Here is a 143,640-nt window from a genome sequence, read left to right on the forward strand (position 1 = left end):
TGCTCACAGGCACTGCCCTTGCAGAGACAGAGAAGGGCTGGGGAAGCACCTGGGTCACACAGGGCAGAGCAGGACACTTTATTTTACCTCAATGCACAATGATCATGGCTCCTTACTGTCTATGCTGAACACAAGCACAGTAGATACTGATGTAGCAATGCTGTGACTAAAGGCATCCCTTTATGGAAAATACTATGAAAAGTTAAAAAAAAAAAAAATGAAGAGTAGAACACACGAAATAGAAAGACATGGAACTAAGCAGTCTGGGCAGTCTGTAATGAGTTCCATTATGAATGCTATGCAGAAACAAACAGGCACTTGATTGTTTCTGGAAACACAGAGTGGTCATATTCCTCAGGGCATTTATACTGTTTTTATACAGTTTTTCATAGCCTGGAGCAGAGGTCTTTCTTTTCGTTGTTGCACATATTCATATAGTCTTTCTCTGCATTGGGCTGGACAAAACCATGTCTGGGAAACTATGAAATTGGTGAATGCAGATCTCAGTTTATGGGAAGTCGGCATTCAGATGTAGTTTTCCTGATGGCTCTGGTTATCTTAATCATCAATAATTGACGGGTTCTCATCACTTGGGTGTTTCCTGAACAGTTTCTGAAAGGGCTATCTTCGAACAAGTAATTATTTGGCTTTTGACTGGGAATTACCACCAGTTGAGAATAATTTCAGAAACCCACAATGGTGGGGACTAATAATGGTAACTCCTTGCTTTTTGTGTGGGCGGACGATTTTTCATTGTGGACCAGGGTGACAACCAAGTTGGGTCCTTCTCTTCTGTAGAGGGTGCAACAAGAGATGGCATTTTATATCTAGTAAAAGGAGACCTATGTGCCCCAGGTATGCCCTGGAACTCCTGAGATCCTATAATTAAGATGTAGCACATGATCAGTTTGAGATAGTGAGCCCAGTCTGTGGGTAAGGGTTAAAGCCGGAAAATTTGAATATTTTTGAAAAAGACTGGGAATGGTGCCAGCTTGGTAAAATGAATTATAACACTCCCCTTGTAGTTTAACTTCTTGTATTTGAGATACAAGGGTGTATTTATGGAATTTCTGCCTGGTCAAATAGGAGAAGGAAGCAGCCAGCTGTTTGAGCTATTGTAGAAGGGGAATTTTGAATAACAGAAGACAGAGCAGAAAGAATCAGGACTGCGTGTGCTCAGTATTTTCGGAGGGGTTGTTGTTGGGTTGGTCAGGGGGGTGTGGTCAATTGGATTTGTCATTGGGGTGGTCAGTGGGTGTGGTCAGTGGGGTGTTGGCACTGGTTTCTAGGATATGGGTGTGGTCAGTGAGTGTGTGTAGTGGTTATGGTCAGTGGGTGTGATCATTGGATGAATGGTCATTTGGGTGGTGAGTGGGATGTGGTCAGTGGGTAAGGTCAGCAGGTGTGATCAGTCAGCGGGTGATCAGTGAGTCACCTGTTCCTATTTCTGTTCCATCATTCCTGCTGTGATGAGGATGGATCCTCAGCCACTTGGAGGATGCTAATGAATTTTACTACTCCAGAGGCCTCTCCTTTCTTGAGCTCTTCAGTTCCGGAATTCAGTGACAAAGGCTCATAAACACCTTTTAAAAACACCCATAAGAAAAGCTCCTGGGGAAAACTTAAGTTTCCGAATCTTTGGTGGTTAATTGGATAGATTTCAAAAGTGTATTCCAAGTGAATATTATATATTGAAAACAAGGCTGAGAGAAGTGATTTCTCCTGGTTCTTTTCCTGTTTATATATGGATATCAGAACTGTCCAACTGATAGTGACCCCCAGCACCTTCTAATGCAGTCTGAATAGATATGAAAATCAAGACCCTTCATGATGGTCAATCAATCACACTTTGTCCCCATCCCCATCCCCTCCTCACCATTTCCCTCATCCAACCCCTCAGACTCCTGTTGACCAGGAGCAGTGCAACCAGCAAGCCCAGAGCAGTGATTCTTGCCCTGTGCTCAGCAGTGGCTGGGCAGCACCTCAAGTGCTGTGTCCACTTCTGGGCCCCCAATTTAGGAAGGACATGAAAGAGCTGGAGAGTGTCCAGAGAAGGGCTACAAGGCTGGTGATGGATCTGGAACACAAGTCCTGTGAGGAGTAGCTGAGGGAGTTGGGGATGTTTATCCTGGAGGAGACTCAGAGGAGATCTCATCACCCTCTACAACTCCCTGACAGGAGAGTGCAGCCAGGTGGAGTTGGGCTCTTTCCACAGGGAACAGTGACAGGAAAACAGGACACAGCCTTAAAGCTGCACCAAAGAAGATTTAGGCTGGATTAATAAACATTATTCACAAAGAAGGCAATTGGGCATTTGAATGAGCTTCCCAGGGAGGTGGATGAGTCACTGTCCCAGGAAGAGTTTCAGCATAGACTGGATGTGACACTGAGTGCCATGGTCTGGGTGAAAGGGTGGTGTTAGTTAATTAGTTGGTTAGTTAGTTGGAATTTTAAGATGCATCATTACAAGTTTTGAAGTTTTACATGATTGGTTGAAAAATGCACATGGCGGCAAAGCTGTGCGAAGCAAAGCAATTTAAGATTGGTGAAAAAAGGCATTAGCAAAGTTCATAAGAAATATGTGATTGGCTAAAAAACTAATGTAAGGCATTGTAACTAAGAATGAGATGGCTTCCGATATTATAGCATTGGATATAACACCTTTAAAATCTTACCCTTCCATGAGACTGGTGCAATAAAGCAATAAACTGTTCTTTACGATGTCTCTGAGTAGTTCATCTTTTGTTATAATGATGTTCTGACAGGCATATTTTGGATATCAAGCCTGCCAATTGAAATCAATAGGGATTCAAAGATACCAGGTCTACCCAAAAGAAATCAATAGGGATTTAGAGACACCAGGTCTACCCTGTTTAAGTCTCAGTGGATTTACGGACACCCAGCCTATCCATTGAAATCAACAGGACTTTTGTGGAACTTTGGTGCTAAAATGGGACAACTTGGGTAAATCTGAGGGAAATGTTGGGCTCATTTCCAGGTATTTCCCTTCCAGGATCATGATGCTGATTCTGTGGGAGTCCTGGATGAATTCCTGGAAGCCAGTTCTGAATCCCTGATCCCACACCTTCAACCTGTGCTTGAGCTGTGCCTCCAGGTAAGCCCAAAAATCTCCATTTTCAGTTCAAATTCTGGGAATTCTGAAGCCAAAATGGAAATTTTTATCAACAAAATTTTTGGGGCACTGGGTTTGGCCATTAAAGTCAATGGGAATTTAGGACACCAAGTCCACCCAGTCAAAGCAATGAGGATTTTTGGGACACAAGTTTTGGGGGGCCCTAGTGGTTTTGGTTGATCCAGTTATCCAAGAGGTACCCAGATGTATCCAGGTGATTTTTGCCATGATCCAGGATATACTGGAGGCTACCTAGGTGTATCCAGGTGATTTTTGTGGATGTCCAGGTGATGTTTGGAGCACCCAAGTGTCCCGACTCTCCTGGATGGGCTGGGAAATGATAGTGGCCACTGTTGCATCCTTTCAGTCAACGTGGACACAGATGACCCTCCGTGGTGGGGGGGCTGTCCAGGGACAGTCGGACATTCAGGGTTACCCCAAAACTCCAGGCGAGGGCCCCAGAGGTGGGAGGGAGCCCTGAGTTACCTCAGGAGATGATGCAGCACAGGTACACCCAGGTGCTTTGGTCTGTGTGGTCGGTGCAGGTGGCATTCTGCACCGGCTCCAGCTCTGAGGTGGGCAAAGAGGGTGCCCCGAAATCTCAGGGGAGCAATGGGGTCACCCAAATTGATGCACAAAAAAACTTTATAACCCACAAAGTAAGTTATAGGTATGTATTTTATTCAGCACTGAGGTGCATGGGGGATAGCTCCTCCAAAAACAAGCACACCTTCGGTGACCTGCACCTCTCTTTTTATTGTCTACAAACTAGGATTGCACAATGTACCTGATACATATTCATTTCCTAATCCCCCCTGTCCCTGCTTTGTATTAAAATAAGCTCCACGGCACTTTGTGACTGCACACTGCTCCTTGTTGGTTGTTCTGGTGGCTGTCTGGGCTGAAGTAAGCACTCTCCCCCTCAGTTTGAAATTTTAACCTCACCTTCTTTGCATATTAGTCTAAGGTTCCTTTCCAGACCTTAATACCAGTTTTTGCTGGCTCAGGGGTCTAAGATATCCCTGTTATCTGGAATGGGCCTTACTCTTCCATCCTGTTTGTGCATTCTTGGCCCTCTATCGTACTTTGTAGCCTTGCTCTGTCCTCCTGTTCTTGTAAAGACAGCAAATGTCACACATTGCTAGAATCCTGTCAGCCCCCTTCTATTTAAAGTATCCTCCTGTATTTTTATCCTTAACATTTTAATTTTAATTCCCCCTGTTTCAGTGTCACAATGGCTTCTTGATTCTATGGGGCCCACAGTTCAATCCTTGACCCTTGGTTACACAGGGGTCTGGAGTCACAATGGTCCCTCTGATTCCATGAGGCAGCAGAGTGTCCCAATGTTCTCTTTGGTTATATGAGCATCTGTAGTATCTCTACGGTGTCCTTGAATCTGCTGCTCTCCATGTCACAACTGACCCATGGTTCCATGAGGTTCCATGGTGTCTCCAAGTTATCCATGAACCCTCATTGTCACAACTGACCCATGGTTCCATAAGGTTCTGCAGTGTCAACATGGTCGCTGTCAGAGGCTGGATGAGATCAATGTCCCAGACACCTCGGGATGAGCTGTCAGTCAGTCACACAGTGGGCTGGTGCTGGCCCAGGCTCTGATTGCTCCAACAATCACAAGTCCCACCTTGGGGGAGGACTATGAAGGCCCAGGGGCTGAAAAAAACATGAAGCATGTGCTCAGTCCAAGTCCCTGCCTTCTGCTCCTGTGGTCTGTGTCACACCAAAGGTAATGCTCCACACTCATCCCTGGAGCCCCAGCCCAGCTCCTGAGTGACCAAATGACCAAAAGTCCTACCTGGGGGAAGGACCCAGGAAGACCAAAGAGAATTTCAGGCAGACCACTAGGCAAGAGCACATCTTGACCCTACCTCCTCTTGGAATTTCTGTCTGAACAGTACTGGAATACAAGAGTGGGCATCTCTGTATCTTTTTTGTCTTTCTCTCTATGTTTTCTATTTCTTCTGTTTCTGTCCTCTTCCAAATTTTGACTAATTTGGGGAATGGGGATATACTAGACAGCGCCATCGGCTGCTGAGATCCTGCCTGCTTCCCCCTCCCCCCAGAGTGGCCAGACCAGCCCATGGCATAGCTGGAATGCTGCCCCTGATAAGTTTTTCCAAAAATCTCAGGGTCAAGGAGGAGGGGAGGCCGTCAGCCTTTGGGTGCTGCCTCATAAGTTGATATGGTCCTCAAAAATACTTATAGGAAACCTGTAAGTTGAGGAAGGGATTTTTACACAGTGATCAGATTTACATTCTCCTGAATGGTTGATTCACTGTGACATAGAGGCCAGGAGAAAACTGTTTTCTTGTTAAACTTGTTAATCTCCATAGACTGATGAAAAGTTCTCCTCACCCAAGTAAATGGGTGAAAGGCTATTTGTTGAGATGGTAAATTGACTGATCTGTTTCTGTACATTATCAGTGTGAAAGAAAAGAAGTTTTAGGGGGAAGAGAAATATTCTGAAAGTTTTATTGAAATTTTTTTCTTTTAGTTTCTAGTAATAAAGCTTTTTCTTTGTACCTTCTAAAGTTTGAGCTAGTTTTGCTTTCCTCCTAATCCCATCTCACATCAGAAAATGAGTAAATAATTCTAGAGGGTGCACTGGCAATTTAGCCAGTGCAAAATCCACAACAAACTTAATATTGAACTCTTCTTTCTTGACCTCTTCAGTTCAGTGATTCAGTGAGAAAAACTCAAAAGTATTTGTTCAAAACACCCAAACAAGAAAAGCCCCTGGGAATAATTTAAGTTTTCAATTCTTCTGTGATTAATTAGACAGATTTCAGTAGTGTATTCAAAGTGAATATGCTATATACTATACTGAAAACAATGCAGGGAGAAGTATTTTGTCCTGATTTCTTTTAGTATTTACTGATTGATACCAGCAGTGTCCAATTGATATTGAACCCCTGAATCTTCTAATGAAGTCTGAATAGATATGAAAATCAAGACCCTTCATGGATGACAATAAATAACACTTTGTCCTCACCCCCTCCTTCTAATTCCCTCATCCAACACCTGGAATTACAATGAATCAGCAATGGTGTGGCCAGCAGGAACAGGACAGTGATTCTTCCCTTGTACTCAGCACTGGTTGGGCAGCACCTCAAGTACTGTGTCCAGTTCTGGACCACATATTAGGGAAGACATGGAGGGGCTGGAGAGTGTCCAGAGAAGGGCAACAAGGCTGGTGAGAGGTCTGAAGTACAAGTCCTGTGAGAATCAACTGAGGGAGCTGGGGATGTTTATCCTGGAGAAGAGGAAGCTCAGGTGAGACCTCATCACTCTACAACTCCCTGACAGGAGGGTGCAGGCAGGTGGAGGTTGGGCTCTTTTTCCAGGGAAAAGTCACAGGAAAAGAGGACACAGCTCTGCTACACCAGGGAATAATTAAACTGGACACTTGGAAATATTCTTCACTGAAAGGGTGATTGGGCATTGGAATGGGCTGCCCAGGGAGGTGGGGGAGTCACTGTTCCTGGAAGTGTTTAAGGAAAGACTGGACATGGCACTGAGTGCAATGATCTGGGTGACAAGGGGGTGTTGGGTCACAGGTTGGACTTGATGCTCTCAAAGATCTATTCTAGCCTGGGTGATTCTGTGATGATCGTGACACTGCAGGGCCCTGGGTAACTGAGAGGACCAGAGTGCCACTGTATACAACTTGGCACCACGTAGCCAAGGGGCCACTGTGACACTGTGGGGCTACATGGAAGCAAGGAATCCATAGTGGCTGTCTGGGTCCTTGTGGAAACACAGAGGCCACTGTAACACTGCAGGGCCTTGTGAAACCAAGGGACCATTGTGCCACTGCAGAACTAAGGAGAACCTTATGAGAGTCTGGGGCCAATGGAATCAAGGGGCCATTGTTCCACTGCAAGGACTCTTGGAACTAAAGGAACAATTGTGGCACTGTGGTGCCCCATGGAACCAAGGGTCCCTGGTGACACTGCAGGATCTTGTGTAACCAGGGCTCCATTGTGACACTGCAGCACCAAGGAATTCATGGCAGCACTTGGAGGCCTCATGGAACCAAGAGGCCACTGTGACACTGCAGGGCCTTGTGGGACCATGCAGAGCATTGTGACAGAGCAGGACATCGTGTAATGATGGGACCATTGTGGCACTGCAGGGCCCATGGAACCAAGGGGTCAGTGTGGAGACTCAGGGAATGAAGGAAACATGCTTGACACCGTGGTGCCCCTTTGGGACCAAGAGGCCATTGTGACACTGCGGAACCAAGGAGAGCATTTCTACACTGTGACACCTCATGGAACCAAGGATCCACTGTGGCACTGCAAGCCCTCAGGGGACCAAGGGACTTTTTGACACTGAGAGGTTCAATGGAACCAAGGAGACATTGTGTCATTGTGAGACCACATGGAATCATGGAGACCATTGTTACCCTGAGGCCTTAAATGTACACTGGTCTAGACACCATGTGTGGATCTACTAAGGGCTGAAGGGTTCTGCAGAGGCACATGGACAGGCTTGATCCAAGGCCCAAATCCAACAAAGTGAGGTTTAACCACAGCAAGTGCTGCACTATCGCCACAACCACCTCATGCAATGCTACAGGCTAGAAAAAGAGTGGCTGGACAGCGGAGAGGTAGAAAAGCACATGGAAGCATTGATGGACAGCAGGCTGGACACGAGCCAACAGCGTGTACAGATGGCCAAGAAGGCCAAATGCTCCTGGCCTGGATCAGGAATGGTGTGACCAGCAGGACAAGAACAGCGATTCTTACCCTGTACTCAGCACTGATTGGGCAGCACCTTGAGTGCTGTGTCCAGTTCTGGGCCTGCCAATTTAGTAAGGACATGGTGGGGCTGGAGCGTGTCCAAAGAACGGCAACAAGGCTGGTGAGGGGTCTGGAACACAAGTGCTGTGAGGACCAGCTGAGGGAACTGGTGATGTTTATCCTGAAGAAGAGGAGGCTTATAGGGGAGACAACGTGGTTTCAATGCACAGGTTGGACTTGATCTCCAAGATATTTTCCAGTCCTACTAAATTCTGTGATTCTCTGAAACCACCCCTAAAGCTGTTGCAAGATATACCTGGGCCTCGTCTTCAGAAGGTCCAGCAGCCCAGGTCCCTCAGCTTCTCTACACAGCCCCAAAGCCCATCCTGTCAGTCCTGCAGAGCCTCTCCAGCCCCTCCTCACTGCCCACAACAGGGAGACCCCCACCCAGACACAGCAGCCCAGATGTGCCCCCCTGGCCTTTGGTGCCTCTGGCAAGGGAGCAGCACAAGGCACTGCAGGAGCCTGCAGACAATTCATGAAGCACTTGTAGGATGATCCTGCTCCCCAAGGGATGTTCCATGGTGCCAATTTAGGAACTGAAATGGGGAGTGCAGCCATGAGGAATGGGAAAATAGGGATGGGCTGTTTGTAGGGAAGGGGACACGGATGGTCAAGAGGCATAAATGTGGATCAAGAAAGAAGAAAGAAAGGAAGAGTGAAGCAGAGGAAATGCTCAGGGCTTTGTGGGGGTGGCAACAAGGCAGCTGTGGCTCTGAGCAACAATGCCTGCAGTGGGACTAGAAACTCGTAGCTCATGGGAACAAACTTTCTGGCTGACTGCAGGTGCCACGACAAATCTGAGTGGTTTCCCTTCCATCCCCCAGTCCTTGCTGGCCCCAGGGGTTGATGGCATTTGTGCTCACTCAGCTCCATCTCCCCACAGCAGCACCATGGGGGTGCTGATGCCTGCTCTGTGCAATGCAAACAGGGGCTTCTGAGCCAGTGCTGCCGTGTCTGTGCCTGCAAGGATGTGGTACCTGTGTGAGCTGGGGGAGAGGCCAGGGCTGAAGAGGAGGGATGTTGTTGGCAGGTGCATGAGGACGCTCTGGGACGCTGCCCTGGGCTGTCCAGCGCAGTGGGGATGGATCAGCCCCTGCTCTGCTGCTCCTTGCCAGGCTCTCCCCCTTGCAGGCACCTTGCAGAGCACCAGCCATGCTGTCTGCCCCCAGCCTGCCCATGGCCAACCTGGGGCTGCTCACACGGGTTTCCGCTGCTCAGCACTGGCCTGGGCAAGTGTTGTGGAGAGCCTGGCCAAGGAGCCTGGAGCCCCCAGGCCCTGCCCTGAGGTGTCAGCGCTGCCCCAGCAGTGCCCATGGCCTGTCTCTGCTGCAGCCCCAGCACTGCTACCCCCAGGGCTGTGCCTGGCCCCAAGAGCACTCAGGCCCTGCAGCAACACGAGGGGCAGGAGGGCAGCGAGGCAGTGGCACGGGAGCAGCACTGGCAACACCAAGTGCTGCTGCTGCTGCTGGGCACAGCTCCTGTGCCAGCACTGATCTGTCCCAGCTCTGCACGCAGACATTGCTGCTGCAACTCCACAGAAGGGAACAAAAGGCACATCTCTGGAGAAAACTTCGCTGGGAGAGAGATTCTTTAGTTCATTCAAAGCTGCCAAGAGACCAACTCTCCTTGACATCATCTGTGGGTCACAGTGAATGTGAAGGGAATCAAAATGAGAAATGGCACAAACAATGGCTTTTCTTTGTGGTCAATATTTTGGATGTAAACTAAGACAACCTCCAATATGAGTCCAACAAAAAGTATCAAATATGCTTTTTTTTCAAGTGGTTTGCAGAAATTGGCAAGCAATTTATGGTTTCTTAATCCATCCAGTCGTCAGTCTGCACATTGCAGCCTTGAGCTCCTGGTTCCTCAGGCTGTAGATGAGGGGGTTCAGGGCTGGAGGCACCACTGAGTACAGAATTGACAGGGACAGATCCATGGATGGGGAGGAGATGGAGGGTGGTTTCAGGTATGTAAATACAGCCGTGCTGGTAAAAAGGGAGACCACAGCCAGGTGAGGGAGGCAGGTGGAAAAGGCTTTGTGCCGTCCCTGCTCAGAGGGGATTTTCAGCACAGCCCTGAAGATCTGTACATAGGAGAAAACAATGAACATAAAACAACCAAACACCAAACAGACAGTAACACCAAGGAGCCAAAGTTCCCTGAGATAGGATTTGGAGCAGGAGAGCTTGAGGATTTGGGGCACCTCACAGAAGAACTGGCCCAGGTCATTGCCATGGCACAGGGGCAGGGAAAATGTATTGGCTGTGTGCAGCAGAGCATTGAGAAAGGCACTGGCCCAGGCAGCTGCTGCCATGTGAGCACAAGCTCTGCTGCCCAGGAGGGTCCCATAGTGCAGGGGTTTGCAGATGGACACGTAGCGGTCATAGCACATGACGGTGAGGAAGGCAAATTCTGCTGCAATGAAAAAGGCAAAGAAAAACAGCTGTGCCACACATTCTGAGTAGGAGATGTTCTTGGTGTCCCAGAGGGAATTGTGCATGGCTTTGGGGACAGTGGTGCAGATGCAGCCCAGGTCAGTGAGGGCCAGGTTGAGCAGGAAGAAGAACATGGGGCTGTGCAGGTGGTGGCCGCAGGCTACGGTGCTGATGATGAGGCCGTTGGCCAGGAGGGCAGCCAGGGAGATGCCCAGGAAAAGGCAGAAGTGCAGGAGCTGCAGCTGCCGTGTGTCTGCCAATGGCAGCAGGAGGAAGTGGCTGATGGAGCTGCTGTTGGACATTTGGTGTCTCTGGACATGGGGACCTGTTCATGGAGATAGAGACAGTGAAGAGATAGAGGAGATACCTCTATGTGAAGTCAAAGCCATTTCCCATACATCCTCCCCTCTAATACACGCAGACATCCTTTAGGGTTTAAGAATTCTAGAACAGTTTTTTAAGCTTCCTCCGTATCTCTCCTGGTATCCCTGGATATATCTCAATATTTCTGCTGCCATCAGGGAGACCAGAGAATGTTCTGTGAGGTAAAGTGATGAGTGGAGATAGTGGGAAGATGATCTGTCTTTCTGGCCTGTTCATGCTTTAATTCTGTTCAGGTGGAAGGTGATTATCCCCCCATGTTTCCCTTGAAAACCACCAGGTGCTGCTGAGAACCAATGGATTCCCCACACTAGCACCATATTTGTAGCCAAGGACTCATGTTGCTCATTTTATTACTCCATCAGAGTTTTCACTGTCATAACACCTCTGCCATTCCCTGTGAGTCTTTCAGATAACACAAAGATCATCTAGGACAGATTTGCATCTGGATTGAAGCTCCCAGCTTGGGAGGATATCTCAGAGACACTTCCATGTGTCACAATTATGGCATTGGATTCCGGGACATCCCACTCCTTCCCTGGCTGTGCTGACAGCATTGCCCACAGCTGGGCACTGGGGACAGCGTCACCCTGAGCCAGCTGTGCCCCTTCCCAGAGCCCCCAGTGCTGGGCAGCTGCTCCCAGCCCTGTGCTCTGCAGAGGGAACTGGGCCCAGGGCTTCAGAGCTGCCCCACAGCTCTGCAGCAGGTCTACCTGCACAGGAGGGGCTTCACACCTTGGACCCCCAGCCCTAAGGGCAGAGGCTTGGCTGGGGGACAGGAGGGAGGAGGCTTGTTCAGAGGGAGGGGCTGCACTGCAGGGAATCCTACAGGGATCTCTAAACTCTCCCCGACACAACATTTCTGTGTTTTTCTCATTCCCTGATTATCTCTCTGCATCCTGGAGGTTTTTCTCTTGGAGGTGTTTCCCTGTGCCTGATCTCTCCCTGCCAGTGCTCACAGCCCCCAAATCTCTGTGCACTTTCCCTGCCTCTACAGAACCTGCCTCTTCTCAGGGCAGTGGCTGGTGAGGTTCTGTTTGCAGGTGGGGGAAAGGACAGTTCAGACTGAGCTGGGTCCAGCAAAGGAAATGCTGGTTCTGTCCATGGGCAGAGTGGATGAAAGCACATCAGGAATCTCCTGTGAAGCAATTGATCACTAAAAATAACAGTTTGGATGTCTCAAGCACTTAGGAAAATTCATAATCCCATTAATATTTATCCCTACCTCCCTGTCATTTTCCAGTAGTAGGAAACTGAATACAAAGTCTTAGGAAATTTCCTCATTTTTCATCAAAATCCTTGTCTTGGAAATATTCTATGACTGATCAAAAATCCTCAGCATGTCAGAGCTTCATGAGCATTTCACCTCCCTGACATCAAAAATAATCAGAGAATGTACTCACGGCATCTGTAGGCATTGGGATGTTCCATCTTTAGGAGATCACCACAGGAGCTGCAGCTGCCTTGTCCTGCAGCCAGAGGCTTCCTGTGTCAGATGCTGGGAGTGATTCTGCCCCAGTCACTTTTGAGCATCTTCCCCTCTGTGGCTGATTGAAGCTCTCTGTGCCTCTGTGCTGTGCCTAGGGTGGCTGCAGGCAGAGCCTCAGACCTTCTGGGCTGTGCACAGGAGCTGCTGCTGGGCAGAGTTGTCTCTCTGCTGCCCTTGCCAGGAGCTGCCTCTGTGCCAGGAGCCCAGCCCAGCTGAGCAGCACAGAAACAACACAAGGACTTTAATGACCCTCATGGGGTTTGTGCTGAGGCCCTGAACATCAGTCCCTGAGAGGGAGATGAAGAAACCTCTACAGAACTCCAAGTCAGAATTAAACTTGAAAGTTTCTTAAAGTTTTAATGGGTCCCTCTGAGGGACACAACTGAGAAAGTGTCCTCAAGCCACAATAAGAGCCAAGAACTGGAGGCAGAGATGACAGGTGGGGACAATGACAAGCCAAGCCTTGGTGCCCTGGGGCACAGCAGGGTCTGTGCCACCAAGGGCTCTGAGGAGACGCCTTGTCCTGAGGCACTGGGGCCTCCTGGCACAGCCACAGCAAGACTGGGCACTGTCACCCCTTGTCCTGCCCTCAGCATCCCCCCACATCCCAGTGGTGTCAGGGATCTGCTGGGATCAGTCCCTGGGGAGCCTTGGTCAGGGATGGTCCTGGGGGGTTCCTTATGCTCCCAGGGAGTACAGGTTTTTCAAAGGACTTTGGATTTTGCTTTTGCCTTGGGGTCTCTGAGAGCTTTGTGAAATCATGGCCTCCTGTTATCTGCTTTAATTAGTCACTTGAGAGCCTTTGTCAGTAACAACACTCAGTGATTGTCACTAATGCTTCAAGGTGTTTCAGTTTTTTAAGGTACTTTCCTTTTTCCTTTCCTCTGTGACTCTCTGAGAGGTTTTTGGGCAATCATGGGCTCCAATTCTCTTTTCCAAGGAATCCATGAGGAGCCTGTATTGGAGATGGACCTCAGTGGGTTCCATTAATGCTTTGAGACACTTTGGGTTTTTCTTCTGACTTGGACTCCTGGAAAGGTTTGTGCAATCTCCTCTCAGGCCCTGAAGTTAATACACCACAGGGCTCATTGGGATCAAGCAAGTCCTGACAAAACCATGGCTCTACCTTGATTTCCCTCTGTTCTGATGAAGTTCATTAGGAAGTTTTTTCTACAGCTATGGAGAAATATTTCAAAGAGCTTCTTAGAAATAAGTGTTCCTATTTTAAAGCATGTCTTTTATTACTGTTTCTCTTTAGAGCAGAGTTGATTGCAGAGCTCTGTGAATGATACTGATCCAGGGTCTCTCCTGAAGAGGTCTGGCCTGCTCAGAGAAGCTGTGCCTTGAGGTCTAACCCAGTGTGGACAACCTTGCTCCACATTGCCTAGCCCCATCCTGTCTGTCCTCACTCACCTGGGACCTGCTTTGCTTGGAGAACTGGCTGCACTCAAGCAAACAGGGGTTTTCTCCCTTTTCTTTTTTTGAAGCAATCAGAAACTCCTGAGTTTCCCCATTGCAAACAGACACCATCCTCAAGTATGTGTCAAGATGCCACCATGGAGGTTTCTATTCCCAAGGGAGATCCATGCAAGATCTGTTTTAGTCCTTTGGACTCCTTGGTTCCACAAGGTCTTGTTGTTTCACCGTGGACACTTGTTTCTGCGAGGTTCTTGTTGCAATGACCTGGTTCTGGGTTAAGCCCAGCATGACGGCCCAAACCCCAGGGCCACTTGGTCCATATGCTCCAGACACCAACTTGGTGGACAGCAAAATTGTGTTTATTGAAGGGTCACAAGGGTTTTTATAACTTGGCCTGTTAGTGTCATTTCCTTCTGCTCACGTCCGGCTGAGTAAGGCCAGGCACGGAGCAAAGGTCTCACTGCGATGGGGGGAAGGGGTCCTAACTGACCGTACAACTCAAATTCTTCCACTTGCATATCCCTAGCTCTCCACATTTCCCCCCATTCTCATGATTAGTAAAAATCGTATAAAATTATAAAATGTTGACATTATAAAATTTCATGGGTTAATAAAGTTACTATAAAATTGTTAATGTGTTAGTAACTGGCATGCCTTAAAGTAATTGTCAGTGTTCGCCAAACATCATGTTAACCGTTTCTAGATGCTTTTTAATGAATAGCACCAATTTGTTCAGTATTCAGGGCCCGAACATTAGTGTTAGTAAGATTATAGTGAGTGGGCCTATTAGGGTAGAAATTAGGGTGGTGAGCCATGGGGACTGGTTGAACCATGACTCGAACCACCCTTGTTGAGCTTCTCTGTCCATTTTTCTCAGGTTCAGTCGATGTCTCAGTTCGGTCATGGAGTCTCTAACGACTCTGGTGTGGTCCACATAAACGCAGCATTCCTCTTTCAAGGCGGCACATAGGCCTCCTTGCTGCATTAACAGGAGGTCCAGTCCTCGCCTGTTTTGGAGGACGACCTCTGAGAGTGAGGAAAGGGATTTTTCTAGGGAAGAAATGGATTTCTCAATTCTCTGCAAGTCCTTGTCGACAGTCATCTACAGATGGGCCAGTCCTTGATGTTGTGTTGCAAGGGCTGAGACACCTGTGGCAGTGTCGGTAGCTCCTAAACCGAGGAGCATCGTGATGGTGATGCCTGTTATCACTTCTGGCTCGCGGAGCTGGTCGGTTTCCTCGAACAAGCGGTACACTTCTTCTTCATGGCGATACAGGACTCTGGGGACAATTAAAACTTGGACACAAAAGCCAGTAGAATGATGGAATTTGTCAAGAGGTACGCATGGGCTTACCCTGGATTGTTGTCAGACCCACATCCCTGATGCAACTGGGATCACCCACTGGAACCACTTTAAGTTTGACGAATTCCTGGTAGACATTGCCCATCCGCTTTGCCAAGTGTGCATTGCCAAAGGATTTGCCTTGGCCTGTAACCTGGCTTGGGGTAATGCCTCTCCAGGGGGTGTCCCATCTGCATTGGCGTGGATTGTTTGACTTTGAAAAGATGAATGGGAGATCGAGGGCTACACCTTTGTAAAAAGGGGGTTGTGCATCATAGCATAACCAGCAGGATTCTGTGAGGTTCAAGATGGATTGGTTTAACGATAAAAAAGTAGCATTTAACACGCTTAAGAGTGGATTAGAGAGGGTTGGTTTGGCTAAGAGATCAGATGGGGAGGAGGTAGATTTTAGCATCTGTGTTTTGTGGCTAGAGCTATGGTTAGCTGCAATCTTCTGCCTGGGTCTACTCATTGTAAGAACCGGATTGGGTCCGACTGATTGGGATATTGGAGGTGGGAATCTGATAATTTGTATGTTCGCCCAAATGCGGCAAGAAAGGTGAACAAACGCTGTCCACACTTTGCCCATGGCCCAGCTATCATGGCTCAGCTGCAGGATTGTCATGATATAGCCTGTGCAGGTGTGCTGTTTCCTGCCTTGGGATCACGTACCCATCCATTTCAAATTTTGGTTCGAGACAGCCGTGGGGAATATACTTAATTTGCAGGAATTTTTAGGCTGTTGTGGTTTCCATCTATTGCCTGTTACAATAGTTTCACACCCCCAATATCCACAATATCCATACTCTGGGTAATTGCAGTAATTTTTCCTGGCACCAATAGGTCTGAAATAATGTTGTCTCTTCAAATTTGGGGAACCCTGTATGTGAGGGAAAAATGTCTTTTAGCCTGAACTCGAAAGATGGGGTGTCGGCTGTAACAATTTCTTTGATAACCCTCTCACGTGAGAGATAGAGTAGAACCCACCTGAGGAGCTGGTGAGGATAATGCTTTGTGTCTGCTTGTCCTCCGCCTACTAAGCCTAGAAACAGGATAACACAGAGATACCGTTGCTGCTTTGATTTTGATGGTGCGAGCTTCTCAGGTGATGCCAGGTTGCTCAGTGGTCTCTCTCTCTTTCCTGGTAGTGGGGCGTACGGGTTGCGGGAGCGCCCGATGATCGAGTCCTGCAAACAAGGCTCACAACTCTCATTAGCTCCACTCTGAAGGTCTGGTTTGATTGATTTGAGTGGACACTATTTGATGTCCCCAACTCTTTTAACGGCTGCATACCCCCGCCCCATAAGCACTAGTCTCCAACCTTGTTCCCACTCCCCCAGTTCATTTTTGATCACAACCTGTGGGCCTGTCTCTAGCGCTTGAGTGGCCCAGTGTCTCTGGGCAGGACTGTTTGTTTCATCCCCCCTAGGGAATTGATTTAACTCTAGCAGCGCCGTTGCTAGTATGCAAGCCTGGTCACCCGCGGGAATGACATTGGCGGAACCTTCTGTCTTTGCTAGTACTTCCAGTTTGGCTTTCAGAGTCTGCTTTGCTCTTTTAATGATGGCTTGTCTGGTGCTGTTTATGGGATGCCATGTACCAAGGTGATGTTCCATTTTGAGACAAACGCTTGGACTGTCTTTGAGGTGGAGTTTGTGCTGTTGTCTGTTTTGATTTGTTTTGGAACTCCAAGACATGCCATGGCTGTCAGCCAATGTTGGCTGGTCGCTTTGGAAACAGTCTTGAAGTGCTGTGTGGCCATGATCATGCCGCTGTATGTATCCACTGTTACTGCAAGCCACTCTTGGGGTCTTGACAGCTGGCATTGTGTAAAGTCTGTCTGCCATATTTCTGAGGCTTTGAGGCCCCTGGGGTTCACGCCGCTTGACCACAGTGGTAATTTCTAACAGTGAGGGCACGTGGCTACGACGTGCTTTTGCGTCTGTGGCAGAAATTCCACACTTCTTTGCAAGTGCTTTTGCTCCAATGTGAAGGGATTCATGCAACTGACGGGCTTCTTTCAGCATCCATATGTCTTTTGCGTCAGCGTCAGCCTTGTCATTGCCAATCTGGCAGAATCCTTTGATTGGGTTATGGCTGGATGCGGATGACAGAGATGGTGCCTGTCCGAAAATAGAGTGCTTCTTCTAGCATCGTTGCCACCACGGACACTGACACACCTGGTCCAGACATGGCTAGGCAGAGCTTGGCAACAAATATGGAGTCAGTCACAATGTTAAGGTGTTCTGGGAACAGTCCACATGCTAGCACTACGGCAGCTGCTTCAAGATGTTGGACTGAAAGCATGGGGTCGGTTGTCTTGACACACTGCCATTGTTCTCCTGACTGCCATACTGCTGCTGAGATAGAGGTCAGTGATGATGCATCTGTGAAGAGGGTTGGTCCTGCCTGCAGTCGGTCGATTATCTTTGGTGGGAGGTCAATGTTGACGACTGCGAGCAGCTGAATCTAAGGGGGTTTTGCCGTGTAGCGAATCTCTCCTCCGAAGCCTGCAAGGGCCATGGCTAGGTATTCAGATACTGTTGTCGACTGCGCAGAGAGCCGCTTGTGGAAGAGCAAGTATATCGTGGCAGGTTCAATGCCCAGATGTCCTAAGGCAAGTTTTCTGCCTTTCATGATGAGGTTGCTGAGACACTCGACTCCCGAGGAAAAAGCGCATGACGGTTTTCCCAAGACCACCCATTGTATCGGCTGGGCTTTGTCAGGGGGTCCTTGGGCTAAGGCTCCCACACCCCCTTTTTTTGTAAAGTGAACATACAGATCGATTGGTGCACTTGAATCCCATCTGGTGAGCGTGCTCACTGACATCTGGTGTTCGATAAAGTTGAGCGAGCTTATCGCTTCCGTTGTCAGGGTTTTCTGCTCCTATGGGTTCTTTCCTCTCAAGAGGTTGTTTAGAGGGTCCATGACCTCGGGAGGAACCAGGACAATGTTGCGGAGCCACTGCAAGGACCCTACCAGCTGCTGCACATCATGGAGCGTCTTGATGTCTTGGTGGATTTTTACCTGGGGAGGAGTTACATAGGAGCTTGTGATTCCCACTCCTAGGAAGATTATGCACTGTCCCTTTTTTATTTTTGTGCTCACTATTTCAAAGCTATTTGTCTTTAAGGTCTTGGAGATGGTTGACACCAGCTGGTCCACTTGGCTTGTTGATGGTGCATCGATCAGGATATCGTCCATGTGCTGGATGATGGCCGCAGTTGGATTGCTCTGCCAGACTGGTGCTAGCACTCAGTCTACTGTGATCTGGCAGATGGTAGGGAAGTTGATCATTCCTTGGGGTAACATTTTCCAATGAAAGTAGGTTGGGCCGCTGGCTGTTTGGAAAGACGATGGAAAAGATGAACCGCTCCTTGCCATCTTCATGAAGGGGAATAGAAAAGAAGCAGTCTTTGATGTCAAGCACTGTGCAGGGTTGCCCTCTCGGTATCATTGAGTTCATGGGCAGCGAAGTTTGTACTGGGCCCATCGGCTGGATTCTGTTGTTCACTTCCCGCAGGTCGTGGAGGAGACGAAAGCCTTCGCCGGACCATTTAGGTATTATGAAGATTGGGGTGTTCCATGGGCTCGTGGAGGGTTCTATATGATTCTTGTGTAGCTCACAGCCAACTAGCTCAAGGAGAGCAGTCATTTGAGGCTTGGATAAGGGCCACTGAGCCATCCATACTGGATCGACTGATTTCCAAGTTAGTTTGATGGACAATGGCAGGTGTGCAACAGTGGCCCTTAGAATAAATTTATCACCCTAACGTCCAGCATGGCTACGGCATCTCTCCCCAACAAGGGTGGGCAATCTGACATAACATATTTTATAAGGGTGATAGTCCTTCCTGGTCCTCTCTTGGTGCAGAGTGTTATTGCTATTGGTTGGGTGCTCTTGCTGGCTTGGGTCATCCCTCTAACTCCACTCACCATGGTGGCTTCTTCTAGCTTCCATGGCAGAGGCCAGTGTATGTCTGGGATGACAGTGATTCTGATCCTGTGTCCACCCAGAAGGGAAGGCAGAGGGCCGAGTCATCTGAACTGTTGTGGAGACAAAACTCTGCCCACACGATGAGTGGGTGCCTACCCACCTTCACAGCATATTTCACCCATGGGTGTTGTTCCTTTGCTTTCATGGCCAAAGCCATCTAGACGTGTAACTATTTCTAGGGTTGGTTGTTTTCCAACCCCGGGGTCTGCAGCCCTGAGTCCAGGTACTTCTGAATCCCGATGCAAAGCCCCCAGCTACTCATAGTGAAGAACAAAGGCTTGAGATCACTCAGCAAAGTTCCAAGGATAACTTTATTTTCCTCGAAGGGGGATGCTAGCAACGGTCTAATTATATCAGATAACAAATCAATCACTTTATATAGGTTTCCAGAGGATTGAATTTCTAACCAATAAAAACTACAACTTACAAACTAACCAATTATCTTAAAACTCTAAGTGAGAAAAGAACCAATTAACTTGTGACTTTAAGAGCCAATCAAAATCCTAAGTGATAACGGGGTTTTCGAAAAGGGAGGGGGGGTTTCGTTTGAAGGAATTTCTTTGTTTCATGGGATGGCATCCCAGGGGTATGCTTTAGGGAGTGTAACATCTTCTACAATTCCTCTCTCTGTATTTGCAAAGAGAGCGTTTTTAACAGTTTTCTTAAAACATTGAACTAAACATGAAAACATAACTAACACAACAAGCATAACAATGAAAATCCACACGATTCCTTTGACCAAGGACGAAGCCCATCCTGTCAGTCCCCATTGGCTAAAAAGGTTGTTGACCCAGTCTGGAGTGGTTTCAGTTTTGAGGTCTTTTACGAGGTTTTTCAGCTTTTGGATGTTTTCTTGAATGGATGTGGAGCGGGAAGACAGGTTGAAACAGCACATTCCTTCAAAGTCTTTGTAGCCATGTCCGTGAGAAAGCAACAAAAAGTCAATTGCTGCTCGATTTTGAAGGGTTGCATGTCTTATGGTTTCTTCATCATTCAAAAGGTCACTCAGAGCAGCAGATGTACCGTTGGCCTGCTTGCTGAGCCAGCACCCTAAATGGTCAATGTCACAAAGGTTTTTTGCTGCTGCTACCCAAGGATAAAACAGGGAGGCAGCAATTCTTTTTGGTTTGTTCCAAATATATATTTTGGGGTCACAATTTTCTTCAAATTCAGTATAAGATCTTTTTTTCACATTTTGAATTGCTATTTTTCTTCCAATTGTCTAATAAGGTAGTGTTGGGTGTGAGGGTAGAAAGCTTGCCAAGGCTACAAGGTCCCCCCTGGAGACGAGAGGGGATTCCGGCCCAAACTTGATCACCACAGATGAGAAACATTCCCTTGGGCAATTTCTTGGGATGAAGCGAGGACTCTGAAATTGTGGGAGTGGTGTAATTACAACAATCTGGATAATTGTATGCTTTACTGATGGGTGATATGTCTTTTCTGTATGTGTTTTTGTGCAAATCCAATTCCTGTATATTTTGCCTTGGGCGTTTAAAGTAAAATTTGACATAGTATGTTGCTTTGGAGGACCCCAGCAAATCTAATTCTTGGGGTTCCTCAAGGGCATTTGGCAAAATTTTTGTCCAATCATCCCAAGTGTCCACGGGGTTGGGTCTCTTACCCGTGGTGCTGAGAAGTTCTGAGTTTTGAACGGGCCATTCATCTGCTGTGAATGGAATTCCCACTAATCATGTGGGAAGTGGATTGTCAAGGCTGCCTAGGGATAAACACAAGTTATCTTGTTTCAATGTCTTTGCTAAGATCACCCAAATATTGTGGCTGGGTTGTAGGCCCATCCAGCCAAAGGCATGAGGTATGTTGAAGAACATCCCGGCAGCAGTGAAAACAACATCAACGAAGATAATTTTCATCTTTGAACAAGGATGAGGCTTCTGATAGGAAATACAAGCAAAATGCGTTATTTTGGACAGAGGAGGGAGAGGATTTTGTCCTTTCCCTTTTCTCCCCTTTTTCTTAACACTAAACATAAAAAATTGAGTATAAGGTTAAACATTTTAACAAAAGTAATAGTAAAACAAAACAAAAAAATTCTACAAAGGTTAATAATTTTTCAAACTAAAACTACAAAAAACTTAATTTCAGCTTAAGGTTTATCTGAGGCAGCTAAAGGCTGTTTGGTTTTCTGTTTCGTCCGCTGTCGAGTGACAGGACGATTTTTTCTTTGGTATGTGAGTGCTCTGCAACGCCTGCGTCTCTATGCAGAGCTGGTTTGGTCTTGAGGAGGTTTTGTGTTTGATTCAGTAGAATCTTTTTTTGTGCTTAAAGAAGTTTGTTCTGCCGTGCCCAAATATGTTTTTATGTTTTTTCCTGGGTACCATCTTGGACCAGATGGCAGGGATACGCAAGCATATACCCTTCCCCAGGTGATTAATTGGAAGGGCCCAGAAATTTGGTGTGTTTCTGGGTCTTTTACCAGCACTGGTGTTTTTTCAGTGAGTTTGGCTTGTGTGGAGTTTGAAAAATGATGGAGAATTGGGGGATCGGGTTCTGAAGTTGTGCAATTTAGAAAATTGATAGCATAGAGAGCTTTGCAAAGTCTTTCAACTGGAGATAAAATTTTTGTGTCTCTTTGTTGCTGGTTGACAACTATTTTGAGGGTTTGATGAGTTCTTTCTATAATGGATTGTCCTGTAGGGTTTGCAGCAATGCCAGTGGTGTGTTCAATCCCCCATTCACTGAAAAACTTTTTTTAAATTTTGAGATTTTTAAGCGGGACCATTGTCAGTTTTAATTTTTTGTGGAACTCCCAGAGTGGCAAAGGCTAGGAGAAAATATTTAATAGCATGAGTGGCTTTTTCTCCTGCATGTGCTGATGCAAAAACTGCTCCAGAGAACGTGTCAACTGACACGTGCATGTATTTGGATTTCCCAAATGATGGGGAGTGGGTCACGTCAGTTTGCCACAGCTGGCAGCTGTTCAGACCTCTGGGATTGGCACCTGTACCGACAGAGGGTATTTGGTAAGTTTGACAGCTTGGGCACGTTGCTACAATGGCTTTTGCTTGGTCTTTTGCGAGTTTAAACATTCGCATAAGAGCAGGCACATTTTGATGAAAAAATGCATCGGACAGCTTTGCTTGAGCAAAGATGTCAAGGACATTTGCAGTTTGTATGGGCATTGATAGAGCATCTGCTCGTCTGTTTCCTTCTGTAATGAAACCTGGGAGATCAGTGTGTGACCATACATGAGCAATGTGGTTAGGCTGTTTTCTGTGAGATATTAAGTATATCAGTGTAGGCATTAATTAGTGCAGTTTTTGATTGGAAATATATTTTAAAAAGGCATGTTCTGCTCTCATAGGTATACCGGCTACATATGCTGAGTCTGTGACTAGATTAAAAGGTTCATCTTTGAATTTTTCGGGTGGCAGCACGGTTTCTGCAGCCTGCCCCGGCTGTGTGCGTGGGGGGAGGGCCATCTGTTCCGTGGCAAAACCGAGTGGGGCTGCGGGGCAGGGCTGGGTGTCATTTGCACACGCGGAGTGGGAAGGAGGGGGGCACAGGGGACCCATCGGTTTGGGGGAAAATAATGTTTCATTTTGCTGCGCGGACTGGAGAAAGGGGGGAGAGGGGGAAACAGGCGGTTCGGTGAAGCACAAGGTTTTGGCAGAAGCCGGCTTGGGGCTTGGGGCTAGCGGGGGAGGCGGGGCTCGCGGGGGGAGCGGGGCTTTGGTTTTTCACGATGGCGTTGGGGAAGGACCTCGTGAAATGGGACCACCGGGGTCGGGGGATAGAGCGGGGGTGGGAAAAAACACAGATAGCTGGGGGGGGCGCAGAGCGTGTTGCTCTTATTATCTCTTGAAATAAAGGGATGAATAGCGCGGCTGCAAATTTTTGCTGTGTTTGTAAAAAGTAAATTTGAGTTCCCACAGCCTGCCAAAACTTTTCAGATGTGACAGAGTGAGAATTAGTATCAGGAAAATGAAGGAATATAAATTTAACAAAGGATTTTAAGGTAGACTTAGAAAGGGAGTTTTTAGAAAATTAAAAATTGTTAGCAGATAAAAAAATAATAATTTGGGAATAAAAGCCTTTTTCCATGGGAGTTAGGGAGGGTTTGGTGAGCAAACCACCCATGGATCTTCTTGGCTAGCCAGCAAAAAAACGACAATAAAAGAAAAGAATAAAAACAACTTGCTTTTGACCTTATAAAAATGTACGCATTAAAAAGCTAAGTGCTCACCAGATCTTAGCAGAGAAGGTCAGGTTTGCTGGCCGCTGCTAGCGACATCCAGTCCCAGGCCAGTGTCTGGGGTTGCTGGACAAGTCTTGGATTTTTGGTGTGAATTCTTATAAAACAGGAACTTACACCTCCAGATGGCTTGGCGATTCGGAGGCAGATAGGAGAACTGCTCACAGGGTCTAGCTAGGGTGTGAAGAAACTGTCCGGAGCGCCAAAATGTAGCTGGCTTTTTAGAGTTGGGTGTTTTCCTACACTGGGGTCTGCAGCCCTGAGTCCAGGTACTTCTGAACCCCAGATGCAGAGCCCTCAGCTACTCACTAGCGAAGAACAAAAGGCTTGAGATCGTGCTGCAAAGTTGCAAAGATAGCTTTATTGTCCTCGAAGGGAGATGCTAACAACGGTCTAATTATATCAGATAACAAAACACTTTATATAGGTTTCCAGAGGATTGAGTTTCTAACCAATGAAAACTACAACTTACAAACTAACCAATTATCTTAAAACTCTAAGTGAGAAAAGAACCAATTAACTTGTAACTTTAAGAGCCAATACAAATCCTAGGAGATTACGGGGTTTTCGGTAGGGAAGGGGGGTTTCATTTGAAGGAATTTCTTTGTTTCATGGGGTGGCATCCCAAGGATATGCTTTAGGGACTGTAACATCTTCTACACATATCCACTCCCTTAGGCCCTCGGTGGATTCCCCAGAAGTGGGTCAAGCCTTTTGTTCCAAAATATCCAGCTTCAGCAGAAGGGAATGAGAAGTAAGTAGCCACTGCTTCAAAAAAAAACGTTGCCAGATGGAAGAGAAAAAATCTTCATAAAGGAATACAGTCCAGCAGACAGAGACTTTTAATGTGTTTTAAAATGTTTGTTTTTCCTTTTAGAGAAAACCTACCCTTCACTCAACCCTGGGAAGTACCCCTTCCGAGTTGTCTTCTTGTTAACACTGAACAGTTTGGCAGCGGCATGGATCGTCCCTCAGCCATGTCAAAATGTTTGGGTCACCCTGGCACAGACGGTCCAACAGGAAAACATATGTCTGTCCACTGCAACAGCAAAAGATCCTATGTCCACCTGCCTGGTAGGAGTCCCATTGAAGGCTGGAGAATATTCAGCCAGCTTTGAAATACAAAAGCCCAGTGATAAAAATCCTAGGCAGCAAGCTGCAATGCGCAAAAACCCTATAAAGGCGTTGCTGTCAAAATTGCCCAAAGCAGCTCAGGAACCCCAAGAATTGGAGTTATTGGGTTCCTACTCAGCACAATACTGCATTCATTTTAATATTGTCCCAAAACCTACTAACACTAATGAGTTCCATTTCATATGACAATTTCATAGAGAATTTATGGCCAAACATTGGTGTAATATTTTAAATAATATTGCAATGGGCATTCCAATGTATTCCTGTCCCAAAAGTCTTGCTAAGGGATTGTTTTTAATTTGTGGAGACGGGGCATGGGTAGGGATTCCTTCTCGGCTTCTAGGAGGGCCATGTACCTTCGGGTGGTTGTTCCTATTAGCACCCAACAAAAGCTTAATTAGTGATTGGACTCACAAGAACAAATTGGCTGGAAAAAAGAGAAGTGCAGACAATTTGGATCCAAACTGTAATGCTGATATTTTCCATTGGGCCAAATCAAAAAGAATTGCTGTGTCCGTGTTCCTTCCATGGGTTGCAGCAGCCAAAGCTCTAGGTGAATTAAGCCATGTAGAGTGTTGGGTGGTTAAACAGGCAAACTTAGCATCAACTGCCATCAGTTCCCTCCTAGAAGATGAGGAAATTGCCAGGCAGGCCACAATTCAAAAATTGTGCTGCTGTAGATTTTCTTCTGCTACTGCATAGACATGAATGCCAGGAATTTGAAGGACTTTGCTGTATGAATCTGACTTGAAAAGCTCCTAACATCCACGCTGCCCTCTGAAACAAGAACAGATTGATCGGACAAGTGAAGCAAGAATCAGAAGATTGGTTCAATGAACTGTTCAAAGGCTGGGGGTTCTCAAAGTGGTGGACTTCTATTGTTAAAACAATTTTGTTACTCTTTATTATTATTTTCCTTGTAACAATGGTGTTCATAATCCTACGTCACTTAGTTTTCAAGGCTATTAATGGTATCATTCCTTCTACCTCTGTAGTCAATCACATAGAAATGAAAAACATAGAACAATCTAATTCTCCCATCAATTACAAATGTTGAGCAAAATCAAACTAAATTTAATATCTTGTCCTAACTTAATAAACAGAAAATGGTGAGATGTTGTAATCCGATACCAGAAGTATAAGGAAGGTCTTACCTGTTCCCTACTGTCCCTATCCTATTGGCAGAGAGCCAAATTATCCCCTCTCTGACCCTTTCCTAGAAAAAGCCAAGATCTGAGATCCTCTTCCTCTCTTTTGTCCTGGGACCACCTTGAAATAAAGGCAAGGAGCCACTCTTTTGAACCTTGTGTTTGTCTCCATGCTAAGCCTAGTTCCTTCTCATGGATACATAGGAAGAAGCTACAGTATTTAGCAGCACAGTTGTCTCTGATGCTGTTTCTAGACTTCATCAGCTTCTGGGCAGCTGTGTGCCCTGGCATTGTCCAGAGGGAAGGGATGGGAGGTGGCCATGGGGAGAGCAGCCCAGAGCCCAGCCACATGATTGCCTTTGCAGCAGGGCCAGCACCTGCAGTTGTTTTGGATTTGCCGTGGGGTGCAGGAGGAGGCAGGTGAACAACAGCTTTGGTAAAGACAATGTCCAGTCAAAGGCTTGTCTACTTGATGTCAGCCTTGATGAGAAAGGGCCCAATGTATCCCTGGCAGGATCTGATCCTTTCACTGAATTTTGAACAAGTCCTGATTTGGCTCTTTAGCTGTGCCAGAAATGATGGGATACTAAGGAAGGGTGTGCATCTGCTCCCAATGTCTTCACTCCCCTTCCTGGCCATGGCATGGGGGCCCTGGAGGTACTTGGGCTGGCAGAGACCTTCCAGAGAGCAGCAGGGCAGGGAGCTCTGCTGAACTTCCTGGATGCCAGTGAGCCTGAGATGCTGGAGGTGTGAGAGCTGGAGAGCAGCGAGCATCCCAAGAGCTCAGCAGCTTCTGGGCTTGATTTGGTCTGAATTGAAAAATCCTGAAGGCGAAGGAGGGGGAGCATCTCAGAACTTGTCTGAGCAAGCGGGAACAAAGGGCTCATGTTCTCTCTGATCTCCCTTCATTCCCCTTACACCGTGTTTTGTCTCCCCCCAGGCCCCCCGGTGCAAAGCCTAACTTTGTATTCTCCATCAGCTCCTCGCTGGCACTGCCAGGTTGGGATGAGGAGCCCCTCAGCCTTCCCTGCTCCAGGCTGGACAAGCCCAGCTCCCTCAGCCTCTCCTCACAGCCAAAGGGCTCCAGGCCCACCTTGGAGACTCTTCCCTCACCCTGCTCCAGCAGCCAGACATCTTTCCTGCCCTGGGGTACCCAAACCAGGCCCCAGTGACCTGGATAATCCACATCCTCGATGTCCTGGTCAAAAAGCCCAGGGTGCTCCTGGCCTGCATTGCTACCAGGGCACTTGGCTGCCTCCTGCTCAGCTCCTGCTCCCTAAGAGATTCCTGCCAAGGCCTGGTGGATGCAGTGAGGGCTGTGGATGTTGTCTTCCAGAACTTTAGCTGTTGATACTACATCCCACAATATTCCCTGGAAAAGCTGAAGCCTGTGGCTTGGAGTGGTTCATCCTTCCCTGGGCTAAGAAATATCTTGGTGATGCGGGCCCAGAAGGTGGTGGGGAATGGTGCCGCATTCAGCATGTGAGCAGTGGTGTCCTGCAGGGATCACTATGGCCCAGTCCTGTTTAGCATCTTTATTGATGATCTGGAGAAGGATTTGAGTGCACCAACAAAAAATTTGCAGATAAAATCAAGTTGGGTGTGAGTGTGGATGTGTTGGAGGATAGGAGGGCTCTGCACAGGGACCTGGACAGGCTGGATCCAGGGCTCAAATTCAACAAGGTGAGGTTTAACAAGACCAAGTACTGCGTCCTGCACTTTGGTGACAAAAAACCCTGCAGTGCTGCAGGGGACAGAGTGGCTAGACAGCAGCCAGGCAGAAAGGGACCTGGGGGCACTGATGGACAGCAGGCTGGACATGAGTCAGCAGTAGATAACCAGATAAGAAGGCCAATAGTACCTGACCTGCATCAGGAATGGTGTGGCCAGCAGGAGCAGAGCTGCTGTGCCAACACTGACCTAAGCCCAGCTCTGCACACAGACATTGCTGCTGCAGCTTGAGAGAAAGGAACAAAAGAGGCATCTCTGGAAAGAACTTTGCCGAGAGATCCTTTAGTTTGTTTAAAGCCACTGTGTGAGCACAGGCCCTCATCGACACAGTCTATGGCCACAGGGAAGGTGGAGAGAAACAAAATGAGAAATAATGACCTTTATCTGAAGACATTATTAAAACAGAAACAAAACAAACAAAAAAAAAACCACAAAAAAGTCAACAAGAAATATCAAAGATTACTTTTACTACCAATGATTTACAGAAATTGTCAAATAGCTTAATGTTTATGAAACCATCCAGTCATCAGTCCCCACACTGCAGCCTTGAGCTCCTGGTTCCTCAGGCTGTAGATGAGGGGGTTCAGGGCTGGAGGCACCACTGAGTACAGAACTGACACTGCCAGATCCATGGAGTGGGAGGAGATGGAGGGCGGCTTCAGGTGAGAAAACATAATAGTGCTAAGGAACAGGGAGACCACAGCCAGATGAGGGAGGCAGGTGGAAAAGGCTTTGTGTCGTCCCTGCTCAGAGGGGATCCTCAGCACAACCCTGAAGATCTGCACATAGGAGAAAACAATGAACACAAAACAAATGAGTGACAAAGAGGCACTAACAGCAAGGAGCCCAAGTTCACTGAGGGAAGATTTGGAGCAGGAGAGCTTGAGCATTTGAGGGATTTCACAGAAGAATTGGTCCAGGACATTGCCCTGGCACAGGGGCAGGGAAAATGTTTTGGCTGTATGCAGCAGAGCATGGAGAAAGCCACTGGCCCAGGCAGCTGCTGCCATGTGGGCACAAGCTCTGCTGCCCAGGAGGGTCCTGTAGTGCAGGGGTTTGCAGATGGACACATAGCGGTCATAGCACATGATGGTCAGGAGATAGTACTCTGCTCCAATGAAAAATAGAAAGAAAAAGAGTTGAGCAGCACATCCTACATAGGAGATGTTCCTGGTGTCCCAGAGGGAATTGTGCATGGCTTTGGGCACAGTGGTGCAGATGCAGCCCAGGTCAGTGAGGGCCAGGTTGAGCAGGAAGAAGAACATGGGGGTGTGCAGGTGGTGGTTGCAGGCTACGGTGCTGATGATGAGGCCGTTGGCCAGGAGGGCAGCCAGGGAGATGCCCAGGAAGAGGCAGAAGTGCAGGAGCTGCTGCTGCCGCGTGTCTGCCAATGGCAGCAGGAAGAAGTGGCTGATGGAGTTGCTGTTGGACATTTGCTGTGTCTTGGCTTGGGCACCTGTAAAAAAAAAAAAGCAATCAAGGAATAGTTCAGTTCAGAGAGACTTTAAATATCCCATCCCAGCTTGGTGGCCCTTTCCCTGCACTACCTGCCCAGGGCTCTTCTGCCTGGAGCTGTCCCTGCCAGTAGCTGCTTCCCTGTGCCCATGGCCTGTCCCTGCTGCGGCTCTGGCACGGCCACCCCCAGGGCTGTGCCCAGCCCCGAGAGCACTCAGGCCCTGCAGCAACACGAGGGGCAAGAAGGCAGCAGGGCAGTGGCACGGGAGCAGCACTGGCAACACCAAGTGCTGCTGCTGCTGGGCACAGCTGCTGTGCCAGCACTGATCTGCCCCAGCTCTGCACACAGACATTGCTGCTGCAGCTCCAGAGAAGGGAAAAGAAGGGGCATCTCTGGAGGAAACTTTGCTGGGAGATTATTAATTCATTTAAAGCCAACCAGGAGCATAGACCCTCATTAAGACAGTCTGCAGCCACAGCAAAGATGGAGAGAAATAATATGAGAGATGGCACAAGCAAAGGTGTTTCTTTGTGGACAATATTAAAGAAGAAAAAAAAACAAAAAAAAAATCTCTAAAATTTAACCAATGAGAACTATCAAATATGACTTTTATTACAAGTAATTTTCAATATTAGCCAAGAGTTTAATGTGCATGAAAACATCCAGTCATCTGTGTCCACACTGCAACCTTGAACTCCTGGTTTCTCAGGCTGCAGATGAAAGGGTTCAGGGCTGGAGACACCACTGAGTACAAAATTGACAAACCCAGATCCAGGGATGGGGAGGAGATGGAGGGGAGCTTCATCTAGGCCAGGGAAACAACAGCCAGGTGAGGGAGTCAGGTGGAAGAGGCTTTGTGCCGTCCCTGCTCAGAGGGGATCCTCAGCACAGCCCTGAAGATCTGCACATAGGAGAAAACAATGAATACAAAGCAACCAAATGATAAACAGATACCAACAGCAAGAAGCCCAAGTTCCCTGAGGTAGGATTTGGAGCAGGAGAGCTTGAGGATCTGAGGGACCTCACAGAAGAACTGATCCAGGGCATTGCCCTGGCATAGGGGCAGGGAAAATGTATTGACTGTGTGCATGAGAGCATGGAGAAAGCCACTGGCCCAGGCAGCTGCTGCCATGAGGGCACAAGCTCTGCTGCCCCGGAGGGTCCCATACTGCAGGGGTTTGCAGATGGACATGTAGCGGTCGTAGCCCATGCTGGTCAAAGGAAATACTCTGCTGACATAAAGAAAAAAAAAAAGAAAAAGACCTGAGCAGCACATCCTTCATAGGAGATGTTCCTGGTGTCCCAGAGGGAATTGTGCATGGCTTTGGGCACAGTGGTGCAGATGCAGCCCAGGTCAGTGAGGGCCAGGTTGAGCAGGAAGAAGAACATGGGGGTGTGCAGGTGGTGGTTGCAGGCTACGGTGCTGATGATGAGGCCGTTGGCCAGGAGGGCAGCCAGGGAGATGCCCAGGAAGAGGCAGAAATGCAGGAGCTGCAGCTGCCTCGTGTTTGCCAATGGCAGCAGGAGGAAGTGGCTGATGGAGCTGCTGTTGGACATTTCATCACTCTGAGAATTGCGGGCTGTTGAAAGAAAACATTGAGAAGCTGGACTAACCTCTTGGAGTTAATCGTATGTAATTTTATTTTTAATTCTCTCTAAACTGCTTCTCTTCATGAGAGAAAATTTCACAAAATATTTTCAGTTTTGATTTTGGGTTTGTGCTGCTGAGTCACTGCCTTATCTTCAGCATCACTCAGCCTGAGGAGCCCAGAGGGAGAACAAGGCTCCCTGTGCCTCAGTGCAGTCAGACCTGCTGGGACCTCCCACCCAGGTGTCCCTTGCTCATTACACCTTCCTCTATTTCAAGGTGGCTGAACAAAACTCGTTTGAAAAAAAAAATGGACTTTTTGAAGACTCAAACTAAAAATAATGTTCTCCAAACCATCAACTCTTTCTCATGCAGCTGCATAAGGAAGAGTAGACAGGGTTGGTCTGGCTGTCTTCTGCCTGCTGTTCTGCCTACTGGGAGATCTTCCTTTGTATCCAAGGCTTGTCCCTGTCCCTGGTCTGTGCCCAGACCAGCCCTGGGGGCTCAGCTCTGCCCTCCACACCCCTCCCAACACAGAGACATCTCCCTGCAAGCAGGGCCTTATGGGCAGCTCAGACAAACTGAGATGCTGCAAGCTAAGGTGCTGCTCCTGTGTGTAGGCAGAGGAGGGTGAGGAGGCACTTTGTGATGGAGGTCTGAGGCAGATCTACTGATGCCCAGTGGGACAGTGCAGGAGTCTCAGTGACACGGACAGCCCCTTTCCCTTGCCTTGAGGAGAAAGCTGAGAACAGCCCTGGCCATGCAGCACCATCTCCACAGCAGGAGGAATCTGTCATGATGGGAGTCACTCCTTCCACCTCCAACTTCTCCCCACAGTGCATGGGGAGTTTCCAGGCAGGCTGAGAGCTGTCCCTGGCAGGTTGCACATGACCTGGGCTCTCCAAGAGCCCTGAGGGCTGCAGGAGTTTCTCTGCAAGACAGCCCTGGCTGCAGCCCCAGCTTCAGCCCCTACAGCCATCCCTGGCAGCAGGAACCATCCTGCCCTGTCCCTCTGACGGTGCCCAGGGCAGCCCTGCTCTGCAGCACATCCTCCTCCTCCTCCTGTGCCTCAGTGAAACTGGGAGACTGCTCCTGACACATCCTCCAGGCTGTGGGTTTTGCTGGCTCCAGGAGATCCCTCCAGGAGCACAAGGGACATTGCCCTGCACCCACACACTCACCATGCCCAGGGCTGTCAAGATTTTTCTCCAAGTGAAGTCTCAGCTCAATGTCTTCCCAGTCCTGATTGCCTTTAGCCTGTCTGTGCCTGGCTCCTGTCCCCTCAGTGCCTGCAGGCAGTGCCCTCAGCCCTGCTGGGTTGGGAGAGGAGCAGCTTCTCAGCAGAAATGTCTTTTTGAAGCTTTTCCTGGTTGCCATTATCTCCCTCAGTGCCAAGAGACACAACACAACAACTTTGATGACCCTCTCAGGAGTTTGGTCTTTTTTAAATTAGATTCAGTCCCTGAGAGAATGTTTTTCAAAAATCCTCTCAAGAACTCAAAATTAAATTTAAACTTGAAAGTTTCTTCAACTTTTAATGGGTCTCACTGAGAGACAGGACTGAGAAAGTTCCCCAAGGTACCAGATAGAGCAGAATAATGGAGGCACTGGTGACAGGTAGGAATAAGGAAAGTAAAGGTGTCTCTAACAAAAATTAAGTAAAATTTTTACCATGCCTGTGAATTTTTAGCACAAGAACAAGGCATGCAGGGGCTGCTTTCCCAGCAGGCAAGGTGTGAAGACAAGAACACATCTCGCTCCAGGGTGCAGTGATAGAATGAATAGGAACTGGGAAATTGGAATGGGTTTTACAAAATGGGTACATTCTAATATGCATGTAGCGACTTAATATAAGCAACACACTTGTAGAATGACGTATTCACAAAAGGATAGGAGTTATCATATTCTTGGACATTGGACTTGAGGCCTGAAAAAATGTTTTTTTCATCAAATTTGTGTTAAGGAGACTTATTTTGATATTTTGGAGATTTCGTTATAGTGAACCTTACAGGAGCAAGGACTCAGCTTTTACACTATGGAATCTCAAGGAACAAAGGGGCCTTTTGACTTTGTGGGCGCTCATGGAACCAAAATCCATTTTGACAGAGTGGGGCCACATGGAACCTATGGTCCCTTGTTACACTGCAGATCCAAGGAGACCACTGTGGCATTGAGAAACCTCATGGAACCAAAAATACATTGTGACAGAGAAAGGCCTCATGGAACCAAGGGGCCCTTGTGACACTGTGGGGCCTCATGGAACCAATGGTCCATTGTTATACTGCAGATCCAAGTAGGCCATGGTGACTCTATGGAACCTCCTGCAATCATGGGTGCACTGTGACAGTGCATGGGTCTCACAGAACCAAGGAGTCCAGTGTGACACTGCAGAGCGTCATGGAGCCAAGGTGACCATGTTATACTACAGAACCTCATGGGACAAAGGGTCCATGGTGATTCTGCAGAACTGTTGCTGAGAGTATGAAAGCTTATGGAATCAGAAGTGCATTGTGACCAAGGGGCCATTGTGACACTGTAGATCCAAGGAGATCATTGTGACACTGAGGAACCCCATGGTACCAAGGCTCTATTGTTAAACTGTGGGGGACTCCTGAAACCAAAGGTCCATTGAGACATTGCAGGGCCTCATGGGACAACAGAGACTATTATGAAACAGAATCACAGAATTAACAAGGTTGGAAAAGACCTTGGAGATCATCAAGTCAAACCTATGACCTAACGTCACCTCATCAACTTAATCATTGCTCTGAGTGACACACCCAGTCTCTTTTGAAATGCCTCCAAGGACGGTGACTCCACTCCTCACTGGGCAGAAGGTTCTAGTACCCAATCACTGCTTCAGTGAAGGTTTTTCTTGGTATCAAACCTATACTACTCCTGGCTCATCTTAAGACAGACTCTCGTTCTGTCAGTGTTTGTTCAGTAGATGAGACTGACCCCCACCTGGCTACAGCCTCTTTTAGGTAGTTGTAGAGTCTCACTAGAGCCTGTTGTAGCCATTGGGGCCATTGTAGAACAGCAGGGCCTCATGGAATCAAGGGGAGCACAGTGACAGTGTAGGGCTCCATGGGACAAAGGGGCCATTCTGACACTGTGGAACCAAGGAGACCTTTAATATGATGCCTTAAGTTCTGAGTTTTCTGTTCTGCTTGGGTATGCTTTTCCTTGTGCTTAGGCTGATGAAGACAAAACAGTCTGATTCCAGCTATTGATTCAAGGACAGTTTCTTCAAACTCCAGGCCCTAAGAATAAACAGTGTGAAAAAAGAAGAGCGGGCCAGCCAGGAGGTGAGGAGGATGATACCTTACAATTTGAGACTTAATTGTATGGTCAACTCCAAATGGAGTATGTAAATGGACTGAAATCTATAAAAATGTGAAATCATGTGACCAAGCTGATTTTTACTTCTTCCTTGGAACCATCCAGGCAGGTCAGGGGCCACACTGTGGCACTGGTACTGCCAGGGTATGGCCTTTGAAGACCTCTCAATAAATACCCATTTTATTTCCCTTAACTCTGTGTGATCTCTGTTCTAGCTCCTAATGGCAACAGTTACACTACAGGGCAGGAGAAAGAGACCCTTCTACCCTTTTGAGCCCTCATGAAACCAAGGGTCCATTGAGATACTGTGGTATGGGAAATGCAGGCATGGAGAGCTCTCAGGGCCTTCTGCATACAGGCTCAGAGATAGAAATGAATACAAGGTTTGACCTAAGACCTTGGAGAATGTTTGGAGAATTAGAGCGTTAAAGTGAAACAGACATGAAACAAGAATACAAATTTGCAGTTTAAGTAAATATATATTTTAAGCAAGCAGAAATAAGTATTTTATAAGCAACAGAATATGTAAGATAGTAAATATTTTAAAGTTTAGCTAAAAGACCTGTTATAGTTAGATGATTAAGATCTACCAATGTAATTTTGTGAAATGTTACATGGTTGTTTGAAAAATGACACATTGCAACAAAGCCACGGGAAGCAAAGCAATTAATGATTGGTTAGCAAACTTCATAGATTTTGCTAAAAAACTAACATAAGGCATTGTAACTAAGAATGAGGTGGCTTTGATATTATGGTGTTGGATGTAGCACCTTTAATGTCTCACCTTTTTTATGAGACTGATGCAATCCAGCAATAAACCATCTTTTGCAACGTCTCTCAATTGCCCCATCTCTTGTCATATTAATGTCCCAATAGGGATCTTTCAGACATGAGGCCGCCCCATTAGAAATCACCAGGGATTTAGGGGCATTTGGGTCTACCCCATTGAAGTCAATGAGGATTTAGACCAAGCAGGTTTATCCCATTAAAGTCAGTGGGGATTTTGTGGAAATTTGAGGATGAAATGGGGAAATCTGGGTAAAATTCAAGGAAATCTTTGGGCTTAATTCCAGGAATTTCCACTCCAGGATCATGGTGTTGATGCTCTGGAAGTCCTGGATGAATTCCTGGAAGACAATCCTGAATCCCTGATTCCTCACCTGTGGCCCATGCTGAAGCTCTGCCTTCAGGTAAGTGCAAAAATCTCGGTTTTCAGCCAAAAATCTGGGAATTCTGAGCCCAGAATTGGGACTTTTCGCGGGGGTGCAGAGCCGCTTGTGGAGGAATGGCGAGGGGATTAGCCAGACAATCAATATGGTTGATTAAGCATAATCCAACTTTATTGAGAGAATCAGACAACTTTATAGCCCAAAATAGCATAAATCAGCATTATTCATATTAGTATAATCTTATTGGTTTTTACTATGCACCCCTTGTCTTTTTATTGGTTATTGCAAGTGTGAGATAATCACGCTGAAGGAATTTCTAGCCAAAAAGCATACGTGCTACCTCACTGCTAGTCTTGGCTGCTACTTCCCTTATTCTTATACTTACTGCTATATAGTATCCGTCCCAGGGTTACACTTCACTAGCTATGTGTTTCCCTGGAAGTTAAGACCTTGATTGAACAATGGACATATGTATTACTTATCGACTAACTCTGCAAATCATGCTGGTTGTATTGCTTTTGCAAAAGTCTCTTAGCAGCAAACACTGCTGCTCAGCAAAATCTGCTTAAGAGCAAGGCCTAGCTACTACTTAGCAGGAGCTGCTCTCCTGCAACAAGGCCTCAGCCGAGCCATATCCACAGTTGCATCCATGGCTTTGTAAATAATTCTCAACAATTCCCCCTCTTTTTTTTGTGCAAGAAAAGCATGATTCATGACAGACTCTGCTATGCGTGTCATGCTTTTCTGCAAACATTGAAAAATGCACGGAACAAGCAGAAGTACAACCGCAATTACAAGTGCAATTATTATAAGGTGCTGTAAAAGAGATGTCAGCCATGGCCCCAAATGTAATGACTTTAGCCAATCAGTTGAACCTAATCCAGTGTATTCTTGCAAGTGAGTAGTAAGCTGTTTCAAATCACTGATTTGTTTATGAACGGACACAGAATGATCAGAAAGGTTCATACAACACATTCCTTCAAAGTCTTCACATCCATGGCCTTGTGCTAAAAGCAAAAAATGTATAGCTGCTTGGTTTTGCAAAGTAGCATGACGAACAGAATCAACGTCAGTCAAAAGTTGTGATAGAGCTATAGAGGTAGCATTAGTCTGTTTCACTAACCAACAGCCAAGTTTATCAAGTTGAGATAAAGCTCTTGCACTAGCAGCACCTGGAGTAAGAATAGATGGTACTATAATTTGTGCAGTTGACCAAAATTTGACATTATTCTGACAGTCAGATTTGTAAGCATGAGCCAATCTTTTAATGCGAAGATGTCTTCGGCGTGCCTGTAAAATCATTGACACATTAGGAATAAACAAGGTAAGTCTTTTAAGGTACATGGTCCTCCCCTCAATCTAGATGGTATGCCTGGCCAAGCTCTGTCCCCACAAATCAAAAACACACTTGGCGGCAAAGCAAAAGGAGTGTTTGTGGACTCTGAGATAGTAGCAGAAGTATAATTGCACCACAGTGAAGCATTTCGATACACTGAAAGAGATGCATTTACCAAAACTGTGTCTGGCTGATGTAAAGATTTTCTAGAGTAATTGAACATCACACATGCATCAGCTCTAACTGACCCCATCAATTCCAATTCTTGGGGTTCTAAAGATGCATGCCTTAAATATGGAACACATAAGTCCCAAAAATTAACATTGTTCTTCGGATTTGAAATGTTACAGACTGAAAGTGCATCAGGACATGGCCAGAAATCAAGTGGGATACCAACCAAGCATGTAGAAAAAGGATTACCTGGTGTTGATAAAGACAGGCATATAGCATCTTGCCCAGTCTTATTTGCCAGGGTAACCCACACATTAGTTTTGGGCTGTGTTGGTATCCATGCTTCAGTCGGGATGAAGGAAGCAATTAGCATCTCTAAGATTACCATGCCTAGATTCAGGCTGAAGATGCCCCTTAATAACATCATCCCATTGATGTTCTGGTATACAACAGTGACGTGTAATATCTGGGATATCCCGAGAACAGACAGATTTTAGTATTACTGTAGCAGCAAACCACTCTGTCTGTTGGATAGCAAACAAGTGACACCAACGTACTAACAATCGATACCTGTTCTTACAATTTTCAACAACATATCCTACAGTTACAAGAGAAGGTTGCTGGCGATCACGTTGTTCACCTCCTGAGGAAAAATGAGTGTCAATTAATGCCAAATCCTCTCGCTGCCAATTAGTATGTTGCAGTTTTTCAGTACAAATAAGACACATAGGTTGCCATAAATGTGTTTGATGTAACCAACACTTTTCCTTACATTTACCACATTTTATCAATACCCATGCACCTCTCTTACATTTTTTATTACAGCTTAAACATTGTCTCTTTCCCAGTCCAATTTGATCAGCAAATAATGAAGTTTGGTAAACAGCAAACTCTTCCAAATCAGAAAGAGTTGACCACTTAATGTTCCTCTTCAGAAGAGTCTCGAGTTGTTGGACTAAGGGTTGTACTGCCAGACGATCCCTCAGTCGCTCTCTCTCCTCTTGTTCCTCTTCTTCCTGGGTCTGAGGTGGAGGAGGTGCAGCCTCCGTCATCAATCACTGGACGAATCCATTTGCTGGGTGCCCAAATGAGTCCTGTGGGAGCAATAACACACACGTAACCTCTACCCATATATTGTACCTCAGCAGGTCCTTGTGTCCTAGGTTGCACAGATGTAAAAAGCCATTCCAAAACAAGTGTCTGATGATCTGCTGTGAGCTGTGTGAGAGCACCCATGAGGTGATCTTTTCCCTGTAAAATAGTAATGTCAGTGGGTACATCCTCCACTCTCCGAGAAACAGCTCTTTCAGAGATAATTGTAGCCAGTTTTTGTAAAATCCATGTCCAACCCCTTCAACTGCCTCCAGATGATTTTGCAGTGGCCAATCAGATGGCCAATGACGCTTAGCAACAATGGTAATAATGTCAGCACCTGTATCCAATAAGGCTCGAAGTCGCCTTTCCTGTTGAACAAAATGTAATATAGCCTCCACAACAGGGTGCTGATCCATTGTAAGGGTAAGTAATACCAAACCTCCTGTAGAACCAAATCCACCAGTTCCTCGCAGTGGTCCTTGGGCCTCCTTAATCAGCTGCTGTTGTGGAATCAGCTGAGCTATGTGGCTTCCTGCAGGAATACTGATAGGAGGAAAACATGTATGAACCATAATCATAATTTCACCTGTATAATCCGCATCGATAACTCCAGGTTCAACAGTTAGTCCCTGTAAAATAGTTGAAGATTGTCCCAATAATAAAGCTCCATAAGATTGTCCATTTAAATTAAAGGCTCCACAAACCCCAGTAGGAACCTTTAAAGGTTTAGAGTCTTTAAGTACAATGTCTATTGCAGTTGCCAAGTCCAGGCTGAGGCTCCCTCTTTGTGGCTGGCTGAAGTTCACCGGCAGGGAGCAAGGAACCTGTTGCAGTGGCTGGCTGACGTTTGCCGGCAGGGAATAAGGAGGGGCTACCGGAGGCACTTGGGTGACTTGGTACGCAGTTGGTGTCTTCGCGTCACGTCCCCTCATGCTTGTCTGTGGAATGTGAGTTACGCTGACAGATACGGCACCAAACATTTGTAGTATGACAGTCTTGTCGTATGTGGCCATTCCGCCCACATCGAAAACACCTCACATTGGAGTGAGACTTGTCAGCAGTCTGAAATTTATGTGGCTTTAATGGCTCAAGTGCAGCAACAGCAAAAGTTTGATCCTGAGACTGCCTGCCTTTTAGAGTTAATGTTAAATCCTTAACAGCCTCAACTAACATAGCTTGAGTTCCTTGTGGAATTTTACTCATACAATCTAACAAATCCACTGCAGTCCAATCACCTGATAATATAGCTATTATCGATCTTACTTGTGCATTGCTATTTTGTATAACACATTTCTTAAGCTGTGGCCCCTGCATATATTGAGGTACTCCTGCTCTCTCTGTTGCAGCAGTAAGCTTGTCCACAAAACTAGAAAATGACTCCTGTGGACCTTGTCTAATATGCATATAGGATGGTAATTCTCCTCTCTCAGTTCTAACTAAATCATACGCAGCCCTAGCTAATCGCATTGCCTCCTTTACTATATCTGGGCCCAATAATGCTTGGGCGTCTATCCCGGCAAATTGACCTATTCCCATAAATCTGTCCATTGTGACTCCCCTAAGTGGGTCATTAGGTGCCCTTTCAATATGTGCAGCCACTTCGCATAAAGCTTGAAAATGAGCCTGCTATAGCATAAACTGTGATTGTGTCATAATTAGTTTAAAAACATTTTTCATGTCCTCTTGTAAAAATAGTCCTGAACCCCAAATATAATTAAGCACTTGTTTTGTAGGCTCCCCATGTATTCCTGCCTTATTTACTGTACTACGTAATTGCATTAACAACTTCCAATCCAAAGGAGCTATTGTTACCTGCATGCCTTCTGCAGTAGGAGAATATGTAAGCGGAAATGCCTGCTGTTTAACTATTGAGTCTCCCTGTAATTTTGCAACAAAATGTTGGTCCCCAGCTGCTATTGCTTCCCCCATGATTTTATTCCAATCTCTAGCCTCAATTTCTACTTTAATCTTTGCTTTTTCCTCAACTTCCTTATCTGAAACTTGCTCAGTTTGCTGTTTTGTTATGTCCGTGGGAGAGGCAGAGGGCTCTGCTACAGAAGGAGACTGAACAGCTGCTTTAGAAACAGATTTTTGTGTCATTGTAAATTGTGACAGAGTTGGTGGATCTGGAAGATTATTTCCTCCAAAAACATACATATCAGCTTGTGCAGCTCGCTCTGCAGCGAGAGGTTTACCGTCTAAACGTACGGACGCAACAGCAGCAATTTTCCTCTGCCTGATATGCTTCTAAAGAGTTAAAGATAGTCTGCCAAGGCTGAACTAGCTTTTTAGCTGTCTTATCTTTACGAATGACCTCCCAAGCTAAGCAATCTCCTAGTTTTTTCCACTCCTCAACTGCAAAATCTCCTCAGGAGCATTAAAAAATCCTTTCTCCCTAGCATAGTCTAATAACTTTAATACGTCCTTCTTATAATCTATTTCCACTTTTCGCTTTTCTAAAAAGCATTTAAATAAATTAAAAGCTGCTTGTCCTGTCTGCTTGCCCATAATTTCCCCTTTCATTTTAGGCTTTTTTTTTAAACTAATGAAGGGGGCAGCTCAGGAATCAAAATTTAATTTGCATGTGCACATTACATTGCAGCCTTTACCACAGTCGTGTGAAACGCTGTACGGCGGCGTAATCGGGACGGCAAGCCTCTGGAATGTGGAGTACCCAGGCACGGAAACCAGCAGTATGCCAGCATACAGGAATCTTTTGCCCTGCAAGCGCTGCAACTTGGAGCTTCCCCACTCACTTACCTCCAACGGTGCGGTGGAACGAGCCCTATGGTTAGAAGGCCTTAGGGTCGGAAGCCAATTTTTGGGCGCCACTGTGGAGGTGCGGAGCTGCTTGCGGAGGAATGGTGAGGGGATTAGCCAGACAATCAATGTGATTGATAAAGCATAATTCAATTTTATTGAGAGCATCAGACAGTTTTATAGCCCAAAATAGCATAAATCAGCATTATTCATATTGGTACAATCTTATTGGATTTTACTATGTACGCCTTCTCTTATTATTGATTATTGCAAGTGTGAGATAATCACGCCTACTGAATTTCTAGCTAAAAAGTATACGTGCTACCTTGCTGCTAGTCTTGGCTGCTACTTCCCTTATTCTTATACTTATTGCTATATAGTATCCGTCCCAGGGTTATACCTCGCTTGCTACATGCTTCCCTGGAAGTTAAGGCCTTGATTGAACAATGGGCATATGTATTACTTATCGACTAACTCTACAAATAATGCTAGCTGTATTGCTTTTGCAAAAGTCTCTTAAAAGCAAACACTGCTGCTCAGCAAAATCTGCTTAAGAGCAAGGCCTAGCTACTACTTAGCAGGAGCTGCTCTCCAGCAACAAGGCCTCAGCCGAGCCATATCCACAGTTGTGTCCATGGCTTTCTAACCAATTCTCAACACAGATGCTAAAATCTACCTCCTCCCCATCCGATCTCTTAGCCAATCCAACCCTCTCCAATCCATTCTTGAGCGTGTTAAATGCTACCTTTTTATCGTCAAACCAATCCAACCCGAACCTCACAGAATCATGCTGGTTATGCTATGGTGCACAACCCCCTTTTTACGAAAGTGTAGCCCTCTATCTCCCATTCATCTTTTCAAAGTCAAAGCATCCATGCAAATGCAGATGGGACACCGCCCGGAGAGGCATTACCCCAAGACAGGTTACTGGCCAAGGCAAATGCTTTGGCAATGCAACTTTGCCAAAGCAGATGGGCAACGTCTGCCAGGAATTCGTCAAACTTAGAAGGGGGAAAGTTCCAGTGGGTGATCCCAGCAGCATCGGGAATGTCGTTCTGTCAACAATCCGGGGGGAGCCCATGTGTACCCCTTGACAGATTCGATCATTCTACCAACTTTTGTGTCCAAGTTTTAATTGTCCCCAGAGTCCTGTATCGCCAGGAAGAAGAACAGTACTGCTTGTTCAAGGAACCCAACTGGTTCTACAGGCGAGAAGTGCTAAGGGGCATCACCATCGCGATGCTCCTCAGTTTAGGAGCTACCAGGGCTGCCACAGGCGTCTCGGCCCTTGCAATACAACATCAAGGACTGGCCCAACTGCAGATGACTGTCAAAAAAGACTTGCAGAGAATTGAGAAATCCATTTCTTCCCTAGAAAAATCACTTTCCTCACTCTCAGAGGTCGTCCTCCAAAACAGGCGAGGACTGGACCTCCTGTTCATGCAGCATGGAGGCCTGTGTGCCGCCTTGAAAAAGGAATGCTACTTTTATGCGGACCACACCAGAGTCGTTAGAGACTCCATGGCTGAACTGAGACATCGACTGAACCTGAGAAAAATGGACAGAGAAGCTCAACAGGACTGGTTCGAATCATGGTTCAACCAGTCCCCATGGCTCACCACCCTGATTTCTACCCTAATAGGTCCACTCGCTATAATCTTACTAACACTAATCTTCAGGCCCTGCATGTTGAATAAATTGGTGCTATTCGTTAAAAAGTGTCTAGAAACAGTTAACATTAGGTTCGTTGACTGCTGACAATTATTTTAAGGCATGCCAGTTACTAACACATTTACAATTTTATACTAACTTTACTAACCCATGAAATTTTATAATGTCTACATTTTATAATTTTATACGATTTTTACTAATCATGAGGGGGGGGCGGGAAATGTGGAGAGTTAGGGATATGTGAGCGGAAGAATTCGAGCTGTACGGTCAGTTATGACCCTTTCCCCCCTCACAAGGTGACCTTTGCTCCGTGCCTGGCCTCACCCAGCCGAATGTGAGCTGAAGGAAATGACACTAACAGCCCAAGATATAAAAACCCCCGTGGCCCTTCAATAAACGCCATTTTGCTGTCCACCAAGTTGGTGTCAGGGGCATATGGACCGAGTGGCCCCGGGGTTTGGGCCACCCTGCCAGGCTTAATCCAGAACCAGGTCACCACAACACTTTTCCCTGGCCTTGCAGCCATCTCCCAGTTTCTGTTGATCCACAGACATCCAGGGATGCCATCCTTGCTATTGCAAAGTTCCTCAAGTGGAAGGAATTGCAGCACGTGGTGAAGACACGGCAAACCTGGAGGATGGCTGACTGCGTGGTGAGGACTGTGCCAGGCCATGGGCTCTACAGCTGGGCCTGGGGAAGAGACCCCAGAGCTTGGAGCTGTACCCCTGCTCCTGGCTCAAGAACAGAGCCCCAGGGCTCTCCTCCAGCCCCATCTCCCCTTCCTGCACACAGAGGGAGGGAGGAGAAGAAGACTTCTGAAGTCTGAGTGAGTTCAGGAGGGAGGGATTGTCATTACATTCAAACCAAGGGAAGGGTCCCTAGCACCAATTCTGTCTGACAGTGCTGGGCCCATCCTGGCCCTGCTCCACACACAGGGAGGGGAATTGGGCTGCTCTGGATCTCTACAAAGACAAACATGCCCTGGAGTTAAGAAGGATCCATGGAAACAGAGGCTGACTCAGCAGAGATGCAAAAAGATTTCACCCACTCTCTAGGAGCGAAAATTATCAGCTGGTTACTCCCATGCCAGATACTGGGGCCAAGAGTAAGGAATTTGAGGGTACAGATACCAGATGGGAATCCCTTGCTGGGGATATGGGCAATGACAGTGGGGTTTGGAATGGGGTAGCAGTCCTAATGCAGTCCTTCCAAATTCCAATCCACTTCCAAACCCCTCCAGCAGCCCATTGGAAAGAAACCCAGAAGTTTGCTCTGGTTTTGTGTTCTGCCTACAATGGTGTGTGGAGAGGTATTTTCATGAGTCCCAAGCTGGGCATCACAGGATAGGGGCCTCTGATCTGGGATAGGATCATCCTGGAAACAAAATAAGTCACACTTGGGATTCACTGTGGCTCAGGAAAACCTCCACTGACTTCAGAACCCAAATCAAGATTTCATCACCATCAGGGTGATCCCCAAGGGCACAGATCAGTGACAGTCCCTGCCATGATTCCCAGGAGCTGCCAGGGCCTCCATTCTTCACTGACATTCTGTGACATTTCCAGGAGATGTTCCCTCATCACGGGACACTGACCTCACAGAAGGGACCTGTTGTGGCACAGGTCAGAAAATCCTTCAGTCATCTGACTTGACTGTTTGTGTTGGATTTTCCTAAGGAGCCAGCAGTGATGTGGAAGATTTTCCTCTCGCCTCCTGGTGCTTTTTGCCTCCTTTGTTGGAGAACTGAGGACCATTGATCCCTGAGGGTCCCAATGGAGGTGAAGGCACTCAGCAGATGAGTTTACAGCCCCTGGACACCTAAGGGGCCATTCCAGATGACACCAGCATGGGGTTGATGGACTCCTTTTTCCAGATCAGCACTTCATTGGTACAGGGCTCAGGGCTGATTGTGTCTACCAGTACCAAATTCATGGAAAACACCAAGATGTGTGGCACTGTGAATCTGCTGCTGGGCAGGAAGACTCTGCAGAAGGGTCTGGGCAGGCTGGATCAATGGGCTGAGGCCAAAGGTGTGAGGATTCATAAGGCCAAGTGCAGGGTTACACACTGGGGTCTCAACAACCCCAGGAGTGCTCCAGGCTGGGGCAGACAGGCTGAAAAACTGGAAAAGGTGCTGAGGGTGCTGGTGACAGTACCTGAACATGAGCACAGGTGTGCCCAGGTGTGCTCAGGTGGGCCAGAAGCAAAGGGCAGTGACAGTCCCTGTGCTGGTACTGCTGAGGCCCCTTGAAGGCTGGGTTCAGTGCTGGGTCCTCATGGCCAGAGGGACACTGAGGCGCTGGAGCATGTCCAGGGAAGGGAACAGAGCTGTGGAAGGTGCTGGAGCACCAAAAGTTTCTGATGGAGCCGGGGGGGCTCCACCTGGAGAAAAGGAGGATCATCAGAAAGAACCTTCTCATTCTGCACAACTCCCTGACGGAAGGAGGTAGCCAGGTGAGCTCTGATGCCAGGGAACAGGGAGAGGAGGAGAGGAATCAGTCTCAAGCTGTGCCAGGGGAGTATTAGGTTGGACATCAGGAGCAATTCCTTCATGGAAAGGGTTGTCAGGCCTTGAAAGGGGCTGCCAGGGGTGGTTATGGAGTCCCCGTCCTGGAGGTGTCCAAGGAAAGCCTGGAAGTGGCACTCAGGGCTCTGGTCTGGTGACAAAGTGGGGATTGGTCACAGGGTGGCTTTGATGGCCTTGGAGGGCTTTTCCAGCCACAGTGATCCTAGGATTCTGGGATTGTCCTGGAGAAATGTTTTTTGGCTTTTCCCCTCTTCCAAGTTCTGTACTTGATCTTCCAGGCTCCAGGGATGTTCCCCACCCCACTTCCTTGTGTCCAACCCCCTGTTCCACAGACAGAACCATGTGGTGACACATGGGCTGTGGCACCAGCGCCGCTCCCTTGGGCAGAAATTCTTCATAGCTGAGACAGCGGACAATGGGAACAGGATAAAACATCCTTCTTTAGAAGCTGGTATAACTGTAGGGATATTTTCTCCACAGCTGAGACACATTCCTGAGGGAGGCAGGGACATGCCCAGTTCTTGGAGCTGGGTGGCCTGTCCAGCTCATTATCCCCACGCTCTTGGTGAGCAACACATCAGAGCACTTTGCACAACCTCTCTCTGCATGGACAGCATGAACTGGATTCCATCCAGGTATTGGGATGGCTGCTTGTTTTCCAGGTCATTATAAATTGCCTCCCCCACAGGTGATTCCCTCAGGTCCTGGGTGCATCCCTGTCTTGGTTTGAAAGACAGGTGTCTTCTAAGAATGGCATTAGACTCTCTTTGAAGTGGAAAAGTATAAACCCCCTCCCTTATTTTATATATCCTTATTTTGAAGGATACAACCTTCAACCAAGTCAGAACACAACCTGACACCCTGTCAGTCAGGGTGTTGGTAGCAGTCTGATTAGATGGTGGCTGCAGTCCTCCTGCAGTGACAGATGTGGTCCTGTTGAAACAGTGCTCCTGTAGAAGGGTGCAGTTTTCCTCTGTAGTTCCAGTGATGATGTGGAAAGGGACGGTCATCGTCTGGGATCCTGTGGGAAAAGGCTGCTTTGGTGCTCCAAATCTCAGCTTTTATCTAGGTTGGAAATGCTTGCCCCCCCCACCCCGGGTGGAGCATCCCATCTCCTGATGGGATGATGTAATTTGATCAGTCATGCAGTGGGACTCAATGGCCCATTAACAGAAGATATCTCCATGAAGGGAGGATGGGTTGTGGAAAAGATAAAGAACATTGCCTCACCTGGTTGTTAACACCTGGCCCATTAACAGGAGATATCTCCCTGGAGATAATGATCACTGCCCCACCTGGTTTCAACAGATGGTGATAAGAATACATAATTTTGGTCAAATCCTGTATTGCAACCCAAGACAATCCACCAGGAGGTCACAGGATCTTGCTCAATGAGATTCCTCTCTTTCCCAGTGAGCAGGAGATGTTTCTGGAGGCTGAAGACTGCTGCCCCATTCCTAAACCCACTGTCAATGCCCATATCCCCAGCAAGGGATCCCCAGCTGGGCTCTGTACCCTCAAATTCCTTACTCTTGGCCCCAGTATCTGGCATGGGAGTAACCAGCTGATGGTTTGCTCTCCCAGAGAGTAGCTGAAATCTTTTTGCATCTCTCCCAAGTCACCCTCTGTTTCCACGGATCTTTCCTAGCTCCAGGGCAGCCAGTGCAGCCAAGGGCCATGGTGTGGTGTCTGTGACTGTGGAGATCCAGAGCTGCCCTGTTTCCCTCCCTGTGTGGAAAGCAGGAGCAGGATGAGCCCAGAAGTGTCAGACAGAGTTGGTGCTGGGGTTCCTTCCCTTGGTTTGAACCTCATGACACTCCCTCCCTCCTGAACTCGCTCAGGTTGAAGTACCAGACTGTTGGAGGTGCCAATCATCAGAGGGACTTGCCTGAGTTTCCCCACCTGGTCAGCCACGACTGCACTGATGTGAGTGGGGCAAATTCCTGGGGGGTCTTCCTAAAGAGCTAGTGAACCTTAGGAAAACCTGGGAAAGTCTTCTTGAGAAACATCATCAGAAGGATTGTAGCTTCACAAGAATGTTCAAGACACTGAAGAAGTGCTGGAATCAGGGAGAGCACACATTTACATTGGAGGCACAGGTGGGGCAGGTGCCATTCTGTGTGTCCTCTGCTGAAAACATCTTGAGGGACAAAAGGCAAAAACAGGGAAATTAGGAATTACCTCCTTCACCAAAGATCCAGCACAAAGCTGCAATGCGTGACAAAGATTAAGGTCAGGACTTTACAGCACTGCCCAGAAAGCCCCCACGGAGCAGAGTGACTACAGGCCAAACCCACCTGTCAGGATTGCAGCAGGAACAGGAGCATGGCACAGCTGGGGAAACTGATGGGGAGACGCATTGCTGTGGCCAGCAGCTGTTCACCAGCCAGTTCTCCCAGCCAAACTATGACAACAACACTGAGACCCCCTGTTCCTGTCCTGTGTCCCCTCCTCTCCCCCACACCACAGCTCCTGAGAGAATAAGGGAAATGGAGGGCCCTGAGAAATTTGGAAGGGAGATGTCAATGTGGGGAGAACAGGCTCCTCTTTTCCTCCTGTGGCCCACTGCAAAAACGCCCTGTGGTCACAGCCTGGAAAGAATGGCCAGGACAGAAAGTGATTTGTAACTTGGAGTTCCAAATCAGGAGTGTGGAAAAAAATCCCAGGCAAAGGATGACAGAAAAATCAGAAATTTCCCAGTTTGCTCAGGGCCTGCTCAGGGAGAGGAAGGGAACAGTCCAGGACAGATGAGCATGACCTCAGACTCCCCTGGTCACTTCTCTAACCCATCTCTCCATCAGACACCAAGCTGGGAATTTTCCATGTTCCAGAGAGCTGGTAATCTGGAAACAGGAGCATGTCTGTGCAGAGTCCATGAATGCACAGCTGAAAACATCCAGAAAGGCACCTTTTATGTTCAGGGGCTGGAAATGTTCCTGGGCCCCTCCAGAACCAATGCTCCTCAATACTCCAAGAGTAAAGGCACAAAGTACCAAGGGGCAAAAGGAAATTCTTCCACATCACTGCTGGCTCCTTAGGAAAATCCAACACAAACAGTCAAGTCAGGTGCCTGAAGGATTTTCTGACCTGTGCCACAACAGGTCCCTTCTGTGGAGTCAGTGTCCCATGAGGAGGGAACATCTCCTGGAAATGTCAGGGAATGTCAGTGAAGAATGGAGACCCTGGCAGCTCCTGGGAGCCCTGGCAGGGACTGTCACTGATCTGTGCCCTTGGGGCTCACCCTGACAGGGGCCTCTGAGCTGGGACAGCAGCGCGGGACCCTCGGCTGGGAAGGTCAAACCCAGCTCAGGGCCAGTGCTGGGACAAGAGCAGGACAGGACAGGGCCATCCCTGGGGCCAGGGGTACTGCAGGAGCTGTGTCCCAGTGCCAGCCCAGCCTGGAGCCACAGCCCTGCTGGGCACAGAGCCCCTGGGAGCCCATGGCTGGGCCAGCTCAGCACAGCAGCATTGGTCTCATCCAGCAGGACATGGTGGCCGTGGCTGTGCCGGGGCTCTGGCAGGGGATCTTCCCCTGGGGGCCCGGAGCAGGTTGGGGCTGCAGGGTCAGCAACAGGCTGGAGCCGGGCACTGCCACCACCCCAGCACTGCCACAAGGCCAGCCCTGCTGTCCCAGTGCCACCATTGCCCAGGGCTCCCAGGGCACCTGCAGAGACTGCAGATCCCAGTGCCCCTGCTGCTGCCATGGCCCAGGATCCCACTGTGCTCCCCCTGCTTGTTCTCCCTGATCCCGGGGTGCTGGTGCCCCACAAAGAGGGGTCAGTGCAGCCCCTGTTGAGCCCAAGGGCTGCAGTGGGGACAGGAACAATCCTGCTCTGCCTCAGCAGGTTTGGGGCCGACCTCACCTCTGGGGTGTCCTGCAAGGAACACTCGGGGAGGGGAACCGGGAGATGGGGGCTGTGGCGCTGGGGGCTGTTGGAGTATGGATTGTGTTGGAGTGGTCGTTGTCCCCACAGGGTCCCCGGCTGTTTTTGGATCCCTGCCTGCCCCCTTTGGCCCCTTGGGTGCCCGGTCCCCTCCAGGGGCAGCTGCCACATGCAGGAACCTGCAAGGATGCGGGCACGGGGGCTGGATCCGTGCCACAGCTGGGATGGACTCTGTGCCAGGGCTGGGCTTGTGGCCAGGGCTGGGGGCTGTGCCAAGCTGGGCTTTGGCCTGGGGGCTGTCAGGGAGGGTGCAGGGAGGAGTCCCGGCAGGGATAAAGGTGCTCCTGCCCTGCTGCAGCCTCAGCCAGCGCTGCCCAGAGTGAGAGGAAGATGAAGGTGGCTGTGCTCAGCGTGACCCTGCTCTTCTCCATCCTGCTGTGCCTCCCGGCACAGAACGAGGTGAGGCTCCAAGGCCACAGGCTGGGCTCAGGCCTGCGGGCTCTTCCCAACCCAGGGGCTCCAGTGGGCTCCTCAGCCCCGGGCCGTGCTGCTTTCTCCTTGCCACCATGGCCTCTGTCCCTCCCCTTGCCGCAATTCAACTCCCACTGCCAGAGCCCAGCTTCCCCATGGGATGCTCAGACCCGGCTCCTCCCTCAGAGCACCCCAGAGCTTTCCTGTCCCAAAATCCCATCCTTTTGAGTCATCTCATCCCATCCCATCCCATCCCATCCCATCCCATCCCATCCCATCCCATCCCATCCCATCCCATCCCATCCCATCCCATCCCATCCCATCCCATCCCATCCTCTTGGTCCCCTCGGGCACCTCCCTCCCCACCATCTCCTCTGTTTCCCACGCAAGGACAAAAGCCAATCCTAAACTGGGTTGAAGAGGGACCAAGAGGTCCAAACTCATTAAAGAGCAGACAAGGCTGAACTTGGCCAAACTGGGATGAATTGGTCCAGTCCCAAGCCAGGCTGAACTTGCACAAACTGGAAAATTACTGCTCCCGCCTCCTGCTCCCCTCAACTCCCTCCAGAGGATTCCCAGAGTCTTCTTTCCAGTCTCTGCCCTCCATTCATTGCCTTTCACACTGCAGTGATGTTCCCAAATCCCCGGGCACCCCCAGCTCAGAGGAAGGGACAGCCAAGGGCTGGGGGGTGCTGGGGACACCTGTGTCCCCCCCAGCCCCTCAACAGCCAATCCTGACCAAGCTTTTGCTCTCCTTCCCCAGGCCACGTTTGGCAGTGGTGAAGGTATATGTTATGGGGTAAGTGCTGGAACTGGGTGCAGCAGTGTGGGGGGGAGTTTGGTCACCCCCAACCTTTACTGGGACTGGGGACACCTCAGTGACATCCCATGGTCTCTCCACAGCAAGCTGGTGGCATTTCTAATGGCAAGGTGAGCACCCTGATTTCTTCTGCTGGGCTCAGATCCTCCCCTCTCATGGCCATGACCCTCCAGGGCATCCCAGTGCACCCCAGTGTGTGCCTGAACACCCCAGAGCTTCCCAAGGCTGCCCCTTCCCCAGGGTCCCCATTTTATTCCCACCCATCCTGGTGCACCCCAGTAACCCCCAAAGAGCACCATGGCCAGTCGCCTTGCTCTCCGCTTTCCCTTTCTCATTGCCCATGACAGTGGTGTCCCCAAATCCCCCTCCTGGACTTCCAAAGCCCCTCCCAAACCCATCAGTTTTGGTCCTCTTCCCCTGCTTTCTCCTGCCCCCACCCATGTCCCACTTCAGCCCCCACATCCCCCCCACTGGAATTCCTGCCTCCCCACCCACATTCCCCCATTCCTATCCCTTCAACACCCCCAGCCCCATCCCGTGGGGTCCCCAGTCCCCCCAGTTCAGTGTCTTTGAGTCCCTCACATCCCACTCTGTTCCCTCCTCCTGGGAGACCCCAAATTCCCCTCGTTTTCCTTGTCCCCATCCCCACTGTGGTCCCTGCTTGCACAGGCATCGGCTGAAACTGGCTGGAGTGGGACTGGGGGAGCACAAGGGATTTTCCTCCTCAGACTGGGGGCTGCCATGGGGCTTTGGGAAACCTGTGACCCCCTGAGTCCTACAAGGGCCATTCCAGACTAAACCTTTGCTCTCTGTCTGCAGACATCCATTGTAGGAGGTGCAGGTGGATGCATTGGGGTAAGTTGTGGAATTGGGGCACCAGTGTGGGCACTGGGGGCCAGTTTGGTCCCCCCATGCCTTGCTGTGAGCAGTGAGCAGTGACATCTCCCCATCTCTCTGCAGAAATCAAGCGGCGTCCAACGAGTGAAGAGGTCTGAGGTGGGTACCCGTAGTTCTGCTGGGCCCAGAGCATCCCCTGTCCTTGTCATCTGCCTCCAGTGCACCCCAGTACACCCCAATGTGCCCCAGTACACCCTAGTGTGGGCCATTATGTCCCAGTGTGCCTCATTATCTCCCAGTGTGCCTCTAACCCTACCTTTCTCCCCAGCCCCCCGTGGCTGAGCAGGTGCAGCTTCTGCGGGAGTGATACCTGACTGCCCCTGTGGATGCCCTGGTGAGAAATCTTGGGGAATCTCCAGTCTCCCAAAAGTTCCTGATGGAACCCTGAGCTCTCTGGGGTGGACAGAGCTTGGGAAAATCAGAGGGACATGGTGGGTCGCTGATCTGTTTGCTGGGATTGGGTGGACAGAGCTGTCCCCAAGGCTTTCCTTGCACCGGGGGGCTCTGGGCACACCCAGTATCCCTGTGAGAGCAGACAGGGCTCTGGGAGGTTTTGGGATATTCCAGGGCAAGGGGCTCTGGGAGCCACATGGATCTCAGGAGCCAAGTCTGGTCTCAAGTGTGTCTGGGACTCCAAATCCCTTCTCCTGCTGCAGGTCCTTGCAAAGAGAGGGGTGGGGACAAGGTCCCTCTCATGTCCCAGTGGACAGCAGTGTCACTATTTGGGCTCTGCCTTTCAGGCCTGGAACTGGTGGTGACACCCGGGTCCTGTCCCCCTCCAGCAGCATGAGGAGATGATCATGTCTGGATAATCCCCCTGATCCCCTGGGAGTCCTGGGAATTTCCCTGGAATAATCAATAAACCCCTGCAGCAAAGCAACTCTGTGTGTGCACGTGTGCTTGTTCTCATGCCTGTGGGTGTGTTGCCATGTCCATGCTCACATCCATGTGGGTTCCGTGTCCTTGTGTGTTCCTGTGTCCCTGTGTGTTCCATGTCCCTGTGTGTTCCATGTCCCTTTGTGTTCCTGTGTCCCTTTGTGTTCCATGTCTTTGTGTCCCTGTGCCCCTGTGTGTCCCCATCTCCACGTGTGTTCCCATGTCCATGTTCCATGTCCCTCTGCGTTCTGTGCCCCTTGTTCACCCCTGCGAGTCTCTGCTCCCTCCCCCACCATGACCAGAGTGACTCTGGGGTCTCCCAGGTCTCTCTCTCACTTCCTCCCCATCCCCCACCATGTGCCCTGGGCAGGGAAGACTAAGGCGACAATGTGGGGACATCCAGGGACGTCTCCTGGGGGCTGGGGAGGCTCCACTGGTGCTGGGACTGAGGAGCAGCAGTTGCCCATCCCAAACACTGTCACCACCACCACCACCATCATCATCATCACCACGCCCTCCATTATGTGCCCTTGTCCCTTCAGTGCATCCCCACATGTCCTCCCCTGTAGCTGCCTGGGCTAGGATGGTTCTAGCTTCGGGCTGCTACAGGGTCCAGATAGCTCAGAGGCCCCCGAGGCAGAAGGTCAGCTTCTCAGCTAGCTAGGAATGTGATCTCAGGAGCTGTTGTAGAAGTTCCAAAGGTAGCTTTATTTCTTTGAAGGGTTCTACCAGCAAAATCCTGATACATTGCATAGCAAAACGTTTTTATAGGGTTTAGGGGGACTGAGATTCTAACCAGTAAAATTATAAAATGAGAACTATCCAATTACTTTGAGATTCTAGGTGAGAAAAGACCATTCATCTAGTAAAGTTAAAGACCAATAGAAATCCTAAATGATAACAGGGGTTTCAGTGGGGGGCTGAGCATTTCTCGTGAAATGTTTCATTGTCTCAGGGTATGAGATCCCAGGATCCATTTTCAGGGACAGTTGCATCATCCACAATTCCTCTCTCTGTATTACTGTCTCTAACAGTTTTTTGAAACATTGAACAAGGCATGAAAACATAGCTAACACAGTGAGAATGACAATGAAAATCCACAAAATTCCCTTAACCAAGGATGAAGCCCATCCTCTCAGTCCCCATTGTCCAAAGAGCTTGTTGACCCAGTCAGGGGTAGTTTCAGTCTTCAAGTCCTTCCCATGGTTTTTCAGCTTCTGGATGTTTTGATGAATGGATGTTGAACAGGAAGAGAGGTTGAAGCAGCACATTCCTTCAAAGTCTTCACAGCCATGTCTATGGGAGAGCAGCAGGAATTCAATTGCTGCCCTATTTTGCAGAGATGCATGTCTTATGGTTTCTTCATCCTTGAGATCACTCATAGCAGCAGATGCAGCGTTGGCCTGCTTACCAAGCCAGCACCCTAAATGATTAATTTTGCCAAGGGCTTTTGCTGCAGCCACCCATGGTAGGAAACAGGGAGGCAGTAATTCTTTTGGGTTTGTTCCAAATGTACAATTTGGGGTCACAATTCTCATCAAATTCAGTGTAAGATCTTTTCTCGCATTTTGATTTGCTTTCTTTTTTCCAATTTTGTAACAAGGTAATGTTGGGGGTGAGGGTAGAAAGCCTGCCAAGGCTACAGGGTGCCCCCTGGAGACAAGAGGGGATCCCAGCTCAAACTCGATCACCACAGATGAGAAACATTCCCTTGAGCAGTGTTTTGGGGTGGAGAGAGGACTCAGAAATTATGGGAGCAGTATAGTTACACCAATTTGGATAGCTGTATGCTTTGTTGATGGGTGATATGTTTTTTCTGTATGTGTTTCTGAACAAATCCAATTCATGCAAATTTTATCTTGGGTGTTTAAAGTAAAATTTGACACAGTATGTTGCCTTGGAGGACCCCAGAAAATCTAATTCTTGGGGATACTTGAAGCCATTTGGCAGAATTTTTGTCCAGTCGTCCCAGGTGTCCACTGGGTTGGGTTTCTTACTTGTGGTGCAGGGGAGTTGTGAGTTGTAAATGGGCCAGTCATCTGCTGCAAATGGAATTCCCACCAAACATATGGAAAGTGGGTTGTCAAGGCTGCCCAGGGTTAAGCACAAGTTATCTTGGTTTAATGTCTTTGCTAAAGTCACCCAAAAATTATGGTTGGGTTGTGGGCTTATCCAGCCGAAGGCATGTGGCACGGTGAAGAACATCTGGGCAGCAGTGAGGACAGCACTAACAGAGATAATTTTCATCTTTGGACGAGGATGGGGCTTCTGATAGGGAACACAAGCAAAATTTGTTATCTTGAGGAGGGGAGAAATAGAGTTCTGTCCTTTCCCTGCCCCCCTCCCCTATTTTTTTTTTTTTTTTTTTTTTTTTTTTTTTTAACACTGAAACTAGGGGATTTGTTATAGGGTTAGGGGTTTTACCAAAGTCATAGAGAGGGACAAAAAAGGAATTTTTTTTAGCAGGGTTAATAACATTTGAACTAAAAACTACTTTGTGAGCAGACAAAGTTTAGCCTAAAACTTAACTGAGGCAGCTAAGTGCTGCTTGGTTTTCTGTTTCATCTGCTGTCGTGTGACAGGATGACCTTTTCTTTGGTATGTGGGTGCTCTGTGATGCCTGCATCTCCATCTGGAGCTGGTTTGGTTTTGAGGAGGTTTTGTGTTGGACTCAGGAGAATTTTTGCTGGTGCTTAAAGGCGTGGGTTTTGCAGTGCCCAGATATGGTTTTATGTTTTTTCCTGGGTAACATTTTGGACCACATGGCAGGGATACACAGGTGTATCCCCTTCTCCAGGTGATCAATTGAAAGGGCCAGAAATTTGGTGTGTTTCTGGGTCTTTCACCAGCACTGGTGGTTTCTCAGTGAGCTTGGTTTGGGTTGAGTTTGCAAAGTGGTGGAGGATTGGAGGATCAGGTTCTGATGCTGTACAATTCAGAAAGATGATGACATAGAAAGGTTTGCAGAGTCTTTCAACTGGAGGTAAGATTTCTGTGTCTCTTTGCTACTGGTTGAGTACTCTTTTTAGGGTTTGATGGGTTCTCTCTACAATGGATTGTCCTATGGGGTTTGCAGCAATGCCAGTGATGTGTTCAATTCCCCATTCACTGAGAAACTTTTTCAATTATTGAGATTTGTAGGTGGGTCCATTATAAGTTTTGATCTTTTATGGGACTCCCAGAGTGACAAATGCTAGGAGAAAATGCTTAATAGCGCGAGTGGCTTTCTCTCTTGCATGAGCTGATGCAAAAACTGCTCCGGAAAACGTGTCAACTGACACGTGCACGTATTTGGACTTCCCAAAGGGTGGCAAGTGGGTCATGTCAGTCTGCCACAGTTGGCAGTTGTTCAGACCTCTGGGATTGACTCCTGTACCCATAGAGGGTATTTGGTAATTTTGACAGCTTGGGCATGCTGCCACAATGGCTTTAGCTTGATTTTTTGGAAGCTTAAACATTGCAATGAGAGCTGGCACATTTTGATGAAAAAAACGCATGTGACAGCTTTGTCTGAGCAAAGATATCAGGGACATTTGCAGTTTCCATAGACATGACCAGTCTATCTGCTCTTTTGTTCCCTTCTGTGATGAAACCTGGGAGATCAGTGTGCGAACTCACATGCACAATATGTAAGGTTATTTTCTATGCGAAATTAAATGTGTCAATGTAGAAATTAATTGGTGTAATTATGGGCTGGAAACATCCTCTAGAAAGGCGTGTCCTGCTCTCACAACTGTACCAGCTACATATGCTGAATCTGTGACCAGATTAAAGGGTTTATCTTTGAATTTTTCAAAGGCTCTAACAACAGCTGCCAGCTCTGCAATTTGTGGAGATCCCTCCACTATCTGAACATCTGATTCCCAGTTTTGGGTTTTGGGGTCTTTCCAAGTCATCACTGACTTTTGAGAAGAGCCTGAGACGTCTGTAAAAACAGTTAGAGCTTTGAGGGAAGTCCTACTTTGGATTAATTTTGGGACCAAATGAAAAACTGCATCCCGATTGAAAAGTTCCTGTTTTGGTAATTGGAAATTTGGCTGGTATAGTTATCCAGAGCAAATTGGAGGCTTTCGTTGGTCTGGAGCAAATACTCCAAGTCTCCAGTGGTCAATGGCAGGTAAATGCATGTGAACTCACACCCTGCACGAGAGCAGAGGCGAGTTCTGGCCTTTTTTATCGGGTGTGCCATAATTTCTTGAAATGTGGTTATTTGTCCCAGTCTGGGGTTCCTCCTCTGCCCCAAGATCACCCCAGAGGGACACGAAGGTGGTTCAAAACCTGGTTTTCCCCGAAGCCGCCGAAGAGAGAATGCCGGAGAAGGTTTTCTCTTTTCTCAAGGACTGTTTATTATTTTTTATCTCTGGGACATTTTGCCTGGCCAGCAGCGGTCTGCTCAGCCTGGCATCCATGGTGGAATCTGCCTGGTGAAGGCAGGGCTTATCTTATATAGTTAGTACTACGCATTACATGTTTACAAAATTTTACCAATACAATACAATTTTATTAAATGGTCCAGCCCTGACCCCATCCAATCCAAGAGGCCAACGTGTCACCCAACATGGACGACATGGAGAAGAAGGAGGAAAAGGTGTCCACCCCCCAAATTCTCCATCTTGGCCACGTGTCCCTTATCATAAACATTCAAGAAAACCTATTTATCTACGTTCTAACATTCTAATTTACACTCTACTCATCATTATTTTCTGTGTCTCTTCTCTCAATGTGGGCAGATTCTCCCAAGGAGCCAAATCCAGCCCCTGCAGCTCCTGGGCAGCACTCAGGGGTCTCTGAGGGGTCTGCCAGGGGGGGTTTTGCACCCCCAAAGGAATCAGGGAAAAACCCTGGACTCCCACAGTTATTGTCTTTGTGGGTTGGTTGCTTGTGTAGACCCATTCAAGGATCAGCAGACAGTCTGTGAGTTGCATAGAATGAGTCCCACTGAGCTTTGTTTGTTGCACCTCCTCTCCTGCCTGTTTTATAAGTGATAGGAAAGGCAGAAATTATTTGAGCTAATTGCCAATTCCCATTTTGTGTGGTGTTGGGGGTTGAGTGTTTTTCTATTACTGTGTCAATTTAAAGAATTTTCCCATTATCATGCCAATGGAGCTGGCTGGGTTATACCCTGGATCTTTGATGACTCTAGACAAAAGGGGTCGGTGGCAGCGGCTCTCGGAGGGGCCTCTTGTGCTTCCGGAGGGGACTCGTGTTTCCAGCGAGCTTGGAGCAGGACGCCCCATCTGCAGCCCCATGTGGTGGAACACAGGAGAGCCAGACGGTCTATAATCACCTGCCCTGCATCTGCCCCGTTCCAGCCTCCTGCCTCTGCAGACACAGCTGATCACCCTGTTAGGGGTTGAGTGTTTTTCTGTTACTGTGTCAATTGTAAGAATTTTTCCCATTATCATGCCAATGGAGCTGGCCGGGTTACACCCAGGGTCCCTGATGGGTCCAGACAAAGGGGGTGGGTGGGGACGGCCCCCGGAGGGGCCTCTGGGGCTTCCGGGAGGGCACTCGCGTTTCCGGCGAGCTGGGAGGAGGACGCCTGGGATCGTTCAGCCACGCGGCTGAGCACAGCAGAGCCAGACCCTCTGCGATCACCTGCCCTGCATCTGCCCCGTTCCAGCCTCCTGCCTCTGCGGACACAGCTGATCCCCTGGACACACACGGTGAGCGAGGAGCCGCCGCCCTCGGTGAGGGTGAGCCCGTTCCCGCCCGAGACCGGCGTGGCCGCTGCTGCCCCTCCCCCCTCCCTCCTGCGTTCGTTCCCGTCTGCCCTCTGGCAAATCCGGGCTCTGGACTAAGTACAGAGACAGCGTGCTTGCATCTAAAGGGACTGACACCGAGTTATCTATTTCGTTCTGTTAGCAATTTTAACTGTTATTGTTTTCTGTTTGTATAGTTATATATATTAGTAAAAGAGCTGTTATTCCCACCCCCCCTTATCTCTGCCTCAGAGTCCTTGATTCAAACAATCATAATACTTGGGGGAGGGGAGTGGAACCAAAGTCTCTATTCCTAAAAGGGAAACTTCTGCCCCTGGCAGACACCTGTCCTTTCAAACCAGGACAGATTTTGGCGCCCAACGTGGGGCAGAGGACACTGAGTTGAGAGTTAACACAGGAATAACAGCTCTCTTAACTGGCAATATGTTGTCTGGTTTAATCTGGTTTGTGTTCCATGTGGCCACAGCCATCTCCCTCCCATTTGTAAGCCCGTTTTTGAATTTGGGCCCCCTCACCAAGGTTGCTGTGGCTATTGTCCGATTGGTTTGGTGGATTGATTATGTCAGGAATTCATGGGTTTTTAATTTTTTCTGGGAAGTGGTTGCATGGATCCGGAGCTATCGTACTCTAACTGCGTGTTTCTGGGGCTATTTCAGTAATGGTACTTACTGTGAGATAACGAGTGCAAGGGAAATTTTTTCCCAACCCATCACCCAGTTTTTTGAGGCTACCCCACTGGTTCTCAAGGATTTCAGATCTGTTTTAATTGCCACTGTTATTATACGGTGGCTGGTGTTGCTGATTGGCCTGTTTTACTTAGCATTCAGAAACAAGGGAATATTGGCTTGGACGACAACTCTGATACCTGCCCCAGGGACTAGGGATGATGCCCCACAGCCCACTGCAGAAATGAGCCATCCAGAGTGGGTGGGGGCTCTAGTGAAGGATATAGGCCAAATGCTGAAAGAGCATAGCCAGATGATGAAGGAGTATTTTTCTCCAGCTGGTGAGAAACCCTCCCTCTGCCCTAAAGAGGGAGAGTCAGATGGTGCTGCAGTGGAACCCATAGATGTCGTATCTGTCCAGGTTCCAGCTGGATCACAGGAGCAGCCACAGCCAGCAGCAGTTGCTCCTGTGGAAACTAGGAAATCTAAGATTAAAACGAGGCACTTAGATAATGGGGATCAGCAAGGAGGGTCCTCACATCCAGCAAGGGAGCCAGAGGTTGAGATTGTCACCGAGTCCCTCTCATACGGTAGTCTCCGTAACCTGCATAAAGACATTGCTCGGCGGGGCCGTGAGCTTTTTACAACTTGGTTACTTCGGGTCTGGGACCTTACGGGAACAGGTGTTCAACTGGATGGAACTGAGGCCAGGAATTTGGGATCCTTGGCCCAGGATTCAGGTGTGGACCAGATATTCGTAAGGGAGCAAGGCCTCCTTTCCCTCTGGGACCGGCTTTTAATGAGTGTGAGAGAGAAGTTTGTACACAGAGAGAGAATGCAGGAGCACCACCGTAGGATGCGCTGGAAGACCCTTGAGGAAGGGATCCAGCAGCTGAGAGAGACAGCAGTATTAGAGGTACTCTTTGGGAGGGATGGACAGCATGACAATGACCCTGACAAGGTCAAGTGCACAGGGCAGATGTTATGGAATCTGGCAACCTTGAGTCCATCTCAATATACCACCTACATAGCAATGATTAATGCCGATAACAGTCCAGAGACAGTGTGTTCTGTTGCCAACAAACTCAGAAATTTCGAGAGCATGATGAATGGCCCAATGCAGGCCAATGTCTCTGCTGTGGCCAGGGACCTCCAACAAGTCGAAGATAGGATGAGGGATATGAGGGAGGAGATGATAGAGAGAATTGAGGAGGTGAGGAAGATCAGCGTAGCACCAGTACGAGTCACAGGCCCCCAAGTCAGAGCTTCACGTCCCCCAGCTAGGGAGAGAGGGTACACCTCACGAGCTGACCTGTGGTTTTTCCTGCGAGACCATGGGGAAGACATGGGAAAATGGGATGGGAAACCCACTTCTGTCCTGGCAGCACGGGTGCGTCAGCTCAGGGAGGGAAATGCTAACCGAGGGAGCCGCACTAAAATGAAGGTAGCCTCAACCTCCCACAAGCAAGATGCAGGGTATTACAGCAAGGAGGATGTTCTGTCAGATCCCCTGGAAGGAACCTCTACTATGTATGCCCAGGAAAGAAATAATAACCAGGGCTAGAGGAGCCCTGCCTCTAGCCAGGGAGAGGCATGGGATGACAGGATCTATTGGATAGTGTGGGTGCGATGGCCTGGCATGTCAAAGCCACAGAAACATAAAGTGTTAGTTGATACTGGTTCACAATGCACCCTGATACCATCAGAACATGTGGGGAAGGTACCTGTTTCCATTGTTGGGGTGACGGGGGGATCACAGGAATTCACTTTGCTGGAAGCTGAGATTAGCCTGACAGGGAAGGGGTGGCAGAAACATCCAATTGTAACTGGCCCAGGGGCACCGTGCATTCTAGGCATAGACTTCCTCAGGAACGGCTACTACAAAGACCCAAAGGGGTTCAAGTGGGCTTTTGGAATAGCTGCTGTAGAGACAGAGAGCATTAAGCAGTTGAACACCTTGCCTGGACTCTCAGAAAACCCCTCTGCAGTAGGACTCCTGAAAGTGACTGAGCAACAGGTGCCAATTGCCACCATGACCGTGCACCGCCAGCAGTACTGGAAAAATCGAGGTGCTGTGATCCCCATCCACAAAATGATCCGTGATCTAGAGAGCCAAGGGGTGGTCAGCGAGAGCCAGTCACCCTTCAACAGTCCTATCTGGCCTGTGCAGAAATCTGATGGAGAATGGAGACTGACTGTGGACTATCGGGCATTGAATGAAGTGACTCCACCGCTGAGCGCTGCCGTGCCGGACATGCTGGAACTCCAGTACGAGCTGGAGTCCAAGGCAGCAAGGTGGTATGCCACCATTGACATTGCAAATGCATTCTTCTCCATTCCTTTGGCAGCAGAGTGCAGGCCTCAGTTTGCTTTCACCTGGAGGGGCGTGCAGTACACCTGGAACCGACTGCCCCAGGGGTGGAAGCACAGCCCCACCATCTGCCACGGACTGATCCAGGCTGCACTGGAAAAGGGTGAGGCTCCAGAACATTTGCAGTACATCGATGACATCATTGTGTGGGGGAACACAGCAATGGAGGTGTTTGAGAAAGGAGAGAAGATCATCCAGATTTTACTGGGAGCCGGTTTCGCCATTAAAAAGAGCAAAGTCAAAGGACCTGCCCGAGAGATCCAGTTCCTGGGAGTGAAGTGGCAGGATGGACGGCGCCAGATCCCCACTGAAGTCATCAATAAGATCACTGCAATGTCCCCACCAATAAGCAAGAAGGAGACACAAGCTTTTCTAGGTGCTATCGGCTTTTGGAGAATGCATATCCCTGAGTACAGCCAGATTGTCAGCCCTCTCTACCAGGTCACTCGCAAGAAGAACGATTTCCATTGGGGCCCTGAACAACAGCAAGCTTTTGCCCAGATCAAACAGGAAATCGCTCATGCAGTGGCCTTTGGCCCAGTCAGGACAGGACCAGAGGTAAAGAATGTGCTCTACTCTGCATCTGGGAACCATGGTCTGTCCTGGAGCCTTTGGCAGAAGGTGCCTGGTGAGACCCGAGGCCGACCCCTGGGATTCTGGAGCAGAAGCTACAAAGGATCTGAAGCCAACTACACTCCCACAGAGAAGGAAATCTTGGCTGCCTATGAGGGAGTTCAAGCTGCCTCAGAGGTGATTGGCACAGAAGCACAACTTCTCCTGGCACCCCGACTGCCAGTGCTGGGGTGGATGTTCAAAGGAAAGGTTCCCTCTGCTCACCATGCCACCGACGCCACATGGAGCAAGTGGATTGCCCTCATCACGCAGCGCGCCCGTATTGGTAACCCAAATTGCCCTGGGATTTTGGAGATAATTACGAACTGGCCAGAAGGTGAAGATTTTGGTCTCGCTGATGAAGAGGAGCAGAAGCAAGTGACCCGGGCTGAAGAAGCTCCACCGTACAACCAGCTGCCAGCAGATGAAACACGCTATGCCCTTTTCACCGACGGTTCCTGCCGCATTGTGGGGATGAACCGGAAGTGGAAAGCTGCCGTATGGAGCCCCACACGACAGGTTGCACAAGCTACCGAAGGAGAAGGTGGATCGAGTCAACTTGCTGAACTCAAAGCTGTTCAGCTGGCCTTGGACATTGCTGAGAGAGAGAAATGGCCAAAGCTCTACCTTTACACTGATTCGTGGATGGTAGCCAATGCTCTGTGGGGTTGGCTGGAAAGGTGGAAAAAGGCTGACTGGCAACGTAGAGGAAAACCAATCTGGGCTGCTGATGAGTGGAAAGACATTGCCACTCGGGTAGAGACGCTCCCCGTGAAAGTCCGTCATGTGGATGCCCATGTTCCCAAGAGTCGGGCTAATGAAGAACACAGGCACAACAAGCAGGTAGATCAGGCTGCACAGATAGAGGTCTCAAAGATAGACTTAGATTGGGAACACAAGGGAGAACTGTTCCTGGCTCGATGGGCCCACGATGCCTCAGGCCATCAGGGCAGAGACGCCACCTACAAGTGGGCACGAGACCGAGGGGTGGATCTAACCATGGACAGCATCTCTCAGGTTATTCATGACTGTAACACGTGCGCTGCCATCAAACAGGCCAAGCGGGTGAAGCCCCTCTGGTATGGGGGGCGATGGTCCAAATATAAGTACGGAGAGGCCTGGCAGATTGACTATATCACACTGCCTCAGACCCGCCAGGGCAAGCGCTACGTGCTGACCATGATAGAAGCCACCACCGGATGGTTGGAGACCTACGCTGTGCCCCACGCCACTGCTCGGAGCACCATCCTGGGCCTGGAAAAACAAGTCCTCTGGAGGCATGGTACCCCTGAAAGAATTGAGTCAGACAATGGGACTCATTTCAAAAATAGCCTTATAAACACCTGGGCTAAAGAACATGGCATCGAGTGGGTGTACCATATTCCCTACCATGCACCAGCGGCTGGGAAAGTCGAACGGTGCAATGGTCTGCTTAAAACCACCTTAAAGGCACTGGGAGGGGGACTTTCAAGAACTGGGAGATCAATCTACCAAAGGTCACATGGTGAGTGAATACCCGAGGTTCCACTAACCGAGCAGGCCCAGCTCGGTCAGAGCCCTTGGGAGCAGCAGATGGAGATAAGATTCCAGTGGTACACCTGAGAGGCATGTTAGGGAAAACTGTCTGGGTGAACTCTGCTTCCAGCAAAGACAATCCTGTTCGTGGGGTGGTTTTTGCTCAAGGACCAGGTTGCACTTGGTGGGTGATGCAAAAGGATGGAGAGACCCGATGCATACCCCAAGGGGACCTTGTTCTAGGGTGAACTATATATGATACTGTGCCTGTAACTACATGTATGTATATAATTTAAAGATTTCAATATGATGTAGCATGTTGGCATGGAAAAATTCGGGGTGGATAATGTTGGGGGTTGAGTGCTTTTCTGTTACTGTGTCAATTGAAAGAATTTTTCCCATTATCATGCCAATGGAGCTGGCCGGGTTACACCCAGGGTCCCTGATGGGTCCAGACAAAAGGGGTGGGTGGGGACGGCCCCGGAGGGGCCTCTGAGGCTTCCAGGAGGGCACTCGCGTTTCCGGCGAGCTGGGAGGAGGACGCCTGGGATCGTTCAGCCACGCGGCTGAGCACAGCAGAGCCAGACCCTCTGCGATCACCTGCCCTGCATCTGACCCGTTCCAGCCTCCTGCCTCTGCGGACACAGCTGATCCCCCGGACACACACAGTGAGCGAGGAGCCGCCGCCCTCGGTGAGGGTGAGCCCGTTCCCGCCCGAGACCGGCGTGGCCGCTGCTGCCCCTCCCCCCTCCCTCCTGCGTTCGTTCCCGTCTGCCCTCTGGCAAATCCGGGCTCTGGACTAAGTACAGAGACAGCGTGCTTGCATCTAAAGGGACTGACACCGAGTTATCTATTTCGTTCTGTTAGCAATTTTAACTGTTATTGTTTTCTGTTTGTATAGTTATATATATTAGTAAAAGAGCTGTTATTCCCACCCCCCCTTATCTCTGCCTCAGAGTCCTTGATTCAAACAATCATAATACTTGGGGGAGGGGAGTGGAACCAAAGTCTCTATTCCAAATAGGGAAACTTCTGCCCCTACTGGCAGACACCTGTCCTTTCAAACCAGGACATGGCCCTAAATAAACAACTTAGAAAAATTGAAAAATATGTGGCTGGGGCCCAAAGCAGAGAATTAGATGGACCAGTACATTATGTACAACCTGGGGATTATGTATATGGTAAGACTTTTGCAAAGAAGACTTTGGAACCACAGTGGGAAGGACCATTCCAGGTATTCCTCACCACCTTCACCGCAGTCACGATCAAGGAACAGAAGGTGTGGATCCATCACTCCCAAGTGAAAAATGCTCCTGAAGAAATTTGGAAAATTGCACCAGACAACGAAGACCTGAAGCTGAAATTCACCAAGAACAGTAAGTAATAGACTTATAGCAAATAGACTTAATGCAAATGGTTGTGACCCTTGTGGTCATTGCCACGACTATAATAAGAGTCAAAGCAACACCACATCAGTGCAATGTAACCGGGATTTATCAATGCCAAGGGAAAGCTTACGATCCCTACTCTTTGAGCAGAATGTTAAGGGTCACAAATGCAAGTATGTGGGAAGGAAGGAATCTTTGGGGATGTGAATATGCATTTGTACAAAATGGGTTCCATGAAGCTTACCATCCACCCATGGAACTCATCCAAGATGGTCCTGGATTTGCTGTGGCAAATGTTTGACCACATGTCCTGAATTTAGACTTAAAATTGAAGGATGCGCAGCCAAAGGGTTTGATCTTGATTTTAATGTTACTCAATATTGCACCGATCTTCACAAAATGAAAGCCAAATCAACCCCACCAGTGTCAGAGAGGGCTGTAGCAATCCAAACTCCGGTTATTTCAAAGAAAAAGGAACAACCCTTAATTCCCACAATTACTAAAATTGGACCATATGCTATTAAGAAAACAGAAATTAAGAGACTGCTAACTAACCCAAAATGGTCTCTAAAGCGAGTAGAAATGGGAATGCAGGTAAATGCTTCTACCATTAGGCCAGAATTTGCCCCATTTCTCAAAACTCCTTCTGTGGAATGGATTACTTGGCTTCAAAATCGTATGCCCTCTAGTTTTAAGAAAAAGAGAGACCTCACTGGGATATTAGGAACAGGATTGGGAGTTTTAAACACAATGGACTCAGAGGTGTTAATGAACAAATTAACTGCAAAGCGAAGTGATTTAGTTAATTTACAGCAGCCTTTGCAATCTTCTTTATTAACATTGGTAACAATCATTGGAAACTAACCAAAATATTACCAAAATGGGAAATCATAGAAGAGCGAGACCATGAGGTAATAATTAAAGCCCCAGGCACAGCTAGTGCAAACATTTCTCTGGCTCTTGGATGTACTCAAGCACAAATGTAGATGCAGTCAGTGGATGCCGCAGTTATCAGGGAAGCTGAAGAAGGGATATTTCCTGCTGAAAATCGCAAAATTGTTTGGGATAATGCCTCTGAAATGGAAAGAAAGCTTCAACCTTGGTAGGTTTTGGTTAATTTTACCTATGACCCTTAGGCAAATATAGTAACAGCTTTTGTTTTAACTATACATAGTGCATCTGTGAGCTTAATACACCCAATAGTTGCTTTAGGACTAAATCATGAAGGGACTGTACAGTACCCTTCTGAACATAAAATGTAGGCATGAAAAATTGAAGAAAAATGGCAGACCATTTACCTAGAGCCCTGTTCTATGAGAAAACAACAGGAATATATATGAGGGAACTTTAGAAGACAACAAAAATACTTGTCTGGACACAAACCAAAGCATTTGCCACTTTGAAATGCATCTAACCAACCAAACAACTTCACTTGTGTATATAGGACAAGGTTGTGTCTGTCTTAGAACAGCATGTCCCACCATAACAATAGACAATCAAATCGTGAATGAGACTCCGTTCAATTTATGTGTTTGCAATTTTGCTAAAATCAAAGGATGTGACTTTTCGTATCAGGAACCTGTAAGAAATATTGCCTGCACCTATAGGAATGAATTTAACCCTAGTCACTCAGCTACTGAAACATCAGTAATTAAAAAAGATTTTGAAAGAAATTCAAGATGCTGGGAAAATAACTTTGATCACAATACACAATGATGTGGAAACCATAAAAGGAGTCTTTAAAAGATTTAAAGAACATGTGTCTCATCATTGGTGGGATGTGCTATTTTTAGTGGTCACCAACAGCAACTGGTTTGCTTAATGCTTTAATTCACCAAATCACTGTGTTGCTTATTTTAGTCAGTACAAGTTTGATTTTGTCTATTGCTGTACTTGTTTGGAATTGAAGAATATTACAACAAGTAGCAGACCTAGCATCGCTATCAAAGGCAAATGGCTTGGTCTTAAGAGATTGCTGCCATGTGTCTGGGATAGATGAAGAGAAATCCCCATATTGAGTAAAAGAATTTACTCATTTCAAAGGAGAAGTGGGGAATGGAACACTGATCTTAGAAAATTAGGATTTTAGTGAGCTTACTGAAAACAATTAAAAAATTAGAAGGGAGTAGTTATCTGAAACTTAAATAATTGATTGTCTGTCATTTCATGTTTGCTCAGCTGTGCTTACAATGGGAAAAGACAAAACCAGGGAGCAGAACCACAGGAATATAGACAATAAAACTAGAAACCCATTCTTTGGAAAATTGGACTATCCTCAGAAATCATTTGTATTGTCACTGATAGAAAAGATCAAAAGTTTAGGGTGAGGAAGATTCGCCTTACTTCCTCCTTTTAAGAGTCCTCCCCACGAAAACAACCCCAGATTTAATTTAAGAAATCAATCACGCATGCTTAATAGCTATTCAAGCTAATTATCATAGGAAGCGGGAGATGGGAGGGGCTGTTATTATGAATATGTATGTGTTTGATTCCTTTGCTAATAAATAGACTTTGTGATCACCTGTAATTTTGCATTGTGTATTAGAGGACTAACTCACACTGCTGCCCAGCACTGAATAAACATGCACCTTCTAACTAAACTCTTAGTCTTTTGTCTGTCACAGTTGAGTATCGGTATTAGACCAATACTCATATTTTGATAATTTAAGTGGGCACTTAAGGGTCCAAGGAGACATTTCTGGAGCACATTTGGGGCAGTTTTGGGTCTGGGGAAAAAATTTAGAAGGAAGTCTGGGCTTCAGAGTGGTGCTTGGGTGTCCAGGGGTGAACTTGGAGGTCACGGAGGAGAATCTGGGACCCTTTGCGGTCTGGGCCCACACTTGGGGGCACTGACAGGGCTCTCCAGGGCACAGGATATAATGGGAGTTTTAGACGCGGGTACAATATGGTTTAATGGGGTGCGGAGCATCATGGGAGCTCCAGGCGCAACTGCAGTGTCTCTGTGAGGCGCGGAGCATGATGGGGGGTGAAGTCTCTGCTGGAATGGCATTTTACCGGAACCGTGGAGCATGATGGGAGCTGTAGTCCCAAAAGTGCCTCTTGTGGAAAGTTTGGGGTCGGGGAGGGCCCTGTGGGGACACTTTTGATTCTGCACAGAGACTTGAGGTCCTCAGAGGGGAACGTGTTTGGTTCGGGAGAGCTTGGGGAGATCTTAAGGAGCTCTAACCAGGCTGTTTTAGGGCACAGGGCATGGCAGGAATTTTAGGCGACTGGGTTATGAGGTGCTCTGAACTCAGGGAGTATGGCAGGAGATGAATTCCCAGAAGTGCCTGTAATGGGCATCTGTGGTCTTGGGAGCATTCAGGGGATTCAGGGATATTTTTGGGAGGTTTCCAAATGGTCGCTGAGGGGACACTTGGGGTTCCTGGAGGTTCTGAAGGAAATCTATTGGACATATGGAGGGGGGAATACTGGGGTTCTGCGGATCGCGAGGCATGACAGGTATTGTAGTCCTGGCTCCAGTGAGGCTCAGTGGGGCCGCAGGGCATGACGGGAGTTAGAGGCACAAAGGAAAGATGGCACTGGCTCCAGGCAGCAGCCCCAAAGCACCGATCCCCAGTGCTGAACCTCCTTGGTGGCACCTTGGGCTGGCACACACCTGAAGAGTGTGTCTGTTTTCCATAGGGAAAATTAGGAGTTTTAGATTGCATCAAAAATAACAAAAAGGAAGAACTCCTCTTTCCCTGAGAGCAGACAACTGTCCAAGCAAAGCAGGTCCCAGGTGAGTGAGGACAAACAGGATGGGGCTGGGGAATGTGGAGCAAGGTTGCCCACACTGGGTCAGACCTCAAGGCACAGCTTCTCTGAGCAGGCCAGACCTCTTGAGGAGAAACTCTGGATCAATATCAATCACAGAACCCTGCGATCACCTCTGCTTTCAAGAGAACAGCAATAAAATATACCCTTTAAAAAAGGAATGGATATTTTTAAGATGCACTTTGAAATATTTTTCCATAACTATTATAAGAAACATTCCTAATGAACGGCACCAGGTGAGAGGGAAATTAAGGCACAACTGTTGTTTGTTAGGAAACCTCTCAAGAACTCCAAGTGAGAATCAAACACCAAAGTTTCTTGGAAGTTTTAATGGGTCCCATCGAGGAACACAGGTGAGAAAGTGTCCCCAAGCCTCAATCAGAGCAGAGAATTGGAGGCAGAGGTGACAGGTGGGCACAAAGAGAAGCCAAGTCTTGGTGCCCTGGGGCACAGCAGGGTCTGTGCCACCAAGGGCTGTGAGGAGACACCTTGTCCTGAGCCACTGGGGCCTCCTGGCACAGCCCCAGCAAGGCTGGGCACTGTCACCCCATGTCTTGCCCTCAGTGTCCCCCCCACATCCCAGTGGCCTCAGGGATCTGCTGGGACCATTCCCTGGGGAGCCTTGGTCAGGAATGGCCCTGGGGGCTCCTTCATGCTCTCAGGGACTGAAGGTTTTTCCAAGGACTTTGGGTTTTGCTTTTGCCTTGGAGTCTCTGAGAGCTTTGTGCAACCATGGCCTCCAATGATCTGCTTTAATTAGTCTCTTGAGAGGCTTTCTCAGTAACAGCACTCAGTGGGGCTCAATGGCCAATGGCTCAATGCCTCTAGGTGCTTCAGTCTTTTGAAGTTATTGACTTTTTCCTTTCCGCACTGAGTCTCTGAGAACTGGTGGCACCCAGGTAAAGTGGGACTTTCTTTTTTTCTTTTTTTTTTTAAGCAATCTAAAACTCCAAACTTTTGCCTCTGAAAACAGACACACTCCTCAGGTATGTGCCAGCCCAAGGTGCCACCAAGGAGGCTCCCCTTCCCCAAGGCAGAACCCTGCAAGGAATGTTTGAGACCTTTGCACTCCTTGGTTTCCTGAGGCCTTGCAGTGTCACAAAGGCCCCTTAGTTCCATGAGGTTCATTGGTGTCACCTTGGTCTTCTTGGTTCCATGAGGCATCACAATGCCACAACACACCCTTGGTTCCATGAGGTTCCTGCAGCAGGACTTCCCCTGTGGCACAGCAGAGCTCATCTGTTCTGTCCATCAGCTGGGCCATAACTCAGGGCATCTTCCCCCTCTCAGGAATTGCTGAGATAACCCAGGCTGGACATCTGTCCTGTCCTGAGTTCTCTCTGGTGCCAGGCAGGTGGAATTCCCAGCTGAACATGAACATTTTTGCTTGAGAGCAGTTGAAGGGAGATAAGCCTTGAATTTCTGAGTGACTCACACTTCTTTCTTTACAACCTATAAAAGCCACACAAAACTTTCACAAAGCAGAAGTCTTCTGCATAGTCCCTGCAAACGGGCAGGGCTTCTCTCCCAAGTCTGGATCCATCTTCATGGTTCCTTTTCTGGAAGTTGAGTGAAAAGTCTCCATGTGCACTCCATCAATTTGGTGGTGAGTTACATTAACTCCTGATCTCTGCTATTTCTTCACTAGCTGTAATATAGGTAACTTTATTGTGCACTGTGTTTGTATCTACCTGCATTTCTTTGTTTATCCTGTGCAGTAAGTAATCCTTTTGTAGTCTTTTATCTGTTAATCTTGAGTACATTCGATAAAAAATTCATTTTATGCTAGACCTTTTCTGCAATTCTAAAGAATTTGTGAGCAAGAGCAATTTGGGGTGCAGGTTGCCTGAAACAGAGCTACTGCAGAAACCAGAGCATAAGGCAGGACTTGTCTGAGCTTTCACTCTGTTCAAAACACATTAAATTTAAAATCAGAAGGAGAAAGTATCTTTCTCCCTTTAATTCCTTTCTTGTTTATAGACTGATATCACAAATCTCCAGTTGATATTGATCCCAAGCACCTCCTAATGGAGTCTGAATAGATATGAAAATCAAGACCCTTTATGGCTGACCATCAATCACACTGTGTTTCTACCCCCGCCCCACCAATTCCCTCATCCAACCCCTGACACTCAGAGAAGCCTTGTGCAAATCTGAGCTTCCTGCACTCCAGGCTGTGCCTGCAGCTTTCAGCTCCTTGGCACCAACTCCCACCTGCTTTTCTTGAAGAAGTATCAGCCTGAGATACAGAGGAATGTTCATTTATTGTCACCAAACAAAACCAAAGGCAGGCACAGATCCATGGAAAACACAAGTCCAGCCCAAAGAGTGCTGGGGAATGGAGCCACATCCAGGGGTGTCCCCAGGGCTCATGATTTGGGCCAGGGCTGTTCAGTCTCTTCATTGCTGGTCTGGATGAGGCCATCGAGGGCACCCTCAGTCAGATGCCAGGTGAGCCCAGGCTGGCTGGGAGTGTGGCTGTGCTGCAGGGCAGGAAGCTCTGCAGAGGGATCTGCACAGGCTGGAGCCATGGGCCCAGGACAATGGGATGAGGTTCACCAAGGCCAAGGGCTGGCTCCTGCCCTGGGCTCACAACCACCCCAAATCCCTGGTTGTGCCCTGCCTCTGATCCCCACAGCCTGTCCTATTTCCTTCATCCCTGCAGTGCCAGGGATTTTCTGAGACTAGGGAGCTCTGCTGTGGGGATGGAGGGAGGTGCAAAGGCCAGCACTGCAGTGGGCACCACAACTCATCAGGTTTCTGACCTTTGGGGTCAGGAACTGGTGAGACTCAGAGGCACAGAAAGTTTCTCTTCATGGCCAACATAAAAAATATAACAATGATATAATTTAATAAACATCACAATTCTTCTCTCAACTGTGTGCAATGTTAAAGCAGTATCTGATGTATCCACCATACACAAGGTATTTCATTACAGGAATAGTTTTAAACAAAGACATTAGAAAGGGTGATTCTGTGATAGATATGAACACAATTAAGATGTTGACTGATGTGGAATGATTAGAGAAGAACTGGAAGAGGAAATCTGGGAGCAATGGGAAGGCCATAGAACCCGCTGGTCTAGTGAAGGATGTCCTTAGACATGGCCATTTAAACAGGAGAGGTGGAAACACCCAAATGAAAAGGGACATGAAACAATAGACAGTATAATGGTAACACAGAGGGGAAGAGTATAATGGTAACACATGGTAGAGGTGAAGGGCAGTGTTTCTTCTCCTGCCTCAGTACACTTCCAGGAAGTTTCTTTCCTGGTGGGAAAACCTTTGACATTTCTTAAAGTACTCAAGTAACCTAGATAATGAGTTGTGCTCATGCCTTTTAAAAGTGTCACGTCCCCTACAGCCCCAGGGTTCCTGTCCTATAAACATCTGCTCCAGCCCATTCCAAAATTGGGAGTAGCACCATCCTGGTATCATCAGGGAGCTGAGTCTGGAAGGGACCTCAGCAACGTTTTAGTTTTGGTTCTTTGGGGGTCAGGAACTGGTGAGACTCAGAGGCACAGAAAGTTTCTCTTCATGGCCAGCATAAAAATTGTAAATATCATACAATTTTAAAAGCATCAAAACTCTTCTCTCAGCCGTATGAGATGACACAGCAGCATCTGATGTGCCCACTTATCCACAAGGGATATCTATACAGCAATATTTTTAGATATAGACAAAGGTAATTTTAAAAGACATAAGTGCAATTAAGATGTTGACTAATGAGTTATTTAAAGTTCTGAAAGACTAGGCAACTCCCTGAAGCTCAAAGTGGGAAGATACTCAATTGAGAGGCATTGGAATGCCCAGAGTGGAGGTAGAGGAGAAAATCTGGGAGCAATGGGAAGGCCATAGATTCAGTTGGTCGAGTTAAGTGATGTCCATAGACATGGCCATTTAAATAGGAGAGGTGGAAACACATGAATGAAGAAGGACATGAAAAACCTGAATATTGGTGACACAAACAGAGGGAAAGATCAATATTTCTTCTTCTGGCACTGTACAATCGCAGGTAATTCCTGCTCTCTTGCGGTAGGAAAACTTTGACATTTCTTAAAAGTACTCAAATGATGGAGCTAATCACCCCAAAAGCTGCAGGTCTTATACAGTCCCGGAGGTCTCCTGTCCCAAAAATACGTGCTTTTATCTAAAACAGGGATCAGCATTGTCCCAGGATCATCACAGAGCTGAGTTGGAAGAGACCTCAGCAATTCAGCAGCCCAATCTGTAAGAAACAGCCCCAGACCAAGTGGTTCAAGGCTTGATGTGGTCTGAATTTGAAAATCCCAAAGGACAGGGATGGGGAAGCTCACTTCCAAGGAAAGGGGCATACCGATACTTATAGGTGTTAATAGACACCTTCTCAGGGTGGCCAGAAGCCTTTCCTACCAGAACTGCCAAAGCACTAGAGGTCACCAAAGTACTGTTACAAGAAATGATACCATGCTTTGGAGTTCCAGCCACACTATCCTCAGACAGAGGGCCACATTTCATTTCATTTCAAAGTGAATTAGCCACCTGTTTGGTATAGATTGGGAACTTCACACCCCCTATCACCCTCAGTCAAGAGGCCGTGTAGAAAAAGTGAAACATTTGATTAAACAGCAAATTGCAAGATTAGGACAAGAAGCTCAATTACCTTGGCCCCAGGCTCTTCCATTAGCCTTGTCGTGGATTCAGACTAAACTGAGGGCAAAAGAGAAACTGAGTCCTTTTGAGATTCTCTATGGAAGGCCATATGGGGTGCAACAGGGAACACTGGCCCAAGTAGGGGAAGAAACCCTACACAGATATATCGTGCCTCTGAACAAACAACTCAGAAAAATTGAGAAGCATGTGGCTGGAGCTCAGAGCAGAGAACTAGATGGCCCAGTACATGACACACAACCTGCAGATTATGTGTATGTTAAGTCTTTTACAGAAAAGACTCTAGAGCCTCAGTGGGAAGGAGTGTTACAGGTGCTTCTCACTACTAATACTGCAATCAAGATTAAGGAACAGAAGGATTGGATTCATCATATGCAAGTAAAGAAGGCTCCAGAAGCTCCTTGGAAAGCAACACTGGGTGATAATGAACTGAATTGGAAATTTACTTGAGAAAGATGAATAGATTTTGGATAGAAATGTTAGCCTGGAGAACTGTATTTCTCATGATTATGGCCAGAACTGTGACCAAAGTTAATGCAACACCACATATATATAGTACAACTGGGAGATTTTTTTGCCATGGAAAAGCTTATGATGCTTACTACTATGTTATCCCAAATGATGAAGGTTACCAATGCAACTGTCAGGGAAGGGAGAAAGGTTTGGGGTTGTGAATAAACATTTGTTCAGGTTGTATTTAATAAGTATCACCAGAATCCTATGAACGACTTTGAATTGATTCTGGATGTTGTGAGACCTGTTTGTCTACCTGTCCTGAGTTTAGACTTAAAATTGAAGGTGTGCAGTTAAGGGGTGTAGATCAGATTACAATATTACTCAGGATTGTGTTGAATCCCAAATAGATGAGACTGTAGAAAATCCACTGACCCAGAGACCAGAAGAAACCACAGTCACTCAAACCCAAACTACCTCAAGGAGAACAATTCCGCCAATAATTAGCAAAATTGGACCTTGTGCTATTAAGAGACTAGGGACCCAAAGATGATTACTGAATCCAGAGTGGTCCCTGAAGCGAGTAGAAATGGAAATACAAGTAAATGCTTCTGCTATACAATAAGAATGTACCCCAATCCTTACCACTTCCTTTATGGATTGGACCACTTGGTTACAGAAACATGCTCCTGATATGCTCAGACAGAAAAGAGATCTTACTGGGATACTAGGGACAGGATTGGGAATCTTGAACACTATGGACTCAGAAGGGTTAATGAATAAATTGGCTGCAACTGGTAGCAACACAGATAAATTGCAACAACCTCTACAACCTTCTCTGCTAGCCTTAGGTACTAGACAGTGGAAATTTTCCAAAATATTACCGGAGTGGGAAAGTATAGAAGAACAAGACCATGGACTAAAAGTGAAAGCAATGGGAGCGGCTAATGAAAACATGTCCTTAGCCCTTGGATGTGTACAAGCACAATTATGGATGCGATCCGTAGATGCCTCGATTATTAGGGAAGATGGTAAAGGCACATTCCCTGTGGAGATTCACAGAATAGTTTGGTATAATGCTTCTGATTTAGAAAAAGAGCTCCAATCATGGTGGGTCCTAGTTAATTTCGCTTGTGATCCTATAACAAGTATGGTAACTGCCTTTGTTCTAACTATACATAATGCATCAGTGAATCTGACACATCCAATAATTATCTTAGGATTGAACCATGAAGGAGCCATCCTATTCCCTTCCGAGCACAGGAAATGGGCACAGAAGGCTGAAGGGAAATGGCAGACTATTAATATAGAGTCTTGTACATTGAGCAAACAATTGGGGTTCATATGTGAAGGAAACATAAATAATGACCAAGATACCTGTCTGGATACAGAGAAAAGCATTTGCCACTTTGAAGTTCACTTGGCCAACCGGACAACCTTACTTGTTCACAGAGGCCAGGATTGTGTGTGTCTCAGAACACCATGCTCCACCATTCGGGTAGACGAATTAGCTATAAATGAAATCCAGTCCAATCTGTGTATCTGCAAGTTTGTTAGAATTGAAGGTTGTGACTTTTCTTATCAAGCACCTGTGATATCACACCAATATATAAAAGCAAATCTGACCAGTACAGGAAATATCGCCTGTACCTATCAGGATGAATTTGACTTTAGTCAAGCAGCTATTGAAGCATGAGGACTTAAAGGAGATTCTCAAAGAAATTAAGAACAAAGGGAGAAAGACTCTGATCACACTACACCAGGACACAGAAACCATAAGAAGAGCTTTCAAAAGATTGGAAGTAGACACCTCTTACCGTTGGTGGGATGCACTCTTCGGATGGTCACCTTAAGGAACTGGAATACTCAACACATTGGTTCATCCAATTATTGTACTATTAATTTTAATTGGTGTTAGTATGATTATGTCTATTAAAACGTTCATTTGGAATTGGAGGATATTGCAACGAGTAGCAATTCTAACTTCATTGACGAGAGCATTCACTGTAGTTTTAGGAGACACCGTGCCTCAGTATGAGGATAAAGGACTTAGGTACTAATAAAAGAGCGTACTAATTTTATAGAAAAGGGGGGAGTGAGCCATAATATTCGTATATTATTTCATAGTTTTAAGAATTCCATGTTTAGGGAATGAGTTATGGGGTAGTATCTTGAAAAACTTAGGAGCTAGAGGTTAGGAATGTAACCCTTAAACATATATATCCTAGCAGGGGGATTAGAAGTTGACAAAGTCTGGTCATATAATATGCAGAACCAGCAAAATATACCTATGGAAACAATAAGTGAAACTGATATACATTAGAAAATGCTTAGAGTTAACCAAAAGAAACCCATCAATTATAAATTTTGACACTGAAGGCAATAAATGAATAAAGGGACTAACAAGTCAGGTAGTCATGGTAACGAGACAGAGGTAGACGGTTTAGAGCGAGGTAGATGATCCTTACTTCATCTCTTACAACCCTCCGACTCAAATTGAAGACCACCGCCCAAAAACCGAGGGGATACTCCGCAGCCACAATGAGTATGCAGCTAATTTTAATACTAAGTGGGGAAAGGGCAGTGACGGGTAATAAATGTGTATAGGTGTTTTTGAATATGCATGATTTTTGTGAATAAATGAAGGACCAAAAACTGCCGAGGGCGCACACACCTTTTGGAGACATCCCGCATGTTCGCCCAGCACTGAAATAAACATATCCTTTTGACTAAATTCGCTGAAAGGTATTTTCATTGCCTTTCATGCATCACAATGAATATCTCTGACCAGCACACACAGATGTTGTGTACTCTGATGATACCAGGCACCATACCACCTCAAATTCAACTCGGAGGTTTGGCAGCCTGGGGAGTGCGAATTGAGGCAAATTTCTGATTGGGGTTATTGAGGTGAAGAGCAGGAATTATCCTATGATGCCTTTACGGTGGTTGACTGTTGTTCTGTTTGGCAGAACTAGTGGTCCATACAAAAAATTAAGTTGATAGCCCTTCGTCAATTGGTTCAAATGCAGTGATGGAGAGCATGGGGGCAGTGCAGCCTGGTATGCCTTGCCCACCATGCTCCCTGATGGATGGGACATTTTGGTCATTGACTTGAAGGATTGCTTTTTCACAGTACCCTTGTGTCCTGAAGATATGCCAAAATTTGTTTTTACGGTGCCTGCAGTGAACAATTCTGAGCCAGGGCAGAGATATCAATGGAAAGTTTTGCCACAGGATTGTCATTGTAGCCCGACACACTGCAGCAGGCTGCAGCATGGTCTTTCTACTCATCAGGAATGCCAAGCAGATCCTTCCATTGATATCACTGTGTTTATCACCAATCTGGATTTACATCCTACAGGTATCACTGGGTAGCGGAATGAGACATAGTCTGATCCTTTGCACATTCTGGAGTGGGTTATTGTGCCACATCAGCTGCAAAAGACAGCAAGGATGGTGTTGGAATTGTTTGCCTGACTGATAATCAAATGCTGTCTACAACGCGTGCACTTGATAGCAGTGGACCCCACAAGGATTATATTTCCTGTGGAGCAGGAGTTCTTTGAAGGAGGCTTTGTTAATAGTGTTCCTTGCAAAGTGCACTGCAAGATTATAAAGGACAGATTGCTTGTCATCTGCCCAGCCATAAGCTACTGCAAGTAGCAAAGACAGTTAAGTTTTCTTTGAGAACCAAAAGTAGTCGTGTGCCAGTGCAAGGTTCTGCTGCTTTCACTGACCGGTCAGGCGAAATAGGGAAGGCCACTGTTACCTGGGAGGATGAGTCTGATTGGCAAATGCTGGAAGGCCATGTGCTGGAGTCAGTGAATTAGGGGTCTCTCTGAATTCTTCAGAGAGAAGTCAGAGTGCAGGGATTGAATAAGTCTTAGAGTGAGTTCTGATGTCTTTAGTGAGTAAAAGGTCTGGATTCCACAGCAGTAGCTTCTGTTCTGCTGAAGGTTGCAAAAACACTGATATCTTCAGTAGAGGCCACTGTTGTTGACAGGGCTTAGACATAATAGCATTATAGTAAGAATATTGCTTGCATTTCTTAGATAGATTCTATGTGTAGTGTTATACATAACCTGGTGAGCAAAGAAGCTAGAATTCTAATAGGTTAAAGAGTAGTGGTCTGAGTTTGCATCTTAGCTTGTTGGAAAACTGCTATATAGCAGTATGTATTGGGAGAGGTGCTGCTTTTAGCCATTCTGGCTTCTTGCCATTTGCTTATTGCTACTGCTTTTGCCATTGCTTGCCATTGCTTTTGGTATTGCCTTTTGAGACTGATGTGCTTTGTAATAAGATGTGCTTTGTAATAAATAATCTTTTTAACTATTAGCTGTTTTGCTTATTTAGAAGATTACCCAACAAGTAAGAGCCTAAGAGCTCAGAGCAGGATCCTATAGAGCTCCGGGAGTTAGGTGCCTGTAGAGCACCTGGGGGCCAGAAAGAACCTCCACATCTGGAATCCACATTTGGCATCAGTATGTTCAGGGGTGCCACTGCCTTCACTGGCATTTTGGATGGTATGGGAATGGGTTTAGATCACTGTTCCATCCCTGCCCCTTAGGCACCTCACAGCCACTGCAAATCTCCAGCCACATCCCCACAAAGCCATTCTGCAGGATGTCAAAACCTGCTTTTCTCAAGCCCCTCATTCCTTCTGCTGCTGCCCTTCCCTCTTTCAGTTCCCCAGCAGCCTTTCAGCCCAGAAGCTGCTGAGCTCTCGGGATGCTTGCTGCTCTCCAGCTCCCACACCTCCATCATCTCAGGCTCACTGGCATCCAGGAAGTTCAGCAGAGCTCCCTGCCCTGCTGCTCTCTGGAAGGTCTCTGCCAGCCCAGGTTTCTCCAGGGCTCCCATGCCATGGCCAGGAAGGGGAGTGGAGGCAGTGGGAGCAGATGCACGCCCTTGCTTAGTATCCCACCATTTCTGGCACAGCTAAAGAGCCATATGAGGACATGTTCAAACTCCAGTGAAAGGATCAGATCCTGTCAGGGATACATTGGGCCCTTTCTCATCAAGGCTGACATCAAGTACACAAGCCTTTGATTGGACATTCTCTTTACCAAAGCTGTCGTTCACCTGCCTCCTCCTGCACCCCATGGGAAACCCAAAACAACTGCAGGTGCTGGCCCTGCTGCAAAGGCAATCGTGTGGCTGGGCTCTGAGCTGCTCTCCCCATGGCCACCTCCCATCCCTTCCCTCTGGACAAAGTCATGCCAGGGCACACAGCTGCCCAGAAGCTGATGAAGTCTAGAAACAGCATCAGAGACAACTGTGCAGAAGGCCATGGCTGCACAACTCAGAAGCTGAGAGAGCCTGGAACTGACTTTGCAGGACTGCCTGTTCCAGCAAACACCTTCTTGCTTCCCAAGCAGACAGAGTTGACTTAAAACACCACAAAGACATAGACATGGTTCACAGATACCCATAGGTTACTGAATGTAGGAGGATTGCTTGGCCAGATTGGACAACTTGAGCTGCTCTGACTTCTTCTTGGGGTTTTCCCAGCAATAAGGCAGAGCAGGAGCCACGACAGAGCCCAGAAACCATTGAAGGACCTCTCCTGCAATTGGTACATGCTGAGGATGTGAAGTCTGCACTACACCCCCATCTTCCTTGGCTCAGTTGCTTCCCTGGGCTCATACCACAGGAAAAGCTCTCAGATTCCTTCTTACTGATGCTTTAAATTTTAGCTTTCATATTTCCTAGATTCTGTGCTGACTTGTTGTGGGACTCCGAACTTCATATTAAGTGTCAATAGGTTCTCTTCACAGTGGAGTTTAGCCCAAAATTCCTTTTCCAGCTTGAGAATGCAGGACAACTTATATCCACGAAGCATAAACAATGGCAAAGTGAAGGGAGTGGACCCAGATGATGGAACTTTGTGACCTGAAGCTGTAACTGGACAATTAACCCCAATATGGTTATGGCCCAATACTTATAAAAGTGTAAAAACTTGTGATCAGGATCCATCTTGGATCCATCCTGGGTGTAGCCCTGGCCAGGCTCTTCTACTGCCCAAGGTGTATCCCTTTAAGACCTCTAAATAAATAAATAAATAAATAGTTTATTCTTTTAACTCAGTGAAGTGTCTGTTCCAGGTCAGCCTCTCTAGGCATCACTATAGGGCATAAAGTGACAATCTATCATAGAGGACTTAGCTTGATCTCCTTACCTCACGCCCTTTTCCCTCAGAACTCAGCTCCAGGTTGTTTCTACTGACATTTTTGTAGCCAATGCCATTTTTCCCTCTCTCTTCCTCTCCACTGCACATCGGGCTTGGCTGCCTGGAAGGAGAGCTCTTCAGGATGGGAGGCAATGGCTTGGAGGGAAGGAGAATAGAGGGAGGTGACCTGGAAAGATTCTTGGCAGCACTATTGGGAGATAGACCTGCAAAGTGGAGATACAAATGGTAACAGAGGCTGCAATGCCAACCTAAAGCATCTGAAGCTCCATATTCCATGGGACACGTTTCCCGGAAACTTCTAAATAGCTGCCCAGGGAAACATGTTCCTGCCAGCAGCCCCTTGGGGCAGGCCAGGGCCACATCCTGACCCACTTGCACAGAGCTCCCAGGGCAGCAGCCTGGCCTCTGGGCTGCCCTGGGACAGCTGGGAGCCCAGAGCCGTGTGCTTCCAGCAATGGCTCAGCTGCACATGCAGCCTCCTGCTCCTCTCCCTGCCCCACAGCTGAGCACCCCTGCAGCTCCACGGGGCACTGGGAGCAGCACAACTCATGGCAGGGGGCACCTGCAGGGCAGAACTGTTCCCTGGCAATGTGCACAGGCTCTCCAGGCTGGCACAAGACCCTTCCTCCTGCCAGAGATTGGCCCAGCTCCCACCTTACCTCTGTGTGAGGCTGAGCCATGTTCACAAGGGAACAGGTGAGTTAGATGACCTTCCGCCTTTATCATACCATATACATGTCCAATGGTTGAAGCTCTAGAGGGATTTTTGAATTCTTGAGAAAATTTCTTTGTTTTTATTTTTCATGGATCTAGCCTGTGTTTAATTCTTCTGAACACTATTGAGTTATTGTGTCTGAAGGGAAAGGTTGAAAGCTCCAATGATAAGAGGGGAGGAAAGATTTCTTCTTGCTGGTGGCCTTTTGTGAATACCCAGTAAAGACCAACACAGCTGTGACTGCTATTTCGGCAAACCTCAAAGAGCTTTCAGCACCGTAATATCATCCTCAGTGATGGACCCAATCACCAAGCAGAGGAAGAAGAGGAAATTTATCTGTAGTGAGACCCAACATTGATGGCTAAGAAAGAAACAGGACTTGCATCTCCTGACCATGTTCAGTTTGTGGCCATCTGTGGCCACAGTCCCTGTCCTGGCTGACAGTATGAGTGATTTGTCTACTGTCAAAAAGGAGAAAGCAGAGTGAACTAATGACAGAATCTTGTGATGCCATGGGCGTCCTTGCAGGATCACCTGTAGCTGTCAGCCACCAATCCTGACACAGGGCCAGCACTGACAACCATGGACCAATGTTCCCTGAACCCTGGTGAGACTTTTCTCCATTTTGGTCAGGCCTTTCAGGTCCTTTCTATCCTCACCTTTTCCTTCTGTGGCCTTTCCTTTTCCAGTAAAATCCATGTTTGAAACCGTACTTGTGTCTCACAGAAGCATCTCGATTGAATTTGGGAACTCTCTGGGATAGCAGCGAGAGGAGCTGGTCCCCTGCCCTAGAACAAGGTGGGGTGACTCCAATCACCAGCAGTGGGCACAGACAGCAGAGCCAGACATGTCTCCTGCTGCGTCTCCAGCCGCTGTGTCCGTGTCACCCACAACCTTCCCAGCCCCAGCGCGGGGCTGCCCCTTTGTGACGCGCCCACCTGTGGTTCTATTGTTTCTATGGCCACAGAACCTCCACCCCAGCTCCATCCCCTCCCCTTCCCTTCCCTTCCCTTCCCTTCCCTTCCCTTCCCTTCCCTTCCCTTCCCTTCCCTTCCCTTCCCTTCCCTTCCCTTCCCTTCCCTTCCCTTCCCTTCCCTTCCCTTCCCTTCCCTTCCCTTCCCTTCCCTTCCCTTCCCTTCCCTTCCCTTCCTTCCCTTCCCTTCCCTTCCCTTCCCTTCCCTTCCCTTCCCTTCCCTTCCCTTCCCTTCCCTTCCCTTCCCTTCCCTTCCCTTCCCTTCCCTTCCCTTCCCTTCCCTTCCCTTCCCTTCCCTTCCCTTCCCTTCCCTTCCCTTCCCTTCCCTTCCCTTCCCTTCCCTTCCCTTCCCTTCCCTTCCCTTCCCTTCCTTTCCTTTCCCAAGGGCAGCCAGCCCTGGGCCCAACCAGGCCTGAGGGTTTGACACTGTCTAGGAAGTTGATGCTTTCCAAAGCTGCTTTTCAAGGCCTTCATTTATGTCCTTCCCACTGAGTTCTGGGCTGCAGCTTGTTGGCTGAGGATTTTGTTTATTTCTCTTCATAGCAAATAAAGTGCTGTGACACAACCAGTTATTGGCAGTAAAACAAGCTTTGCACCCCCCAGTAGATGACCCCTGAATTCAGTTGGCTGATATCATTAGAGAACAAACTGACCATCCAAACATTCCACCTTTGCTCCTCTTCATTGCTTCAGGTGTTTATTCCCTGCTTTCTTTGTTGCAGAGACACTGAAACACAACATAAACAGGATTTGCCTCAAAATATTTCTGATCTTGGTGCTTCCTGACAATTCAAAATTTTCTTAATGGAAATAGCACGGAGCAGGTTTTTCTGAAATACTCTCCAGCAGAGTGGTTAAAACTAATCATGCTTGATTTGGCAGAACTGAGCATGAGCCAAGGGACCAGTGGGTCTGATCCCTTTTCCTGCATCAGCAAAATTATTTCTTCATGTCTCATCTCTCCTGTCTCCTCAAAGAAGCTTTTCACTCTTCATTCACTGCCCCCAGTATTTAGTGGGCCAATATGATCAGTGTGTCTGTAGGGTGGAAATTGGCCATGCAAAGGTTCTCCTTCATTGTGGCAGGGGTTTATTCCTGCTTTCTTTCCTGCAGACACACCCAAACCCAACACAGCAACACCAGCCTCAAAACGATTCTCATTTTGACTTTCCCTGAAAATTCAGAACCATCCTCAGAGTGTTTCCCTGTTCCCAGGGACAGACTCCATGGCTGGGCTCTCACTTGCACGGAGTGAAGAAGAGCTGTTGCACTTGCCAGTGGTTCAGGGGGTTCACAATCAGTGCTTTGAAAGCAGCTTTTGTGCATACTCTGCCTCCCTGAGCCGAGCAGCATTCCTGGGCATGGACACCCCTGCTGCAGCCAACATCCTCCCAGCACAACTGCAGGAACAAGATTGCAGCAAGCCCTGCCTGAAGGAGTCTCCAGTCTGCTTCAGCCCTGCACCTGCATTGGAATCACTTTGTGCTGCCATGAGGGAGCAAAAGGGGTGAGGGGCTCTTTACAGATGAGGGTCTCCTCAATGTGCTGCTGATGCTGCTTCCTGGGCCTGATTCAGCTGCTGGTGCCTTCTCCCACAGCTGTATCAGGAGGTGCCTGGAAAACTGACACTGCCAGTGCAAGTGACAGCCACACATCCCTGCCGTGGCTCTGCCCATAGGGCGTTCTGCCTACCAAGCTGCTCCAGTCAGGTGATGTTAGACAACATAAAAATAGCTTCAAACAATGCATTTTCCACATTCTGCCAAAATCATGGCCACACAGTCCACATGTTGGGGGCAGACTGCTGTCAGCAGAATGGCGGCAGCCCCAGCAGCTGCTCTCCCCGTGGCTGGATGGCCATGGCAGTGGAGGGGAGTCTCTCATCGCACCCACTGCTGTGGCACCCAGTGCTCTGGAGTTGTTCCCACTGAACTGAGGGTGCTGCTACAGCAGCAACATCACACATTTGATAACAAAGACTTGGAATGGCATACAGGAGTTGCCTGAAGAGCTACTTAAAAAAAAAGGGGAGGGGGCAGGGGAGTTAGAATAGTTCACTCCTTCTAATACAAGCATACATGGATTTAAACAGGGACATTGGGCTAATCATACTGGGGACTGGTTTGAAAGCCTTGTCTCTAGCTAGGTTTTTTCAAGAGAAAGGAGTAGATAATATTTAACAACACATCTGTGAGCAAGTCTGAGCCAGAACTCAAAGCAAGAGACAAATACTCCCAGATTTGCTACCCATAGGGAAAGGAAGCAGAAAAGCAGATAAAACAAGTGCCATTGCAGCTAAATTGCCTGCATTTATCTCATGGTCCAACCTTTCTGTACAAAAGCACCTCAATTCAAATGCACAGCTGAAGATCAAGGAATGAAAGTGTTTTAAGAGCATTTAAAGCCTGGTTCCCTTTACTTTCAAGGAAAGGGAGATGCTAAATTCCTTAAAAATATCAATGTGGGTCTATTTGGGACTGCATCCTACAAAACAAGGAATAGATGTTTAGAGCTGCAGAACTGTTTCATTGGAAAACCGCTTTAAGACCAGAGAATCCCCCGAATAATCTGAGGCTGCTAACACTGCCAAGGTCACCACTAAAGCATATCCTAGGACAGGATGCTCTTGGCCTTCTTGGCCACCTGGGCCCTCTCTGGCTCATGTTCAGCCACTGCCAAATAGCACCCCATGACTTTTTCTTCTGAGTGGCTTTCCAGCCTCTCTGTCCCCAGCCTGGAGCCTCCCATGGCTGTTGTGGCTGACATGCAGCATGGGGCCCTTCACCTTGTTGAACCTCATACAGGTGGCCTCAGCCATGATCCAGCCTGTCCAGGTGTCTCTGCAGACACTTTCTACCCCCCAGCAGATCAACAGTTCCACCCAGCATGGGTGCCTCTGTTCCCAGGGAAACTCGCTGACCTGTTTGGCATGGACACTTTTGTTTGGAGCCCCAACATTGGGAGTGGAGGTCTGGGCTCCTGGCCAGCTCAGGGGGCCTTGGCCCAGGAGTGTCACGATCCTCTCAATCTGAGCGTGAGTCGTGATGGTTTGTTCAACCCCAGGATGCAAAAGACAAAACAAGAGACTCAGGTTTGTTTAGCAGAAAGCAGTAATGCAGTTTATTGCATGCTAACAATCAAGTTTTGAGAGAGGGAGAGAGAGAGGGATGAAGTAAAACGGGGAGAGAGAGGGAGAAAAGATGGGATATAGCTACCAACAGACAGGAGGCATCCTCATGGCCTCCGATGAGAGGAGACGAGATGCATCTTCAATCCCTTGGGGAGAAAGAGATCTCAAAGTCTTTTTAGGAAAGTCACTTTTTATAGTCCTTTTCCAAAGCGAGTGGTCTCTGGCCAAAAGGTGGGAAGATTTATGGACTATTGTGTGTGGAGATCGTAGCCCCATGATGCAGGTTCGGGGACAGGGTGTGATAATCAGCACCCTGCAGCACCATGACAAGCATAAGGCACAGCTACAAAGAGTCCTTGGCCTGCAAGCATCCACCTTGGCCAGGCAGGAGTTCCAGTTCAGGGCAAGTGGTTCAATATCAGGGCCCAGTCTCTGATGATGGTCGTGAGGCAGATCAGAAAACTCTGGACCGACTCTTACATGTGGTCAGTGGGGTGTAGGCATTGATGTCTTCATAGTGGGTATGGTCAGAAAAGTGTGGTCACTGGTTGTGGTTAGGTAGGGTGAAGGGTGGATGCAGTCAGTGGGTGTGGTCAGTGGGCTGTGGTCACTGTTTTTTGGGAAAGGGTGTGGACAGTGGTGTGTAGGCAGTGGGTGTGCTCAGTGGGCTGCGGTTATTGGGGTGTGGTTAGCGGAGATGGTTTGTGTGGTCAGTGGGTGTGGTCAATAGCTCTGGTCAGTAGGTGTGGTCAGTGAATGTGGCAAATTGGGTAACAGGTGAGGATTGTCAGTTGGGTGATCGGGGATGTGGTCATTGGTGTGGTCAGTGGGTGTGAGCAGTGGGTGTGGTTGGTGGGTTTGGTCAGTGAGGGGTGGTCACTTGGTGTGGTCTTTGTGGGCAGTGGAGGTGATCAGTGGAGGTGTGGTCAGTGGGTGAGGTCAGTGGGGGTGTGCTCACTTGGGTGGTCATTGCATTGTGGTCAGTGAGGTGACCATTGGGTGTGGTCAGTGGGGTGGTCAGTAGGTGTTATCAGTGGTTGGGGTCAGTGGGTAATGGTCCTTGTGGTGGTCAGTAGGGTGTGATTAGTAGGTATGGTCAGTGAGGTGTGGTCTGTTTAGTGGTCAATGGTGTGTTCAGTGGGATGTGGGCCTCAGTGTCTGGGCAGTGGGTGTGGTCAGTGATGGGGGTGATTGGGCATTGGTATGGGCTGCCCAGAGAGGTGGGTGAGTCACTGTACCTGGAGATGTTTCAGGATAGACTGGATGTGGCGCTGAGTGCCATGGACTGTGTGAGAAGCTGCTGTTGGGTAACAGGCTGAACTTGATGCTCTTCAAGGTCTTTTGCAGCCTGGGTGATTCTGTGATGATTGTGACACTGCAGGGCCCTGGGGAAGCAAGGGGCCATTGTGACACTGTAGGGCCCCATGTAACTGAGAGGACCAGAGTGACACTGTGTACAACATGGAACCACAGAGCCAAGGGGCCACTGTGACACTGCAGAGGCCCAGGGAACCAAGGGTCCAGTGCTGCTTCTCAGGGACTCCTGGAATGAAGGAAACCATGATGACACCATGATACGCCTTGGGACAAAGAGGCCATTGTGACACTGTGCAACATAGGAGAGCATTGCTGCAATGTGAGACCTCATGGAACCAAGGATCCATTGTGACACTGCAGGGCCTTGGGGGATCAAGGTGCCATTGTGACACTGTGGGGCCCAAGGATCCAAGGGACTTTGTGACACCAAGGGGTCCCAGGGAACCAAAGGGACATTGTGACACTGGGAAGCCTCATGGAATCATGGAGACCACTGTGACACTGCAGGGCCTCATGGAGCTGTGGAGACACCAGGTTGGCTGGGAAATTTCATCTGCTGCAGGGTAGGAGGACTCTGCAGAGGGACCTGGACAGGCTGGATCCAGGGCCCAAATCCAGCAAGGTGAAGTTTAACAAGACCAGATGCCGGGTCCTGCACTTTGGCCACAACAACCCCTGCAGCACTTCAGGCTGGGGACAGAGTGGTTGGACAGAACCAGGCAGAAAGGTTCCTGGGGGCACTGATGGACAACAGGCTGGACATGAGCCAGCAGTGTACCCAGGGGGACAAGAAGGCCAGTGGTACCTGGCCTGGGTCAGGAATGGTGTGGCCAGCAGGACCAGGGCAGTGATTCTTCACCTGTACTCAGCACTGGTTGGGCAGCACCTCGAGTGCTGTGTGCAACTTGTGGGTCCGCAATTTAGGAAGGACATGGAGGGGCTGGAGTGTGTCCAGAGAAGGGCAACAAGGCTGGTGAGGTGTCTGGAACATAAGTCCTGTGAGGAGTGTCTGAGGGAGCTGGGGATGTTTATTTTGGAGAGGAGGAGGCTCAGGAAGACAAGGTAATGTCAGGACACAGGTTGGACTTGATGATCTCCAAGGTCTTTCAAACTTCGCTGATTCTAATTCTCTGAAACCATCCTTGGAACAGTTGCAGGATGAGCCCTGGGGCCTCCTCTTCAGAAGGTCCAGCAGCCCAGGTCCCTCAATTTCTCCACACAGCCTCAAAGCCCATCCAACAGAGCCTCTCCAACCCCTCCTCACTGCCCAGAACAGGGAGCCCCATACCCAGACACACCAGCCCAGATGTGCCCACCTGGCCTGTGGTGCCTCTGGCAAGGGAGCAGCACAAGGCAATGCAGGACCCTGCAGACAATTCCTGAAGCACCTCTAGGATGACCCTGCTCACCAATGGATGCTCCATGGTGCCAACTGAGGAACTGAAATGGGGAGTGGGGCCAGATAAGAAAGGCAAACAGGCATGAATTGTTTGCAGGGGAGGGAACAGGGATGGAAAAGAGGAAGAAATTTTTACCCGGATAGAGGAAAGAAAGCAAAGGTGAAGCAGAAGAAATGCTCAGGGCAGTTTGGAGGTGTCTGCCAAGCATCCCTGGCTCTGAGCAACAACATCTGCAGTGGGACAGGAAACTCACAGATCATGGAAACAAAATTTCTGCCTCACATCAGAGGCCACAACGAACCTGAGTGGTTTCCCTCCTGTCCCGCAGCCCTTGCTGGCCCCACAGATTGATGCATTTCTGTTCACTCAGCTCCATCTCCCCACAGCAGCACCATGGGGGTGCTGACACCTGCTCTGTGCAGTGCAAACAGGGGCTCCTGAGCCAGTGCTGCCATGTCTGTGCCTGCAAGGATGCGGCACCTGTGTGAGCTAGGGGAGAGGCCAGGGCTGCAGAGGGGGGATGTTGTTGGCAGCTGCATGAGGACGCTCTGGGACGCTGCCCTGGGCTGTCCAGCGCAGTGGAGATGGATCAGCCCCTGCTCTGCTGCTCCTTGCCAGGGTCTCCCCTTGAAGGCACCTTGCAGAACACCAGCCATGCTGTTTGCCCACAGCCTGCCCACGGCCAGCCTTGGGCAGCTCACGGGGGTTTTCTCTGCTCAGCACTAGCCTGGCCAAGTGTTGTGGAGAGAGTCTGGCCAAGGAGCCTGGAGCCCCCTGGCCCTGCCCTGAGGCATCAGCACTGCCCCAGCAGTGCCCATGGCCTGTCCCTGCTGCAGCCCCGGCACTGCCACCCCCAGGGCTGTGCCTGGCCCCGAGAGCACTCAGGCCCTGCAGCAACACGAGGGGCAGGAGGGCAGCAGGGCAGTGGCACGGGAGCAGCACTGGCAACACCAAGTGCTGCTGCTGCTGGGCACAGCTGCTGTGCCAGCACTGATCTGCTCCAGCTCTGCACACAGACATTGTTGCTGCACCTCCAGGGAAGGGAACGAAAGGGGCATCTCTGAAGAAAACTTTGTTGGGAGAGAAATCCTTCAGTGTGTTTAATGCCACGAAGACTGCAACCCTTTATTGACACATTTTGTGGCCACAGGGAAGATGGAGAAACATAATGAGCAAAGGAACAGAGTGAGTTTTTTTAATGGACAATGTGATAAAACTAAAACAAAGCAAAAATAACCCCACAACCAAACCAAGAAGAAGTATAAAAGATGACTTTTATTACAAGTGGTTTTCAGAAATTGACTAGCAGTTTAATGTTCCTGAAAGCAGCCAGTCATCAGTGTCCACACTGAAGCCTTGAGCTCTTGATTCCTCAGGCTGTAGATGAGGGGGTTCAGGACTGGAGGCACCACTGAGTACAGAACTGACAGGGCCAGATCCAGGGATGGGGAGGAGATGTAGGGGGGTTTCAGGTAAGCAAATGCAGCAGTGCTGATAAACAGGGAGACCACAGCCAGGTGAGGGAGGCAGGTGGAAAAGGCTTTGTGCCGTCCCTGCTCAGAGGGAATCCTCAGCACAGCTCTGATGATCTGCACATAGGAGAAAACAATGAAAACAAAACATCCAAGTGCTAAACAGGTACTAACAGCAGTGAGCCCAAGTTCCCTGAGTTTGGAGTGTGAGCAGGAGAGTTTGAGGATGTGTGGCAGTTCACAGAAGAACTGGCCCAGGACATTGCTGTGGCACAGGGGCAGGGAAAATGTATTGGCTGTGAGCAGCAGAGCATTGAGAAAGCCACTGGCCCAGGCAGCTGCTGCCATGTGGGCACAAGCTCTGCTGCCCAGGAGGGTCCCGTAGTGCAGGGGTTTGCAGATGGACACGTAGCGATCGTAGCACATGATGGTCAGGAGGGAATACTCTGTTCCAATGAAAAAGATAAACAAAAAGAGCTGTACAGCACATCCTTTATAGGAGATGTTCCTGGTGTCCCAGAGGGAATTGTGCATGGCTTTGGGCACAGTGGTGCAGATGCAGCCCAGGTCAGTGAGGGCCAGGTTGAGCAGGAAGAAGAACATAGGGGTGTGCAGGTGGTGGCCGCAGGCTACGGCGCTGATGATGAGGCCGTTGGCCAGGAGGGCAGCCAGGGAGATGCCCAGGAAGAGGCAGAAGTGCAGGAGCTGCAGCTGCTGCGTGTCTGCCAGTGCCAGCAGGAGGAAGTGGCTGATGGAGCTGCTGTTGGACATTTGCTGTGTCTTGGAATGGGGATCTGTAAAAAAAAAGCAATCATGGAATAATTCAGTTCGGAGAGACTTCAAATATCCTAGCCCAGCTTGGTGGCACTTTCCCCCCACTACCTGCCCAGAGCTCTACTACCTGGAGCTGTCCCTGCCAGCAGCTGCATCCCTGTGCCCAGGGCTGGGGTCTGCAAGTGCTGCCAGAGCCCAGCCCAGCCCTGGGGACTCAGCTCTGCCCTGCACACACCTCCCAGCACAGGGCAGTGTCCAGGCCAGCTCAGCCTCTTCAGAATTTTGATGGCAACGTCAGAGCATCCCCGAGGATGCTGGAAAAGCAATGCGGATGCTGCATTTAAGGGGTCCTGTGCTGATTTTTGTCACTTCATAATTTTTGAGATCTGAGGAATTTTCTTAGTTTTTATCATCCTGAAGTGAGTGATCATTATCAGTTTGAAATTTCCCATCCAGGCAACCAGGAGCAGTAGATTAAAAAAGAATGATTTTCCCTTTTACACAGGTGCTTCCTGGCAGTGCTCCCTGTAAAATCTCATTGGTAATCTTCTGCATTTAAATGTCATGCTGGGAGCAGCCCTGAACAATGCAGCATTTTCATCACACAAGGACAAAACTTCCAAGCCTTACCAGCTTCCACCCAGACCTTGTCCCCCAGGGCTGGGGCAGCTCCCAGGGCTGGCTGAGAGCTGTCCCTGACTGGCAAGAGTGTCCCTGTCCCAGCACAGCTCCTTGGGCTGCAGGACCCTGATCTGCAGCACAGCCCTGGGCACGCCTGGCTACTCCACAAAAGAGAGAATCAGAGAATGTACTCACTGAGTCTGTAGGCATTGGGATGTTCCAGCTTCAGGAGATCACTGCAGGAGCTGCTGCTGCCTTGTCCTGCAGCCAGAGGCTTCCTGTGTCAAGGGCTGGGAGTGATTCTGCCCCAGTCACTTCTGAGCACCTTCCCAGCCCTGAATGATTGAAGCTCTCAGTCCCTCTGTGCTGTACCTGGGATGGCTGCAGGCAGTGCCCAGCCCTACTGGGCTGGGAGAGGAGCTGCTCCTCAGCAGAAATGTCTTTTTGAAGCTCTTCTTGGTTGTCAGGATTGCCCTCTGTGCCAGGAGCTCGGCCCAGCTGAGCAGCACAGACAGAGCACAAGTAGTTTAATGACCTTCTCAGGGCTTTGGTGCTGTTTACATAAGACTCAGTCCCTCAGAGTATGCTGAAAAAACTTCTCAAGAACTCTAAGTGAGGTTTAAAGTCCAAAGTTTCTTGAAATTTTAATGGATCCCACTGGGAGATATGATTGAGAAAGTGTCCTCAGGTTCCAGTCAGTGTAGAACACTGGTGGCAGTGATGACAGGAGGGGACAAACAAGGGAAAGGTGTCTCTGATGCTGAGCAAACCTGGATGTGTAGAATGACGTGTCCACATAAGCTTAGGAGTTATCCCACATTGGACCTGAGATCTGAAAAAAAATGATGCCCACTTTAACACCAAATTAGTGTTAAGAAGTCTTAGTCTGATATTTTGGATATTTGGTTACAGCAGGGCCTCACAGAACCAAGGAGTCACCTGTGACACTGTGAAACCTCAAGGAACAAAGGGACCTTTTTACACTGTGGGGCTGCATGGAACCAAAATCCGTTTTGTCAGAGTGGGGCCATATGGAATCTGTGGTCACTTGTGACACTAGGAAACCTCATGGAACCAAAAGTACATTGTGACAGAGAAAGGCCTCATGGAACCAAGGGGCCATTGTGACACTGTGGGGCCACATGGAACCAATGGTCCATTGTTATACTGCAGATCCAAGGAGGCCATGGTGACACTATGGAATCTCCTGCAGCCATGAGTGCATTGTGACACTGCTGGGCCCCACAGAACCAAAAAGTCCATGGTGACACTGCAGAACTGTTGCTGAGATCATGAAAGCTCATGGAACTAGAAGTCCATTGTGACCAAAGGACCATTGTGACACTGTAGGGCACCATGGATCCGAGGGATCATTGTGACACTGTGCCTCGTGGGGCCTGGTGGAACCACAGGCATCATTTTGACACTGCTGGGCCACATGGTCCCATAGGGCCAGTGTGAAACAGCAGGTCTTTGTGAAACCAAAAGACCATTGTGGCTTTACAGAGCGTTGTGCAGCCAAAGGGCGTCTGTGATCCTGCAGGGCACCGTGGATCCATGGAGAACATTGTGGCACTGCCAGACCCCATGGAATCATGGAGACAGTTGTGATGCTGTAGGTTCCCACAGAACCAAGGGGACATGAAAAAGGTCTGGCATCCTTGGCCTCCCATGGACAACCAGACAGGTCAAAAGTAATTTTGCACGACAAGGGCTGCCTCTCATCAGCCCCTGGAGCACTGGGGCTCTGGGCTTTCCTTCCTATAGAAAAGAACTCTGTCTTTCTGGTGCCCCTGGCCGAAATTGGTACTGCCCCTAAAGAACTCCCTGTATGCAAGGGTTTCTCTCGGAGAAAAGCTGCCATGACAACCAGATATGGCTGTCTTTGGCTCTGGTGGTCACCTCCCATCTGCCCCTGAAACACTGAGTCTCTATTCCTTACTTCCTATGGAAAATACCTGTCTCTCTCATCCAGGGCCAACGGCCAAAACTGGGATTTGGCCTCCCAGATTCTATCTGTCCGAGGATTGCTCCCAGACAAAAGTAGCCAGAACAGAGCGGTCTGGCTGGTCTTGTTCCTCTGGTGATTTTCTTAGATTATGAACTCAATGATATCAATTGTAAATACTTTGGAGAGGGCCCAGAGAACTCCCAAGGTGAGGTATGCAGGCTTCAGGTACATAACCACAGTACAGGGACAAAGGAGCTCTGTGCTCAGTGGAGTGGAGACTGAGAACAGTGGAGGAGAGCCATCAGAGTGTTTAAAGAGGTGTTTCAGAGACACTTCTGATATAGTGTAAAACTGCCTAAGAAAGAAAGAAAGAATGAATGCAAAGTGCAGTTGGGATAGACCAGACTGGATGCAAGAAGAGAGGAATTTCCCTCCCAGGGCAGGGCTGTGGTGCAACACATCCCCTTGAAAAAATCCTGAGCAGCCCAAGGCTGCCCATGTCCTTCTTCCTGCTCCACCTGGCCCTCAGAGACCTGGGCACCACCTGCACCACTGTGCCCAAAGCCATGCACAATTCCCTCTGGGACACCAGGAACATCTCCTATAAAGGATGTGTTGCTCAGGTTTTCTTTTTTGTTTTCTTTGTATCAGCAGAGTATTATTTCCTGACCATCATGTGCTACGACCGCTACGTGTCCATCTGCAAACCCCTGCACTACGGGACCCTCCTGGGAAGCAGAGCTTGTGCCCACATGGCAGCAGCTGCCTGGGCCAGCGCCTTTCTCTAGTCACTGCTGCACACAGTCAATACATTTTCCCTGCCCCTGTGCCATGGCAATGCCCTGGGCCAGTTCTTCTGTGAAATCCCACAGATCCTCAAGCTCTCCCTGCTCTCACTCAAACTTCAATGAACTTGGGCTTCTTGCTGTTAGTGTCTGTTTAGCACTCACTTGCTTTCTATTCATTATTTTCTCCTATGTGCAGATTTTCAGGGCTGTGCTGAGGATCCCCTCTGAGCAGGGACGGCACAAAGCCTTTTCCACCTGCCTCCCTCACCTGGCCGTGGTCTCCTGTTTACCAGGACTGGGTTTTTTGTCTACCTGCAGGCCCGCTCCATCTCCTTCCCATCTCTTGATCTAGTTCTGTCAGTTCTGTACTCGGTGGTATCTCCAGCCCTGTACCACCACACCCTGCTGGCCACACCATTCCTTATCCAGGTCAGAAACCATTCGCTTTCATGGCCAGCTGGGCACACTGCTGGCTCATGTACAACCTATTGTCCATCAGTGCCCCCAGGTCCCTTTTTGCCTGGTCACTGTCCAGCCACTCTGTCTCCAGCCTGTAGTACTGAAGAGGGTGTTGTAACCAAAGTGCAGGGCGTGGCACTTGGACTTGTTAAACCTCACCTTGTTGGATTTCTGCCCTGGATCCAGCCTGCCCAGGTCCCTCTGCAGAGCCCTCCTACCCTGCAGCATATGAAATCTCCGAGCCAGTCTGGTGTCTCCACACTTCCATGAGGCCCTGCAGTGTCACAATGGTCTCCATGATTCCATGAGGCTTCCCTGTGTCACAATGTCCCTTTGGTTCCGTCGGACTCCTTTGTGTCACAGAGTCCCTTGGATCCTTGGGCCCCACAGTGTCACAATGGCATCTTGATCCCCCAAGGCCCTGCAGTGTCACAGTGGATCCTTCGTTCCATGAGGTCGCACAGTGCAGCAATGCTTTATTAGGTCCCACAGTGTCACAATGGCCTCTTGATCCCAAAGGGGTGTCATGGTGTCAAACATGTTTCCTTCATTCCCTGAGTCCATGAAGAGCAGCACTGGCATGGGTCCCTGCAGTGTCACTGTGGCCCCATCATTGCACGAGGTCCTGCTCTGTCACAATGTTCTGCATGGCCCCACAAGGCCCTGCAGTGTCACAGTGGCCTCTTGGTTCCATGAGGCCTCCAAGTGCTGCCATGAATTCCTTGGTGCTGCAGTGTCACAATGGAGCCCTGGTTACACAAGATCCTGCAGTGTCATGAGGGACCCTTGGTTCCATGGGGCACCACAGTGTCACAATTGTGCCCTTCATTGCAAGAGTCCTTGCAGTGGAACAATGTCCCTTTGATTCCACTGTCCTGAGGTTCTCACAAGGCTCTACTTGGTCCCACAGTGTCACAATGGCCCCTTGGTTCCACAAGGACCCAGACTGTCAGCATGGACTCCTTGATTCCATGTGGCCCCACAGTGTCACAGTGGCCCCTTGGCTCTGTGGTGCCATGTTGTACACAGTGGCACTCTGGTCATCTCAGTTCCATGAGGTCCTGCAGTGTCACAATGGCCCCTTGCTTCCCCAGGGCCCTGCAGTGTCACAGTCATCACAGAATCACCCAGGCTGGAAAATACCTTTGAGAGCATCAAGTTACACCTGTGACCCAACACCACCTTGTCAGCCAGACCATGGCACTCAGTGCCACATCCAGTCTATCCTGAAACACTTCCAAGGACAGTGACTCACCCACCTCCCTGGTCACCCTATTCCAATGGGCAATCACTCTTTCTGTGAAGAATATTTCCTAATGTTCATCCTAATTGTTACCTGGTGTAGCTTAAGGCTGTGTCCTCTTGTCCTGTGACTGTTCCCTGGAAAAAGAGCCTGACCTCCACCTGGCTGCACCCTCCTGTCAGGGAGTTGCAGAGAGTGATAAGGTCTCACTTGAGCCTCCTCCGGGATAAACATCCCCAGCTCCCTCAGCTGATCCTCACAGGACTTGTGTCCCAGACCCCTCACCAGCCTTGGTGCTCTTCTCTGGACACACCCCAGCCTCTCCACGTCCTTCCTAAATTGGGGGCCCAGAAGTGGACACAGCACTTGAGGTGGTGCCCAACTGGTGCAGAACACAAGGGAAGAATCACTGTCCTGTTCCTGCTGGCCACACCATTCCTGATATATTGTAGTTCCAGGTGTTGGATGAGGGAATTAGAGGGAGAGGTTGCGGATAAAGTGTTATTTATTGTCATCCATGAAGGGTCTTGATTTTCATATCTATTCAGACTTCATTAGAAGATTCAGGGGTTCAATATCAATTGGACATTGCTGGTATCAGTCAATAATTACGAAAAGAAATCAGGACAAAATACTTCTCCCTGCATTGTTTTCAATATAGTATATAGCATATTCACTTTGAATGCACTACTGAAATCTGTCTAATTAATCACAGAAGAATTGAAAACTTAAATTATCCCCAGGGGCTTTTCTTATTTGGGTGTTTTGAACAAATACTTTTGAGTTTTTCTCACTGAATCCCTGAACTGAAGAGGTCAAGAAAGAAGAGTTCAATATTAAGTTTGTCGTGGATTTAACATTGGCCAAATTGCCAGTGCACCCATTAGAATTATTTACTCATTTTCTGCTGTGAGATGGGATGAGGAGAAAGGCAAAACTAGCTCAAACTTTAAAAGGTACAAAGAAAAAACTTTATTACTAGAAATTACAAGAAAAAAAAATCTCAATAAAACTTTCAGAACATTTCTCCTCCCCCTACAACTTCTTTTCTTTCACACTGATAACATCCAGAAATGGATCAGTCAATTTGCCATCTCTATAAATAGCCTTTCACCCATTTACTTGGGTGAGGAGAACTTTTCATCAGTCTATGGAGATTTTACCACAAGAAAACAGTTTTCTCCCAGCCCTGTGTCACAGTGAATCAGCCTTTCAGGAGAATGTAAATCTGATCACTGTGTAAAAATCCCTTTCTCGACTTACAGTTTTTCCATAACAATTTTTGAGGACCATATCAATTTATGAGGCAGCACTCACAGGCTGATGGCCTCCCCACCCCCTTGGCCCAGGGGTTTATGGAAAATCTTATCAGGGGCAGCATTCCAGCTCCGCCATGGGCCGGTCTGACCACTCTGGGGGGAGGGGGAAGCAGGCAGGATCTCAGCAACTGATGGCTCTGTCTAGTATTTCCCCTTTCCCCAAGTTACTCAAAATTTGGAAGAGGACAGAAACAGAAGAAATAGAAAACATAGAGAGAAAGACAAAAAATAAACAGAGATGCACACTCTTGGATCCCAGTACTGTTCAGACAGAAATTCCAAGAGGAGGTAGGATCAAGATGTGTGCTTGCCTAGTGGTCTGCCTTGAATTCTCCTTGGTCTTCCTGGGTCCCTCTCCCAGGTAGGACTTTTGGTCATTGGGTCACTCAGGAGCTGGGCTGGGGCTCCAGGGATGAGTGTGGAGCATTTCTTTTGGTGTGACACAGACCACAGGAGCAGGAAGGGACTTAGACTGAGAACGTGCTCCGTGTTTTTTAAGCCCTTGGGCCTTCATGGGCCTCCCCCTCCGGTGGGTCTTGTGATTGCTCGGACAATCAGAGCCTGGGTCAGCACCACCACACTGTGTGACTGACTGACAGCTCCTGCCAAGGTGTCTGGGACACTGATCTCATCCAGTCTCTGACTGTGACCATGGTGACACTGCGGTACCTCATGGAACCATGGGTCAGTTGTGACAAGGACAGTAGCAGATCCAAGGACACCATGGAGACACCACAGAGCCTCATAGAACCAAAGAGACCATTGTGACATTCTTGTGCCTCATGGATTCAGGGGGACAATTGTGACTCCAGACCCCTATGGAACCAGGGGTCAAGGATGAAGCTCTGGGGCTCATAGAACCAAGGAGCCATTGTGAAACTGAAACATGGAAAATTAAAATTAAAATTAATGAGTTAAGGGTAAAAATACAGGAGGATGCTTTAACTAGAAGGGGACTGGCAATATTCTCTGAGTGCTTAACATTCACTGCCTTTGCAAGAACAGGAGGACAGAGAAAGGCTTCAAGATAAGATAGAGGGGCAAGAATTTGCAAGCAGGATGGAAGAGTGAGACCCATTCCAGATAACGGGGATTCCTTAGACCTCTGAGCCAGCAAAAAATGGTATTAAGGTCTGGAAAGGAACCTAAGACTAATATGCAAAGAAGGTGAGGTAAAAAGTTCAAACTGAGAGGAAGACTGTTTACTTCATCCCAGAACAACCAACAAGGAGCAGTGTGCAGTCACAAAGTGCCGTGGAGCTAATTTTAATATGAAGCAGGGACAGGGGGGATTAGGAAATGAATATGTATCAGGTGCATTGTGCAATCCTAGTTTGTAGAGAATAAAAAGAGAGGTGCAAGTCGTCAAAGGTGTGCATGTTTTTGGAGGAGCTTCCCCCCTTTCACCTCAGTGCTGAATAAAATACATACCTATAATTTACTTTGTGGGTTATAAAGTTTTTCTGTGCATCAATTTGGGTGACCCTGCTGCTCCCCTGAGATTTTGGGGCTCCCTCTTTGCCCACCTCAGAGCTGGAGCCGGTGCAGAATCCCATCTGCACCAACCACACAGACCAAAGCACCTGGGTGTACCTGCGCTGCATCATCTCCTGAGGTAACTCAGGGCTCCCTCCCACCTCTGGGGCCCTCGCCTGGACTTTTGGGGTAACCCTGAATGTTTGAGTGCCCCCTGACAGCCACCCCACCATGGAGGGTCATCTGTGCCCATGTTGACTGAAAGGATGCAACAGTGACCATTATCTTTTCCCAGCCCATCCAGGAGAGTTGGGACACTTGGGTGCTCCAAACATCACCTAGACATCCCCAAAAATCACCTGGATACACCTGGGTAGACCCCAGTATATCCTGGATCACGGCAAAAATCACCTGGATACACATGGGTACCTCTTGGATCACTGGGTCACCCAAAACCCCTAGGGACCCCCAAAATTGTTGTACCAAAAATCCTCATTGCTTTGACTGGGTGGACTTGGTGTCCCTAAATTCCCATTGACTTCAATGGCTAAACCCAGTGCCACAAAAATTTTGTTGTTAAAAATCTCGATTTTGGCTTCAGAATTCCCAGAATTTGGTCTGAAAATGGAGATTTTTGGGCTTACCTGGAGGCACAGCTCCAACACAGGTCAGAGGTGTGGGATCAGGGATTCAGAATTGGCTTCCAGGAATTCATCCAGGACTTCCACAAAATCAGCATCGTGATCCTGGAAGGGAAATTCCTGGAATTGTGCCCAACATGTCTCCCACATTTTTCCCAAATTGCCCCATTTTAGCATCAAAGTTCCACAAAAGTCCTGTTGAATTTAATGGATAGGCTGGGTGTCCCTAAATCCACCAAGACTTAAACAGGGTAGACCTGCTGTATCTAAATCCCTATTGATTTCTTTTGGGTGACCTGGTATCTTTGAATCCCGATTGATTTCAATTGGCAGGCTTGATATCCAAAATATGCCTGTCAGAAGATCATTATAACAAAAGATGGGCAACTCAGAGACATTGTAAAAGACAGTTTATTGCTTTATTGCACCACTCTCATAGAAGGGTGAGACATTAAAGGTGTTACACCAAATGCCATAATATCGGAAGCCATCTCATTCTTAGTTACAATGCCTTACATTACTTTTTAGCCAATCACATATTTCTTATGAAATTTGCGAATGTCTTTTATCACCAATCATTAATTGTTTTGCTTCCCACAGCTTTGCTGCCATGTGCATTTTTCAACCAATCATATAACACTTCACAAACTTGTAATGATACATCTTAAACTTCTAACTAACCAGCTAACTAACACCACCCAGTCACTCAGACCATGGGACTCAGTGTCACATCCAGTCTATGCTGAAACTCTTCCTGGGACAGTGACTCATCCACCTCCCTGGGAAGCCCATTCAAATGCCCAATCATCTTCTTTGTGAAGAGTATTTATTCATGTCCAGCCTAAACCTTCTTTGAGGCAGCTTTAATATGTGTCCTCTTGTCCTGTCACTGTTCCCTGGGAAAAGAGCCCAACTCCACCTGGCTGCACCCTCCTGTCAGGGAGTTGCAGAGAGTGATGAGTTCTCCAGTGGGTCTCCTCCAGGATAAACATCCCCAGCTCCCTCAGCTGATCCTCACAGGACTTGTGTTACAGACCCTTCACCAGCCTTGTTGCCCTTCTCTAGACACTTTCAAGCTCCTCCATGTCCTTCCTAAATTGGTGGCCCAGAACTGGACACAGCACTTAAGGTGCTGCCCACCCAATGCCGACAACAGGGGACGAATCACTGCCCTGTGCTTGGTGGTTGCACTGTTCCTACTCCACAGGAGTCTGAGGGGTTGGATGAGGGAAATGGTGAGGAGGGGATGAGGACAAAGTGTGATTGATTGTCAGTCATGAAAGGTCTTGATTTTCATATCTATTCAGACTGCATTAGATGGTGCTGGGGGTCAATATCAGTTGTACAGTTCTGATATCCATCTATAAACAGTAAAAGAATCAGGAGAAATCACTTCTCTCAGCATTGTTTTCAATTTAGTATATTTACTTGGAATACACTTTTGAAATCTATTTAATTAACCACCAAAGATTTGAAAACTTTATTAAATTATCCCCAGGAGCTTTGATTTTGGGTGTTTTTAACAAATGTTTATGAGCCTTGGTCACTGAATTCCGAAACTGAAGAGCTCAAGAAAGAAGAGGCCTCTGGAGTAGTAAAATTCATCAGTATCCTCCTAGTAGCTGAGGATCCATCCTCATCAGAGCAGGAATAATGGAACAGAAATAGGAACAGGTGGCACACTGATCACACCCACTGACTGATCACACCTGCTGACCATACTCACTGACCACATCCCACTCAGCACCCAAAAGACCAAATGATCACACCCACTGACCATAACCACTACACACACTCAATGACCACACCCATATCCTAGAAACCTGTGTCAACACCCCACTGACCACACCCACTGACCACCCCAATGACAAATCCCATTGACCACACCCTGCTGATCAACCCAACAACAACTCCTCTGAAAATATTGATCATAAGCAGTCCTGATTGTTTCTGCTCTCTCCTCTAAGTTATTCAAAATCCCCCTTCTCCAATAGCTCAAAAAGCTGGCTGCTTCCTTCTTCTATTTGACCAGGCAGAAATTCCATAAATACACACTTGTATCTCAAATGCAAAAAGTTAAACTACAAGGGGAGCCTTATAATTCATTTTACCAAGCTGGCACCATTCTCAGTCTTTTTCAAAAATATCCAAATTCTCCAGCTTTAAACCTTACCCACAGACTGGACTCACTATCTCAAACTGATCATGTGCTACTTCCAATTATAGGATCTCAGGAGTTCCAGGGCACACTTGGTGCACACAGGTCTCCTTTTATTAGATATACAATACCATCTCTTCTTGCACCCTCTACAGAGTAGAAGGACCTAACTTGGTTGTCACCCTGGTCCGCAATGAAAAATTGTCCGCCCACACAAAAAGCAAGGAGTTACCCTTATTAGTCCCCACCATTGTGGGTTTCTGAAATTATTCTCTACTGGTGGTAATTCTCAGTCAAAAGCCAAATAATTACTTGTTCAAAGATAGCCCTTTCAGAAACTGTCCAGGACACACACAAGCGATGAGCACCTGTCAAGTATTGATGATTGAGATAACCAGAGCCATCAGGAAAGCTACATCTGAATGCCGGCTTCCCATAAACCGAGATCTGCATTCACCAAATTCATCATTTCCCAGACATGGTTTTGTCCAGCTGAATGCAGAGAAAGACTACATGAATGTGTGCAACAACAAAAAGAAAGACCTCTGCTCCAGGCTATGAAAAACTGTATAAAAACTGGACTGACCAGGGTGGCTTTGTGAGCACTGGGGGATCCAATGTCATAGAGGTTGGATCAGAGTGTGCTCACCCGGCGCCGATCCCGGGCTCAGCGCTGTCCCTTTTTGATAGTGGGTAAGGAGGACCGTATTTCAGTCACAAAATAAATTATCCTTTATTCTAATTATATTTAATTCGGCTTAATCTCATTTATAACACCCTCATCTACAGCCTGAAGAATCAGGAGATTGAGGATGCCCTGAGGAATATGACCACTCTGTGTTTCCAGAAACAATGAAATGCCTGTTTTTTTTTGATTCATATTGGAGGTTGTCTTAGTTTACATCCAAAATATTGACCACAAAGAAAAGCCATTGTTTGTGCCATTTCTCATTTTGTTTCACTCCACATTCACTGTGACCCAGAGATGATGTCAAGGAGAGTTGGCCTCTTGGTGGGTTTGAATGAACCAAAGGATCACTCTCCCAGCGAAATTTTCTCCAGAGATGCCCCTTTTGTTCCCTCCTATGGAGCTGCAGCAGCAATGTCTGTGTGCAGAGCTGGGGCAGATCAGTACTGACACAGCAGCTGTGCCCAGCAGCAGAAGCAGCACTTGGTGTTGCCAGTGCTGCTCCCGTGCCACTGCCCCACTGCCCTCCTGCCCCTCGTGTTGCTGCAGGGCCTGAGTGCTCTTGGGGCCAGTCACAGCCCTGGGGGTGGCAGTGCCGGGGCTGCAGCAGAGACAGGCCACGGGCACTGCTGGCGCAGTGCTGACACCTCAGGGCAGGGCCTGGGGGCTCCAGGCTCCTGCAGCCCTGGCCTCTCCCCTAGCTCACACAGGTGCCGCATCCTTGCAGGCACAGACACTGCAGCACTGGCTCAGGAGCCCCTGTTTGCACTGCACAGAGCAGGCATCAGCACCCCCATGGTGCTGCTGTGGGGAGATGGAGCTGAGTGAGCACAAATGCCATCAGCCCCTGGGGCCAGCAAGGGCTGGGGGACACCAGAGAAACCACTCAGGTTTGTTGTGGTCTCTGCAGTCAGTCATAAAGTTTGAAGTTTGTTCCAATGAGTGGTGAGTTTATTCTCCTGCAGACATTGTTTCTCAGAGCCAGGGCTGACTGGCAGACACCCCAAAACTACCGTGAGCATTTCCTTGTGTTCATCTTTTGTCCTGGTTTGAAAGGACAGGTGTCTGCCAGTAAGGGCAGAAGTTTCCCTTTGGAATAGAGACTTTGGCTCCACTCCCCTCCCCCAAGTATTATAATTGTTTGAATCATAGACTCTGAGGCAGAGATAAGGGGGGGGGGGAATAACAGCTCTTTTTCTAATATATCTAACTGTACAAGCAGAAAACAATAACAGTTAAAATTGCTAACAGAACGGAATAGATAACTCGGTGTCAGTCCCTTTAGATGCAAGCACGCTGTTTCTGTGCTTAGCCCACAGCCCGGATTTGCCGAGGGCAGACGGGAACAGAGGCAGGACGGGGTGGGGCGGCAGCGGCCACGCCGGTCTCGGTGGGAACGGGCGGAGCGGCGGCTCCTCGCTCACCATGTGTGTCCGGGTGATCAGCTGTGTCCGCAGAGGCAGGAGGCTGGAACGGGACAGATACAGGGCAGGTGATCACAGAGGGTCTGGCTCTCCTGTGCGCTGGCCGCGTGGGCTGACAATCCTGGGCGTCCTCTTCCCAGCTCGCCGGAAACGCGAGTGCCCTCCCGGAAGCCCCAGAGGCCCCTCCGGGAGCCGTTCCCACCCACCCCCTTTTGTCTGGACTCATCAGAGACCCTGGGTGTAACCCGGCCAGCTCCATTGGCATGATAATGGGAAAAATTCTTACAATTGACACAGTAATAGAAAAACACTCAACCCCCAACACCAGTCTATACCAATAGGTGGCTAATTCGCTTTGAAATGAAATTAAATGTGGCCCTCTGTCTGAGGATAGTGTGGCTGGAACTCCGAAGCATGGTATCATTTCCTGTAACAGTACTTTGGTGACCTCTCGTGCTTTGACAGTTCTGGTAGGAAAGGCTTCTGGTCACCCTGAGAAAGGTGTCTATTAATACCAATAAGTATCAATACACCCCTTTCCTTGGAAGTGAGCTTCCCCATCCTTGTCCTTTGGGATTTTCAAATTCAGACCACATCAAGCCTTGAACCACTTGGTCTGGGGCTTTTTCTTACAGATTGGGCTGCTGACTTGCTGAGGTCTCTTCCAACTCAGCTCTCCGATTATCCTGGAAATATGCTGGTCCCTGTTTTAGATAAAAGCACATATTTTTGGGACAGGAGACCTCCAGGGTTGTACAAGACCTGCAGCTTGTGGGGTGATTAGCTCCATCATTTGAGTACTTTTAAGAAATGTTAACGTTTTCCTACCGCAGGAGAGAAGGAATTACCTGCAATTGTACAGTGCCAGAAGAAGAAGTATTGATCTTTCCCTCTGTTTGTGTCACCAATATTCAGTTTTTTCATGTCCTTCTTCATTCATGAGTTTCCACCTCTCCTATTTAAATGGCCATGTCCATCGACATCTCTTAACTAGACCAGCTGGATCTATGGCCTTCTCATTGCTCCCAGATTTCCTCCTCTACCTCCACTCTGGGCATTCCAATGCCTCTCAATTGAGTATCTTCCCACTTTGAGCTTCAGGGAGTTGCCCAGTCTTTCAGAACTTTAAATAACTCATTAGTCAACATCTTAATTGCACTTCTATCTTTTACAATTACCTTTGTCTATATCTAAAATTATTTCTGTATGGATATGCCTGGTGGATAAGTGGGCACATCAGATGCTGCTGGGTCATCTCATGTGGCTGAGAGAAGAGTTTTGATGCTTTTAAAATGAAATGATATTTACAATTTTTTATGTTGGCCATGAAGATAAACTTTTCTGTGCCTATGAGTCTCACCAGTTCCTGACCCCCAAAGAACCAAAACTGAAACATTGCTGATGTCCCTTCCAGACTCATCTCCCTGATGATACCAGGATGGTGCTACTCCCAATTTTGGAATAGGCTGGAGCAGATGTTTATAGGACAGGAGCCCTGGGGCTGTAGGGGCCCTGACACTTGCAAAGGGCATGAGCACATCTCATTAGCTGTGTTACTTGAGTACTTTAAGAAATGTCAAAGGTTTCCCACCAGGAAAGAACAGAAACTTCCTGGAAGTGTACTAAGGCAGGAGAAGAAACACTGCCCTTCACCTCTACCTGTGTTACCATTATACTCTTCCCCTCTGTGTTTCCATTATACTGTTGTTTCATGACCCTCTTCATTTGGGTGTTTCCACCTCTCCTGTTTAAATGGCCATGTCTAAGAACATCTCTTCACTAGACCAGCTGGCTCTACTCTATGGCCTTCCCATTCTTCCCAGATTTCCTCTTCCAGTTCTTGTCTAATCATTCCACATCAGTTAGCATCTTAATTGTGTTCATATCTATCACAGAATCACCCTTTCTAATGTCTTTATTTAAAACTATTCCTGTAATGAAATCCCTTGTGCATGGTTATGCTCACGTTTCTTGCAGTAGTTCTGTTTCTGGCCACCTGCAACCCAAATTGTTTTTCTCCTAAGTTCTTAAGAATAGAAAATTAGGTCTATTATAAAAGAAATTATTTACTGAATGGCCTTAATCTTAACAGACAAGAGACCTTAAATGGACTCCTTACTGCACAGGATAAATACAAGAAGTACAGATACATAAAAACACAGTGCACAATGAAGATTCCTATATTACAGCCAGTGAAGAAATAGCAGAGATCAGGAGTCAATGTCACGTGCCACCAAAATGATCAGGGAGTATACATGGAACCCTTTCACTCAACTTCCAGAAAAGTAACCACAAAAATGCATCCAGACTTGGGGGATAAGCCCTACCTGTTTGCAGAGACTATGCAGAAGACTTCTGCTTTGTGAGAGTTTTGTGCAATATTTATAGTTTTTAAAATGAATGTATGTCACTCAGGAATTCAAGGCTTATCTCCATTCAGTCTGCTCTCAAGGCAAGATGTTCATGGTCAGCTAGGAATTCCTGGCACCAGAGAGAACTCAGGACAGGACAGATGTCCAGCCTGGGTTATCTCAGCAATTCCTGAGAAGGGGAAGATGCCCTGAATTATGGCCCAGCTGATGGACAGAACAGATGAGCTCTTCTGGGCCATAGGGGAAGTCCTGCTGCAGGAACCTCATGGAACCAAGGGTGTGTTGTGGCATTGTGATGCCTCATGGAACCAAGGAGACCATGGTGACACCAATGAACTTCGTGGAACCAAGGGTCCATTGTGACAATTTGGATCTACAGAGACCATTGTTGAGTGCAGAACCTCATGAACCAATAGTCCATTGTGACAGATCAAGGTCTCACAGAACCACAAAGAGCACTGTGACCCCGTAGGACCCCATTGACCCAAATCTCCACTGTGACAGTTCAAAACCTCATGGAACCAAGGGACATTTGTGACACTGCAAGGCCTCAGGGAGCCAAGGATTGCAAAGGTCTCAAACATTCCTTGCAGGGTTCTGCCTTGGGGAAGGGAAACCTCCTTGGTGGCACCTTGGACTGGCACATACCTGAGGAGTGGGTCTGTTTTCATTGGGGAAAGTTTGGAGTTTCAGATTGCTTGGAAAAAAAAAAAAAAAAAAAGAAACTCCCACTTATTTGGGTGTCAGTTTTCAGAGACTCAATGCGGAAAGGAAAAAGTAAATAACTTTAAAAGACTGAAGCACCTAGAGGCATTGAGCCATTGGCCATTGAGCCCCACTGAGTGCTGTTATTGAGAAAGGCTCTCAAGAGACTAATTAAAGCAGATAACTGGAGGCCATGGTTGCACAAAGTTCTCAGAGACTCCAAGGCAAAAGCAAATTAAAAAAATAAAACAAACTTGCAGTCACTGGGAGCATGAAGGAGCCCCCAGGGGCATTCCTGACCAAGGCTCCCCAGGGACAGGTCCCAGCAGATCCCTGAGGATGTGGGGGGGATGCTGAGGGCAGGAAAAGGGGTGGCAGTGGCCAGCCTTGCTGGGGCTGTGCCAGGAGGCCCCAGTGGCTCAGGACAAGGTGTCTCCTCACAGCCCTTGGTGGCACAGACCCTGCTGTGTCCCAGGGCACCAAGACTTGGCTTCTCTTTGTCCCCACCTGCCATCTCTGCCTTCAGCTCTTGACTCTTATTATGGCTTGAGGACACTTTCTCACCTGTGTTCCTCGATGGGAACCATTAAAACTTTAGGAAACTTTGGAGTTTGATTCTCATTTGGAGTTCTTGAGAGGTTTCCTAACAAACCATGGTCATGCCTTGATTTCCCTCTGGTCTGGTGAAGTTCATTAGGAATATTTTTTATAATAGTTTTGGAAAAATATTTTAAAGTGCATCTTAAAAATATCCATTCCTATTTTAAGGGTGTATTTTACTGCTGTTCTCTTTAAAGCAGAGGTGATCACAGCATTCTGTGATTGATATTGATCCCGGGTCTCTTCTCAGGAGGTCTGGCCTGCTCAGAGAAGCTGTGTCTTGAGCTCTGACCCAGTGTGGGCAACCTTGCTCCTCATTCTCCAACCCCATCCTGTCTGCCCTCTTTCCCCTGGGACCTGTTTTGCTTGGAAAACCGGCAGAGGGATGTGTCTCTTTTCTTATTTTTGATGCAATCTAAACCTCTTAGTTTTCCCCATGGAAAACAGACACACTCCTCAGGTGTGTGCCAGCCCAAGGTGCCACCAAGGAGGTTCAGCGCCGGGGATCAGGGCCTCAGGGCCAGTGCCCGGAGCCGGTGCCATCTTTCCTTTCTGCCTCTAAATCCCGTCATGCCCCGTGGCCCCATAGAGCCCCATTTGGAGCCGAGACTACAATAGCCATCATGCCCCGCGCTCCACAGAACCCCAGTATTCCCCTCCAGATGTCCAATAGATGTCCTCCAGAACCTCCAGGATCCCTAAGTGTGCCCTCAGTGCCCATTTGGGAACCTCCCAAAACATCCCCGAATCCCCTGAATGCTCCCAAGCCCGCAGGTGCTCATTACATCCACTTCTGGAAATTCATCTCTTGCATCTCCAGAGAGCTCAGAGCTCATAACCCAGTCAGTCGCCTAAGAGTCCTGTCCTAAAGAGCCTGGTTAGAGCTCCCCAAGATCCCTCCAAGCTCTCCTGAACTGTACATGTTCCCCCCTGAGGACCTCAAGTTGCCGTTCGTAGGCAAAAGTGTCCCAGCAGTGCCCTCCTGGACCCCAAACTATCTGCAAGATGCACTTCCTGGACTACAGCTCCCATCATGCTGCACGGTTCTAGTAAAATGCCATTCCAGCTGAGACTCCATCCCCCATCATGCTCCGTGCCTCACAGAGAGACATTGCAGTTGCACCTGGAGCTCTCATGATGCTCCACAGCCCCTTTACACAGTATTATACCCGCGCCTACAACTCCCATCATCCCCTGCACGCCAGAGAGTTCCGTTAGTGCACCCCAGTGCCCGCCCGGACCCTGAAGGGTTCCAGATTCTCCTCTGTGACCTCCAAGTGCCTCCCTGGACTCCCAAGTGCAACTCTGAAGCCCAGACCCAAAACTGCCCCAAATGTGCCCCAGAAATGTCTCCCTGGACCCTGAAGTGCCCACCTTGACCCTGTCTGAGAAAAAGTTAGTAATAAAGATGGTAAAATTATTACAAACCTTATGAATTATCTTAAAGAGGGAGAAATAAATAACCAATAGAATTTAATTTTTAATTATGGGATTTGTCTTACTTAGAAACAATGACCTATAATTTATTTGGTTGCTAAGAATATGAAGTTTATTATTATAATTATAAAAATGAGGCTAAAATGCATAGAATAGTAATATTACATCTCAGAAAAATAAAATTTTATTATTTAATAACATTTTTGTTTCAGAGAGAAATTTATGAGGTTTTTTTTATATTTTTGGTTACCAGTCCCAGGTGGGAGATCTCAAGATTTGGTGAGGTTGGGGGTGAAGAGCAGGTTGAACTAACTGGGTCAGTCTGCAATGGGCTCATTCTTCTCTGTGCCCAGAGCTCCTAAGAAGATATTCAGCACCAAGATCACCTGCAGAATGCTTCTATCAATTTATCTCTGAAATGAAAAACAGAAAACCATTCCCTAAAATAAATAAAATAAAGTAAAATAAAGTCATGAGATGCACTTTCAAATCTTCCTCCTTAACAGACCTCCAAACTTAGTCCAAGCATCTCCACAAGCCCTGGAGACTTGATGACAATTCAAAGAAGACAAAGAGATCCTGCAGGCTTTTTGCATTTTAAGGTTCCCCACAGTAGATTTGGAGCTGGATCAAGGATCTCTTTTGCTATCCTCAGCCTGCACTGCACTGAGCACCGAGCTCCTTTGTTCTTCCACAGTATTCATGTGCTTGAAGCCTCCAAACCCCATCTTGGGAGATCTCTGGGCCCTCTCCAATGTGGTGGCAAATCAAAACATTTTGCTCATCATCTACAAAAGAAGCCAAGGCAGCAAGACCTGTCTGTTCTGATAAATTTTTTCTGGGTGTAATCCTTGGATAGATGCAATTTTGGACATAGAAACCACATTTTGGCCATTGATGCCTGGGTGAGAAAGATAGTTCTTTTCCACTGGAAGGAGAGCACTGAGCCCCAGTGGTTTGCAGTAGGTGAGAGAGAACCTGCAGGAGGTCAAGGCCAGCCTGAGCTGTCTGTCCTGGCAGATTTTAGCTGGAAGAAACATTTGCACATAGTGATTTTTTTAGGGGGAGCACCAATTTAATCTTTGGGCACCTGGAAAGGGAGGTGGTTCTTTTCTATAGGATTGGAAGCACAGGGTCCCAGTGCTTCAAGGGCTGATGAGAGGCAGCCCTCGATGCACAAGGGTCAGCTGGACCTTTCAGGTGGTCCACGGGAGTCCAAGCCAGCCAGATCTGGTTCCATCTCCTCTTGGCTCCGCAAGGCCCCTCAGTGTCACAATGGCCCCTTGCTTCCACGAGGCCCTGCAGGCTCACAATGGGCCTTTTATTCTGTGCGACCCCACAGTGTCACAATTGTCTTGATGATTCCATGGGGCCTGACAATGCCACAATGATCTCCATAGACCCACGGTGCCCTGCAGGATCACAACAGCTCTTTGGCTGCACGAGGCCCTGTAATGCAGCAATGGCCTCTTGGTTCCACACAGCCCTGCTGCTTCACACCGGTGCCTTGGGACCCTTCAGCCCAACAGAGCTACAGTGATGTCCTTGGATCCAGAAGGCCCTGGAGTATCACAATTTTCCCTTGGTTCCTTGGGGTCCAGCTCTGTAACATGAATCCTTAGTTCCATGGGGCTCTGTAGTGTCACAATGGACTCCTTCGTTCCATGGAGTCTCAAAGTGTCACAACAAACCATTGATTCCATGAGACCCCACAGTGTCACAAAAGCCCCTTGGTTCCGAGCCTGACAGCGACACTACGGTATCCTTGTTTTCATAAGGCTCCGAAATGCCACAATGAGCCTTTGGTTTCACAAAGCCTCCAATTGTAAAAATGGTCTCCATGGTTCCATGAGGCCGTGCTGTGTCACAATGGACCCTTGGTTCCAAGATGCCCCATAGTGTCACAATGGTCTCCTTAGTTTGGAGTGTGAGAATGCCCTCTTGGTCCTTTGGAGCTCATAGTGCTGCTCTTGTGCCCTTGGTTCCATGAAGCCCTGCAGTACCCCAGTGTTCCTTTGGTTCCACTCGGCCTCAAAGTTTCATCATGATCTCCATGGTGTAATGGTTGGTCCGAAGTTTCCCTGATCTGCCTCACGACCATACAATATCAGAGATTAAGATCCTGAGGACCCCTTTGGACATCGCTTTGGACACGAGTCCTGGCTGGCTGAGGTGAATGCTTGCCAAGGGACTCTTTTTCAAGCGTGCTTGCTGCTAGCCATGGTACACTGCTCTCGCACAGTGTGCTGACTATAGTGTCCTGTTCCTGCACCTCTTTCCCGGAGCAACGGTCTCTGCACACAATAGTCCATAAATCTCCCCACCTTTTGGCCAGAGGCCACTCGCTTTGGAAAAGGGACTATAAAAGATGACTTTCTGAAAAAGATTTTTGAGATCTCCCCACAGAAGACAAGTCTTTTGGCTGGACCATGAGGACACCGTGTCTATTGCCAGGTCTACTAGGATGTTTATTTCTATTGGTTAAACACAAGGATGCATCTCATCTGTTGCTAGCTATTCCTCATTACACCCCCCCCCCCCCCCGCCCCAGTCTCTTTACTTTGTTTCCTTTATATCTCTTCTCTCTATTGCAAAAACTGAGTTGCTGGCACTCAAAAAAGGCGCAATTCTGTTGCTGTTGAATAAAAACTTTAGTCCATTTTTTGTGTGTTTTTTGCACCCTGAGTTCGAACAAGCCATCATGACTTCGGCTTTTGTTGAGGAGATCACAACACATGGTTTCATGAGCCTCTGCTGTGTCAGAATGGCCTCCTTGGTTCCATGATGCCCTGTACTGTAACAAAGCTCTCCTTGGTTCCACGATTTCACATTGGCCCCTTCGTCCCATGGAGCCCCACACTGTCACTGTGGTTCCCTTTGTTCCATGAGGCCCTGCTGTGCTACAATGACCCCAATGGTTGCAATGGTCTCCATCAAGACTCTCTACAACTGCCTGAACAGAGGTTGCAGTCATGTGGGGATCGGTGTCTTCTCCCAAGCAACCACTGATAGAACAAGAGGACACAGTCTTAAGACGAGCCAGGGGCAGTTTAGGTTTGACACCAGAAAAAATTTCTTCACTGAAAGAGTGATTGGGCACTGGAATCTTCTGCCCAGAGAGGAGTGGAGTCACCGTCCTTGGAGGAACTTCAAAAGAGACTGGGCATGTCACTCAGAGCGATGATTAAGTTGATGAGGTGACGTTAAGTCATAGGTTTGACTTGATGATCTCCAAGGTCTTTTCAAACCTTGTGAATTCTGTGATTCTCTTTCACATAAATCTCCATTGTTCCATGAGGCCCTAAAATGTCACTATGGACCTTTGGTTTCATGAGTCCCCACAGTGTAACAATGGACCCTTTGTTCCATGAGGTTCCTCAGTGTCCCAATGGCCTCTTTGGATTCACAGTGCCACAATGGCCCCTTGTTCACAATGGACTTCTGATTCCTTGAGCTTTCATACTCCAAGCCACAGTTCTGCAGTGTCACTATGGACCCTTTGTCCCATGAGGTTCTGTAGTATAACATGCTCACTGTGAGGTTCTGCAGTGTCACAATGGACTCCTTGGTTCTGTGAGGCCCTGGAGTGTCACAATGCACCCACGCCTGCAGGAGGGAGGTTCCACAGTGTCACGATGGCCTCCTTGGATGTGCAGTATAACAATGGACATTGGATCCATGAGGCCTTTCTCTATCACAATGGACTTTTGCTTCCATGAGGACTCTCAGTGCCACAATGCTCTCCTTGGATCTGCAGTGCCACAATGGACCATAGGTTCCATGTGGCCCCACTCCATCAAAACGGATTTTGGTTCCATGAGCTCCCACAGTGTCAAATGGCCACTTTGTTCCTTGAGGTTCCATAGTATCACAGTCAACTCCTTGGTTCTGTCAGGCCCTGCTGTCACTAGATCTCCAAAATTTCAGAATAAGATCCCTTAACACTAATTTGGTTATAAAGAGTGCATCATTTTTTCAGGGCTCAGGTCCAATGTGGGATAACACCTAACCTAACATAGATACAATATTCTAAGGGTGTTATCTTACTTTCAGTCACTACATGTGTATTAAAATTTGCTCATTTCCATAAAACCTACCTCAAGTCCCCAGGTTCCTTCCTTGTTTTTTCTCTCATTTCACCCTTGAGCCAGATGCCTTCATCTTGTCTACCAACTGTCCCTGCAGGGAAAGCATCCCCTGCATGCCTTGCTCCTGTGCTAAAAGTACACAGGCACAGTAAAAGTTGAATTAAACCTCTTGGTATCAAGGCCAAGGCTTTGTGTAGCCAGGAAGAAGCAGGCAGGAGACAGAGCTGTCAGTAAAGGAAGGGGCCAGCGAGGTGGGGCAGCTGGGGGATAACGACAGCCTGCAGGGACAGAGGCGCAGGACATGGACACCGTAGGACAGCCTGGGCTGCAGAGGGGTCAGAGATGGCAGCAGCTGAAAGGCCCTGCCAGAGCCAACTGCTGCAGCACTTGGGCCATGGCTGCTGGCCCTGGGCCTGAGGCCAGCAGGGGACAAGTGAGCCTTGCTGTGCTGGGGCCTCATTGCCTCCTTGTCCCTACTCAGCAGCTTGGCAGGGGCTGCCCCATGGTCCTGCCCTTGGCATTGCACATCCCCAGAGCCCAGTGCCCCGGGAAGAGCCCTGAGCAATGAGGGAGGGACAGGATGTGCCTTGCCAGGGGCTGGGGTTCAGCCCTTGGCCTTTTGTATTCCTGAATCGCATCCAGGTTTGCCTAGCATTAGAGACACTTTTGCCTCGTTTGTCTCCACTTGTCATCAGTGCCACCAGAGTTCTGCTCAAATTGGAACTTGGGGACACTTTGTCAGTCGGGTCCCTCAGTGGGACCCATTAAAACTTCAAGAAACTTTGGAGTTTTAATCTTGCTTTGAGTTCTTGAGAAGTTTTTTGAACATTCTCTAAGGGACTGAGTCTAATGACCCTCTCAGGGCTTTGATGGTGTTTACATCAAAGTCCTCGTGCTGTGTCTGTGCTGCTGAGCTTGGCTGGGCTCCTGACAGAGATGATGATCCTGGTAATCAAGAAGTGCTTCAAAAAGACATTTCTTCTGTGGAGCAGTTCCTCTTCCAGCCCAGCAGGGCTGAGAGCACTGCCTGCAGCCACCCTGGGCAAAGGTGAGAGGAATAGAGAGCTCCAATCAATAAGGGCTGGGAATCTGCTCAAAAGTGACTGGGGCGGAATCACTCCCAGCCCTTGACACAGAAAGCATCTGGCTGCATTGTCATGCAGCTGCAGCTCCTGCAGAGATCTCCTAAAGCTGGAACATCACAATGCCTACAGACTCTGTGAGTACATTCTCTGATTCTCTCTTGTGTGGAGCAGCCAGGGGTGCCCAGGGCTGTGCTGCAGAGAAGGGTTCTGCATCCCAGGGCACTGTGCTGGGGCAGGGACTCTGCTGCCAGCCAGGGACAGCTCCCAGCCAGCCCTGGCACCTGCCCACAGCACTGGGGGACAGGATTGGGTGGAAGAAAGAGCTGGTATGGCTTGGAAGTGTTCTCCTTGCATGGTGAGGATGCTGCATTGTACAGGACTGCTACTCCCAGCATGACATTTACCTTCAGAACATTTCCAAGTAGATGATATAGGGAGCACAGTGAGACAGAGGCTGCATAAAAGGGAAAATCCTGATTTTATAATTTACTTCTCTGTGTTGTTTGGATAGGAAATTGCACACAGATATTCATCTCTCTGTTTAGGTTGAGAAAAATAAAAATTTCATTCAAGTCTGAATAAAGCAGGCAAAGGAAGAAATCAGCACAGGGTCCCTTACAGGCAGCATGAGTGTCTCTTTTCCAGCCTCCTCTGGGTTGCTCTGATGTTGCCATCAGAGGCTACAGAGGCAGAGCTGACCCTGAGCAGTGCCCTGTGCTGGGAGGGGTCTGCAGGGCAGAGCTGAGTCCTCAGGGCTGGGCTGGGCTCTGGCAGCTCTGGCAGCCCTGGCACAGGAATGCAGCTGCTGGCAGGGACAGCTCCAGGCAGCAGAGCCCTGGGCAGACAGTGGGGTGAAAGTGCCACAGAGTTGTGCTGGAATATTTAAAGTCCTCTCCAAACTGAACTATTCCATGATTACCTTTTTTACAGGTCCCCATGCCAAGACACAGCAAATGTCCAATAGCAGCTCCATCAGCCACCTCCTCCTGCTGGCACTGGCAGACACACGGCAGCTGCAGCTCCTGCACTTCTGCCTCTTCCTGGGCATCTCCCTGGCTGCTCTCCTGGCCAACGGCCTCATCATCAGCACCGTAGCCTGCGGCCACCACCTGCACACCCCCATGTTCTTCTTCCTGCTCAACCTGGCCCTCACTGACCTGGGCTGCATCTGCACCACTGTGCCCAAAGCCATGCACAATTCCCTCTGGGGCACCAGAAACATCTCCTACTCAGGATGTGCTGCTCAGGTTTTATTCTTAGAGTTCTTCCTTGGAACACAGTATTCCCTCCTGACCATCATGTGCTATGACCGCTACGTGTCCATCTGCAAACCCCTGCACTACGGGACCCTCCTGGGCAGCAGAGCTTGTGCCCACATGGCAGCAGCTGCCTGGGCCAGTGCCTTTCTCAATGCTCTGCTGCACACGGTCAATACATTTTCCCTGTCCCTGTGCCATGGCAATGCCCTGGGCCTGTTCTTCTGTGAAATCCCACACATCCTCAAGATCTCCTGTTTTAAATCCTATCTCAGGGAACTTGGGCTCATTGCTGTTAGTGCCTGTTTAGGAGTCATATGTTTTGTGTTCATTGTTTTCTCCTATATTCAGATCTTGAGGGTTGTGCTGTGGATCCCTTCTGAGCAGGGACGGCACAAAGCCTTTTCCACCTGCCTCCCTCACCTGATTGTGGTCTCCCTGTTCCTCAGTACTATTATGTTTGCTCACCTGAAGCCCCCCTCCATCTCCTCCACATCCCTGGATCTGGCAGTGTCAGTTCTGTACTCTGTGGTGCCTCCAGCCCTAAACCCTCTCATCTACAGCCTGAGGAACCAGGAACTCAAAGCTGCAGTGTGGACACTGATGACTGGCTGCTTTCAGGAACATTAAACTACTGGCCATTTTCTGCAAAACACTTGTAAAAAAAGTCATCTTCGGTACTTTTTAATTTTTATTGGGTTTTTTTCTTTTGATTTAGTTTCTTCATACATTCCAGAAAAAAGAGCCATCCTTTTGGCATTTCCTATTTTGTTTCTCACCACCTTCCCTGTGTTCTCAGTTTGTGTCAATAAGGAGCTGTGCTCTTGGTGGCTTTAAACAAATTAAAGGATCTCTCCCTCCAAGAAAATTTTCGCCAGAGATCCCCTTTTTTTTCCTTCTCTGGAGGTGCAGCAGCAGTCTGTGTGCAGAGCTGGGGCAGATCAGTGCTGGCACAGCCGCTGTGCCCAGCAGCAGCACTTGGTGTTTCCAGGGCTGTTCCCATGTCACTGCCCTGCTGTGCTCCTGCCCCTTGTGTTGCTGCAGGGCCTGAGTGCTCTCGGGGCTGGGCAGTGCCCTGGGGGTGGCAGTGCCGGGGCTGCAGCAGGGACAGGCCATGGGCACTTCTGGGGCAGTGCTGACACCTCAGGGCAGGGCCTGGGGGCTCCAGGCTCCTTGGCCAGGCTCTCTCCAGAACACTTGGCCAGGTCAATGCTGCCAGAGAAAACTCTTGTGAGCAGCCCCAGGTTGGCCGTGGGCAGGCTGGGGGTAAACAGCATGGCTGGTGCTCTGCAAGGTCCCTGCAAGGGGGAGACCCTGGCAAGGAGCAGCAGCCCTGGGGGCTGATCCATCCCCACTGCGCTGGACAGCCCAGGGCAGCGTCCCAGAGCATCCTCATGCACCTGCAAACAACATACCCCCTCTGCATCCCTGGCCTCTCCCCCAGCTCACACAGGTGCCGCATCCTTGCAGGCACAGACATGGCAGCACTGGCTGAGGAGCCCCTGTTTGCACTGCACAGAGCAGGCGTCTACACCCCCATGGTGCTGCTGTGGGGAGATGGAGCTGAGTGAACACAAATGCCATCAGCCCCTGGGGCCAGCAAGGGCTGGGGATGGGAGGGAAACCACTCAGGTTTGTCGTGGCCTCTGAGTCAGCCAGAAAGTTTGTTTTCAGGAGCTGTGATTTTCCTGTCCCACTGCAAACGTTGTTGCTCAGATCCAGGGCTGCCTGGCAGCCACACTCACACAGCTCTGAGCATTTCCTTTACTTGACCTTTGTTCTCTTTACTCTTTTTAGTTCGAGATTTCTTCCTATTGCCCAATTTTCTAACCTCCCCTCTATACAGCCCATCCCTGTTTGTCCTTTCCTCTCTGGACCCCGTTTTCAGTTCTTGAGTTGGCATCATGGGAACATCCCATAGGAAGCTGGATCATCCTACAAGTGCTTCAGGAATTGTCTGCAGGGTCCTCCAGTGCCTTGTGCTGCTCCCTTGCCACAGGCACCACAGGCCAGGAGGCACATCTGGGCTGCTGTGTCTGGGTGTGGGGCTCCCTGTTGTGGGCAGTGAGGAGGGGCTGGAGAGCCTCTGCAGGACTGACAGGATGTGCTTTGGGGCTGTGAGGAGAAGCTGAATGACCTGGGTTGCTGGTCGTTGTGAAGAGGGTGCTCAGAGCTCAACCTGAAACTTCTCCAGGAGTGGTTTCAAAGAATCATGGAATCAGCCAGTCTGGAAAATACCTTGGAGATCATCAAGTCCAACCAGTGCCCTGACACCACCTTGTCCTGCTGAGCTTTCTCGTCTCCAGGATAAACATCCCCAGCTCCCTCAGCCACTCCTCACAGGTCTTGTGTTCCAGACCCCTCAGCAGCCTTGTCGCCCTTCTCTGGACATGCTCTAGCTTCTCCGTATTTTTCCTAAATTGGGGACTTCCAAGAGTCCCTGCAGGGGAAAAACGGTCCCTTGATTCCGTTGGCGTCAGGCTGTCACAAGGTTCTCCTTGGTCCCACAGTGTCACAATGGCCCCTCGGTTTCACAAGGCCTTGCAGTGTCATAGTGGCCTCTGTGGTTCCACAAGGATCCAGAGTGTCACAATGGACTCCTTGCTTCCATGTAGCCCCACAGTGTCACAGTGGCCCCTTGGCTCTGTGGTGCCGTGTCATACACAGTGTCACCATGGTCTTCTCAGTTGCACAAGACCCTGCAGTGTCACAATATCCCCTTGTTTCCCCAGGGCCCTGCAGTGTAACAATCATCACAGAATCACCCAGGCTAGAGAAGACCTTGGAGAGCATCAAGTCCAACCTGTGACCAACACCACCTTGTCACCCAGACCATGGCACTAAGTGCCCCATCCAGTCTATCCTGAAACTCTTCCAGGGATGGTGACTCACCCACCTCCCTGGGCAGCCCAATGCAATGCCCAATCACCCTTTTTGTGAAAACTATTTCCTAATATCCTCACTAAACTTCCCCTGGTGCACTTAATGGTTGTGTCCTATTTTCCTGTCACTGGTCCCTGGCAGAAGAACCCTACCCCCACCTCGCTGCATCCTCCTGTCAGGGAGTTGCAAAAAGTGATGAGGTCTCCCCTGAGCTTCTTCCAGGATAAACATCCCCAGCTCCCTCAGCTGCTCCTCACAGGTCCTGTGTTCCAGACCCCTCACCAGCCTTTTTTGCCTTTGTCTCCTCCAGCCTCTCCATGTCCTTTCTAAAGTGGGGGGGCTCAGAACTGAACACAGCACTCAAAGCATGACCTCACCAGTGCAGAGTCCAGTGGGAGAATCACTGCCCTGGTCCTGCTGGCCACACCACTTCTGATCCATAGGAGTCCCAGGGCTTGGATGAGGGAAATGCTGGGAAGGGGGTGGGGACAAAGCGTTATTGATTGTCAGCCATGAATGATGATTTTCATATCTATTCTGACTGCATTAGAAGGTGCTGGATGTCAATATCAATTGGACATTGATTACATCCATCTCTAAACAGGAAAAAAACCTGTAACAGGATAAACTAGTTTTATCCTCTTTGTTTTCACTATAGTATATTCACTTGGAATACACTTCTGAAATCTGATTAGCCACAGAAGTTTTGAAAACTGAAATTATTCCCAGGGGCTTTTCTTGTTTGGGTGTTTTGAAAAAATGTTTATCACCATTTGTTGCTGAATTCCTGAACTGAATAGCTCAAGAAAGAAGAGGCCTCTGGGGCAGTAAAATTCATCAGCAGGCTCCAAGTGTCTGAGGATCCATCCTCATCAGATCAGCAACGAACAGAAATGGGCACAGCTTTGTGGTTGCCCCAGCTCTGGGATGGCCCTGGGCCTGGAGCAGGAGCAGCTCTGGAGGGCCCCAAGGTTGGGGCTGTTGTGCTGTCCTGGGCAGATGGGATGGCAGCAGGGGCTGCAGAGCTCTCAGGAGCTCAGGGAGAGGGGAACAGGGCACACAGGGAGCTTTCTTTTGCCTTGGCCAAGCACCTTGCCCATGGCTGGGGCTGAGTCCTGTCTGAGCTGCAGCTGCTGCTGTGCCCTTGCCAGGGGCTGAGGCTGTGGGGCCACTGCCCAGAGCCCCCTGCCCTGAGCAGAGCTGTGGGGCCAGAGCCGGCTGGGCTGTGCTGGGGAGAGGCCCTTGGTGCTGCACAGAGCTCAGGGCAGCTGGCACAGCTTGCAGGGAGCTGGGCTGGCCTTAGAAAGCCTGCCAAAGACACCATTAGTGTCCATCTCAGCCTGGCTGAGCGTGCAGGGGCAGGACTCAGCCCAGCCCTTGTGGGGAAGGCATTGGGAACAGGCAAGTGGCCCAGAGAGGAGGCTGCTCTGTGCCCTTGGTGGCATGCACAGAGCAGGGAGGGGCCCAGGACATTTGTCAGCACCAGCCTCTGTCCCCAGACATTGCCAGCCCTGGCTGTTGAGCCCAGGTCTGCCCTGGGATGAGTTTAGCTGTGGCCCAGCTCCATCATCCTGAGGGGTTCAGGGCCTGTTCCCAGCCATGGCCAGTCCTGCCCGGCCTCTCTGCTGGCCCAGAGCCTGGCAGAGCCTGGGGTAGGGCTGTCAGTGCAGCCCACAGGTGCCACGGGCTGTGCAGGAGCTGGCAGAGGCTGCTCAGAAGGGAGGCCATGGGGCACAGAGCCCCAGGTCTGCTGTGGGCACCTTGGCTTCACCTCCAGCTCCAGCTCCAGAGGAGATGTGATAGATGGGAGCAGAAACAAATAACTCATGATGGATTCTTTATTGTGTTGGCTTATGCAGGTGACTTGCATCCATAAGTAGAGGAGGTGTTTCGTGTCACATAACACTGGCAGAATGAAAAGAATAAAATTATTTAGCTGAAAAATTATTTCATGCATAATACACCATGAAGAAAAAAAGGCGCATATGATCAGAGGAGCATCTGAATTTTTCAGAGGATGAGAGACGCATTGATGTTCTAGTAGTCAAACTTGCTCAAATACTTTCCTTAGGGCTTCTTTTAGATGAGAGGTGACCACTAGAGACCACAAGTAGCCAGAGATATCTGTCCCATCCTGGCCAATTTTGTCTGGAGAACCTTTTCATATAGGGAATTTTTCAGGGGGAAGTGTCAGTTTTGGCCATGGGCACCTGATAGTACAGATGGTTCTTTTCCATTGGAAGGAAACCACGGGGCTCCAGTGCTTCAAGGGCTGATGATAAGAAACCCTTGACTCATGAGCATCAGTCAAATTTTCCAGGTGACCTCTGGGAGGACCAGACCAGCAGATCTGTTCCATGTCCTGTTGGTTCCACGAGCCCTTCAGTGTCACCTTGCTTCTGCAGTGTCACAATGTCCCCTTGCTTCCATGAGGCCCCACAGTGTCACAATGTCCCCTTGGATCCATGGTACCCTGCAGTGTCACAATGGTCTCCATGGTTCCTTGATGTCCCCATAATGTCACCATGGTCTCTATAGGAAGGAAACAACTGAGCCCTAGTGTTGCAGGGGCAGATGAAAGGCAGTCATCAGATGCACTGCGACAGCCAGACTTGATGGTATTGGCAATTTTGTCTGGCAACCATCTCCAGATATATGGAATTTCAGAGGCAGAATACCAATTTTGGACATTAACACCTGGAGGAGAAACAGTTCTTTCCCATAAGATGGAAAGAATGGAACACTGGTGTTTCAGAAGCAGATGGAAGGCAGCCATCAGAGGCGAAAGGTATGAGAGTCCATCTGAGCCTCTCATCTGTTTCTGCCCAATCACCGTCCCCTGAGGCCTGCGCTGGCCAGGGATGGGAGGAACGCCAAGTGACTGTTCCGCAGGTGGTGCCTACCAGGACTGGTTTCTCGTGACAACTAGTCACGGGGCACCTACTCAACAAAGCTCCCACAGATGGAAGAACAATGGACTGGTCCGGTATGGGTTGTCCTGCGTTTGTCCCTAACGTCAAAGACAGTTTGGTGTGCCTTGAAGCGTCCTGTTTCCACCTGATCCTCAGGGTAACGAGCTCCACATACAAGAGTCCATAAATCTTCCCACCTTTTGGCCAGAAGCCACTCACTTTGGGAAAGGACTATAAAAGTGACTTTCTTAAAGGAGACCCCTTGAGATCTCCCTGGACAGCAACAGACATCTATTGGCTGGTTCCACAATGATTTATCTGCCCGTCTTGGTAGCTATAATCCCGATCCCGCTTCCTTTCTTTCTTTCTATCTCTGTCCCACTATCGCATTTTGGTTGACACTAAATAAAGTGCATTTCTGTAGAAGTAAACTGGTTTTGTCCCCTGCTGAGTCTTTTATGCTCTGAAATCCCTAAAAGAACCAGTCACAACTCCAGCTTGGGTTGGGCAGACCGTTACAAAAGGCAGCCTGAATTCTGTCCTGGCAACTTTTGTTGGAAAGTAACCCTCGGATACACAGAATTTTGAAGGTGGAATCCCAATTTTGGCCATTTCTGCATTGATAAGAGATTTGGTTCTTTTCCATAGGAAGGAAAGCAGTGAGCCCCAGTATTTCAAAGGCAGAAAAGAAGAGAGGTGGCTCCTGGGAGGCCAAGCCAGCCAGACCATTTTGTCCTAGCAGCTTTTGCCTGGGAGAAACTTTTTGGACATACAGAATTTGGGAGACAGAATCCCAGTTCTGACCATAGACACCTTTTAAGAACCACCATTCTTTTCCATTTGAAGGAAAGCACTGAGCCCCAGTGTTTCAAAAGCAGGGGAGAGGCAGCCTTCAAGAGGCCAAAGACAGCCAGACCTGTCTGACCTGGCAGCTTTCACTTGGGAGAAATCCATGGATGTACAGAGTTTTGGAGGTGGAATCCCAATTTTGGCCATGGACACCAGGTCGAGGTGAATTTTTTTTTCATAGGAAAGAAAAGTGTGAAGCCCGAATATTTTGGTAGAAAATGAGGGGTGAGCACCATAGGCCAAGCCAACCTGACCTGTCTCTCCTGGCACCTTTCATCTGGGGCAATTCTTGGACATAGGGATTTTTGGAGGTGCAATATCAATTCTGGCCATGAGCGGCTGGCATGGAAGGAGAGTTATTTTCATTAGGAAGGAAAGCACCGAGCCCCAGTGTTTTAAAATGCAGATGAGAGCCAGCTGTCAGGAAGCCAAGGCCAGCCAGACTTGTCAGTCATGGCAGCTTTTGTCTTGGAGTTATCCTTGGATATAAGGAATTCTGGAAGTGGAATCCCAAATTTGGCCATGGATGCCTGGATGTCAATGGTGTTTTTTCCTCATATGAAAGAAAAGCACATGGGTCCCAGTGTTTCAAAGGCAGATGAGAAGTGGCCCCTGGGAAGCCAAACCAGCCAGATCTGTCTGTCCTGACAGATTTCATCTGGGAACAATCTTTGCATATAAGGAAATAAGGAGAAGGAATCCAAATTTTGTCCATGGCTACTTCAACGAGAAGACGGTTCTTTTCCACAGGAAGGAAATCACAGAGCCCCAGCACTTGATGGGCTGATGAGCAACAGCCCTTGACATGCCAAGGTCAGCCAGACCTGTCAGGTGATACCCAGGAGGGCCAGTCAGCCAGACCTGTTTCATGTTCCCTTGGTTCCACGGGGCCCCAAAGTGTACCAGTGTTCTCCTTGCTTCCATGAATTCCATCTAGTGTCACAATACTCTCCCTGTTACAACATTCTCCTTGTTGCAATGTTGTCCTTGCTTTTGCAGTGTCACCATGGACCCTGGGCTCCATGTGGCACTGCTGTGTCACATGGTTCCTTGGTTCTACAGGCCCCATGGTTTTATCACTGACCCTTGGTTCCATGAGATCTAGAGTTTCACAATGGTCCCCCTGATTTCATGAGGCACCAAAGTGTCACAATGGTCTCTTTGGTTCCATGAGGTTCCATGATGTCTCCACGGTGTCCCTGAACCTGTATTGTCACAAATGACCCATGGCTCCATGAGGTTCCAGTGTCACCATTGTCGCTGTCAGAGGCTGGATGAGATCAATGTCCCAGACACCTCGGGATGAGCTGTCAGTCCGTCACACACTGGGCTGGTGCTGACCCAGGCTCTGATTGCCTGAGCAATCACAAGTCCCACCTGGAGAGAGGCCCACGAAGGCCCAGGGGCTCAAAACACGAAGCAGGCTCTGAGCCGATGGTGTGTACCCTGACTTCTGCTGGGGTCTGTGTCTCACCCACACTGGAACCCTACGAGCTGGCAGCCATGTGTATCTTTCTACAGAACTTCTGTCTCTCTCTCTTTCCTGTCCTTCTAATGCTCTTTACATCAAAGAGTTTTGTGTACCTCAATTATTTAAGTGTTTGAAGGTTTCTAAGGTTTAATGGGCTAAGCTATTCAAGATGTTATGATACGTGTTTTTACGTTAAATTAGACATCTCAATACATAATTTTCCAAAGTTCCTTGATTTTCTGTACTTTGTCAGCAAAATTTTTTTGCCATTTTGACCTCTTGAGTATACCTGGCTGGGTTTTCTCCTGTGCACCAAGCTCAAGTAAAGGAACCTTTGGTGATCCCCAGCATTTCAGTGTTCTGGTGTGTCACAGGCCCTCAGACCCACAATGGCCTCTTGTTTCCATGAGGCCCTGCTGTGTCACACTGGCCCTTGGTTCCATGAGCATCTGGAGTGTCACACAGGGTGATGCCATTTGTCCTTTCTGCCCCTCCCATCCCACTGCCCCAGGAACAGCCCCGAGCCACCCGTGAGGGACAGGCCCTGCTGGGCCAGGCCTGGGCTCAGCCCTTGGCCTTTCTGCTGCCTCCAACCAGCCCAGGCCTTGCTCAGCATTGCATTTACTGCTCACAGCCTTTGGCTCCTGCAATCCTGCTCTCACCAGTCCCTGGGGAGCCTTTAGTAGTCCTGTCCTCAGTGGGGCCACTGATGCTCCAAGGGACTTGGAGTTTTTCTTCTGACTCCTTGAGCAACTTCTTAAACCTTCTCTCAGTGACTGAGGCTCCTGGACTCAGCCCCAAATCCACCATTGGGATCATTAAAATGCAGAAAGCCCTCAGGAAATCTTTGTTTTCCTTCAATAGTCTTCAAGTCTCCAGGGCTTGTGGAGATGCTTGGAGTCAGCTTGGAGTTTTCTTAAGGAACAAGATTTCAAAGTGCATCCCATGACTTTACTTTACTCAAGGGAATGTTTTTCTACTTTTCAATTCAGGAAGTGATAGAGACATTTCCCAAGTGATTTGAATTCTGAATGTCTCCTCAGGAAGTCTGGGCAGATTTAAGAAAGAGCCTCTTGTGGGCTGACCCTGTTTGGACAGCCTGCTTCTCACTCCTATCATAGCCATGTCATGATGTATCCTACCTGGGACTGACAACCTAAAACATAAAAATACCCCTCATTAATTACTCTTTATAATAAAAATATTATTAAATTTTAGAATTATAATTTTATTATTTATAATATTACTATTCTGTATTTTTATAACCTAGACTTTATTTATAATAAAAAACTTTACATAATTAGAAAGCAAAAAAATTATTGGTCATTGCTTTTAAGTAGCACAATTTCCTTCATTCATTAATTAGGCTCTATTGGTTCATTAGTTCTCCCCTTTTAAGATAATTCATAATGTTATAGTCCTTTTTTAATCTTTTTTATCATCTTTTTTTCCAGACAGGGTCAGTGTGGGCACTTTGGGGTTCTGGGAGACATTGCTGCGGCATACTCAGGGCAGTTTTGGGTCTGGGAAAAGAATTTAGAGGGACAGGAGGACACTTGGGGGCATTGAGTTGGCACTAGGAAAGAATTTGGGGATCCTGAGGGTAAGTCTGGGCTTTGAACTGGCTCTTGGGTTCTGTAAGGGGGCTCTCTGGGGCACGGGGTATGATGGGAGTTGTAGGAGCAGGTATAATACAGTTTAATGGGGCCGCAGAGCATCATGGTTATTCCAGGCGCAGCTGCAATGTCTCTCGGTGGAGCACGGGGCATGATGGGAGATGAAGTCATTGCTTGAATAACACTCTATGGCACAACAAAGCATGATGGGAGCTGTAGTCCCGGAAGTGGTTCTAACTGAGCATTTGCAAGGTCTGGGAGGGCACTTGGGGGACACTTTTGCCTCTGAATGGTTACTTCAAGCCCTCAGAGTGGAGTGTATACAGTTCGGGAGTACTTGAGGGGAGCTTGGGGAGCTCTAACCAGGCTCTTTAGGGTACGGGGCATGGCAGCAGTTTTAGTAACAGGACTGTGTTATGAGGTGCTCTGAGCTTGCAGGGGATGGCAGGAGATTAATTCCCAGAAGTGGCTATAATGGGCATCTGTGGGCTTGGGAACTTTCAGGGGATTCGGGGATGTCTTTGGGAGGTTCCCAAATGGGTGCAGAGGGGACACTTAGGGATCCTTGGAGTTTCTGGAGAACATCTATTGGACATACGGGGGGAGATACCGGGGTTCTGTGGAGCGCGGGGCATTACGGGTATTGTAGTCCTGGCTCCCGAGAGGCTCCATTAGGCCGCGGGGCATGATGGGAGTTACAGACAGAAAGGAAAAATGGCACCAACACCAGGCACCAACCCTGAAGCACTGATCCCCGTTGAGGGGCTTCCTTGGTGGCACCTTGGGCTAGCACACACCTGAGGAGTGTGTCTGTTTGCACTGAGGAAAATTAGGAGTTTAGGATTCAAAAAAAAAAAACAAAACAAAACAAAACAAAACAAAAAAAACCCCACACTTTTCATAACAAACCGATTTTCCAAGCAAAGCAGGTCCCAGGTAAGTGAGGAGAGACAGGATGGGGTTGGGGAATGTGTAGCAAGATTGTCCACACTGGGTCAGGCCTCAAGGCACAGTTTCTCTGTGCTTCTGTCACCTCCTGAGGAGAGACCCTGGAACAATATCAATCACAGAATGCAGCAATCATGTCTGCTGTAATGAGAAAAGTACTAAAATACACCCTTTAAATGGAAATGTGTATTTCTCAGAATCTTATTGAAATATTTCTCCATAACCATCATAGGAAACCTTCCTAATGAACTGCACCAGACCAGAGGGAAATCAAGGCAGAGCCATGGTTTGTTAGGAAACCTCTCAAGAAATCCAAGTCAGAATCAATCAAACTAAAGTTTCCTAAAGTTTTAATGGGTCCCACTGAGGAACAGGAGTGAGAAAGTGTCCCCAGGACTCAATCGGAGCTGAGAAATTGAGGCAGAGATGACAGGTGGGGACAAAGAGAAGCCACGTCTTGGTGCTCTGGGGCACAGCAGGCTCTGTGCCACCAAGGGCTGTGAGGAGACACCTTGTCCTGAGCCACTGGGGCCTCCTGGCACATCCGCATCAAGGCTGGGCACTGTCACCCCTTGTGCTGCCCTCAGCATCCCCCCACATCCCAGGGGACTCAGGGATCTGCTGGGACCAGTCCCTGGGGAGCCTTGGTCCGGAATGGCCCTGGGGGTTCCTTCATGCTCCCAGGGACTGCAGGTTTTTCCAAGGACTTTGGGTTTTGCTTTTGCCTTGGAGTCTCTGAGAGTTTTGTGCAATCATGGCCTCCAATTATCTGCTTTAATTAGTCTCTTGAGAGACTTTGTCAGTAACAACACTCAGTGGGGTTCATTAATACTTCAGGTACTTCAGTTTTTTAAGGTACTTTCCTTTTTCCTTTCTTCTCTGAGTCTCTGAGAGGTTTTTGGGCAACCATGGCCTCTTATTCTCTCTTTCAAGGAGTCCATGAGGAGCCTGTGTTGGGGATGGACCTCAGTGAATTCCATTAATGCTTTGAGACACTTTGGATTTTTCTTCTGCCTTGGACTCCTGGAAAGGTTTGTGCAATCTCCTCTCAGGCCCTGAGGTTCAAGGGCTCAGTACCAAATGCACCTTGGGGCTCATTTTAAAAAAGCAAACCATGACAAACATGACAAACTGTGACTCTGATTTCCTCTGGTTGAGAACATACACAGCACTTTGTTAGATTGGGTATTTTGGCTGCTTTTGATCTTGACATTTTTACGAACATTTTCATGAATAATCTTTGATAAAACTCTGGAGGTGTTTCTGCAAACAACGATTCTGGCTGACTATCAAGATACAATTTACAGGCATCAGTAGTAGTTTAGTAACACAGTTCTACATTCTTTTTCCTCAATCTCATTTGGGTTAGGAACAATATTTCTGTTGTCCACAGAGCTCACACCTGTTTAAATCAAGAATAATGTCCCCAAGGTCCTTTGCTGTTCAGCTTTCCTGCACTGTCTGTGGCTGACAAGGCTTGGTGGGTCCTTTCCCCTCCAGCTGGGGAGGGGCTGGGTCCCAGTCCCTGAGGGCACCGAGGCTCCTGGTTGGAATTACTATCAACGTGCCTCAATGTCACATCAGCCTTCACATGGAGCCCCATGGATCAGGGCATTTTCCAAAGAGATGTTGGGACAAACAGGGAGATTTGGTCTGGCAGGATCTGTGAAACAACATCCCATAACATCCAGTTGTTCTGGCACAGAACACTTGGCTGCAGGGACATATTCCCATCCTTCTCACCCAGGATTCAGGATTCGAACAGTGCTGTCTTTCCCTAGAACTGTTTCTTCAGCTGGCCTGGGAGGGCCATTTGGCCTCTGCACCCACACTCTGGCTCTATTATTAGGACTGGTGCATCCAAACACTTTATCTCCATGAACAGCAGTGATTTAATGTGGTTGTCTTTTTTCACAGTTGTTTTAGAAACTGCAATATCAATAATTGTGCTACTGTTCCACAATTAAATATGGAGTTGAATAATCCAATTGTTCACTATTATTTAAGAGAATTACTTTAATTTCTCCTTGATAATCTGTACCAATCACTCCTCCCAAGACATGAACATTTCAAGGCCAAGCTCGAGTGAGCATTTATCAAACCAAAGCATCCTGAAGGAATCTGAATAACTGTTCTGGTATTGATCATTCTCATTTGCTTGTGATTAATCCTAACTAATTCCAGTGCATAAAGGTCCAGCCCTGCAGCCTCTGGGGTGGCCCTGTCAGGGGCCATCACACCCAGAGTAATTTCCCAGGCAGTCCAAGTGTCACTGTCCATGGTTGTATTTGCACATTGGGTTCAGCCATGCACATCCAGGGGATTTTCATTTCCCACTGGGCCCATTGTTAAGGGTATGGAGCACATCTGTGAGATGGGATTTTCATTGCAATTAATTTCCATCTCCTATTTTTTTTCAACTGCTCTTTTAACAACCCTTTCATCTGTCAATCAGTGCTGCTGCTTCTGGGTGGTCTGGTGTATGAAAAACTTATCCATCTTACTCACTTTATTTTTCACAGGAACAGGAACACTTTATTTTTCACATTTCACATCCTAGTGTCAGCAAACCCTATTAAAACAGCCAATATCATCCCTCCCTCTTTCATTTGTTCTATACAATCTCATAGAGTTCATCAGTGATGTTTGGGTCCTGGCCAGTCATTTTGTGTAGAGTACTAAGTGTTACATCCCTGAGCAGCCAAAGTAACAAGTTAGATTTGGAGCATTGTTTTGCAATGTCATTATATATATGTGAAAGTATATATATAAAATTTTTATTTTACATATATATATATATATATATATATATATATAAAATATGTATTATATATGTATATAATTATTGAATATAATATTATTCTATCCTTTGCACAAACAAATCCAAGTTCAAGATTAAAAGCCTTTTCTGTCACTCCATGTGGGAGCATTTTGGCAGCAATCATTCTCTCTGTTGGTGCTGTTTTTGAGATCCCATTAATAAAATTCATCCTCATCTTCCCAAACACACAAGTTCTTTTCATTTTTCCCTATTTACATGCATGCAGTGGTTCAGCTTATTTCAGCAGATTTCCCCACTGTTCTCATGATGCTCTGACCAGCAAACTCTAGGAAGTTTTTCCTTCTACCTGGAAATTTCAGACAGGACTGATTTCTTACATTTACATTTAAAAAGCAACGTTTTCTGGTGATCTAGTCAGACCACACCAGTTTTGTTTTACCAATAGGCAGGGTCAGCAGCAGAGACACAGACACGAAGTTCAGTAATCAGTGTCATTTACTCTACATCATTCTGATTCATTCTCCTCTTGGGTCACTCCCAAAGCCTGGCCAGGGCTCAAGGAGGAACCAAGGGAGCTGACTTTGATCACACACCCCCAGACAAGGTCAGCTGTTGGATTTCATGGCCTTGTCCAGTTTCTAAATACAGAAAGGTCAATATATGCTTTACTAATGTGTGAATACATCTATGACAGTACTAATGACCATGCATATTTTGTTAATGAGTAGATACAAAGATAACCTTGTGTTGGAAGGTTCATCCAGAGGTCACCTTTGGCTCAGGGCCTGTTGTCCAGGCCTTGGCATTTCAGGGATGTGCTCTACTGCTGGACTTGACAGTGCTAGATGAACAGCTGGACTCAATGTGCTCAGACGTCTTTATCAACAGAAAGGATTCTAAAATTCCAGGATTCCATCTGCTGGGCTAAGTTAGGTCCCTGTTGGCAGCACTACTTAGGTCAAAAATCTCCCTCTTGCTCAGCTCTTGTGGCCTAAGGCTTCAGCTCCTTTAGCTCCTGGTGCTCAACTGCTCATGCTGGACGAGACGACTTGCAGAGAAGAATACAGTTCATCCAATTACTTCTGGGACACTGAGAGGGGAGGGTGTGAAAACAGGAGCATTGTTTGGCATCACATCTGTACTCTTCATGCCTTTCAACACTTTGAACCAGCCAAGAGCTTTCTCCAAGGGTGCAGTGAAGCAGCTGTTCCTGCTCCCAGCTCTGGCTCTTGCCAGTCTCTGACCTTGACTGGTTTTGTCCCTCTTGCTGTGCCCTCTGTTCCCCCTGTGCTCGGTGGCTGCTGCCCAGGGCTGTGGAACTGGCACAGATCAAGGGCTCCAGCCCCTCCTTTCTCTGCCCTTGGAGCTGCCTAGGCACAGCAGCCTTTTCCATCTGGAAGCTCCACATGGACAGGGAGTCCCCACCTCTGTTCCCTGCACAACCTCCAGGAGCCCAGAGCTGCCATCTTGAGTGCCTGCTGGCACTGGGGCTCCCAGATGCCCCAGGCTGCTGTGACACCACTGCACACGAGAGGGAAGAGTGGCAGGGGCTGTGCTGAAAGTCAGCTCCATGTGCTGCTGCTGCTGCTGCTGCTGCTGCTGCTGCTGCGGGGGTCATTTGTCCAGCCCTGCCCCAGAATCAGGGATGAGATCCAGGCACTGCTGCTTCCTTGGGATCAGCCACAGTTTGGATGTTGCTGTCAGTGCCAGCAGAAGCGGTGGCTGCAGCAGTGGGTGCTGACACTGCCCCAAGCCCCAGGGCCAGAGGGGTCCCTGGGCTGGGGGCTGGAATGGAGCTGCCCCTTGTTCTCCCTCTACCCCACACAGAGCTGGGCTGGCACAAGTGGGGCAGCACAGCAAACAGGGAGCCTGTGAGTCTCTTCCAGCCCTGTCTGCTCAGAGTTTGACCCTTGGAGCTGGAGGTGGACAAAGGCAGCTGCTCCTGATCCCTCTGTTGTCCCCGTGTTCAGCAGTGCTGCTCCATCAGTATGTGCCCAGCAATGGGGAAAAGCCTCAGCCCTGCAGGGCCAGGAGCTGCCGGGCTCTGCCTGCGCAGCTCAGCCAGTGGGAAGGAGCTGCTCCACATGGGAACCAGGAGCCAAGGACACTCTTTTTTATGGCATGTTTTCTGGTTTAAAGAAAAGAAAAGAAAAATTAAAAGGAAAAGCCACAAAAAAGATGTGAAAGATAAAATGAAGGTGTTACTGAAAAATAGTTCATACTTTTGGATAAAGGGGTAACTGACTTTTTTAAAACAAGAACTAAGTTACTTACTTTGTAAATGTGCTGATGGCATGGGTCCGTCTTACTGACCTCAGCAGAATTTTTAAAACAATTTTGGGGCTTATTTCCAATATTGTTATTTTAAATTGTGGTTGAAGCAAGAGGAAAATGCTTTGTGCCCTGCCAGCTTCAAGCAGGACAGGGAATCTGAACTCTGTCAACCCCCAAATCCTTTAGAAGATGCCCTTTCTTCTCACCCTTCAAATGAGATGCACATTTCCTTTAAATTGTCAGTGATTTCTTAAAGATAGAAAGTCCCACATACAGCTTTTGTTCTGTTTTGGAAGTGCAAAAAAACAATTCTCCATCCATCCGCTCCAGGCTGCACTACCTTAGGAACACAGCCCCTTGCCAGGTTTTGCCCACTCGTGGCACTTCTAGAGGAAGAAGAAAGTGCAACTGCATAATTCCAGCCAAGAAGGAATGAAGAGTGGGACAGGAGAGTCTCCCTCAGCTGCAAAAGCAGAAAGCTCAGGCAATGCGCTCGGAACGGGCTCGTCTGGTGCAAAGCTGTCAGAGCCCTGTGAGGGCAGAGCCCTGTGCCCAGGGCTGAGCCCAGCAGAGCCCTGGCACAGCCCAGAGCTGCCTCAGCATCCGCAGAGCCCAGCTGCAAGGAGAGAAACCAGAACCCGCCCATCAGCCGAAGGCTCCTGTCCCCCTTGTCCCGACCCCAGCCATGCTGGCTGTGCCCAGAGCTGGACACAAACCTCCCAGTCACTGCTGCCCCTGGGAGCAGAGGAGGAGGGCAGCACGTGTGCCCAGCCTGCAGCCAGCCATGGCACATCCAGCCCCTCAGCAGCTGCCCAGAGCCAAGAAGCAGCTTGGCAGCCACTGAAGAGTTCCTTGCATCCACCCCAGCAAAGGGGGGAACCTTTGGTGCCCAGCCAGGCCGTGCCATGCCCAGATCTAGGAGCATCCCCCTGCCTGGGGACTCACCTGCAAATTGGGCCTGGAATGTCTTTGAAGAAGATGCCAGAATCAAAGTCGATCATCTCCAGCTGCCAGTGGCCAGGGCCAGGCAGAGGTTGTCATCCTTGAGGTTGTCCTTGCAGCAGCCCCACCTGGTACAGCTTCTCCAGGGGCTGCTTCTCCTTCCCTGGGGGCCAGACCAAGCTGTCTGTGCTCTGCCCAGGGACTCAGCCATCACTGAACCAGGACAGGTAAAATCAGCTTGGATAGTGGCTGCCAGTGCTTGCAAGACCAGCTCAGCTCCAGAACAGATGCTCCCATCTGACGACACCTGCTCCATGGTACAAAATATCTGGGTTTCTTTGCTTCTTGTGACCAAGAGATGTGTGTAGCTGTTTGATCAAAGGCTCCTGGATTAAATGGTGCCTGTGAATCTCTCCCATCTTCTAGGGCAGATGAACATCCTGCAGCCAAGGGTCATAGAACAGATCTTCCACAGATGGCCTGTCCAAGGAGCGCATGGATAAACACCAGCTGAATAACATCTCGGCACTCTGGGGAGAGAAACCAGCAACCACCAGTCACCTGGAGAAGGACCATGTTTGCTTTGCCCCACTGATCCCATGCCCAGGCTCTGCTGGATGTGCTCAGAACTGGGCCTAAACTTTCCAGACAACTCCCTGTTTTGGAGGAGAGCAGGACATGAGCCACCTCCTCAGCAGCTGGCAGAGCAGGATGCTCACGAGCCCAGTGCTCTCTCCCAGCACTGGTATTCCCTGTGCCCAGAGATGAGGATCCACCTTGAGAGAGCCCTTGTGGGAACTTGAGCTGGCCCCGGATGATGCCCCGGCCCCTCCTGAACGGGTGCTTCCCGCAGACCATCTGGTACAGCACGATGCCCAGGGACCAGATCGTTGCTGCCTCGCCGTGGTAGCATTTGCAGTAGGTCCATTCCAGGGGGCTGTAGGATGGTGTTCCTATGGAATACAGATGGAGTTCATCAGGGGGATGCTGCTGCTCCCAGAGCCTGGCCCCAGCATCCCTGGGCATGGGGGGGGCTGCAGCAGTGGCACAGGGGGTGACCTGCTGCCTCCTTGCGAGCACCTGGGTCTTGTGTACAAATCTGGGGCTGGAAAAGAAGCCACTGGTATTGGGAGAGGGCAGTAGAAGCCCTGGGAAGGCCCAGCTAGGACACACAGAAGAAAAACCCACCCAGTGGTGGGAAAACCCCACTCTCCTCCCTGCTTGCATTGCCCCCAGAAAACATTAATAATCTAAGGCAAACAAGGGCAGCAAAGCAGTCCAAGCCCTTCCTCGCGTGCACACCAAACTGAGCAGTGCCCAGGTCTGACCCCCCTTTCTGCCACCCCCATGGGGTTTGTGTCGGGCTGGCTGCCCCAGCTCCAGCCACGGCTGAGTGGCTGGTGAATGAGGTTGGCAGAGCTGGCAGCTGGCCCCCCTCTGACCCCCACCCAAAAGCAACTTGGCTGCAGAAGCAATGCCATGGCCTGCAGCAAAGGGGGAAATCCCTGGTGCCACAGCCAGGCTGGGCCATGAGATGCCCAGGAGCATCCCCCAGGCTCGGCTCACCTGCAAACTGGGTGTAGACTGTGTCCTGGAGGAAGGTGCCACAGCCAAAGTCAATCAGTTTTAGCTGCCCGCTGTCCAGGTCGCTGATTATGTTGGCTGGTGATGTCCCTGTGCAGGACCCCGCAGCTGCTGCAGTGACGCACGGCCTCCAGCACCTGGCGGAACAGCCCTCGTGCCTCCTCCTACGGCAGGAACCTCCGAGCCGCGATGAAATCACAGAGGTCCTGACATTGCTCTGGACGCTCCATCACCAGCAAGAAGCAGCTGGACAGCTCAAACCACTCCAGCAGCTGAATGACTCCAGGGAACCCAGTGGACACCTTGTCCAGCAGCACAATCTCCAGGGGCGCATGGGCGCCGTCGGGCTGTGCGAGGAGCACGATGCCGTCAGCGGGGCTGAGGCCGTGCCAGGGCTCTGGGGCTCCTCAGCCAGCCCGGGATGCTCTGCACCCCCCGCTCACCCCACGCCCGCTCTCCCTGCAGGGCTCCCGGCGGCTCCCACCCTGCCGAGCCCCGGCTCCTCGCCGCCCGGCACGCCCCGGCTTCTGCCGCTGGCCCCACTCACTCACCAGATCGCCCCAGTGCTGAATGCGATTCCGGGGCAGGCGCTTGATGGCAACCTGTGAGCCAAGGGGAAGCAGCGGGCTGAGCTCACTGCCCAGCATGCCACGCTCCAGCCTCCCCTTCCTCGTCTTCTTCTTCCTCCTCCCTCTTCCTCCCTCCCTCTCCGCCCCTGCCACTCACCGGGGCGCCGTCCGCGAGCCGGGTGCCCGAGAAGACGCTGCCAAAGCCGCCTCTGCCCAGCAGCGAACCCATCCGGTACCGCTCCTGCAACGCCTCCAGCACCTTCCCTGCGGGCGACACGCGGCTGTCAGCGCTCGGCCCGGGGCCAGACACGGCCCCCAAGCGCCCCCCGAGCGTCCTGGGCTGGGCATCCCCACCCGCCCCGGGCCCCGGCGGAGCTCGGGCTGAAGGAGCCGCAGCGGGGGCGGCAGGAGCGGCCGCGCCGTGTGTGCCCTCCACGGGCCCCGGGTGGAGCCGGGGCCGGGGCTGGGACTGGGGCCGGGACAAGCGGAGCCAAAGAGAAGTGATGCCTCCCCAGCCCCAGGCACTGATGCCCAGCCAACAGCGCCACAGCCAGGACAGCGAGAGCCGGGCGGAGGCGAGACTGCGGGGGGATGGGCGGAGCCGGGGCCGGCGACGGGGCAGGGGCAGCCCCGCCCGGGGCCGGGGGCAGGCTCGGAACATGGCCCGGAACGGGAAGAGGGGAGAAGGTAAGAGAGGGAGAGGGTCGGGGAAAGCGACTCCGAGGAAGAGAAGGAACAAGAGATCCAGAGGATCTGTAGACTCGCTGCTGCCACTGGCGCTGCCGCTGCCGCTGCTGCCGCTGCTGCCGCTGTTGCTGTTGCAACTGAACCCCCGGGGCTGTTTCTCCGCGTGTTCGCTTGTCCGCGTGTCCGTTCCACGCTCGCCCCACTCGCCCCATGGCCGAGCCCCCCGCGCCCCGGGGACAGCCCCTGAAACTGTCCCAGCACGAGCCGGGCCGCGCCGGGGGCTCCCCGCCGAGCCGGGGCCGAGCCGGGGGCCGGGGCTCCGGCCAGAGGCCACGGCACCACACCGGGAGCCTGAGGCCAAAGGAGAGATTAGTTAACTTGATCCACTGTGAATTGAGAAAGAAAAATGACTTTTCATTGGTTTCCCGAGCTGTCCATCACTCAATCAGCTCTCCGATTGGTCGCCGCAGCTCACAGGGGAGGCCCCCAGACGCGGGACAGCCCCTCCCACTCCCCGGCTTCGCGTTGCTTCCCTCAGGTGAAATCCACCCCTCCCCCAGCACGCGAAACCGACACAAAGACAAAAACAATAAAGCAAAAGTTTCTTATCTCCGGGTACTTGAAGTTCAGCCCAGAGCACACACTAACTCAGAAAAGACTTCCCTAAATGCATCAACATGTTGAGTATTCATTGACGATTCCCAATGCGCTCTCCCGGGGGTCCCTGCGGGGGTTCCACCCGGGGGGGGCTCGGACGGGGCTTGGCCCAGACCCCCCCCGGAACCCTCCCCAAAAAACCACCTAGGATGCCCCCCAAAAAACCGATTGGGACCAGGTCAGTGACTGGGGGAGGGTGCCGGCTCTTTCTGGGGGGTCCCGGTGTTTCAGGGGGGTCTCGGTATTTTTTTTTGGGGGGGGGGTCCCGATATTTGGGGGGGTCCCGATTTTGGGGATTCTCGGTATTGGAGCGGGGGAGTCCCAGGATTGGGGATCCCGATATTTGGGGGGGGTCCCGCTATTTTTGGGGGAGGAGTCCCGGTATTTGGGGCGGGTGTCGATATTTGAGGGGGGGGTCCCGGTATTTGGGGAATCGCGAATGTTTTGGGGGGTCCCAGTATTTGGGGGACTCCCAATATTTGGGGGGTCCTGGTACTTTTTGGGGGGTCCCAGTGTTTGGGAGGGGGGGTCTCTATTTTTTTGGGGGGGGGGGCCCGATATTTGAGGGGGTTCCAGTATTTGGGGGACTCCCAATATTTGGGGGGTCCCGGTGTTTTTTTTGGGGGGTCCCGATATTCCGGGGAGGGGGGGGGTTATTTGGGGATCCCGGCTCTTTTTGGGGGATCCTGGAGTTTGGGGGCTCCCAATATTTGGGGGGGGTTCCGATATTTGGGGGGTCCCGGTAATTTTTGGGGGGGGGTGTCGGCTCTTTTTGGGGGTTCCCAGTATTGGGGGGGGGGCCCTGATATTTGGGGGGGGGGTCGGTCCTGTTATTTTTGGGTTCTCGTATTTTTGGGGGGTTCCCTCTATTTTTGGGTTTCGTTTTGGGGGGGTTCATTATTTTGGGTGTTTTTAGGGTTTCCCGCATTTTTCGGGGGGTTCTCGCTATTTTTGGGGGGGTTCTCTGTATTTTTTGGGGTTCCCAGGGTTTATTTTGGTGTCCCTGTGCTTCTTTTGGGGTTCCCTGTATTTTTTGGGATTCTCTCTGGTTTTGGGGTTCTCTGTATTTTCGGGTTCCCTGTGCTGCTTTTGGGGTCCCCGGTGCAGTTTTGGGGGTCCCTGTGCTGATTTTGGGGTTTCTGTTTTTGGGGTCCCCCCGCTGATTTTTGGGGTTCTCTCTGTTTTTGAGGTCCCTGTGTTTATTTTGGGGTCCCCGTGCTGATTTTTGGGGTCCCTGTGCTGATTTTTGAGGTCTCTGTTTTTGGGGTTCTTTCTATTTTTGGGGTCTCTCTGTATTTGGGGGTTCTCTGTGATTTTGGGCGTCCCAGTGTCTGATTTTGGGGTCTGTTTTTGGGGTCCCCGTGCTGATTTTTGGGGTTCCTGTATTTATTTTGGGGTCTCTATTTTTGAGGTCTGTGGTTTTGGGGTCTCTGTTTTTGGGGCCCCGGTGTTTATTTTGGGGTCTCTATTTTTGGGGTCAGTGTTTTTGGGGTCTCTGTTTTTGGGGTTTTCTTTGGTTTTGGGGTCCCTGTGCTGTTTTTGGGGTCCCTGTGTTTATTTCGGGGTCTCTGTTTTTGGGGTGTCTCTGTATTTGGGGGTTCTCTGTATTTTTGGGGTTCTCTCTGTTTTGGGTTTCCCGTGTTTATTTTGGGGTCTCCCCAGGCCGGGGGGCGGGGCCGGCAGCGCCGGTGCCCGTGAGCCGGATGGGCCGGGCAGCGGCCATGGGAGGGACTGGGGGAACTGGGAATGGGAACTGGGGAGACTGGGATGGACTGAGAAGGACTGGGAATGGGAAATGAGGGAATTGGGAGGGACTGGGGGAACTGAGGGGACTGGGAGGGACTGGGGCGGACTGCGGGGGACTGGGAATGGAAATGGGGGAACTGGGGGGGACTGGGGGAGACTGGGAGGGACTGGGGGGGACTGGGAATGGAAATGGGGGCACTGGGATTTTGGGGTCCCCCATTGGTGTCCCCCACCTGCCCAGTTTGGAATTGGGTCTGGGATCTCTGGAATAGGGTCTGGGGTCTCTGGAATTTGGTCTGGGGCTCTGTTGGGAATTGGGTCTGGGGTCTCTGGATTTGGGTCTGGGGTCTCTGGAATCGGGTCTGGGGTCTCTGGTGTCAGTTTTGGCTCCCCCAGGGCTGGCGCTGGAATTGGGTCTGGGGGCTTTGGCCGGAGCCGCCCGGATGCGGCTGTGGGGGCAGGAGCAGCGCCAGGGTGAGTGTGAGACCCCAGACCCAAAATCCCCCTGAGACCCCAGACCCAACTGGGGATCCCCAAAATCCGCCTGAAAACCCAGACCCAATTGGGGACTCCCAAATCCCCTCCAAATCCCCACCCCCCCGTCAATTTTGGGTCCTCCCCTCCCCAATTTTGGGGTCTCTCCCCTCCCAATTTGGGCCTCCCCCCTCCCCAATTTAGGGTCTCCCCCCTCCCCAATCTTGAGGTCTCTCCCCCCCCAATTTGTGTCTCCCCTCCCCAATCTGTCTCCCCCTCCCCAGTTTGTGTCTCCCCTCCCCAATCTGTCTCCCTCTCCCCATTTTCAGGATCCCCCTCCCCAGTTTTGTCTCCCCCTCCCCAGTTTGTCCCCCAGGCTCCCCCCTGCTGTCAGCAGCCGCTGCCGAGCGTTTGGTGCCGCGCTGAGCCGGGCCAGGGGGGCGGCGCTGAAACTGGGACAGCTGCTGAGCATGGCAGGTGGGACCCCAAAACACCCCAAAACACCCCAAAATAAACCCAAAAATATCCCAAAATAACCCAAAAACACCCCAAAACCATCACAGAAATATCCCATAAACATCACAAAAATATCACACAAATATCACAGAAATATCCCAAACTGGGATAGCTGCTGAGCATGGCAGGTGGGACACCAAAAACAACCAAATCACCCCCAAAACACCCCAAAATAACCCAAAAACCATCCCAAAATCACCCCAAAATCACCCCAAAAATATCATAAAAATATCCCAAAAACACTAAAAAAAAAGCATCCCAAAATCACCCCAAAATATCCCATAAACAACCCAAAAAACATCCCATAAACAACCCAAAATCACCCCAAAAATATCCCATAAACACCCCAATAAATTTCTCAAAATCACCCTACAAACACCCCAAAACATCCCAAATTTATACCAAAACCACCCCAAAATTATCCCAAAACAATCCCACAATCACCCCAAAACCACCCAAAAAATATCCCAGAAACACCCCAAAATCACCACACAATCACCCCCAAAATACACCAAGAACATCCCATAACCCCATAAACCACCCAATCCCAAAAACTCTATAACCCCACAATCCCATAACCCCACAATCCCATAATCCCAGAATCTCATAACCCCATAACCCCACAATCCCATAACCCCATAACCTCACAATTCCACAATCCCATAACCCCACAATCCCATAACCCCATAACCCCACAAAGCCATAACCCCACAATTCCACAATCCCATAACCCCACAATCCCATAACCCCACAATCCCATAACCCCATAACCCCACAAAGCCATAACCCCACAATTCCACAATCCCATAACCCCACAATCCCATAACCCCACAATCCCATAACCCCATAACCCCACAATCCCATAACCCCACAATCCCATAACCCCACAATTCCATAACCCCACAATACCACAATCCTATAACCCCATAACTCCACAATCCCATAATCCCATAACCCCACAATCCCACAATCCCATAAACCCACAATCCCACAATCCCATAATCCCATAACCCCACAGTCCCACAATCCCACAATCGCACAATCCCATAACCCCACAGTCCCGCACAGACTCGTCGGTTCTGACCCCACAGCTGCAGCAGATCCTGGTGCGGCTCCGGCAGAGCGCAGAGCCCATGCCGGGCTGGCAGACCCGGGCAGGGGATTGGGGTTTATAGGGTTTTTATAGGATTTTATTAGGTTTTATAGGGTTTATTGGGGTTTATTGGGGTTTGTTGGGGTTTGGCTCTGGCAGAGCGCAGAGCCCATGCCGGGCTGGCAGACCCAGGTATGGGATTGGGGTTTTTATCGTGTGCCAGAATTTGGGACCAGCTCCTGGAATTCCAGGATTCTATGGGGCTTTTATAGGATTCTATAGGGTGTAATGTGATTTTATGATAATTTATTGGATTCCCACCGGGTTTTTTTTTTTTTTTCCATAATTTGGGGAATTTTTGGGATCCCCAAGCTGTGCTGGAGGAGGATCTGGGCCCAGGCTGGCGGGAGCAGCTCCTGGAATTCCAGGATTTCCCCGGGGCAGGTTCACCGCGCGCGGCTCCGCGACGGCCACCAGGGGGCGCTAAAGGTGCAGGTGGGAATGGAAGAAATAGAAATAAAAATAAAATAGAAAAAAAAAATAAAAGTGAGAACAAAAATGAGAATAGGGATAATAGTGACGGGGATGGGGGGGATTTGGGGAGGGAAATAGAGAATTGGGGGGGAAAATGGGACTTTTGGGGGAAAAATGGGAATTTTGGGGGGAAAAAATGGGAATTTTTGGGAAAACAAGCCCCAGGAATTTGGGAAATTGGGGGAACTTCGCGGAGAAAATGGAGGGAAAATGGAAATTTTGGAAAAAAACAGAAAATTGGGGGAATTTGGGGGGGAAATGGGAATTTTGGGGGAAAAATGGGAATTTGGAGGGAAAAAAAATGGGAATGTTGGAAAAAAAAACCCAGGAATTTGGGGAATTGGGGAAATTTGAGGGATTTTTTTGGGAAAATGGGAATTTGAGGGGAAAAATGGGAATTTTAGGGAAAAAACCCCAGGAATTTGGGAAACTGGTGGACTTTGGGGGGAAATGGGAATTTGGAGAGTAAAAATTGGGATTTTGGGAAGGGAAAATAGAGATTTGGGGGAGACAATGGGAATTTTGAGGGGGAAAATGGGAATTTTGGAAAAAAAGCCCCAGGAATTTGGCAAATTGGGGAAATTTGGGGGGAAAAAAAATGGGAATTTGGGGGGGGAGAATGGGCGGAAAATGGAATTTTGGAAAAAAGCCCAGGAAAATGGGAAATTAAAGGAATTTGGGGGGAAAATGGGGGAAAAATGGGAATATTGGGGGGAGAATGGAGATTTGGGAGGAGAGAAAGGGGAATTTTGGAGGGAAAATGATAATTTGGAGGGGAAAATGGGGGGAGAAATGAGAATTTTTGGAAAAAAAAACCCCAGTAAATTGGAGGAATTTGGGGGAAAAATGGAGATTTTGGGGGGAAAATGGAGATTTGAGGGGGGAGAAATGGGAATTTTGGGGGAAAAATGGGAATTTTTGAAAAAAAACCCAGGAATGTGGGAAATTGGGGGAACTGGGGGAAAAATGGGAATTTGGGGGGGAAAATGGAGGAAAAATGGGAATTTGTGGAAAAAAACCCCAGAATTTGGGAAATTGAGGGAATTTGGCAAATTGGGGGAATTTGGGGGAAAAAAACGGGGGGAAATGGGAAATTTTGGGGAAAATGGGAATTTTGGAGTGGAAAATGGCGGGGAAAAGGGAATTTTGGAAAAAAAAACAGGAAATTGGGAATTTGGAGGGAATTTGGGCGGAAAATGTGACTTGTTGGGGAAAAACAGGGATTTGGGGGAAAATGGAAATTTGGGGGAAAAAATGGGAATTTGGGGCGAATTTTGGAAAAATGGCATGGGAATTTTGTGGAAAACAGGAATTGGGGGATTTTGTGGGGATTTGGGTGGAAATTTTGGGATTTGGGATGGGAGTTTGGGGACTGGGACAGAATTTTGGGAATTTGTGCTGGGATTTTTTGGAATTTGGGCAGAACTTTGGGAATTCAGGCTGGGAGTTTGCGATTTGAGTTGGAATTTTGGGAATTGTTGCAGAATTTTGGGGTCTGTTTGGTAATTTTGGGAATTTGTGCTGGAATTTTTAGGAATTTTTGCTGGGAATTTTTGAGGATTGGGTTGGAATTTTGGGAATTCAGACTGGGATTTTGGAATTGTTGCAGAATTTTGGGGTCTGTGGGGTAATTTTGGGGTCTCTGGGATAATTTTGGGGTCTATGGGGTAATTTTGGGTTCTCTGAGGTGATTTTGGGATCTGGGGTGTGATTTTGGGGTGATTTTGGGGTGATTTTGGGTCCCCCCAGTACCCGGGCGTTGCTCGCAGCATCGGCAGCGACATCGAGAATCTGCTGACCCTGCTGAGCCTCAGCCCGGGGCTGACAAAAGGTGACAAAAACACCTAAAATCACCCCAAAACCGGCCAAAACCACCCCAAAACCAGCAAAAACAGCCAAAAAACAGCCAAAATTACCCCCAAAACAGCCAAAAATCACCCAAAAATCACCCTGCTGAGCCTCTACCCCGGGGCTGCCAAAAGGTGACAAAAACACCCAAAATCACCCCAAAACCAGCCAAAATCAACCCAAAACTGCAAAAACTGCCAAAAAACAGCCAAAATCACCTGAAGTCACCCAAAATATATTTTTTTATAATTTTTCCCTCAATTCCTGGTTTATAATTTTTTATAATTTCCCCAATACCCAATTTATATTTTTTTATAATTTTTCCCCAATTCCCAGTTTATCATTTTTTATTGCTTCCCCAATGTATAATATTTATAATATTTAATAATATTTTATCATTTTCCCCAATTCCCGGTTTACAATATTTTACAATTTTCCCGTTTTTATAATATTTATAATATTTAATAATATTTTATCATTTTCCCCAATTCCCGGTTTGCAATATTTTACAATTTTCCCATTTTTATAATTTTTTTCAATTTTCCCATTTTTATAATTTTTTAAATTTTCCCATTTTCATAAATTCTTTACAATTTCCCCATTTTTATCACTTTTTACAATTTTTCCATTTTTACCATTTTTTGCAATTTTCCCAGTTTTATAAATTTTCCTCTTTTTATCATATTTTACAATTTCCCCATTTTTATAAGTTTTCAATTTTCCCATTTTTATAATTTTTACCATTTTCTGCAATTTTCCCATTTTTATCATTTTTTGTAATTTCAGTATTTTTATCATTTTTACAATTTTCCCATTTTTATAATTTTTTACAATTTTCCCATTTTTATCATTTTTTGCAACTTTCCCATTTTTATAATTTTTTACCATTTTTCCATTTTTATCATTTTTTCAATTTTCCCATTTTTTATCATTTTTTACAGTTTTCCCATTTTTACCATTTTTCCATTTTTACCATTTTTTGCAATTTTCCCGATTTTGTCATTTTTCAGGTCTCTTCTCCGCTCGGTTATTTTTACCATTTTTTGTCATTTCCCCAATTCCCGGTTTTTTCCCCATTTCCAGGGCTAGTCCCCATTCGGTTATTTTTATCAATTTTTACCATTTCCCCAATTCCCGTTTTTTTCCCCATTTCCAGGGCTGTTCCCCATTCGGTTATTTTTATCCATTTTTACAATTTCCCCAATTCCCGTTTTTTCCCCATTTCCAGGGCTGTTCGCGGTCGAGCTCGAGTCCATGAGGTGCACAGAGCCTGCCCCTCGCTGCGATTGGCTGATTGTGCTGTCACTCTGAGTTGTCTGCGCTGATTGGGCAGACCCAATTGATTGGTACAAGCCAGGGGCTGGTGCTGTCCCCAGGGCACCCCTGGTGCAGCAAAGGCGCCATTCCTGTAGCGTCTGTGAGGGACCGAGACAGCGGCAGCGGCCGGAGCCCAATGAGGCGGCGGCGAAACTCGGAGGAGGCCCCAGCGCAGCATCCCGGGGACGGTACCGCCACCTCTGTGCTACCCCCGAGGCCGTGGCGGGAAGGAGACCGCAGGCAGCCGCTCCCGCAGCGCCCTCAGCCCGGGGGGAATGCGGGCCGGGCACGGCACAACGAACCCACCAGAGCCCCCGGCCGCACCCTCCGCCCGCAGCAAGCTCCGAGTCACCGAGGAACCGAATGTGGCTGCCATGGCACTGGAGCCGCCTCTGAGCTCCGCCGCCGCCTCATGGGCTCCGGCCGCTGTCACCACTCCCGGGCCCCACAGGCGCTCTAGAAATGGCGCCTTTGCTGCGGCAGGAGCGTTCTGGCGGCGGAACCAGGGTCGGGCTTGCCCCGGTTTTGCTCAATCAGCACGCGAGGAGGAGGAGTGACGGCAGAATCAGCCAATCGCAGCGAGGGGCGGGCTCTGAGCACCTCATGGACTCCCATTCCTTTCCCGCGCTCCGCCATTCCTCGGAACCCTCGTCTGAGGAGCGGCTCCGCGCTGGGCCCGGCCCGGGCATCGGGCCAAGGAGCCGCTGCTGCCCTGAACCACCGGGAGCTCGGGGTGAGCGGGAGCTGCGGGCGCTGCGAGCTGGGAGTGAGTCTGGGATGGAGCCGGAACCCACCTGGAGCCCCGGCAGGAGTCCGAGCCGGGCAAGGGATGTTTGAGAGAGGCCCCGGGGCTGTGTGGGAAAATTCACGTTGCCAGAGGTTTGTGTGCCCAAAGGAAACAGAGGAGTCCTGTAAAAGTGATTTTATTCATGAAAAAAGGGAGAGGCTATGGGCATTTGTCTTGCTGTTTCTAAAACGCACCCTCCTTTTTACCCTCATTTTCCAGGCTGCATCTCCCTCTCCCTTTCCCGAAAAAAAAAAAAGATACTTGGAAGGTTCAGGTTTCCCAATCCGCCTGCTGCATGTCCTCCTTATTATGCACCCCTCCTTTAGTATAACATCAGATTTTCATGGCTCTGTTAAGTGTTTCTCCTTCTCGAAGTTCAGGAATTGAGCAGGATCTTGGGTGAGCAGCAGTCCGTGTGAATTAATAACATTTTCTGAAAGTGAAGATTTCTCCCATTGCTTTCTCATGTACAAGTTTCTGGCCCTATCCCCATGGCAATTTCACTCACTGACCCTGTATTTTTCTTCCTGTGTGTTTCTTGATTTTGGGATTATTCTCAGTCACTCACTCCCTGTCCTTTTGTAGCCGTTTCTGGATCAGGCCTGGCTGCCACCTGCATCCCCTTGCTCAGCTGCTGAATGAGCTGCACTCAGCAAGGTGTCTGCATGGGAACAAGATGAGAGTTGCTGCAGCACATCAGAGGAGGATCAGCATTTGTTTAACCCATGGTCTGCCAGGGAAGCACAAAAACGTGTCCCATTGCCATTCTGTCCCTGTTTGGACTGGTGCATGATCTACTTTCTTGTTTCCTTTGTGACCTGGTTTACCACTTTTCAGTTATCATCTATTTGGAAACAGCAGTTTGAGTCATTTAATTTTCCACAAACTTCTCCTCGTTCTGTGAATAGGTGATGTGATCCCATCCCATGGTGAAATGTCTTGTTCTTCATTTCCCTGGATTTGTCAGCAGGAAAGTCAGGAGCTGGAGGTGGTCAATTGATTGTTATTTCGAAGACTGATAATATATTCCTTAGCACATAAAAATAATCATAATAATACCAGTAATAACAGCAACAAATTCAACAATAATAATAGTATGAATATTAATCATAATAGTAAGAATGAGAATAATATTTTGTTTTTAATCTAATTGTCCTAATCAAAATATTGGTGGATTTTCTTTCTCCTCATGAGAATTCATTAAGGTTCCCAGGGGCTGGTCCATGGTGTTATAGGATTTGTTCTGGTGTCTTTGTATCTTTTATCCATTTTTGGGCACTTTCTCCAGCCAGGGCTGCATCAATTGACTACTTTTCTCTAATGAAATCATCAAATACTTGGATTCCCAAATGATTTCTCTGGATTAGCAAAAACACCCCAATAATCTAATACACCCAATCTAATAGACAGTGACAGCACATGTTGGAGTGGGGAGAGGGATGATTCTCTCCCACTTTTTTTAGTCAAATTTTCACAACGTTCTCCATTTGGTATTTCCCTTTGCTATTTAACCAATTTTTGTTGCAGTTAGATATCCTCACCATGGCCTCTGTGTTTAGCTGTGCACATTCCATCTGTGCAAGCAGGCAGAGCTTGGGGTGAGGGCCAGAGGGAATCAGCCCAATTGCCCCCCCAGGCAAGAAGACCTTGGTAGCTTGTCCACACTTTGCCCCAGCAGGGTTAATTTGTTTTTCTAAAGCTTCTCTCCTGGCTGTCTGGAACCCCTGCTTCTCTTCCAGGGCAGCCATTGGATGACTCTTATGTGCCCCCTTCCCACAATCTGCTTTTTTTTTTTTTTTTTCCTCATTGACAATATTTAATTAACATTTTATCTGTTAAAGTGTCACCTTTGAAGCTCTTCCAGTGTTGCAAAATCCATCTGAAAGGTGAACATTGAATAACCCCTACTGAAATTTTGCCATCAGTTAAATTCACCCACATATATACAGAAAAAATTCCAATGCAAATGGTCAAACAATGCATATTGGGAGGAAAAGGTGGGGTTGTGCAGCACAGGGAGGAATAATAGGAGGAAGAGGAATATGGGGACGAGTAGGGACACAGGAGGAGGAGGAGGAGCAGAAACAGGAAACAGCAGAAGGTTCCACCCCTCTCTGTATCTGCAGCCTCTCCCCAGGCCCCCAGAGCGTTGTCCCCATCACATGCACCCAGTGACCAGGGAGAGGGATTCATGATTTGAGAGGGGTGAATCTTAGTGTTTCTAACATATATAGGGATAAATGCTGGTGTTTTTCTTTTTTGTAGGGGTTGAATCTTTATATTTTGGTGGGGGGGGTTGTCCAAATCTTGCTGTTGGGTGGATTTTTCATCTGTGTCATGATGTTTGGATTATTTTTGGGCTAAATCTTGGTGTTTTGGAGGTTCTTATACACACA

General features: G+C 48.6%; 3 protein-coding genes and 1 long non-coding RNA gene across 4 annotated transcripts; all 4 read right to left on the reverse strand.

Annotated features, from left to right (window-relative positions):
- Positions 1 to 9,766: 9,766 nt before the first annotated feature.
- On the reverse strand, positions 9,767 to 105,437 carry LOC306815457 (olfactory receptor 14J1-like; the record flags this gene model as incomplete). The annotated part of the gene is made up of 2 exons (XM_079332014.1): positions 105,343 to 105,437; positions 9,767 to 10,722 (listed from the first exon to the last, which is right to left on the reverse strand). The coding sequence occupies exon 2, from the start codon at positions 10,697 to 10,699 to the stop codon at positions 9,767 to 9,769; it is 933 nt and encodes a 310-aa protein (XP_079188140.1). The 5' UTR covers positions 10,700 to 10,722; positions 105,343 to 105,437.
- On the reverse strand, positions 27,755 to 28,687 carry LOC306815458 (olfactory receptor 14J1-like; the record flags this gene model as incomplete). Its single annotated transcript, XM_079332015.1, has 1 exon — positions 27,755 to 28,687. One exon carries the CDS (start codon positions 28,685 to 28,687, stop codon positions 27,755 to 27,757), a length of 933 nt encoding a protein of 310 aa, XP_079188141.1.
- LOC306815455 (olfactory receptor 14J1-like) lies at positions 87,509 to 89,371 on the reverse strand (the record flags this gene model as incomplete). Its single annotated transcript, XM_079332012.1, has 2 exons — positions 89,261 to 89,371; positions 87,509 to 88,464 (listed from the first exon to the last, which is right to left on the reverse strand). Exon 2 carries the CDS (start codon positions 88,439 to 88,441, stop codon positions 87,509 to 87,511), a length of 933 nt encoding a protein of 310 aa, XP_079188138.1. The 5' UTR covers positions 88,442 to 88,464; positions 89,261 to 89,371.
- Positions 105,438 to 128,307: 22,870 nt separating the features above from the next.
- On the reverse strand, positions 128,308 to 132,025 carry LOC306815452. Its single transcript, XR_013777403.1, has 3 exons — positions 131,743 to 132,025; positions 128,765 to 128,876; positions 128,308 to 128,344 (listed from the first exon to the last, which is right to left on the reverse strand). It is a non-coding gene; the product is annotated as an uncharacterized lncRNA (long non-coding RNA).
- Between the last annotated feature and the right edge of the window lie 11,615 nt (positions 132,026 to 143,640).

Source organism: Erithacus rubecula (assembly GCF_903797595.1).
Source record: "Erithacus rubecula genome assembly, contig: scaffold_135_arrow_ctg1, whole genome shotgun sequence".
NCBI lineage: Eukaryota > Metazoa > Chordata > Aves > Passeriformes > Muscicapidae > Erithacus > Erithacus rubecula.